The sequence below is a fragment of the Amphiura filiformis genome, chromosome 4 (genome assembly GCF_039555335.1).
Source record: "Amphiura filiformis chromosome 4, Afil_fr2py, whole genome shotgun sequence".
NCBI lineage: Eukaryota > Metazoa > Echinodermata > Ophiuroidea > Amphilepidida > Amphiuridae > Amphiura > Amphiura filiformis.
The window spans coordinates 21,367,995-21,492,894 of record NC_092631.1 but is presented as its reverse complement, the minus strand read 5'-3'; the positions used below and the strand labels follow the sequence as shown (position 1 = coordinate 21,492,894).

At 36.4% G+C, this 124,900-nt stretch overlaps 4 protein-coding genes across 5 annotated transcripts; 3 read left to right on the top strand and 1 right to left on the bottom strand.

Annotated features, from left to right (window-relative positions):
* Window positions 1-3,262: 3,262 nt before the first annotated feature.
* On the top strand, window positions 3,263-31,414 carry LOC140150692 (integrin alpha-9-like). The gene is made up of 25 exons (XM_072172774.1): window positions 3,263-3,760; window positions 10,294-10,436; window positions 10,731-10,849; window positions 12,106-12,241; window positions 12,649-12,768; window positions 13,607-13,696; window positions 14,347-14,489; window positions 14,717-14,854; window positions 15,807-15,915; window positions 16,400-16,494; window positions 16,966-17,102; window positions 17,516-17,673; window positions 18,672-18,838; window positions 19,448-19,582; window positions 21,268-21,356; window positions 22,263-22,407; window positions 22,943-23,029; window positions 23,398-23,567; window positions 24,716-24,980; window positions 25,614-25,721; window positions 26,354-26,524; window positions 27,184-27,297; window positions 27,824-27,928; window positions 28,550-28,675; window positions 29,375-31,414. Exons 1-25 carry the CDS (start codon window positions 3,597-3,599, stop codon window positions 29,534-29,536), a joined length of 3,396 nt encoding a protein of 1,131 aa, XP_072028875.1. The 5' UTR covers window positions 3,263-3,596; the 3' UTR covers window positions 29,537-31,414.
* Window positions 31,415-33,495: 2,081 nt separating this feature from the next.
* LOC140150693 (integrin alpha-9-like) lies at window positions 33,496-65,212 on the top strand. The gene is made up of 25 exons (XM_072172775.1): window positions 33,496-34,019; window positions 37,698-37,834; window positions 38,107-38,225; window positions 39,764-39,899; window positions 41,342-41,458; window positions 41,977-42,066; window positions 43,028-43,170; window positions 43,912-44,049; window positions 44,204-44,312; window positions 44,493-44,587; window positions 45,749-45,885; window positions 46,728-46,885; window positions 47,455-47,621; window positions 49,663-49,797; window positions 49,970-50,049; window positions 51,314-51,458; window positions 52,860-52,946; window positions 53,644-53,813; window positions 54,480-54,732; window positions 57,449-57,556; window positions 58,871-59,032; window positions 60,280-60,393; window positions 60,941-61,045; window positions 62,212-62,337; window positions 64,123-65,212. Exons 1-25 carry the CDS (start codon window positions 33,856-33,858, stop codon window positions 64,291-64,293), a joined length of 3,366 nt encoding a protein of 1,121 aa, XP_072028876.1. The 5' UTR covers window positions 33,496-33,855; the 3' UTR covers window positions 64,294-65,212.
* An 11,438-nt stretch (window positions 65,213-76,650) lies between these two features.
* LOC140150694 (integrin alpha-9-like) lies at window positions 76,651-102,569 on the top strand. 2 transcript variants are annotated; one of them, XM_072172776.1, is made up of 23 exons: window positions 76,651-76,765; window positions 78,549-78,684; window positions 79,528-79,641; window positions 83,793-83,882; window positions 84,780-84,922; window positions 85,185-85,322; window positions 86,488-86,596; window positions 86,787-86,881; window positions 87,829-87,965; window positions 89,344-89,501; window positions 89,955-90,121; window positions 91,622-91,756; window positions 92,962-93,041; window positions 93,547-93,691; window positions 95,270-95,356; window positions 96,235-96,404; window positions 97,036-97,300; window positions 97,971-98,078; window positions 98,510-98,671; window positions 99,415-99,528; window positions 99,944-100,048; window positions 100,704-100,829; window positions 101,958-102,569. In XM_072172776.1, the coding sequence occupies exons 2-23, from the start codon at window positions 78,618-78,620 to the stop codon at window positions 102,102-102,104; spliced, it is 2,862 nt and encodes a 953-aa protein (XP_072028877.1). In that variant the 5' UTR covers window positions 76,651-76,765; window positions 78,549-78,617; the 3' UTR covers window positions 102,105-102,569. The 2 variants fall into 2 exon arrangements, with proteins under 2 accessions (XP_072028877.1, XP_072028878.1); XM_072172777.1 differs by lacking the exon at window positions 83,793-83,882.
* Window positions 102,570-114,277: 11,708 nt separating this feature from the next.
* On the bottom strand, window positions 114,278-119,810 carry LOC140150685 (uncharacterized). The gene is made up of 3 exons (XM_072172767.1): window positions 119,339-119,810; window positions 116,557-116,625; window positions 114,278-115,035 (listed from the first exon to the last, which is right to left on the bottom strand). Exons 1-3 carry the CDS (start codon window positions 119,549-119,551, stop codon window positions 114,985-114,987), a joined length of 333 nt encoding a protein of 110 aa, XP_072028868.1. The 5' UTR covers window positions 119,552-119,810; the 3' UTR covers window positions 114,278-114,984.
* Window positions 119,811-124,900: the final 5,090 nt, after the last annotated feature.

The following is a 124,900-nucleotide window of genomic DNA, read 5'->3' as shown; positions in this document are numbered from 1 at the left end:
GTCTATCTGTCTATCTGTGTGTCTGTCCGCCTATTTTCTCGGAGACTAGGCGTTGCACGTTCTTCAAACTTGGTGGGTGGGTGCAGCTTGACCCCAGACAGAACAAGTTTGTATTGGTTAGTGGGTCAAGGTCACCCAAGGTCATCCAGGGGTCAAATTAGTAAAAACTGTTTTTCTCAGAAACTGGGGGGTCGCACGTTCCTCAAACTTGACGGGTGGGTGCGTCTTGACCCGGGACAGAACAAGTTTGTATTGGTTAGTGGGTCAGAGGTCATCTAGGGGTCAAATTAGTAAAAACTGTCATATGGGCATGCAACTTGGTGGGTAGGTGGATCTTGACCTAAGACGGAACAAGTTTGTATTGGTTAGTGGGTCAAGGTCATCCAGGGGTCATCTGAGGTCAAATTAGTAAAAACTGTCATATGGGCATGAAACTTGGTGGGTACAGTCAACTTTTAGAGTCAAATGTTTGGACGGTTATTTTGGGGTCATCCAGGGGTCATCTGAGGTCAAATAAGTAAAAAATGTCATATGGGCATGAAAATTGGTGGGTACAGTCAACTTTTAGAGTCAAATTTTTGGACGGTCATTTTGGGGTCATCCATGGTCAAATTAGTAAAAACTGTCATATGGGCATAAAACTTGATTAGTACAGTCAGCATCAGCCAGGTAATCGCGACTGCCGAGAACCGCCAAATACGGGTAACCGCCTAGTTAGAAATATTATTCAAAACGTTTTAATGACATTTAAATGATGATAAAGATTATAAAACATTTTCAAAATATGAAAAAACACTGTAACAACATTTTATAAATGTTGTCAAAATGTTATTGTAAAATATTTTTTGCAAACAATTTTGCAAAATATTTTGTCAACTCTTAAATTTCCATCAACGTTATATTACAACGTTTTATAACCATTAGGCCTATAACCCGACGATAAAACGTTTTCTATAAAATGTTTTGTGTTTGTTGGGAAGTTGAGTCCACCCGCCCACACACTCGCAGTCTTGCAGAAAATATTACGTGAAACCCCGGTGTGAAACAAAATATTGTGAACTTGTGATGGCGATGTATGTCCAGAGGTACATACAATCATCCCCCCCCCAATATTGACACCTGTATGTGGGTTTCTGACCAAAATTTTTCGCGCGCTTTTGTACCATAAACTTATTTTGTCGCCAAAAGGTGCTGAATTCACTATACTTCAAAAAAAATTTCCAACCACCCCCCCGTCAAAAAGAAATCTACGCCACTGAACTCAGGGGCCATGTCAGAGTTTCTGGGGGCCAAACGGCTATCGTCTCCCACTTGGTGTGGGGAGGGTGGATAGCTAGGGGTAGATTTTCAATGGGAGAAATTTGACAAAAATGGGCAAAAAAATGCCTGCACCTTAACAATATCACCCTGGCCATGTAGCATCCCATAAGGTGAGGTACTACCGGGTGAAAAGATATACCGTAAGTTCCAGATTGTAAATTCAAATGAAGTAGACTATAATAATTATTGAACTACCTATATAGGCCTACGTGTGATGCAATAATCCGGTGTATTAATGTAAGTTCAACTGATTTTATCAGTGATTTATCATATTTAGTCCCGTGTTTGTATGTGCTTAAAATAATTGCTAAAGGAAATTCAACAGGAAAGTGGCGTATGGTTCTTTAACTACTGGTAATCGAGTCTGTGAATTAAACACTTGTGTTTTATATGACATAATAATTAATAATCATACTCACTTGTAATTAGCGTAGTGCCACATCTAATGTGTGCACATGTTAAAATAAAAGCATGACTCGTCGATTTGAATACGCAGCCAGGAACCTTAAGGGATCTGGATTGAGCGTTTTAAGCGTTTCGACAGTATTTTTGTGGGACATGAGAGCGCATCAGACATATTGCATTCTGAATGCGAAGAATGTCTTTCTGATATCAAATTATTTTAATTTTCTGAAATTCACGATATAATACAAATTTTATGACAAATTATTAAAATTTGATATTTTTAACATTTTTGATATATAACAGTCCTCGAAGTAAATTTTATAAATCTAATGATATATTCTTAAAGTGTATGTAGCTGGGAGGAAAAGCCGACTATCAATTGAAAATTTTGACCTTTCATTGAAGATATGGATTTTTTCCCCAAAAGACCTAATTTTGTTTTTGTTTTGGGAAAAATCCATATCTTTAATACGAAAGGTCAAAATGTTCAATTGATCGCCGGCTTTTCATCCCACCTACATACACTTTAAGTATAAATCATCTGATTTATAAAGTTTACTTCGAGTAGGGCCGACTGTTAAATATAAAAAATATCAATTTTTAATCATTTGCCATATTAAAAATGTGTATACATTGCGAATTTCAAAAATCAAAATAATATTATTTGATATCAGAAGGACATTCTTCGTATTCAGAATGCAATTCGATATGTCTGATGTGCTCTAATGTCCCACAATAAATACTGTCCAAACGTTCATACCCCATCCCTTAATTGAGAACATGAATTCCTTTGCTTCTCATTTTTGTCTTCTCTTCCTAGCTCTTCCTAGCATTTTCATTTCCTTTCTCTTAGTTTCAAAAGAAAAAAATGTACATAAAAGTCAAAAACAAGTTACTTAGGTATACAGGTTATGTTGTTGAGAGAAAAAAATACTTATATATTTTCAAAAGCAGTATTTCCTTTTATATTGACCCTCTCACGGCATTATATAACCCTATAAACTATAATTTTATAAGGCTCTCCTTTCACCGATATACAGGGGTGTAAAAAAAACCACATGTTTGAGCTCTCGGTCGAAATGGTACTTTCTTTTGGCATGATCGGTAGTTTTGATTCGCTGGCCGATGATAATCTTATCAATATCCAAGCGCTTGAACCTGTGACATGTTCCCTCCCGAACATGTGGCAGACCCGCATAACAAGGGTTCAATTCTATAATTGTCCAAATTCAATTATATGCCATCATTATATATCCTGCACTTAAAAATGGGGATTTCCCTCAATAGACTTTAAATTTTGAGCCAACGCTGCAACGCAAATGATCATACCAAATTAACAACACTGCATGAACTGGAAGGTAGTCTCGGTCCCAACCGGCAGGAAACAAATCGGACACCTGTATAGGGTTCTTACCTAACAGTCACGCATCGAACTGCGACGTCAGGTATGGTATTCACTACAGAATAGTTGTGACTAGGCGGGAAACAGGCAGTTAACTTTTTGACAAGAACATGAAGCAGATGATTTAATATCGTCTGCTTTCGAAGAAGACAACTGGAAAGATCCCAACTATTTCGACTTATTTCGTAATAATCTTCGTAATGTTCCGATAACATCGCTTTCTTATAGCTGAGACGAATCAGCTTATATTGTTGAAAACTTCTTTGAACTTCTAGAGTTTTATACAAGAAAGTCGCAGGAGCAGGGCTGCATAGGCAAACACGGAAAGAAAACTAGCTTACCACAAGCAGCAACAACCATGTAACATCATCATTATATTTTCTATTTTTATCGAAACCTAATAAAGTGTTAATTTACACGAAAATCTCAGAAGTGTGCTTGTACATATTCCGCACAACCGTTTATCAAAATGGCACATTGGAGGAGCTTCATATTGTGGATAACCTTTTTAACAGATTTATATCAATTGGATGGTTTTAACATTTACGAGGACCAAGTCAGTTCTTTCAGTGGGGACGGTGGTAGTTTTTTTGGGTATTCTGTTGTACAACATGAAAATTCACAAGGAAAATGGTAAGTGATGATTTGCAAAGTTATGGTGATTTCAGGATTGAAGCCAATTGATTGACGTGGATCACACGTAAACGTGGATGACACACGTTTCTTAAAATGTTCTTAAAGAGCATTTTTAGAATTTCTAGGAATGCAATTCCTTACGTATACATTTGTAATTTGTATATTCAAGTTATCATGGTTATACAGAGATTTTAATTATAAATAAAAATAATTTAGCATGAATTTTTTTTAAACTTCGAACGTCCAGTGACAAATTCAAGGTCTCTATAAAACAGGTGAACACGTTTGGTAATTATTTCTCGCGGACAGTCTAAATAATAGCTAATAATCAGTCCTGCGAAGAAAGTATAAAACACTCTATAAAACAGTTTTTCTTTATGGAAAGAAAAACTGTTAAAACATCGTTAAAGTGCTTGAATTCCGTTGAAATAAGAAATGGCAAAATAAAAACATGAAGAATAGGCCTATGCTATGCATGTGATCCTCGCTTTAACAGGTTGGCGAGTGGTTGGTCACTGCTAATTGTTGCTATAAGCTGGTATTAGTCATCTAATGAGACCAATTAACAGATAGGATAGAAACAATAGCAACAACACCTAGGGCTATAATGCCTTTAATATTGGGTTACAGTCATATGAAATCTATACCAAAACGTGATATGATATTAGTTAAGTCTTTATATATAGTTGTCAGCTCAAGTTAAAAATAACTCCCAAAATAAATTGTACCGGTAGTTAGTTTATGCATGATTTAATAGCACTATATGCATGCTAACTATATGCTAACTACTCATGTTCATCGTGGATAGCATTTATACAATTACATAATACACTGGGAAATAAACGTAAACTTTCTTGAACAAAAAACTGGGTAGACTTGTTGTATATAGGCCTATATATAGTCACAGTCTATAGCTTTGTTTTTTCCATATCACTTTACATTTAAAAAACACGAAATTCTTTTAAGGTGTTTAGTCTGCTTATTTAAACTTTTAAACAAAAAATAAATTTGGCCTGATGACGATCCCCCAATAAAATGCCAGTGAGATTTGTATACCAATTTACCGCCAGAAACTATAGGACTATATAATACATAATGTTTGTGTAACATCAGATTCGGCCGTTTGTCAAAGACATTGTAATGGTCTAATTTGTATTTTATCTGTCGACAAAATAATAGAAATAATTATAACACAGTGGCACAAACAAAATTATTACCAGTAACTTACAAATGTCCGAATCAACGGAAATTGTGGAAATAGGCTTTTTCGTGGATATTGAGCCACCATAGAACTAGGATACTGGAATTACGAAAAAAAGCCCCTTCAGTGATTAGCTAATTCAGAAAATCATTTAAAAAAATCATCAAACAAAAATCGGAGTCTTTAATTTTTCATTAAAAAGTAATGTCTGCTAACATGGCGTGTACTTGTGGTAAGAACGAAGGCAGATATTTTGAAATTCAATACGTCAATGTTGGAAGATTCTATTTATATATCAACAGTTAAAGGCCCATTCAGTGATCCAATGCAGCGAAAGTGTAAAAAATTGAAATTGTGTATAAATTGTATGAAGTCATTAAAAAAACACAATACCTATAAGTTTTGGTCAAATCTGTGAATCCCGGTCACGGCAATTTTCTATAAGCTTACAAAAGTGATAATGCTACAATATTAATCTGTACACGTTCCTCTTTCACATGTACTATCAATTTTGTACCTGTGATAAATATTTCTAGTCAAAAACTCATAGTAAACCCTTCAAATGTCTGGCCAAGTATTTGGAAAATTGTCTTATCCCTTAATTGGGCTATTCCATTTAAAATCCACACTACCCCTGTGGAAGAGTTTGGAAATATCTTTTACAGGGGGAATATGTTTTTCAAATGTAATTGGTCCGGTTTAATCATTTTGCAACTCAAACTCCCTCTGTATTATGGCTTTACTTATATCTTTCACAACTGTAGTGAGTATTTCAAATGAAGGTTACCCAATTGTCTATTCTATTCTTAACACATACTCCCTCTGCTAAATCTTCCACAGGGGTAGTATGAATTTTAAATGGAACAGCCCATTCAGCATGTAGGGTAACTTGGGGCAAATTGGGACACAGGGTAATTTGGGACAGTGATTTCGGAAATACTTTTATACCTTAAAATAGTCACATTTTGCCAATTTTTGCAACAAAATAACTTTGATATAATGTCTATTTATATTTCAAACCGTTTAAAAGTACCATTCTTCATTAAACAGGAACTTCTGAGGGCCGTAAGCTTAACACATCAAAATAAGTATTCCATTTTTTTTTTTTGTCTAAGCAGAGGTCACGACTTGTGGCTCAATATCTGAATCAATGGTCCGGATTAGTGTTTCTCAAATTAAAAAATAACTTCTAAGCTACCCTTTCAATTAAATAAAACAAAAATTGTAACTTTTTTCTTCGAAAATTATAAGAAAAGCTTTCTTTTAGAAATATGCCAAATTGGGGTAAAATGGGACGCCATTGATTTACTGTGTGCTAACTCAAACTGTCCCATTTTGCCCCAACAAAAAGAGTCCCATAGTAAATCAATGGCGTCCCATTTTACCCCAGCTGTCCCATTTTACCCCAGCCTCTGTTGCAGAAAAATCTTGCAGTGGGGTAAAATGGGACGCCTTAAAGACACCTTAATAAAATAATGAAGCCGGAAGCCGACCGGCACCAATTTTTGTGAAACGTAAGTCTACTAGACTCTTGGCGATGTACATTTTGTTTTGTAGTGGTCACTTGTCGCAAGTTGCCGAGTATTAGTATTATAGCCGAGTAAAATCTGGTGGGGCAAAATGGGACATTAGGTGGACCAATTTGCCCCACTTCCCCCTACGCTGATGTCAAATATCGTTAAAATGGGCAATTCTTTTTCAATTTCACGATTATTTAAACATCATCTTAATAATTTGACAATTTGTATATATCTAGTATTCTTAAAATAGAAAAGATACATGCTCCCTAAACATAACGAAGTCAGTTTTGACTCATACATGCAGGCATCATTATTTTGACAACTAAGGCGTATGACTACTTCTACTTATCTGAAGACATTAATTAAATTTTGTTGGCATTTCCCCAAATAAAGAATATCCGTAATGGGTTTATGTGCCAACATAACCAACCTAACAAGGTTATACAAGGCATTTAAGGGTCATTCTGCCCCCGTTAATACAGGACAACGTGCAGAAGAAGTGGTCCTAAAAAGTTCATAACCGTATTTTACATGCATTTATGTCTTGACTATATGGTGCGTATCTTAGGATTTTTTTTTTACAAATTGTCCAGTAAATTTTCAAACTTTTTCCCACTTGTATTATATGTACATTCTTTTTAAATACATTTGGCTAATTTTTTTAAACCATGATTTTTTGGCATATTATAATATTTACACATGTCCCAACTTACACTTAATTAGAATCAGCTTTATTTTTTTGTGGTTTTATATTAGAACGGAACAATTTTGGAATCAAAGACATTAAATCCACATAGCCTTTTCTTTAAAACCTTCCTGACAGTTGTTTCAAAGATTATTTCAGAATATTATTTATTTTGTGAAGTATCAAGTCTTTGCCATTCTAAAAATGTATACTTTTATATACTTTAGACCAACAATTTAGCAGATAGGAATTAATATAGGAATTACAGCTATTAATTTGTGCTTCTTTATACCAGGTACTAATAGCAACAATAATTTATTCAAATGACTTCCTTATAAATATTTGTAAATTAAGGTAATAGATATTGGTGACATTGTTTCGTTTCCTCTTTCACATTCACTATTTCATCTCAAACTCGACCATAAAACCGTGTGCAAACCGTGTGCTTCATCTGTTAGTCACTTGGAAGATTTTGAGTTATTCCACCAACAGTATAATCATGGAAGAAAGAGATGAGAATCCACTCCACATTCATCCATTGGGTTATTCCAGTTGAAATCCGTATACTTTTATAAAGGTGCTCTTAACCCTGGAATTATGGAAACTTTCGGGCCTCATAACTGCTAAATTGGTGGTCTGAAGTATATAAAATATACATATTTAGAACGACAAAGACTTAATAAATTCATCTGTGAGGTCAACTTTGGGCCAAAATGCTAATTTTGGAGAAAATCTTTTTTGGCCCAATGTTTTTCGGCCAACGTAACAAAATAATTATCTTGTGCCAAAAAAAATTGTTTATTCATTTTTAAAAACTACATAAAAAAATCCAGGAACCGCTTTCTTTTGTAATTTATTTTTTATTTTGACCAACTTCACCAAAAATATTTGAAATTTGGGCGAAAATCAGACTTTCTTATAATTTTATTTAAAAGTGAGCATTATTTAACCAAATTTCTCAAAGTTGGTCAAAATTCAAAAAAAAAATAAAAAAAATACGATTCCTAGATATTTTTATCTATATAGTTTTTCAAAAATTAATGATTTTTTTTGTTACATTGGCCGAAAAAATTTGGGCAAAAAAGCGCGTTTTTTTGGATTTTCTCCAAAAATTGGCATTTCGGCCCAAATTTGACCTCACACTCACAGCTGTGTATACTTTTATATACTTTAGACCAACAATTTAGCAGTTATGAGGCCCAAAAGTTTCCGTAATTCTAGGGTTAAGATCACCCTTAAACGTTTGTCTTATCCATGCAGTTATGAAATGATCCGGTGCAATATAGGAATTACAGCTATTAGTTTGTGCTTCGTTATACCAGGTACTAATAGCAACAACTATTTATTTAAATGACTTCCTTATAAATATTTGAAATTAAGGTAATAGATCTTGGTGACATTGTTTCGTTTCCTCTTTCACATTCACTATTTCATCTCAAATTCGACCATAAAACTATGTACACATCTTCATCTGTTAGTCACTTGGAAGACTTTGAGTTATTCCACCAATAGTATAATCCACTTCACATGTCCATTGGGTTATTCCAGCTGAAATCCGTATACTTTTATAAACTTAAGACCCATAATTAGGTAAAGAGGCCAAAAAGTTTGAATAATTCGAGGTTAAGACCACCCGTAAGGGGACCGGGAAAGGGACTGCCCCTTAGGATGGCGCCTCCCCTCAAAGTTTTTTGATAAAATAATTTATTATTTAAAAAGCAACCATTGCAGTTTAATAAACATTTGTTGTGATGTTCAATGTTCATAGTAGTTATAGTAGTCTACTATGAACATTGAACATCACAACAAATGTTTATTACCTTAATTTCTAATATTTATAAGGAAGTCATTTAAATAAATTATTGTTGCTATTAGTACCTGGTATAAAGAAGCACAAACTAATAGCTGTAATTCCTATATTGCACCGGATCATTGCATGCCTGCATGTATAAGACAAATGTTAGAGGGTGGTCTTAACCCTGGAATTACGGAAACTTTTGGGGCTCATATCTGCTAAATTGTTGGTTTAAATCAGAGTTTTAAGCTTAAATGTAATAGCCAGAGTATGCACAATTGGCAAGTGGGCTACGGAGAAGTCTATGTTCATAGCTACTTTAATATGTTTAAGTCCACGTACTCTTTTTGTAGCTTTGTAAAAGTTGGTTTTTGAAAAGCGTTTCCTGTTAGTTATTGAATAAAAGTTTCAAATAATGTTAATCCCAAATAACCTTCTAATTTTCTGTAAAATAACTTAAATCACTTTTAAAAAGGGTGGCCGGGTGTGTCTAAACATAAGGATTTTCTTTTTTTTATAGTTTAATATTCATGCCCATATTAATCACGGCATGTTCATAGTGATCAATCAATCAATCAATCAATCAATCAATCAATCAATCAATCAATCAATCAATCAATCAATCAATCAGTCAATCAATCAATCAATACATCAATACATCAATACATCAATCAATCATATTTATTTCCATTAAAATGAAAACATACAAATAACAAAACGTGATAAAAAACGATGGAGGAGACACAACCAGAAGCAGAAGCCTGTAAAATTGTGTGCCCCCTGAAACACTTAAGGGTAGACGAGGTAGGCCTATTGTTGGTCGAAGCAACTAAAAAAATCAATTTTCATTATCTAGATCCATATATTATTGAAAAATAACACCTTGATGTTTTGCAAAACATCATTCTACAAATCCTATACCTTGAAAACTTGCTTAATTTGTTGTTGTTAATGAGTTATGTACGTTTTACAAAAGTGTTGTTGTTTCAGCCCTCTTTATAACATAACTCAAGAACCACAGGACCTACCAAATATATCTGTGATATTTGAATTCTTTTACACGTTCGCTATGAAATGAGCAATGCAGTTTTTGCCAAAGCTCACTACCATTCGCAAGATGCTGTGAATGACCAAATCGCAACAGTTTAAAATAATTAATAACCTTAAAAGTAGGGCCTAAATATAGGCCTATAAATACAGATACACAAAATGAAAAAAACAACCAAACACCAAACCTGTAGGGAAAAAAGAAAAAAAAACTTGACTGCTCACCAGAAAAATCTTTTGTCCCCTTCTTTCATTCTGCACTCCTTTCTTCATTCTTTTTAGGATACTAGTTGGTGCACCAAAGAGCTCGTCAATTCATCAAAGATCCCTACCGTCACCGGGGGCGCTGTTTAAATGTCAAGTCCAAACTACAAGTACTACTTCCAGAAACCAAAGATGTCAGCAAGTCACTCTTGATATGACGGGCAAGTGTTGATGAGTTTGTATGTTGGTGCATTTGTTTCAGGGAATGTCTTTTGGAATTTGTAGGAGAGCACTGAATAGCTCTTCTGGAGAGAATGGTCAACTAAGGAGAGCTAAAAATCACTGTCCTATATCAGATTTAAGGGGAGCAGTAGAGAGCTATAATTGCTCTTGCTCTCCTCAAAAGGCAGTCCATGTTGTTTGTTTTTTCACTTTGGGTTTTTTTATTAGTCTTTATAGATCTACGTTAGAAGTGGAAGACATGACTAACGTATTTTGTTCCTCTGTAAATGCAGGCAATCAGCAATACCTTGCAGACGGTATTCACGTACGGGACATGAAAGATGATCAGTGGTTAGGTATTAGTATGGACAGGTACGCAGATATCTCGGGACAGACTAATGGAAAAATTGCGGTAAGAAAATTATTTTTTCTGTTTGTTTGAGCATACGCGTACATATATCAAATGAGCAAATTAAATAATATAAGAACAGGTGACGGGATAATGGCTGTTTTACAAACACTGGACCAAATGTGATTCACGCTGATGAACAACTATAACAAATTAAAATGGAGGAGGATTTGTAAAAATATATTTTTTAAAATTGTAATATCTCATGTAATTTGGCAAGTTGCCCACGATATGAAATATAATACATTGAATCGTGAATCTTTATAAGAAATGGCTGAAGCGGGATTCGAACCAGCGCCCTGCGGTGTTTTTATTCATGCGCAGTGCTCTAACGGAGCTAGTCAAACCCTATTTTGGTGTTGATATGCCGTCGTAGTGTGACGTCAAAATCGATCGTTGCCAGGTAAACGGTACTGTTTCACGCTATCTGTGTTCAGAACCATGATCAAAATGATCGCAACACAAAGTCAATGGGTTGCTTACATGGGTGCAAATCAAGCGTGAACCAGTAACTAAGGTATGACGTATTCAATACGACGGCGAAAAGCCACTCTATCTATTATGTTCCAGTAAACAGCAAACAGTCTTACCGTTTGTATAAATGCCGTATCATTAATGATACAATCCCATAAAAATGTAAAATAATAGAAGAACATGGCAGACAATATACGCGCTCTGAGGACACACTGAGATGTCTGGAAGCACATGTAGCCGTCGCGAAGGCACCAGTTACTCGACTGAGAATAGACATTGCCTATTCGCATGTAGCTAGTATATGGCCAATATAAGTGTGCTCATTCATTTAATGACATACAATTTGAAAAATATTACAAGGAACACTTGAGCTTTGACTTTTAAAACCTACATTTTGGTCAAAAAATGTGCTTGGAAAGATAGTTTTCAACAAATTAAAAAAATCTGATTGGATGAAGGGAACACTTGAGGTTTTGGCAAAAACCAATCACAGATGTCTATTTTCCACTAGATCTCACACAGCTCTTATGATGTTATGCACTCAACCGTGTAGTATAACACAGACTGTGTGGAGACTAAACTCGCTGTGCTGAAAACATTTGTGTACTCGGATGTATCGAGGTGGAAACTGTGCATAGATGTATTTATAAAAGAATCATTTTTGTAGTCAAACCTTTTCATATGAATATTCATTACAAGATAATACAATCAATAGATTTGCCGAGGATTCCAAACTTTCGTTACCTCTCTGCTTTAGAGTTTGATTTTGTTTACAATATTTGCAGGTTTGTGCTCATAGATGGGTCAATTATTATGACGCTTTTTATAGGAATTATTACGAATATCCACAAGGGATGTGTTTTACCATTAACTCGGAGCTACGATCAAGGAGTGTGCAGCAGTTAAGACCATGTATAAAAGGTATTGATATATCACGTTTTAAAATTAAGCATGTTTCATAATATGTCTGATTGGTTTTTTTTTAATATTGATTAAAGGTAGGTGTAGCCAGTGGCTAAAACTGTGATTGTGTTCCTGTTGCGTTTTTGTTCAATTTGTTGCTGTTGTTGCTGCTGTTGTTGTAGTAATTGTTACTGCTGCTGGTGGTGGTATTGCAGTTGGCGTTGTTGTTGATGATGTGGGGTTAAGGTATGTGGTTGGGAGGTGGTAGTGTGTTCATGTATTTTCCCGAGTAAGTCTTGTCATACTGGTACATGGTGATGGTGGTGATTATGGTGGTGGTGGTGTGGGTGTTATGGATGGTGATAGGGAAGTTGAGAAGTGTATTTTCACAAACTAATTCTCGTCACAATGTTCATTGTCAACAGGTGTGAGTGTAAAAAAAGATGGAACGCCCTGGTTTGGCTGGTGCCAGGCTGGCAGTAGTGCACACTTTACAAGGAATGGAACCTTATTGATAGGGGCACCAGGAACAATAGGATGGAGAGGTAAGATACTTTAAGACCACTAACATAGACGGACGATTTGCGGGCGTCATTCCGTTGCGACGACAGTCGTCGCGTGTTCGCTTGTCCGCAGCCATTTTCGTTTGTCCGCTGCGACCTTCTGTTTTTTCCGCTCAGGGTTTTGTTCGCTCAATGGATGTTTTCTGCACCTGGGGGAAATTAGCCGCTGCGTTTTTCGCAACGGTAAGGCAATAGAAGCAAATTAGTTCGATCTTTCGATCGACCATCGATGATTGGTCGTTCCTTATTATTTGTACCAATGTACCAATATAAATTTAGCATTAATTCTGATTAATTAGTTGTCAGTTCATTAACAACAAGCATCGAAGCAGCATTGATGGTCGTTCCAAAGATCGAACAAATTTGTTTCTGGTGCCTAAAATGCACGCAAGACGTCCGACTATATAGTAGCCTTTAGGCCATGCAAAATATAATTTAGTCTGCCATGTGCCAACGTCTTGCGTTTTGCCGTTGTCAGACAGATGCAGCTACAATTTTGACGCAGCTTTTCCCGCTGTGTTAAATAATTCGCGGATAACCGAAAAGTTGCAACGGAAGAACGCCTGACTATAAATTGCATGACTGTTAATAGGCTAGATTATATATACTTCGACGATTTCCGTTACGAGAACCGTTGGCGTAGACACAGTTTGTGACCCTCACGGCCAGCCTCTCTGGATAGTATACTAATAGCAACAGAGCCCGAAAGTAGGAATACCGTTGGCGTTAAGTCTCTTCGTTTTCCACCACAATTTGCGATAGAGATTGCGTTTGCCATTCTACTCATTATCCTCATTCTTTGTCCGTCGCTTTTGTACAGGTACAGTTATTTCCATGATAGAACCGAAACCAAAGATTGCAGGTTGGGCGGTGTGGTATCCTGGAGGGGAGGCTGAAGAAGGTTATGTAGGTAAGGTATGAAATACAGCTGCATGTCTTCCAGTCAGGTCGACAAAATTGAAATACCGTAGGACCTCGTCTGCAAGCATGTCAGTGTTTTTGAAATTAGCATTAGGCGGAGGTGCCCTATTTAGCGTTAGCTTTAGATATTTAATAATTATTTTCTTTATTTCCCACCCGACTTACCCGGGTGAAAAAGCTATAAAATAATTAATGTCCAAAGCTAAAGTTCAATAGGGCAGACGCCTTCCATCCACAAAATTATGACATTGTAGAGTTTGAGCAAATAAATTACTGATACAAGTGGTTATACAAACAAGTCTTATTATAAAAGAGTGTGGTAAGACTTTGGTACACGAGAGAGTGAGCGTGAATTGGTACTTTCTTTCTAAATTGACTTCATGGGTTAACTAAAGACGTATGACTAAAGTATGAGAATTTGAAAACGCAATGAGCTTGTGGAATTTAGAGGTGGTTGAACCCGGGACCTCCAACTGCAGTCAGAAGTGTTTATATGTTGACCGTATACACAGACAGGGTGGGAGAAAGGGTAGAATATACTTCAAGAAATTAAGTATGGTATATGTACTTTTTTAAACAATGGGTTCAATCTTATAATACTTCTCTTATTGTTGTTGACATCATGGTTTTTTAATGTAGGTTACTCAGTAACATCCGGGAGCTTTTCCTCACCAACCGCCAATGAAGGAGTCACCGGTGCTCCAAGAGCATACAACACTGGCAAAGTCTTCATATTTGACATCGATACTTATGTAGTTATAAAGGAATTGTTTGGAGAACCGGTAAGTTTTAATTAAGATCATAAATATTAATTATTATAACTATAATATTATATATATATTTTTAATTTCTGAATGAATACTGAATTGAATATGCATAACATTAATTTTGTTTGTTTGTTGTTGTTTGTTTATTTGTTTGTTTATTTTGCTTGCGGGTACAACAATTAAAAGAAATTACATATGATATTTCTACAAACAATTTAATATTATTATTATTATATCTTCAGATGAATACATACTTCGGGTCTGCTATAGCGGCAGTTGATCTTAACAATGATGGTTTGTCCGATTTGTTAGTTGGTGCACCATTATACACGGATAAAATGGATGAAGGAAGGGTTTATGTTTATATCAACCAAGGAGAGGTAAAAATATCTTGAATTATAGCTCACGTCCTACAGAGTGTCCCAAAATTAATATAGTATGTGTTCTCAGTTCTTCAAAATGCCCCACGTGCTCTGGGCAAAAACAAACAAACACAACAAAATACATGGAGGACCAATTGAAGTGAAAATATGGGCGTCCGCAAAAAGTTAAACAACACATTATTTTTAAAACGCGCGCTATAACAAAAACAATTTCAAACACTAGCGAGACTAGGAGAAATGAAAAGATAACACTTTATACTACTTTTACATGCCATAAGATGTCAGAAAACGTTAAACGCCGTCAAATACAGTTGTACACCGTCAAATGAGTTTAATGGTGACTCTATTTGGGCGCCGTGGACGTTAGCGTCATTGACTCTAATCGGTGCCAAATGGTACATGGACCAATATTACTTTGCTTTGATTTGAAGTGATGGGAAATCAATACCGTACAATTCCAACTACAGGCTTATATGCCTTTAAATGGGGTTTTTTTATGACGATAGGGACGAAAAGTATTTTTTCTGCCTTTCGTCTCTTTCTTCAAAAGACACCTTATTTAGAGGCATTTATACTTGTAGATGGAATAATGTTGAAAACAGCTCCATGAAAGATTCCTTGTAATCAATAGATAGAAAATGGATCTACTACAACTGTGCATTCGCGTGTAACATAAATATATTTACATTTAAACACACAATGACATTATGTTCCTGTGTTGCATTTTGGCATCTCTCCCAGCAAACGCTGGAGGCGCATCGACCGACATGTGTGACCGAATTGAAAAGCCTCATCTCAGTGAAAAGCATCATCTCATGGATAAAACCTAGAATGCTCAAAGCAATAACTGTTAATTCTTGAATTCTGTGACACACATCTGCATGCGCATTCTAATATCTGTGAACGTCTGACGAATTAAACAACGAGTGATATAATCATTTTTTTCTAGGGAAATCTTCAGTTATTGGAGGAGAAACTGAAAGGAAATAATGCTTTTGGAGCCAGATTTGGCACGGCCATAGCAGCTATCGGTGATGTCGATCAAGATGGATATAATGGTATGATATAAAGGCAATTTTATAATTAAAGACAGAGATAAAAAGAATTGATCGCGTCTGACGTCATCTGTCAATCAAATTTGAGCACGGTTTGTTTACAAGTGTCGTGATGATGACTTGCTGAACACGGCGGTATAACCGGGCGCCTTATTGTTAAATTTGCACCTTCAAACATTCAAACCATCTCAAAAGTAAGGTCTTTATAGTAGGAAACTTTCTTTCGCGAAGGCACCATGTCAACAATGCCTAGAAAACCCATTTTTTGCCTTGTAAAACTACGTAATAGACCGGTCTTCCTTTTACGCGTTATTAACCTGTGTAAACCAATCAAGGATCGTAATTGACAGTGACATCAGACGCGATAAATTCTTTTTATCTCTGTCTTTAGTGATTTACAAAGTCAGAAAATCTAAAACGTCCATCAAACAGCAAATTATATCCGGCAATTGTTTTGATGTAAATGTTGTTAATTATCTTATTTCAGATGTTGCCATTGGAGCTCCATTTGAAGATGACGGCTCAGGAGCTGTGTACATATATCATGGATCAGTACTCGGGATTAGAACTAAATATGCTCAGGTTTGTGGGAACATTATTGTATAATTTATAGCGTTCATAAGCAATGATAATGTACGTTTCAGTGTTCGTACAATATGTTGGATTGGCGATGGTAAAAACATCAGTTAAATATTTGTAAGTATAGGGCAACACCAGAGCCAATACGATTAGTGTTACATTGCTAATTCGGCCACGTTTGCAAAATAATGGGCAACAAAAGCCTCGTCTCAGTGAAAAAGTATAATCTCATGGATTAAGCATAGAATGCTCCAAATTACGTGCAATTAAATTCTTGAATTCTGCGGCACACATCTGCATGGCTTACGTTATATTAATATTTATAGGAATAAGTATAAACTGCATGTGTTTGAAAAGGAAGTGATCATCTTTTAATTATTATTATAAGTGTTAATAGTAATTTTCTTTTGTGTTGATTTAAGTAATTTGTGTTGTGTTTTCGTGCTTTTGTTTTGCTCTTTCTGCATGATACAGCGCCTTGCAGGCAGGTCTGTGATGGCGGGAATTACAAGTTTTGGAAGCTCACTCAGCGGTGGATTAGACATGGACTCCAATGGTTACCCAGATCTAGTAGTTGGAGCACATCAGAATGCGACTGTTGTATATTACAGGCAAGTTAAGTGGTCCAAGGAACGATCCTTGTGGAATCTCGCATGGATTGGCCTTACATGTGCCAGTAAAATGTTATTCATTCGGGTATAAATTTGACTTATAATCATCGACTTTACTCTAAATAATATACGTCCAAATATCATAATTGAACAAGAATAGAAATCATCAGGTCTTATAATTGTAAATTGTTACATGTGCATGTAATGCTGCTGTTTATCCCAATATTCAGAAATCGAAAATGAAATGCTTTCCCCGTATACGAGAATAGTACCTCTACATTCACCGTAAAGAGTGCTATATTGAGGTTATGTAACTTCTTGTCTTGGGTAGGCCTAGTATTACTACTCCATATAATTATGTTCACATTTACCTCATTGATATTAATATTCTCTCTTGTGAATTCATTTTAAAGATCTCAGCCAGTACTTCGAGTAGAGAAAACGCTTCGCTTAAATCCAGCAATAATCAGTCCTAACGTGACATCATGCAATATGGCAGGGAGGCAAGTCACATGTGTACGCATAGAGCTTTGTCTGCGCTACACGGGGCATAGGGTACCAGCCGCAAGAGGTTTGTATGCATGCGCTTATTTTTTTTTTTGGGGGCTTTAGGGCCGCGAGCCCCCGGGTTAAACGCAGGGGCGGCCAAAACGAAGGGCGGTGGAAGAAGAAAGGCGGCAAAACAGGGGGCGGCAAAAATGAAGGGCGGCAAAAAGAATTAGTAAAGGAAAAGGGCGGAAAAAATTTGAAAAAGGATAACATTTTTTGTTGCTTTAATAGGGCGCTAGCGCCTATTGTCCTTTTTTCGGGCTGTTGAGGAAGGGGCGGCAAAATGTAATTTTCTTCAGCCCCCCCCCCCACGGGGTAGGAGCGGCCACGGTACGCCACTGGTATGTCAGTCTATTTGTCGCGCTATCTGTCTGTTTGTCTTTTTATTTATATATACGGTATTGCCCTGGGGAATATTTTCCGAGACAATGTGTTTGACTCTTGAGGATCAGACGACAGTGCAGAATTTGGCATAATACCATTACAACGAAGAATGTGTAAATGTGTCCCTAAGACAGTGTACTTCGGTTATATCTATAAATGCGCTTAATACGCACGTGACCACCTCCGCGCTGCCATAACAGCTTATAGACAGTAAGTCTCGAAGTGACCTTCTACATAGCGAGTGGTCTTTCTATACATTTGAATGCAAAGGCGGAACAACATCAGACTGCTGTGCAGCAAAGTTGTATATTTTGTTCAACTTTGTGATTATATTGTAAACGGTTTTTTTTCCGTCGTCAAATACTTTCAAAATGTTGTTTTTGATAACATATTACAAATTCGGAATTGCAAAATGTGTAATAATTTTGCAATTAATACTTAAATTTGATGATATTTATCTACACAGTTCCTATCCCTTTCTGTATAGTGGTCAATGCATGAGGATTTGGGCACGCTTGTTGGTCTTGGTATGTCGTGCTGATGGGTCACGTGCGTATTTATAAAAGCGCATTTATAGATAAGGTAAGAGTTGACCCAATGTATATTTTTTAAATGATAATTTCACAATAATTGCAGGTTTCAATTACACCATCTCGACTGATATCCTGAGAACGAACGAGGGGTTGTCATCTCGATTTTTCTTTACCAATCAGCGACCTGGCTCAATAACGTCTGAAATCAACCAATTTCTCGAGTTACAATTAGATCAAGAGCAATGCGTCGAACATACAGCTTATCTTAAGGTATGTGCCACATTTGATTTAGAACCTATGTGAAAGATCAGAAAAAACAGTGTGAAAGATCAGAAACATAGTTACAAATGTTTCCATATATATTTGTTCCACTTGCAGACCAAGCAGGCCGAATTGGACACTTGCCACAATGAGATACCAGCAAAAATGGCGAGCAAAAACAATAATAATGCTTTTGAAAATAATATTGACAATAACTTTGCAACCAAAATTGTTATAGGGATGTAATAGTTCCTCAAATATAAAGGTCTTACTACGCTTAATGTAGTCATTCAGTGTTAATAACGCAATACACATATTTGAAGATACTTTCTGCTGATATCTCATTGTGACGAATGCCACAATTAGCCTAATTGGATCGACTGCCTTCGGCATTATCGATGACACAAGAAACTAAAAAAGTCGAATTGGGAAAATCTACTTGATCATCTTAGACGTAAGCAGACGTCTTTGTCACTTTAAAGAAGGAAATGTGGCCAGGTCGTGTTCAATAATATATGAGAATATATTCAATTGTCCCCTTACACTTAATTTGTGTATAAAAGTGAATGAAATAAGATATGCATTTACAGCAGTTTGTTATCCAATGTTTACTTACAGACCGACGTGAGGGACTATTTGAGCGCCATCTATTTCCAATCTGCGTACAGTCTCCATACCGCTTCTCTCATTGATTATGCAAGTGGACTACCGATAATCCTTGATCCCGAATCTTCACGCACAATCGCCAAAGAGGTAAAATGAATAGTAACCATCCTATAGTTGACCAGTTTGATGGGCAGTAAGATACAGTGACAGCTTCCCCAGACACAGATTGGTCAATGTTAATATACCCAGATATTTCATAGGCTCCTGGCCTTTGATAATCTGGCCAGAGCATTCAACAGAAAAATTTTCAACATTTTTTATTTTCCTTTTGGATCCGAGATAATACTTTCAGTCTTGCCGAGATGTAAAGACAATTTGTTGTCTACCAGCCAATTGCTGCAAGACTCAAGAACTTGGCCTAATTTTGTAATCTGTAATTTGCTGCCTATTTGAAAGATACGAATGAAACCAGTCAACAGATTCAACTCCCATTGCATTTAATTTCTCACATAAGATTTGATGGTTGACCGTGTCAAAAGTTTTTTGGAGATCAATCATGATCATGCCTGTATATAAACCACGGGAAGATTGAGTTTTGATATGGTCCATCAAATGAATGAGACAAGAATCTGTTGAAAACTTGCTTCTGAAACCTGATTGGTGTTCATACAAAAAAAGGCCGAGAAATCTTAAATGTCAGGGCATTGAGCCAGCATATCCCATCACGGGGTGGGGGCAAGACTTCTCACAGGGGGGGCGTCACCCTTTGCCTCTCCTTGGCTACGTAAGTTCCATTAGACGGTCTTTTAAATTCAGATTTCCAGAATGTGACATATGTCTGGGGCAAATAGTATGTAGAAGCATATTTGGCCATAATATCAGTTGGTAAAAAATGACACATTGTTTCTGGGATCTGTAACGTAAAATTATTTTGCAGTTCCCTTTTCCCCGAATCGTTTTCTTTGAAGAGATGTTTAGTGAGAAAACACTGGTTTTCATCCTACTACTACATAAAGTATTGCTGTAACAGATTCAATGTGACCAATCTTTTTCATTTTTATCTTAAATGTAGTTTACATATTAACAAGTGGTAGAAAACTTAATAACAATAAAGCAAAGAAATGGAATGAATAATTTACTATAGAATATTATTTGACTAAAATGCTTTAAAATATACATAAATAGCGCCCTCAATTTTCAGACAAATGTACAGTTTATAAAATAAAAATTACCACAACAATGCAGCAAAAGATTAATAATTTTAAACATAAGGAAAATAAACATTCAAAATAGCTAACAAATATTTGCGCATGAAAACTGTTGGTATTTTAGCTTATTTTTCTAAGCCTGGAATTGCAAATGGTAGAATGTTTTGTTTAAAAGAATGATAAATAATAACATCAAACAACCGTGTTACTTTAGTGTTGCAATTTACAGCAATTTCCAATGCCCTGTGGTCATTTTCCCTTATGTGGCATTGTTTTGTGTCTCCACAATGAAGGTTGTTCCTAAACCCATAATTGGCTCCGTATGGCATTAGTTGTAAGACCCACACACTCCACACCCAATACATACACCATACACCCCCCACCCCACCATATACCCCCACACCCATTAGCGCAGTCTTAAAATGTGTGGGGTACAACCGGCCAAAATTGTTAAAAAGTGGCTGAAAAGAACAAAAATGGGTCGTTTTGCCGAAAGGTGGAGGGGACACGTCCCTCTGCCCCCCCCCGGATTGACGGCCATGCCCACACCCTATCACACACACAGAGTACACTATTGTAAGATCAAGGCGTGTTAAAGGTGTGCTGTGTATTGTCTCTTTACAGGTTGATTTCGTGCGTGATTGCGGTAGCAATACAATTTGTGAGACCGATATTCAAGTCGCCGGCAAAATTGAAACAATTGAAACAAAGAGGTAAATGTTTGTCTGTTTTGTATATGGGCATGCGCGTATTTTGGGAGGGGGCTTTGGGGGCGCCAGCCCCCGGAGTAAAAGCATGGGGCGCCCAAAACGAAGGGGCGGCGGCAGAAGAAGGGACGGCAAACGAAGGGGCGGCGGCAGAAGAAGGGCGGCAAAAAGAATTAGTAAAGAAAAAAGGGCGCAAAAAATGTGAAAAGTATAAAAAATTGTTAAAAAATTGTACTATAGACGAATCCAACGAGCCAAGTCATGGTCAGGATTTGGTCGGCCATCTTTGGGTCCCCGCAACACCAAAAACCCGCTTAAAGTGGAAGCCCCACTATTTGGTTCAAGCTCCTCAGGGAATAAGTCAAGGTTGAAATTTATCCATGTAAATTCTGTTCTGTCTGTCATCAAAGTAACAGGTGTAAGGCAGTTCTTCTGTGGAGAACTGGCCAAGTGGGGCTTCCTGTTTGAAAATCGATGTTAGATTATTTTGTGTTGTAAACTGTCATCATTCTTTTGTCTGCTTGTAACACGGGTGATATAATACGGGTGAAAAATACCCTCCAAGGCCGCATTATTTCACATTTTAGGGGACCCGACGGGGACCCAACTTTGGCAGCCATTGCGGTATAGGAATGCGTTAAATTGGATTCGTCTATACATCAAAATGTGTTGCTTTTAATCCTTTTTTTTTTTTTGCTCTTCACTTTTTCAAACCACCGAAAAAAGATTGGGTCAACCTTTTCGGGCTGTTGATGAAGTGGCGGCAAAATTGAATTTTCTTCAGCCCCCCGGGGTAGGAGCGGCCACGGTACGCCACTGATGGGGTGGTGTTTGTTTGCTTACTTGATTTTAGCCATTATGGAATATGGTTGATTTTTACGTGTCTATGGTTTGACTTTGCTCATTATGCAGGAAAAGTAAAGTGCTCTATTTGGAAGCCGATTCAAAGATAAATATCGATGTAGAAGTTGTCAACAAAGGCGAAGAAGCTCACCAAGCTCAGCTCATAATTATCTATCCTTCGGATGTTGTTTACGTAGGATTCCAATCACTTATTGTAAGTTTGAGCAGAGATGGGATTAAAGAGAACAGGTTTATGGTTACAAATTTGGATTTACTTAAGGGATGAAATCAAAACTCGACCGGCGGTCAACAGCCGGTTCCGGGCGGTTACGTCCGGTTTCCATTATTTACAATAGCAACCGGACGGAACCGCCCGGAACCGGCGGTCGAGTTTTGATTTCGTCCCCAACGACATTCTTTGACCAAAACTTTACACCCTTATTTGCCCTTATGTAACTCACGGAGCTGATCATGGTTGCGATGGTTATTGTAGATGTAAGCTGACTGGGGTACTCCGCATAGAGTATCATCCCTAAATGATGTTGAATGATTCATAGTGTGTGTCTTAGGCCAACGTTGTCGGCGATTTTAAACAATATGGTACACAAATGCCTAGATGGTTTTTTTTTTTATATCATTAGGCTTTGTAGAAAATAATCATACACGACAGCAACATAATTGTGACAAGTTTGGCAACATTATTGTGATATTACAGACCATTAACAAATGATTCTTATTTTAATACACAGGGTGGCGTATTTCCATGTGATCCACAAGGCAGCATTAGCAATGGAATAATGTGTCAACTTGGCAACCCTATGTCAGCACACTCAAAGGTAAGAAATGTAAAAATGATATACAAAGTAAAGGACGTGTTGTCTTTCCTGTAGTGCCCTTTATAATTATTGGCTTGGCCTTTTTCACTGTCGATCTCGTAAATTATGCACCGAGTATTATAGATATCCGCCCCAATTCCAGTAACACCAGTTTTGGGTGTGTAAGATCAAAGTAACACAATAAAAAATAAATTTATTTTAACCAACGACTCCTGGATGATGAGGTATTTATCATACCAACTATCTTTCAATTACATTTTATTACAGATGAAGTCGTGTCTTGCGTTGCTAAGCAGTCAAGACGCTTTGAATGACTCCAGTCAATGTATCTCATATAATAAAACTTCTTCTATTCCATATATTTTTAGGTCCGATTTAAATTACGTTTTGATGTGAGTTCGTTGCGTAGCGATAGGGAGTTTCTCAACTTTACATTGCTCGTGGAAACATCAAGCATCGAATCAAATGCGACATTATATAATAATATTGCTGAGCCATCTATACCTGTAAAAGTGTTTGCTGATATCATAGTAAGAGGGTAAATACTATTTTATTGTTATTTTGTTGTTGTTGTTGTTGTTGTCGTTGTCGTCGTGACGTGCTCGTCTACGTTGATGTTGACGGTATTTGAGCCAAAAAGCACCTAACCTGAAGAAAAAAATGGTCTTTACAGATTAAGATAAAATTATATATTTAACAAATGGGAATTATTATTTCCAGAAACCAAAACCAATCAATCATAACTGGATTAATTTCATCATCAGTTACCTGCGATATAATTTATCATTTTGGAGTGATACTGTATAAACAAATAAATAGCAAATCTCGAATAAGATCACATACAGTTCATATAATGGGCTATTCCATTTGAAATCCATACACCTGATGGAAAACATATAACCTTAATCTCTTACACAGGGGTGTAGATTTAAAATGGAGTCCCCATTTCAGGTAACTCATTTAAAATTCACACTTTCTGTGTGGACGATTAAGACTATGTCTTCCATAGGGGGTGTTTGGATTCCAACTGGAATAACCCATTGTATCAACCTCAAAGGTACTATCATAGGTAAAGAGCAAGTTAGATCAATCGTCAAGTTAGCTCAATCGTTAAGGCGTTCGACTATAGTGCGAGAGGTTGCGGGTTCGAACCCTGGCGGTGCCTAGTATGCTCTCGTGGAAAAATTGAGTTAGCTTGAAATTCCCCAAGGAACTTACTGCTAATTGTCTCGTTGTAACCCGTACGAAACTCGGGGAGCTGAACCTGGTTGCGATGGTTATTTGTGGATTGTCTAGGGTGTGCGCTCTTGTAGCAGCAAAGTCCCTGATTTGCTGTTAAATGGTTTATGGAATGATGTGGGGCCGTAGTGGTCAGCGACAACCTGTAAAGTGTGCTGAGGCTTGTGGATCAACGTCTAGGCGTTGTGCCTGTTCGTACCGCACTATAAATCACTGCGCTTTTTTTTTAGAAACAGCAATGGCATACTTAAATTGTCAAAATATATGACCATAATAGATTAATTTTAATGAACTATTCTTCATTTTCAAGCAACTATTAAAAATATCTTAACTGCTTTGCATGGATTACTAATAGTGTCTTCAATATATGATAACATATTTTTATTTGCATTTTAAAACCCTGGGTGAGAACAGTAATAAAATAACAGAGTAAATCCCCCTTTTCAGTTCTTCCTTCCCTGGACAAGTTGTGTACACAGTCGATAATCTTGAGCACCAACCTCTAGAAGCATATTTGGATAACGTCCGCCACATCGTAAGAGAACTTGAAGCAAGGAAAGGCATTGGTGCCGTCGATGGGCCGTTACGACAATCTGGTCAGATAATATTGTCTTCAAATAATACCGTTATAGATGAAGGAATAACTAGCGGTAAAAACAGAACGTATATCGATGAGTCGGTGATTGGGCCTCCAGTTGTGTTTACATTTGAGGTAAATGGCAAAGTATACAGCGGCGGCGGAAAGAGTTTGAAAGTGGGAGGAGGAAGACAGACAGTGGATGATGTAGAAAATGAAAAAAAATGGTGTGTGTCTGAGGAGAATTTGCTCCGTCTTAAATGAGAAACTTTTGAAAAATAAAAAATGAAGCCCCAATTGAAGCAATTTGGTGGACCATTTTGGTACAATTATTGTGTACTATTTTAGTTTGAAAAAGCCGAAAATTGATAAAATGCAGGCCGAATTAAAGCAATTAGTGGACAAGTTCTCACTGTTATTACATGTATAATTTATTACTTTTAACATTAAATGTCGAATGTCCAAAGCAGAAACGAGAGAGGCGATTGTTAATGCATACTTAGGTGTATGAGAGGTGGGAATTGAGATTTGAAGCCATTTGGTAGACCTTTTGGCGCTGGCACTATTATTATGTACAATTTTAGGTTAAATGAAGGCACAAATTGAAGCCATTCATGGACAAATTTTCTGTATTATTGTATAAATTATTGCTTTAAACAACTTTGCAAAATACCACCATTAATAATCGAACAATAACCGTATATCGACACAGGCAACGGAAAGATGAGGACACAAATTTACCAACTTCATTTACTTTTCGACACACAGATTAGAAACTTTGGTCCAAGTTTCATACCACTGTCGTCTCATATCAACATAACTGTACCGTGGCGACTGAAGACAGGTGATTGGTTGCTTTATCTTAAAGGTCTTAAGGTAAGTTGTCTAATAAGAGTAAGAAGATTATATTCTTTAGAATCCACTGATTTCAAAAATATCCAGAATTGTGGAATTTGTGGAATGTCTAGGGTGTGCGTTCTTGAAGCTGCAAAGTCCCTGTGTTGTTCTTAAATGGTTTATGGAATCATGTTGTGCCGTAGTGGTCAGCGAAAACCTTTAAAGTGTGCTGAGGCTTGTGGATCGAGATCTAGGCATTGTGCTTTTTATATAATGAGCTATAATGGGAGATGTCATGCTCAAGGAAGGTAATCCAATATTATAATAACACGCATGGATATTATTGAAGAAAACACAGTGCCAATCTTGTTCTTTGTTTAACCACTGGGTATATAGACACACGCTTTGCTCCAGCTGACGAGAGGCTTGAAAGCTTGTGTGAAGGAAAAAGAAAGCAACAGAATTGAAGAAAAAGAGCAAGGAAAAAGGCTACTCCCAAAAAATCAATTCATTACAACTACCCCTGCCTGTTCAACATTACAGTGTGGTGTTATTTGAAAGAATGAATGAAATATATTGCTTCGTTACAATAGCATTGTTCTATTATGAATGTTTACCTTCTCGTTATGAATATTCACCTTCTCATATGTGTACAAAATATGATTTTGCAGGCCAAAGAAGGAGTTAAATCATGCAACATTTTAGACGTTCTACAGGAGCAATCCGTAAGCTTGAAGAAACAATACAAATGGGACGACTCAGCACCGGAGAGCTTCATCAATAAAGAGCCAAAAGAAGTAGACGATTTACCATTACAACACGAGTCGGGTGTCTTTCTCTTGGTAAACGTTGTTTTGAATTTTTTCATGTGACTTTTGAAGAGTGTACATGAATTTGCACAACTTTTACTTCTGTAAACATAAATAAAAAACGTGACGATAACCAAATGAATACATCGAGGCACGGACAAAATAAGACCAAAGCATGCCTTATATAGAGTGATCGAAATGAGATTAAGAACTTCATCGTTGAGAATTAAAAGCGCAAGGAAACATAATACCACACCTTATTTCTGAAACAATGCGCGCGAGAAAATTTCGAGAAATACTACTATTGGATATAATCAATCGATCTTAAAACGGTCTTTCAAATGACTATTTATATTGAAATGCGCGCGAAGCGCGTAAAGCTTTTGACTTTTATTTCTTGGAGAGGTGCAGAATCGATCCAAGGGCGCTGATTTGGTCAATTCGGCACCCCTAAAACGGCGCCCAGGGCACAAACCTTCCTTTGCCCCCAACCTACGCCACTGGAGAAAGGACTTCCTTTCATTAGTCTATTCAGTTCAATTGTTTTCTTTGAATAAGGACCAGTATGCTTATGTAAACTTTTGAAGCCTAATCATTTTCCCGCCTCTGGTCCCAGTAGGATCCAAACGTGTTTCTGCAAAGCTCTGCAAGGAACGATCAGCTTAACAAACAACAAATATTCTTTCTTTTAGGATTGTAAAAGCGTGTCCTGTGTGACTATTACTTGTGAAATTGAGCCACTCCATGTCTCCGATAGTGTCGTCATAGAACTGCATTCACTAATATGGAAATATTCATTTATTCAGGTGAGATCAATTATGTAATGCCATTGTCATATTTCTGCATAGCGACGAAAGGAAATATATCACTTTGAGTTGTAACGAAATGAAAGTGGTCTAAAATGAAGCACACACACCCACCCGCCCCACACGCATACACAAAAAACCCTACTCCCATACATTCCATATACACACGCATCCCAGTAAGAGCATTATTCATTTCATATGAAAACTCTTGCTATCACTTCATATTTACATTTTCATCCTCCATACATCCCACGTCTGCCCATGTAACTGTAAAACACACAACCGCCACCCCACCCCCATTTGTAGAGATTATCTACCCCTCTACACCACCTGTCAATGTGCTTCATTGTGGATGCACCCTACGAGACCAAATACGCACATAATGTAACTTTAAACGACATTTTACTACCACAATGTAGCTCCTCTGATACACTCACGCACACACCCCCCTACAACTAAATCCCATACTACGCACTTTGTATGTAACTCATAGAGATTGAGACCTAATGAATCCATTATTTTTCAGCACGAGATGAGCGTAGCGGGGATGAAAACAGAAGCTTTCGTGGCAGTAGAAGATCCTTCACAAAGATTTACCCAACCAGACAAGCACAAACCAGATATGACCCAGGTAACAGAGAATATTGAACATTTAGGCAAGGGGGCAGAGTGCCCCCCTGAAAAAAATTAAAGAAAAAAGTGCCCCTCTGACAAAAAAATGAAAGAGAAAATCTGGAGGGCAAAGGAAAAGAAAAGGGGCAAGGAGCCCCTTTTCCACCAAAATTCACCCAAATCATGGGCCAAAATAGTGTAAAATATAAAACATTTGCGCGCTGCCCGCACACATAACACAATAAAGCCATTTTCATCCCGATCATGGGCGAAAATAGTGTACAATACACAATTTTGGCGCGCTACATACACGCGCACATCTTCCCAATAAAACCACTCTACAAAACAAAACCGGTATAATTGTATGATGTAACTGAAATTGTTTTCGTCTGTGCCCCAAAAATTTTATTTTGCCCCTACTGACCAAGAGAGCGGCTACGCCCCTGTTTAAGATTGGGGTTATTATGTCCTCTGTTTATTTCGTACGTATATGATCTGTTGATTATAATGGAATGCAGAAAAATACATTGTTAATTGTATTCTCTGCTACATTGAAAGTTTTTGCTAGCACCCTAAAATATTTTAATAGATTAATTGAAGGTATTAATTATTTATTAATTTTAAAATATTTTCATCGTAGGTAAGCACTACTGTGACTGCTGAGCAAATCGAGTTGAAAGTGAAGCCCATTCCTCCCTGGATACTCATAGCCGCTGCAGCCGGAGGGGTCGTACTGCTGATAATAATAATCATTATTCTTGCGAGGGTAAGTATTATCAATTTGAAAAATATCACTGACACTACTAGAAAGAGTGAGAACATGTTTGGAGCTATATATATGTAACAATAATTTTAACTTTTCTCGTATGGCAGTTTGCTACATTCAAAGCGTTACCTATTATAGTGCTCCAATGTCTGCAGTATTATTATGTTAAAGCAATAATGTTTGATTTGCAAAAAGAATAGATTCCTATTTAAATGTTTGTTTTCACTGATCACATTATCCCCTTTTAATTTCGAGCCAAACAAATGAGGTATAACGAAGAAAATTGCGATTTCAGTCCAGCGCCTACAATGCGTGTACTACGCTCGCCGATCATAACATGTAATACTGCACGGAGCATCGCGCTCGCCGTGTGCACACATAAGCTGACATCCACGTAGCAAGCAGTCGATCGATGAACTCTGAATAAAACCGGGTCGACCCGGTTTTAACATAAAAACTTAACTTACTGTTATTGAAGCACTTCAGGCTTAGTCTTTTACGTGGTATTTTAGTACACCACTGGGCATCATAATTATGCAAAAAGTAGAAATCCGAGTAAAATTGAGGGCGTCGCTGTGAAGCAAATCACACATTATGGCTTTAATATACATCTTATTTGTCAATAGATTGTACGGTTTGTAAAGACTATCTACCCCTCTATCATTATCTTTCTTCCTTTTTTTTGTGAATTTGATTTAGGTTGGATTTTTCCATCGGATGAGTAAAGAAGAAATGGAACAACTCTTGGATGAAAATGAAGACAAACAGGATTCGATAGATACAGAAGCGGTTGCACCTGCTGAGAAAAATCCTGAAAAGACACCAGATATCACTCCACCGGAACCTCTAGAATGTCACTAAACAGGCTACAATATTGCTTTTACATTCTTATTGGAATCAATTCCTGCGTAATGACAAAATAAAAAGTCTGTTTTCATTGGGACATATTGGAATATATATATTTTTTATTTCCTTCATTGGTTGTAATTTTCCGATAGTGGCGACACCAGGTTAACTATAAATCGTCCTTACATAACATGATAGCGACCCGGGGATAGCGACCATGGTACTATAATTTTCCGTACATATACTGTACGTGAAATGCCTTACGCGAGGCGCTGAGCGACCAATGACCATGGTACTAAATCGTCCTTGGTGCGGATATCGGCCATAACAAAACCGGTTTGCCTGCCGTCTTTGCACCGCACAAATGCAAAAAAACGCCCTCTATAGTTTTATTTCAAAGGGACGGTTTGCAATTACCTAGTGTTCGTCAGTATTAAACAAATAATGTTCTTGGATAATACACAGTAATACACTACACAGACGATCGGCAATCCAGCATGAGCTGCAACGACCCTGTGCAGTTAATTACACTCATTAATTAACTTTATTTTCTTCAAGTAAATCATTGTAAAATGAGAACATTATGTTAAGGTAATTTTCACGTCAACTTTATTTGACGTTTTCCAATTCAGCAAAAAGATTTGAAACGTTGAAACCTTTATGAGATGAGCATTGACCACTATACAGAAAAGGATAGGGCCTCTGTAGATAAATATCATCAAATTTAAGTATTAATTGAATAGCAAAATTATTACACATGGGGGATTCCGAATTTGTAATATGTTTATCAAAAACAACATTTTGAAAGTATTTGACGACGGAAAAAAATATTCAACGACGGAAACGTTTACAATAAATCACAAAGTTGAACAAAATAGACAATTTTGCTGCACAGTAGTCTCATGTTGTTCCGCCTTTGCATTCAAATGTATAGGAAGACCACCCGTTATGTAGAAGGTCACTTCGAGACTTACTTGGTTACGTGCGTATTTATAAATATAACGTACACGTTGCCCATTCAACTAAAATGCCCGGGGACACCGAATTTGGATATGGTGGGTCACTCTTTGGGTGCTGATGGCGTACCGGTAAAAGAGGGTCTTTGGGAGCTGCAACCCGGCTGCAACTGGCAAAATCAAGGGTCTTTCTTGGCCTTCTGGTCGCAATTTGCTTAAAACAGAAATGTGAGGAATGAGCATTTTTATAGTGGTCATTTAGAGCTGAAATCATTAAAAATCAGAGGTCTTTTAGCACTCTATGTTGGTCAAATTCAGGGATCTTTCTGAGTTGCACGGTCCAAAAACAGGCGTTTTGCCGGGGAGCCTACCCGTAATGTCATTTGTGTTAAGAGTGCCCCTGGCTGAAATGGACGGTGAGGTCCCAAGAGAGTCTGACAGAGCGAAAAAGAGAGGCCGAGAAAGATCAAATGTATGTTTGGGGGGAGGGGGGTATGGCTTTGGTATTGGGCCAGCAACCGTGGGCATGGTGGACTCTGTCCAGGATACACTTTACATAAATTCTAACACATTTTGCACAAGAGTACGTCCTCTCGATTGCCGGAAGCCAAAGTCATTTAAGACCATGACTGCGTTTACCGGTATGTAGGTTGTAGGTATTGGGATAGAGTGCTTGCGGAACAGGGAACAGTAAGAGTTGTCAACAGTTAAGCGGAACTTTTTAGTAAAATTGACTTCCTCTTTTGACGGCATGTACCACATAAAATTTAGTTTACCAATGAATAGGGGTGTGTATAATATATGGTAGGGGTGTATATGTTGTGATATGTTGAGGTGTTTGTATGTATATTTGTTTTGCTGTTTTTTATCGCTTGTTTAATTAGTATTTTTGAAATCGATGTAATTAATTATAATAAAAACACTTACCTACATTCGAGATTAATGTATTGTGAATCATTCTGATCCGTTGGAACACATGCATAATTAGGTCACATGAAAAATAAATGCGTTTGTCGTCCCCTTCCCTCCTCCCTTTCAGGGACCAGTTCATAAAAAAAATTAATTTTTGAATATTCATAATTAAATATACGTTTTAAATACTTAAAATATATTAGTCAGCGTGAATCACTTTCCAGTATTTTTGTGGAACTTTAAGGGTTATAACCCTCATAATCTTAAAATAAAAAGGGCCTCATCGTTTTCGTCGAAGATGCTGAAAACTGTTAGCAATGTCAATTCAATTCAAACTGCTATTATTAATGTTAATTTTTGCATTTAACAAAATCCCTCCTTCCGCACTTTCACAAAAACCTGGGGCACGGCTGTTTGATGTGATCATTTATTAGTTTTTCAAACAAAACATCATGCACAACCCAATTTTAGGCTTAAACAGCTAAAGGCGCTATCATGCTAATGTATACAGATGCTTTTGAGTCATTTTCACCTTTCAATTTCCCTTTTTTTACAAAATTATTCACTTTTACAGCATTCTTTGAAGCTTTTTGGATAAAGAATGTATCTATTTATGACAAAATTGGTGGCGCTATTTAGTTACTGAAAATTACTCTTTCAAGCTTTTAATACAAACAATTTCTTTTATTTTTGATGAAATATGTGTATAAAATTTCTTTGCTGCTTGTATCACCTATTCCATCTGTTTTAAAGGCAGTATTGATCACCTACCCCTTGCAAATTAAGAAATATGATTTAGGTTAAATAGCGCCACCTATAGTTTGCATTTAGTTAATAATGAAGCCAATTATATATACATCAAACAACTGTGGGGGACGTAAAACGAATCTGAATTTCATGTGGACTTGTAGTACTAACAAATGAACAAGAAACAGGTAAATTTGCACGCGTGAGCAGATCACGAATAGATGAGTTGACTTCTGACGTCAATGCCTGGCAGTATGGGCACGCATCATCACAATTTCCATTGTTTTTTGCCTGGCAGTATGCGCGCGCATCATATTTTGTTCAGGGCTCGTGTTTTTAAAAGTCCCGCCATATCACAATAAGGCTATTGAACAGTGTAGTGATTGGATGGGGTTCACTCAAGCATATCGATATACCAGTCCCTTGCCTTTGTTGATAAACATTGAGGTCAACTCATCTATAGAGCACTTTCTTATCTTCGTAATACACTACTCGTACTAAAGTATCGTTACACTTGAAAAAGTCGCCATGATTAAAAAACCAAAAGAGCATAATACTCGCTGAAGGCAACATTTCATACTGCACATTTTGACACCTCATTTGTTGCTCGAAGGGTCGAATTTCAAAAGTTTCAAAAGTCCCTATACAAAGGATTCTGCAAGATTTTGCATAGATTACTGGAGTATCTGATGCGGGGCATCCTTTATTGATGAAAAGAACACATCAAAGCTGTAACTCACTATGACCAGCTCTCGCTCTCACTTGGTCTTCAAAAATTTCCTCCACCATGTCTTTTGTTTTCTACTGAACTTTGTCATGATCAATAGACTGTATCTTCTATAGTGCCCTGGCGACTTTATGCTCATTTTGTGGGAACAAGTGATTGTGATTTGAGGCTTTCTGTCTCTCACTCTCGATATGTACCCCTGCATCTATTCAACATACATACACCTACACCCCCCCTACACACACCATCCATACATCCCCACTCACACCCCACCCCGAACACACCCCAACACACCCCCCACAATCACCCAACACAATTATGAGCAAAACACACACATGTAATACTTACGTGTACAAAAGCACTTTATTAAACAAAATACAATAAAAAAATTTCAATTTATTAGAGCCCCGCAGCGCATGAAATCAAGGGTAAATATAAAAATGTGTGATACCACAAAATACATCAATGCAATGGGTAAACATCCCGTGGGTGTGGCGGAAGACTAGACTTGAAAATAAAGGCAAACCAAAGGAAATCCGTCAATCTGTAGCGAGGCTGTATCGAGGCGGTAGCGATGCGCTACCGGGATTTTCCCACATATCACAATTAATTCACTCAACCAGGTATTAATTCCTACACGGTGATCACCAACCGGGCATTTCCTACACGAATATCAGGATGTGTTATACAATATGTCATGTTTGCTAATGTGTATAGACTTAAACTTGTATACATAATAAGCAAACTGAAAAGAATAAGTTTTACTTACCAGTCAAGTTTCGATAGTGACAGCTTTTGATCTGATGTTACTTAAACAACACGTGAGAAAACGTCTCCTTACAAGGAAGACTGCTGGCTTTATCCCAACTATATTGTAATCATCTGATCAGATTTTATGCTTTACGATTGATCGAAACCTACAAAAAGTTGCGTCTTCAATACATCTCTGTGTCAGTCTGCGACATCGAGAAGCAGTACGGCTGTTTTTCAAAATGGCACAGTGGAGGAGCTTCGTGTTGTGGATAACTTTGTTAACAAATTTGTATCAGTTGGATGGTTTTAACATTTACGAGGACCAAGTCAGTTCTTTCAGAGGAGACGGTGGTAGTCTTTTTGGTTATTCTGTTATACAACATGAAAATTCACAAGGGAAATGGTAAGTTATGATTGGCAAAGTTTATAGCTTTGTTTCTTTCTTTGTTTCTTTCTTTGTTTGTTTGTTTCTTTCTTTCTTTATCTTTCTTTGTTTCTTTCTTTCTTTCTTTCTTTCTTTCTTTCTTTCTTTCTTTCTTTCTTTCTTTCTTTCTTTCTTTCTTTCTTTCTTTCTTTCTTTCTTTCTTTCTTTCTTTCTTTCTTTCTTTCTTTCTTTCTTTCTTTCTATCTTTCAGCCTTCAGCTCCCAAAGGCCATTTTTTTGTAATTTTGAGAACAAAGTACAAAATATTGTTCAAGCATGTATCAGTAACGTAACCCTCTAATTATTACTGATTATTCCCTTTAATGTATCTCGCTATCATTTGTTCTTGTGCAAAGATTGGTGAATAAATATGTTTAAATGCATATTTGTACCATATTTTGTACTTTGTTCTCAAAGTGTTTTCACTATTGCATAAATATAGGTCTCTTTACCCCTGGTCCAAATTCTATGGTTATGAAATTTAAAGCTTTTGATGACTGCCAATATATTGGAAGACATGTATTTCATAGTTATAAACTAAAAAAGTCCTAATTGCAGTTTAGCTGCAGAACTCTTAAACGGGTCATTGAATCATTATCTTGTTTATTCTCGTATGAATTCAGTGCCCACGGAAACCTTTGAGAAACTTAACGGATCATTCCCCTGTCAACAATAGACATCAAGTTTGTCAATATATTGCACGGTGAAGTTTAATTTAGATATCTAGTTCCTGTTACGAACCATATCTAGACATATAGTTCATTTCAATTACTGTAGAAAAAATGTTGACAGTGAAATAAAATTTAGATAAATAAAAATTTCGATTAAGTCCTGTCATCATGTTTTTACCATTATAGCCTTCATGTTATGTATATTTTATTCATATTTTATATGAATTAAAAACATATGAGATTGGTCTTTTGGCTATTTAAAGGCTAACATCTCACAGAAAACACAATAAAAAGTTTAAACAATTACATGTATATTGTGATAATCATCTATATGATTATTTAATTAAAGCCATTGTGTGTGATTTGCTCTGTAGCGATTGTAATGTCCAATGGTGTATACTTAAATACCACGTGAAAGACTAAGACTGATTAAGTGTTTTAATTACAATGCAATTTAAGAGATTTATAATGGGCTATTCCATTTAAAATTTACACTACCCCTGTGGAAGATTTGGGAAATATCTTCCACATGGGGAGTATGTTTTTCAAATGTAACTGGCCAGGGTTAATCATTTTGAAACCCATACGCCCCCTGTATTATGGCTTTACCTATTTTCCACAACTGGAGTGAGTAGTTCAAATGGAAGTTATCCGGTTTTATTCACCGTGTTCAACGATCGATGATGGCTGAATTAAATGTCTCGTTAATGCGTGAATCAGTGACGTATAAACTGTTATTCGTCTTTATAGTTATACGTCTTATTTATACGTCACTGCGTGAAGCTAGATCGTCAATAGACGACCAGCGAGCTAATAAAAACATTGATAACTCGAAATTAAAAGGGGACATGTAAATAGTTTCAGATGTCATAATGTTAACTGGTGATGACATCATTTCAATAGGAAAATCTTAGAAAAACATGCAGCAGGCAGTATTGCAATGTAAAATGGAAAAGTCTGTAATTCCCTGTTCGTTATTACTATACTGCGCCAATAAAGTATCCTGACACTTGGAAAAATAATCACAATTTCAAAACGGAACAATTTTAGGGTAAATTTGTTTTTGTAATAGATGCCCTATCTAATCCTGCACATTATGACACCACATTGAATCCAATGTGACCTCCAGAAGTAAAGTTACAAGCAATTGAATAGACGACGGTCCAGTTTTAAAAGTGACAAACTGGCCTATACAAGGCACAAAAAGATTCCCAACAAGCGAAACAAAGAGACAACACAGTTTTTTCAATGAAGCGTTATTTAAAACAGTTTTTATTTCAGTTTTTACTTCTCTGTACTTTTCATAACTTTAACTTTTATTTGTCAGTTCTTTTGTTTCAGTTTTCTTTTGTTCCTTTTGTTTTAAATCAAAGCCAAACGCATAAATTAGCCATTCACCACTCTCAAACCAGATGTCTAGTCTGTGGAGTTTTGAATAGGCCAGTTTGTCACTTTTAAAACTAGACCTTCGTCTAATCAAATGCTTATAACTTTGCTTCTTGAAGTCACATCGGATTCAATGCGGTGTCATAATGTGCAGGATTATAGAGTGCATCTATTAAAGACACAAATTTACCCAAATATTGTTCAGTTTTGAAATTGTGATTATTTATCCAAGTGTAATGATACTTTATTGGCGCAGTATATATAACTAACATGTAAACATATCGGGCATATTTTATCCAAGTGTTGTTTGGGGCTGTTTAATGTAATTACAGTTACGTACCTTCAAAGAAAAGTAATTATAAACCAGTAATTTGTTTTGCGTAGTCAATGTGCTACTAATCCAGCATCGGAGATTTGGAGTACGCTAAAGTACACATCTTTTCCCAAAATGGAGTATACTTTTCCATGCTGAAGTCTCGTTTATGAAACAAACGTCTTTCAATGTAAGTGGAACAGAGTGGATGAGTAACTGTTCCTGAAGAAAGTGAATGTGTATATTTGTATGAACTTTGAAGAGATGATTTTGGCCTTGGGTATTTCCTACAATATGTCCGAGTTGAGTTTGATGAGTTCTATCGAACTATCAACATCTTGTTCCAATGAAAACATCTTATTAAGGGGGCATGCAGGATCACTCAAAGTGGGAAATTTTAGACATTGTTTTGTATTGTATCTTTCAAAGTAATGATGATAAGTATATAAAAGTATATATTTTCAGAAAATGATGCGAGGAATTCAACTAGCACGGCGGATTTCTGCAAAAATGAGCAGTTTCAGAGAAAAACGCCAAATTTGATTTTCCATGCCAATGTTTTTCGGTCCTCATTAAGTACAAGTTACCCTAAATATCCAAATGGATGAAAATTGCATATTTGTATTCTAATGACACAAAACTATACTTTGATCAGCTCGTGATCGGCGGGAATTGTTAGGCTTTTATCACTACGCCGAAAAGTAGACCTACGTTAAGAGTAATATTGTTGACCTGTCTGATCTATATTGTGCGTATTAAATAAAGTAGACAGAGTATAGACATTTCAGAATGTTGGGTCCTTGAGCAAGATAGCTTCATTCCCAATTGTTGCACTCCACCCAGATGTAAAATGGTAATCACAATCTTAGTCGCTGAGAGTACCTGCGCATCAGTTGCGGACTTGGTGAAGCGGAAATGTTTCTAATAAATTATATCCTAAAGCCTGCGGAAAAATTATTGAATTGTGCTGATACTTAGGTAATGCTTAGGTGAAGCGCACGTTAAATCACCAACATTTTTTTTGGTGTCCAGATCAATGTAGTAATATTAAGAACTACACTACAGTTTTTTAGTTAAATGGTTAAAACTAATATGGTTTTATAGTCGAGTATGACACGAAATGGTGAATGCGAAAGAGGAAATGAAGCAATATAACGAAATATCTATTACCATTTAAATTTACTATTTAAATTATTTATAGGGAAGTCATTTCTGGTTACTAAAGCACAAACCCTAATTGCTGTAATTTGTGTATTCTTACTTCCCTCTATCCATCCATGTTTATTAGGATACTAGTGGGTGCACCAAAGAGCTCCTCAATTCACCAAACATCCTTACCGTCGCCCGGGGCGCTGTTTAAGTGTGAAGTCCTTGATACTACTTCCAGAGACCAAAGATGTGAACAAGTCACTCTTGATACGACAGGCAAGTGCTGATGCGTTTGTATATTTGTTTGTTTGTTTGTTTGTTTGTTTGTTTGTTTGTTTGTTTGTTAGTTGGTGTATTTATATGTTTTACTTTTGGTTGTCATGGCACTATTAGTCCTTATAAACCTACTAGAGAAGAGGGGTGTTGACGGTATCAATTAACATATTCATACCTATGAACTTATATAGGTGAATATCCCACTTGTAACCTTAGGCATATCAAGCGAATAACCTATAATCAATGTAAATCTATATTTCTTATAAATGCAGGCAATCGGGAATATGATTTAGATGGTGTTCAGGTGCGGGACATGAAAGATGATCAGCAGTTAGGAGTTAGTCTGGACAGGTTTCCAGGAATCTCGGGACAGACTAATGGAAGAATTGTGGTAAGGCGATTGTTTATGTTTGTTTGTATGTGTGTATGTTTGTTTCTTGCCCTGATTCCCGATAAAGTTTAGAACAATCTCCTATACACAAATCCGAGAAGCGTTTACTGTATTTGGCCTTCTATTGACGGAACCATGTACAATTCTGTATAGCACACTAACAAGTAATTGATGGAACCCCCCGACGTTGGGACACCGCCGTTTTACGTCGAGGACACCGCAGCATTATGGTCTAGTCAGATTGGTTTATTTGGAACGAATAGCCATTTAGTAGTAATTTTGTAACTTTACTGTTATAATTTTTGCACCCAAACATATGTCTACTAACAGCTGTAAACTTCTTTGGGCGATTTTTTCCCCAAAACAATTACCACAGTATCGTGTGTGGACAATTTGTCCAACATGGACCCATGTCTAAAGAGTGTCTAGAAAAAAACCCTTCCCCATGTCTAGGGATTTGTTGTGTAAAAAACAAACCATTTGGGCGGCACGTCCCCTTATACTTTAACATGTAAATTTGAAGTACCCCTTCGGAAAATTGCTGGTAGCGCATCAGTTAGGTTGGTACGTAAATATTTTTACTAACAGTGGACAGTAATCACTCTTTAGAAGAGAATATGTTGATCTCAATATATTTTTCAAGTGCAATCTGGGATTATATGACATCAATCTAGATGATTATGTAGTTTTTAATGGTATTAACAAAGACCGTCCCTCTGATCTCCCTCTGAACCTTTGTTGCTGGTAAATCAGCTTTCTAAAACTGAGGGCCACAAGATGGGCTTTTTTCAGCGTATGGTGCCCATTTGGAACCAGCTCCCTAGTATTATCAGATCTACAAATTCTGTTTTGGAGTTTTACTAGTCCAAATTTGCTCACACCTTTAATGCAACTTCTGTTTGCACTTGGACATCTTTTTGTAATATTGTCCAAATTGCAGGCAAATGTAACTTAACCTGCATTTCCCCCCTCTAATTTATATATTCCCTTCCCTTCTTTTTTGGTTTTGGTGGGGCGGTCTTAGAGGTGCCTGGCACCTGTTCGCTCCAGCCATTCACTGGACTTTTTAAAACAAATATTGTTCCTTTCATAATATTGTGTAATTTTTGATGTAACTTGTGTGCAATATTATATATTTTTTGTAATTCTGTGCCAGTGATAAAGTGTAATAAATAAATAAAATAAATAAATAAACAAAAGATTGGAAATTGAATGAAAAGAGAGTACAAAGAGAGCACGCCATACACAGTGAATTTTACTCTCTAACGATTAGAGAGAGGGTCAAGCCTATATAGAGATGTCCGGGAGCAACGGTACTCGTCGAAATCACCGGTTGCTTGACCCTGTACCGCTGGCTACCTTTATAATGAAAATGAAGATATACTAAAGAAACACAGTTATTGTAAGAAATTTGATCATCAAAAAATTTGTCACAGCTTCACGCGGGAGAGAGATACACCATGTACTGTACACCGCACCCCCAAAATTCTTTATTTCCCTACTTGATAGTTAAATTATTTTGTTTCCAATATTTGCAGGTTTGTGCTCATAGATGGGTCAATTATTTTGACGCTTTTTATTTTGACACTTACGAATATCCACATGGGATGTGTTTTACCATTAACTCGGAGCTACAATCAGCGAGCGTACAGGTGTTACAGCCATGCGCAAAAGGTAAAGCATCTTTTTTATGTTTATAATCATATCGAGAAAGTGAAATTTTACAAAAGTTCTCACGACTTACATTATGGAGGTTGGTGGCCTGCAACCAGCATCCACAGGTCTTCAATGCCGACTGACGTTGGATTTGATGGTACCAAAATTGGGTCATCTGTCCGGAAGTAGCAACGGATGTTGACCTTCTCCGGTCAGATGAATGGATGAGCGAGTCGTAGATTGGCAGAAGTTGATCTCTGTTCAAATTATTCCCTTTGCGCTTGATGTGGATGGCTTCCTAAACTCTTCTGCGGAATCAATTTGCTTCCCTGTCCAAGATTTGAACCTCATCCCAATCAATAGAATGGCTATTGACTGGGACGACGTTTCTTCCCGTGTTTAAGGAGCGGGTACTCTCATCGATGAATGATGATGTACAGTCACAGGGGATGTGATACATCACACCACATTTTGTTCAATTGATCAGTCTTATCCTTTGGATTGACTAGAACGAATCTGATGGTGCTTGTAGGTGTGATGTTGGCAATGACACCGTTGGAGCGTAACAACTTCTGAATGGACTCCGCGCCGAGAGTCCCGATATGTAAGGGATGGAAACACTGTTCTTAGGTTGATAAATTTAGTTTCTTGGAGTGAGGTTTAGATTCTCCTCTCCTTCTGGCAGCAACCCAGCTCCAATCATCATAGCCTCAAATGGCCAGGGATTTTTAAACTTTATCAGGTTCTTGCGTACGCTCTTCCTCCATAAGGTGCGAATTATTCCAGTTTGTGTTGTATTGGATGGTTGGACAAGAAACTTAGATACTGGGCGGTAGGCCTACGTGTTAGTTTACGGTATACATTGAAGTTCAAATTGCCCACATCATCTCGCGACACTAATGCATCGAGCATGGGCAAGCAGCCCTTCGACTCTTTGTCTTTGATGTGCTCTGTAAACTCGTCGATCAAGGTCTTGATCAAGGTCTATGATCACCAGTGTATCATCCACGAAACGGCACCACAATTTAGGGGGTGGTGGTGAAACGAATTGAGGACCTTCAGTTCGAGATCCTCCATAAAATGATTGGCTACGATCGGGGATACCGGGGACCGCATCGCCAAACCTTCAATTTGCTGGTAAAATACATTATCGTATTGGAAGTACGTGCGCGGGGGTGAATGAGTAGTCAAGCATGCTCATGATCTGATCACCAATAAATTCAGTGCGTTCATGAAGGGTGGTGTCGTTTCTCAAGCGAGCGTCAATAATGCCAACCGATTCATGTTTTATGCTAAATTATATTATTATTGTCTGATTGAAGGCGTGTCAGGTAGATAAAATTGTGGTGTTGGTATTGACGGTGTAGACGCTATGGTTCTTGGCGTTGTTGAGGTAATGGTCGGTGGTATGAGTAGGTGGTCTGTGTACAAACTAAATCTTGTTTTGACGGTCATTGCAGGTGCCAAGGTTAAATATGGAATACCATGGCATGGATGGTGCCAGGCAGGCAGTAGTGCACACTTTACAAGGAATGGAACCTTATTGCTAGGGGCTCCAGGAGCCATAGGATGGAGAGGTAATTATCGTAGGAATATTCCCAGCAGGAAGGGGGTGGAACCAGGGCCCTGACACTCAGTTCAGAAGTGTGTTACTGCGTGGAAGCGGCCATTGACCCTGTAATCGCGTATCCTGGAACTACCGGCCGTGTAGGCGCACTTGTATGCGCCCTATACGCGTTATTGATCGCGTTGGACGCTTGTGCTGGCGACGCGTTCATTAGCACCCCAGCACCCATTAGCACCCCATGGCAGCGCCCATACGTGTGTCAATTTGTGGTTCGCGGGATCTTTTTTTCAGGCTCTGTAGCGTGCAAATTTAGCTGGTGCGATTTTACAGTCTACCGTGTGGTGGAACTAGATGTACGATTTTCCTCAAGATTAGCAACCAACACCTATGTTTTTGACGGAAGATATTAAACGAAAATTATTAAAAGTGTTGAAGCTCGAATGGGGTTTGAATGGTCTCTAAAATATTTTTACAAATATAAATAAGTGGTAAATCGACTCTTAATCCTCATTGTCCATCATAATACAGGTACAGTTATTTCCATGATAGAGCCGGAACCAAATATTGCAAATTGGGATGTATGGTATCCTGGAGGGGAGGCTATAGAAGGTTATGTAGGTAAGGTATAAAACTTTAAGAAACCCAATTTATACCTGATATTTATGCAATATACACACGCTACACAAAAGTATTGCAACATAGCTGAAAAAGAACTCGAAAACTGGAAGTATTTCACATTACTTATTACATGACAATTTTGTTCATGGTATAATTGTGGGCAAATGTCTCACAATATGCTGATGGTCATGGTTTACTAAACCTAAACCCTAACTTTAACCCTAACGCTATAACCCTGACCCTAACCCCCCATAACCACTGACCCTAATTAGCATACCGTATCGTGATGGTCCGTCTTAAATGAGACATCTACTTAATTTTGACTAGGCTAATCAATTGGAATGAAATATGTCACATAAGGTGACATTTCATTTTCAAATGTTTAGAATCGGGGAAAAGACGGAAATCCGCTTGAACGTAGAGAAGAAGAATCTTTAGTCCACACAATGTACATATGCTAGAATGGTCACAAAATGGAAATTAAACACACAAAAAACAGCTTCCTTCATGACTGAAGAGGTTCATCAGGTCTGTTGATTAAACAGCTAATTAAAGTTCTTTGCAAAGACCAAAGGAAAAACTTTCTGGCTATCTCAAAGCGATTGATGTTGTTATTGATCCATCTGCTTGGAGCGGGAATCCCGGCCGGATGTTATTGTTTTACCGGAAGTACTCCTGTCTCCAACGTTGGTCTTGAGCAGAGGATCAAAGACGTGGCTTTGAAAGAATGTCCCCTCGTCTCTGTTCATGGTGTTGTCTCCTCTCTTGCGTATCCATACTGATTCCTTGACCCGTCGTGATCAAAGTTTTTCCTTTGGTCTTGGCAAAGAACTTTAATTAGCAGAATATCACTGGCAGATGGAAAGTGGGACGTACTACCTTCTTATTATGTTGTTATAGCAATTATAATCTAGATTATAACTGTTTCTACAGTTCATTAAATATTATGCACACCATATAGGTTACTCATTAACATCCGGGAGTTTTTCCTCACCGACCGCCAATGAAGGAGTCACTGGTGCTCCCACAGCATACGATAATGGCAAAGTCTTCATATTTGACATCGATACTTATGTAGTTATAAAGGAACTGTTCGGAGAACCGGTAATTTATAATAAATGTTATAAATACAATTAAAAGTATGAACCTACGCCCAAACTTTCTTTCCCCCTCTCTCTCATTGTTGAAATAAATGAAGACCTGAGCGCAAGAAGACCGTAAGTCCACTTGGCCCCTCAACATGTATACACTAAAGTTACGTATAGTTTCGTATAGTTTGGTAATGTTTTATAAATGTTCAGGGGCCAAAACAATTCTTTCACAACCTTTCATGATGTTTTCACCCTGGAACATGTATTAAACATTATAAAACCCTAAGAAACTATACGTAACTTTAGTGTATACATGTTGAGGGGTCAAGTGGACTTACGGTGTTCTTGCGCTCAGGTCTTCAAATATACCTGTAGGAGCGTATAAGCTATAACATTCTGTTAAAATTTATAAATGTTGTAGTTTGCTCTAGCGCATGTTTTCGGAACGGATGAGAATAGTGGTCAAAACGAGAGCAATGCTGAACTGCGATGAAAGTTTTAAGGAAACAACACAAAAGTTCGACGATATTGTTTATGAGATTTGTTAAGGACTCATGGTATGAGCGTTTCGATATGTGTATTATATTGCGAATTTCAAAAAATCAAAATTACTTGATATCAGAAGGACATTCATCGTATTCAGAATGTAATTCGATATGTCTGATGTGCTCTCATGTTATACAAAAAATACTGTCCAAACGCTTATACCCCATCCCTTAAAGCAAATTAATATAATATTATTGTCATCCTTTAGTTGAATACGTACTTCGGGTCTTCTGTAGCGGCAGTTGATCTTAACAACGATGGTTTGTCCGATTTGTTAGTTGGTGCACCATTATACACGGATAAAATGGATGAAGGAAGAGTTTATGTTTATATCAACCAAGGAGAGGTAAAATATCTTGAATTATAGCTCATGTCCTACAGAGTGTCACACAATTATAAAGATACTTATACTATATAATAAGAATATATTGCGATATCTGACGGCGCTGCTTCTACGCTGTTTTACTTTATAGTAAAATATCAAACATTCTTTTTTCTAGGGAAATCTTCAGTTATTGGGGGAGAAACTGAAAGGAAATAATGCTCTAGGAGCCAGATTTGGAACGGCCATAGCAGCTATCGGTGATGTCAATGAGGATGGATATAATGGTATGGTATTGTATTGCTGAATTCAGTTTACTATCAGATAGCACTAGTGATTTGCTAAAACAAGAAGTCAAATCTCAAACATCAGGTGAAATCCGGTAATTGTTAGGTATTAGTACTAAGGATATTTTTTTGGTAGATCTTTCTAGTAAGAATTAAATTCGACGAAATATCATTTTACAGATGTTGCCATTGGAGCTCCTTTTGAAGATGACGGTTCAGGAGCCGTGTACATATATCATGGATCAGTACTCGGGATCAGAACTAAATATGCTCAGGTTTGTGAAAACAAAATTGTATATCTTTCATAGTTATATTTTAATTTTCGTAATTATTTATAATGTGTGCTAGAAAGTTACATTAGATGTTAAACTGTCAAGTGTTTGGAAAGATAGGACCATCACTATGTCAGAGACACTAAGACTCGTGTTATCTTAAGTAATGGTATTCCGACTTTATGGAAGTGAGACTTCGTCTGTAGGTATTAATAGGGAAGGATTGGAAGATATCAGCACTTGAAGTTGAAATATGGTGCGGTAGCTGGATGACACTACTTTCGGATTTCGTAAAAAATGATCATACTAATAATTGCAATCATCACATCACCAATGTGCAAGTAAAATCACTAATGGAAGATTTGGTTGGTGGGAACTTTTTACCACTTATTTGCGACAACCTTGAAAAAACCCACAATTCAAGGTACCTTTGAAGGACAACGTAAGAAAGGAAAACCAAATCTCAGATGATTATTTCTTTTTCACAGAAGATGGACCATTGTGGAAAAGCCTCATCTCATGGATGGCAATTAATTCCGTGAAATTAACTTTAAATTCTTGTATTCTGAGCCACATATTTACATGCTCACGATATGTTTATTTATGAATAAGTCTCGACTGAAGAATACATGTATTTGTCTTTTATTATTGTGAATATTAACCGTTAGTGTAAGCCTAAATGAGCAATAAATAATCTAGTGTAGTTTTGCTTCATATTAAAGGAGTATTTCGTGATCCTAGCATCCTCTTGTTATGACATTTTCAGTACATATCCACGAAAAAAGCATATTCCCAAAATTTCAGTTGATTCCGATTTTGCGTTTGCGAGTTATGCATGATAATGTGTATTACACTGCTCCATAGACAATACGTTGTAATTTCGTTCTGGTGCACCAGAACGAAATTCAAATTTCGCGATATCTTTGCTAAACGAATTAATCTGCAAGAAATATTTTGTACATAAACATTATGTAGCCAGAGTATTCCAGTGATATAAAAATCTCAACTTTTTTTTATTTTTTTGGGAGGAGAGGCTGTTGATCACGAAATGCCCCTTTCATTTCATGGTTTCGGTACCTATAGTTTTATTTAGAATCAATAACCCGGTTAATTTTGTTTTGATTTAAATAATGTGTGCTTTCTTTTTCGCTCTTCCTGAAACAGCGACTAGCAGGCAGGTCTGTGATGGCGGGAATTACAAGTTTTGGAAGCTCACTCAGCGGTGGATTAGACATGGACTCCAATGGTTACCCAGATCTAGTAGTTGGAGCACATCAGAGTGCTACTGTTGTATATTACAGGTAAGTCGGTGGTCCACCGTGCAACACGCTATGGATTGGTGACTTACTAAAATGTTCTTCCTCTTGTTATAAGTTTGTTTTAAATATCATATTAACCGTTGCATACTTCACCGTTTAAATAATGCACCGTTAGAATGTACTGCTGGATTTACCTTTTATAGTATATTTCTGGATTCCTGGATTAAAGTTTACTTTTGGATTCACCTCCAGTGTGTTATCCTGGATATATTACTTAAGAATAACGATGTACCACTTACAACAACTAGATATTCTAGAGATGGTTTCACAAGTATACACTCACGGTGAATTCGGGATACTTTAACGGCAATCCAGGAGTGTACTCTAACGGTGAATCCAGGAGTGTATTCTAACAGTGAATCCAGGAGTATACTCTAACAGAGAATCCAGTAGTATAAATTATTCTATAACGATGAATCCAGGAGTAAAATCTAACGCTGAATCCAGGAGTATATTCAAACGGTAAATGCATTATTCGACGGTGAATCACGGCGTGTAGCGTAAATTTTCAATTTCTGAATAGCATGAAAATTATTGCGCTAAACATTCACTGCGACCTACAATAACTTACGATAATATAAGTTCTGATGATTTATATTCATGTTCAAATACATAGGCGTACTGTAATTTAAAGCATGGAAATATCATAAGCTTATTTCCACGTTTAAGTATATAATTTAGAGTAAAACTCTTTGTCACCTGCTTATAAGAGAAGGAAGAGAAGAACGACTACGCTACGCTATACGCTACGCCATACTGTTCCAAGTGCAAGTTCTCCCATACTGTTATTGACATAATTGTTCTCTCGTTTATTTCTTTTAAAGATCGCAGTCAGTACTTCGAGTACAAAAAACTCTTCGTGTAATTCCAGAAATAATCAGTCCTAACATGACATCATGCTATCTATCTGGGAGACCAGTGACGTGTGTACGCATAGAGCTTTGTCTGCGCTATACGGGACATAGGGTACCAGCTCTGAGAGGTTGGTCTGTTTGTTGATGCCTTCATTAGGCCAAGAAAAAAATGTTTACTTGCACTCCAGTGGGATTTTTGGGGTGGGTGGGTCGTTCGGAAAAACATATTTTTTTAATGACTCACTACTGCAGTTTGATCAGCTCGTAATCGGCGGGCCTTATAACATCGCGGATTATCAATATATTTTATTTTGAGAATTGCCCCTTGACATCTCTCCAGAAGCATCACAACTTATTAACTGAAGTTCTATACTTTGTTTACTTTATTTAACACTCACAATATAGACCAGGCAGGTCAGCTACATCACTCTTAACGTGTGTCTACTTTTTGGCGTAGTGGTAAAAGCCTAACAATTCCCGCCGATTACGAGCTAATCAAAATATAACTAATATTTTCCGGGAACGATGGGAAGGAATGGGGTAGGTTGAAGTGAAGGGGTAAAAATCTGATAATTTTACATTTTTGTCCTAAAAACTGAGAAATTGTTTTGGGTCAAGTTTTTTGGTAAATGTTTCATTTTTGTATTATCTGAGTAAAAACGCAAACGTTATATAATTAATTTCGTATTGATTGCAGGTTTTAGTTACACAATCTCAAGTGACATACTAAGAACAAAGGAGGGCTTGTCATCTCGATTTTACTTTACCGATCAAAGCCCTGGCTTGGTAACGCCTGAAGTCAACAAACTTCTTGAGTTGCAATTAGATCAACAGACATGCGTCGAACATACAGCATATCTGAAGGTATGGAACCAAAAAAGAATTTATCGCGTCTGATGTCACTGTCAATTACGATCCTTGATTGGTTAACACATGTTAATAGCACGTAAAATGAAGACCGATCTATCTGGTGCTGATCGGAGAAAAGGAACAGCAGCAAATGGCGAAAAATTACGTACTTTTACAAGGCAAAAGGCAGCTTTTCTAGGCATTGTTGACATGGTGCCTTCGCCAAAGAAAGTTTCCTACTATAACGACCTAACTTTTGAGATGGTTTGCATGTTTGACGGTGCAAAATTAACAATAAGGCGACCGGTTATACCGCCGCGTTCAGCAAGTCATCATCATGACACTTGTAAACAAACCGTGCTCGAGTTTGATTGACAGATGACGTCAGACGCGATAAATTCTTTTTATCTCTGTCTTTAATTATAGCTGCAATTACAAAATTAAAACATTACTTTCACTATGCTTACATTATATTGGTTTTACATTTACAATCCGACACCGAAGTTTATAATTCGACTAACTATTAGCAGGCTGAAGGGGACATTTGTCATAATGAGATAGGGAGTGAGTAAGGAACAGTAAAATGCATGAGAAAAATGACATTATATTTGCAACCAAAAATGCCACGACCCAAGGCCAAAAACACCTAATACCCATGATCACTTTAGAATGCAGAACAGGACATACTGTTTGTATTAAGTTTTTTGAAATTTCTAAGTAGTGTGCATGGGCAACACGTGGACATAATAAATCATAAAAATCACAGATCTTACTACGACAGACAGTGGCGTAGCGTGAGTCATCCTAGAAGGCGGGGGCACCGACAATGATTGGGGCACCGGGTCTACGCTATTGAGCACAGATATTATTATAATGTTACCAACTTCTTGTCCTTTATAAAAATTGCACTTAAAATTTCCGGACGACTGATGTATATCATGCTTCAAACCAATCCACTGTTGACTTGAACATAATATATCCTTTGCGTATAAATCATTGCACAGATGACAATTTCCAAAACGTCACCATTCACTCCTTTCTTCTGGGAACAGTTACCATACACTTTGTTCCTCTTTTGACAGAAGTGCCCCATCAGAAACAAGATTTCAGCAAGTCGGGGAAGATACAAATTCCCGTTTTAAAGTTTTAAAGTGCTCTTATAGAACAAATATTCATATATATTGTCGCGACGAATAAATACGAATTGGTACACGACGGGGATATCATTTATTTCAACATTTTATTTATCCCAAACCATATACAAACCACGCGGGAATCCATTCCTCTTCTCTTCACTCTCGATTCCTCCCAATCAGGGAGAACCCCAAACTGGGCGAACCCGCCAGGGGGAAGGGGCCTAAGATCGTATCTCCACAATATCTACAATCCTATACAGCTGACACTTGGAACAACACCTCATAAATCTGCCCCGGAAACCTCTTGCTTCTATCATTTATACCAAACTAGTATCTGAATGATTTTGTTGTTGTTATGATATTAGAGGAAATTCCCATTTGTCATGAAATAGTTTTAATGTAAACAAAGTCAAAATCAAATCAAAATACGCAGGGTACAAACAGGGATGTAAGATTTCATCAATAATAGGACCTACTCTTGGAATAATAATAATGCTAATGCTAATTTACTAAACTTGCCTCCTCTGGGCTGATTGGATCGACTGCGATGGTTAAAAGAGTTGCACTAAAGAATCTTTTGATTGATGTCGTCTCAATACCTGGGGTCGAATAACTGTAAACCTTGATTTAATAATAAATAGGCAAAGGTCATCGTTAATCCCGGGGTTGTTAATTAGATGAAGATGCAAACTTGAGATCAGGAGGATGCATACTTGAGTTGTTTCATGGTGAAATCAATATTATTATTATTATTTTTATTATTATTATTATTATTATTATTATTATTATTATTATTATTATTATTATTATTATTATTATTATTATTATTATTATTATTATTATTATTATTATTATTATTATTATTATTATTATTATTATGAATGTGACGACAATGTTTTTTCTATCCAATGTTTTTATAGACCGATGTGAGGGACTATTTGAGCACCATCTATTTCCAATCTGCGTACAGTCTCCATTTTGCTTCTCTCATTGATGATGCTAGTGGACTGCCGATTATCATTGATCCTGAATTTCCTAATATATGCACCAAAGGGGTAAATTAAAATGAATAACTTATTATCATTACCAATCCATTATTTCCCATTAGTCGCATGTCCCTTCAAACACAGATATATTGGAACACATGTGTTCAATATATTATGACTTTTTGTGCTTTAAATTTCTTTACCTTTACCATTCTTTAATTCCCAAATTGTTTTTATACAGACTGACTTCGTTCGTGCCTGCGGCAGCGATACAATTTGTGAGACCGATATGCAAGTCAGCGGCAAAATTGAAACAACCAGGTAAATGTCTGTGTCTGTTTTATATGTTTGTTTGTTTACTCTCAGTCTAGATTAGGTTTTCATACGTGGACTCGAACGAGTGACGTGACATATAAATGAGCTCCAACCGCAAGAAGGTCATACATGATGCAGTCATGTCTACAGTAGAATTCATCTCGACCTTTGCAGGACTTAACCCCATTAAAAGCTATTAAACCAAGATAACACTCATTGAAACAGCTCAACTGATTAAATCGGATCTTCTCTGGCTGTGCACATGTGACTGTTTTCATGTGCGATATCGCAATAAAGTTTGTATTATAGCTTCAGTTGGGTAACCGATTATAAAGGAAACGAAAGGAAACAATGGTATGTGTACTTTTGTTCACGAAATGAGACAATGGCGTGCTTTTTGTAAACCAGCATTCTTGAAAATGAGCAACATAATGATTGTTGACTTAACACGGTTTGGAAATAATTTTTTCATATTTTTGGTGTTATCTGTCGTTTACATATCCTTCCTAAAACACAAAAGTACGACCCTCTCCAAACACCTAAATTAGCTAAAAATTTAGGACATGTTACAAAACTATATTGTCTATAATTTTAGAAGAGTACGTTTAATATTGGCCGGTTATTTTTAACACAGCGACGTTAACTAGGCAATGTACTATTACCTATAACATTAACTAAAACACCAAAGTACGAATATTTCCAAACATCTAAATTAGCTAAAAATTTAGGACATGTTAAAAAACTATATTTTCTAGAACTTTAGAAGAGTACTTTTAATATGGCCGGTTATTTTTCACACAGCGACGTTAACTAGTCATATCCCCATACTTTTAACGTAGGGCTATTTGTAGAGGTCACGCGTCAATGGGAAAGAGCACTGTGTATTGTGTATAGGAAAACGGACAGTAACTGCAGTATGATTTAAGTGTTTATTTTCATACGATTACTCATCAGCCTGAAATTCAACTTTATTTTCAACATTTTATTTCCATAATTTGAAATCTTACATACGAAACATAAAAAACTGTTTACATTACGTCCCATAAAATGATGACGTCACGCCTTCGCGCCTCCACATAAGGAAAACTAATTCTGCTAACTGTCATTTGTTTTGAACATGATTAACACCTGTCTATGCATTAGTCTTTTAGAGGTATGGCGGACACAATAGGATGGTGCTGTCCAAAACGGGTTTTCCCATATTGAATACTGCCCTCCTAATGTGTACGCCATGCTTCGAAAAGGCTAATGGGTTTGGTTTGACTTGCAGGAAAGGCGAAGTGCTCTATTTGCAAGCCGACTCAAATATTAATATCGATGTAGAAGTCAGCAACAATGGCGAAGAAGCTCACCAAGCTCAGCTCATAATTCACCACCCGACAGAGGTTGTTTACGTAGGATTAAAGCAATTTATCGTAAGTTTTGTCAGAGATGGGTTTAAGGGGTGTAATACCATGATTTTCATCAGTACCCCTCTTCCCTTTTTTCTTGCAAATTTATGAAGTACATAAATATGTTCATCACCTTATGTCCTGAACTTATAAAATATCTCTACATACAAAGTGCTTTTAAACCATTTTAGTAAATCATTTTGCCCCTATATATTTTTTGTTTACTGTATCCTAGTAACTCAGATGTGTGTTTTATAACAAAACATAATTTATTCTATTTAAGTAGAATACTTGAATACAATACAATCAATCTTTTGTTATACTATCTATAGAAAATGTATTCAGCCATGCATGCTAAATTACACTGAATAAATTAAAAAAGCTCTTCCACAGTGGATGCATAGCCAATTAGTAGCTATGTAGCTTCTATTATGTGTTGTTAGGAAAAGAGATTTCAAAAGGCTATGTCATCATAGGTCAGGTTATAGGTCAATTGGTTCAGGTCAAATTTAGGCATCCATTTTGAAATACATATGAAAGTCTGTGATATCATAATGAGGCATCAATTTTGATATTTGTCTTTTACTTGATATATAATGAAAAAGCATGTGATGGATATATTAACATACCTTGGGATTTAAATGGTGAGTACAATTTAGATTGCCAAGTTGAAATGGATTGGACAAACAAAGGTAAAATAGTTACCAAAATCACGAAAGTGAAACTTACGAAAAACTACCTAATATGGTGGTATAGGTGACAAGAAATACAATTGTTTTTTTCATTTTCAACATTGCTGTAGTATGGTTGTGGTAACTATTGCTTAATTAAGTTTCAGTGAAATAATGTCGCTAGTTAAAAATACAAAATATAGCTCAACATTGAAAAAAGAAGCATTTTAACCAGTTCGTTTTTTAATAGGTGTGGAGCACAAGTTCATGAAGTCATAAAAGAAATCAGGAACCACTTATTCCCATTTTACATATCAACATTATTTCTCTGATGCGTTAGCAACACATATCCAAAACACATATGCAACAACGATATCCGTTGATAGTAAGCTTTCCAAAATGAAGTGAATTTAAAACATCAGTGATGTACCACCTTTTGGCTTCTATCTTTAAAAGCATGTAAGCTACATTGATACCGATGCAAAAAACCGCAAAAAATGCAATGGGTGTAGTACCCCCTTAAAACATTAACGTATATCTGACGAACGGCATCCAGTTATCGGAAGGGCTTTGGTTCGAAACTCCACAAGATATATGTTTATATTGGTGTATATCCTGTCCCCAGAAAAATGCTGCCTCCAAAATCGGCTAATTTGCTCTTTAAATGATCGTACACGAAAACTAAATACTTGAAGCAAGTTTGGCAACAATATTGTGCATATGGACTGATAACTAAGCTTTTATATTAATACAGGGTGGCATGTTTCCATGCGATCCACAAGGCAGCAGCAGTAATGAAATACGTTGTCAACTTGGTAACCCTATGTCTGCACAAACAAAGGTAAGATAATGTCGAAGAATTAATACAAAAAGGGAACTGCAAATCGAACCTACTATGTAAAAGCTCAGAATACAATAAATAAATAATGGTTCTGACTTTTTCACCGTCGCTCCCGTGAATTTTTGCATGACATGCATGAGGTATTATACAGAGAGGTATATATAGATACCTAACCAATTTCCAAGAACCCATGCAGGTGTCGACTACAGATGACAAGTTTCAAATTTTTTTCAGAATTGTAAATATTCATGACCATATTTGGAATTAGCATGAAAAATAGATTAAAATGGGTGCAAACAAAGATAGTATTGGGTCAGTGGGTCTTGAGATAGCTCTTGAAATTTTGAGAAAATATCTCAAAACTTGGACTTTTTATGTTGAAGCCTATGGCTAGCACGCAGAGCAGTCAGTTATAGGACTAAACGTCGAGAAGACGAACAAAATACCGACGCGAAAGCGAAGAACAACAAGAAAAACAGCGTTTGTCCTAAACGGTAAGACGCTATGTTCGATTCCTGGATGCATTTTGTGTATTCCATTCTACCGTTTGTCTTTCATTTGTATTTCATGATGGGTGAGGTGTCACCAAGAAATTGTACCTTTCATCGCTTAGGCAATCTTAAAAGACTCTTTGAATAACTCCAGCTATATGTGTTGCAAGTACATTCTTAACGTATATAACTTTTTCCACTTCCAGGTCCGATTTAAATTACGTTTTGATGTGAGTTCGCTACGAAGCGATAGGGAGTTTCTCAACTTTACATTGCTCGTGGAAACATCAAGCATTGAATCAAATGCGACATTATATAATAATATTGCCAAGCCATCTATACCTGTAAAAGTGTTTGCTGATATCATAGTAAGAGGGTAAATATTATTTTATTCTTATGTCGTCGTTAGCGTCTTCTAGAGGGGTATCACGTCATATCCTCTGAACAGTGTGGCTGATATGGGCACTTTCAGTCGATCGGAAATCGTCTTCTGACGTCGAAGTTCATACAGGGTTTGCATGTAAATTTCGGTCAATGTCAATGATGTGATAATGAGACTTTCAATTTGGTGGTATGTGATTTCAAGATTAAAAAATACATAGAGAGCCTAGTTCGAAAAAAACATTGACATGTTTAGACGTTGTCCTTGTAGTAATGCACGCGCCAAAAAGCATCTAACCTGAAAGAAATCCCTATAAAAGGGATGTCCAGCGACAAAGATGAATTGTGTGGCATATACGTAGTTTAAGTAAACATTGTTATAATATAAGTTAACCTAAATAGTTAGATCCCATAAAATATCCCATAAAAGGTGTTTACCAATTAAGGTAAAATTATAATATAACAAATTAGGGCTCATTATTTAATAGAACCTCTCAATCATAGCTTTATTTAATATTACCAGTTGCATACGATATAATTTACCAATTTGAAGCGGTAATAAATAGCTAGTCCCGAATAGTTCATAATAATTGCATCAACCTTAATCAAAACATATTTGTGGGTACAAAAACAAATTATTAGAGTTTATATTCTTTTTCAGTTCCTCCTTCCCTGAACAAGTTGTGTACACAGTCGATAATCTCAAGAACGAATCTTTAGATAACGTCCGCCATATCGTGGAGGAACTTGAAGCAAGGAAAGGCATTGCTGCCGTCGATGGGCCGTCACGAGAATCTGGTCAGACAATAGAGTCTTCAAATAATACCGCTATAGATGAAGGAATAAATAGCGGTGAAAAGAAGACTGATATCGATGAGTCGGTGATTGGGCCTCCAGTTGTACTTAATTTTGAGGTAAATTGCCTTAAGTGTGCGATATATCTGTATTATTATGAAAAAAGGTGATAAAGATTGCAAGAAATACCATACTCGAAGTGACAGGTAATGGGAAGAACACTTTTAAATATACGTTGATAGGAATATTGATGTATCACAAACGCACCCCTGCATAAACGTACACCACCTACCAACTCACCCCACACGCTTCCAGTTCCATGACATACGCACACTGCATCTACATGTACATCCCACCTATACTCATATGGTCGAATCCAACCAAAAGTGTCCACGGGCCAAAAAAAAAAGTCTGAAATAAAAATGTCTCCACAACTTTTTCCTTTTGCCCATTGATTGATGACATATTGGCCTTATAGGAACCAAAAGTGCCATTACTAATCTTGAAAAATAAATCCGGGACGTGTGATAGTAAATGTGATATCAAAACCCAATGTTACCTACGAATACCACTAGGATGCTTTCACTATCGCAATACTAATCAACCTAAAACAAATGGAATATTCCCATTAACGCTTTTTTCGTGTAATGTAGACCAAAGGGTGTCAGGAAAATGCTAACTCAACCAGAAAATATTTGTTTTGTTTTTTGTAACACGATCAATATGATCTTAGTCAATTTATGCTAGTTTATTTTTGAAAATGAAGTTTAGGTCAGTTTCTGTATTTTATTTATCAAATGAGTATGAATCAATTTACACATTGTATAAGAACGAGAATGATATACGTTTTCAAGAATATTAGGAATTATACGCATACACCTAACGCTTTATACAATGAAAAGGTGAAGAAACCCGGGTATTCGTAGGTAAGATGAGCGATTTAACAATATCTATATTGAGTTTATAGGTTTAAATTTTGCTATCATGGTAATGAATTAATAAAATGGTAGTTTTTAGATCTCTTTCAGATGGTACGTCCAAATGAATAAATGCTATTACCTTAGATCAAACATTTTTGATGCTTTTAGCAAGATTTTGACCACTTCATTTATATACAAGTAGCTAATCAGCAATTTTACATAATAAATAATTGTTGAATGAATCCGTATATGGGTAATAATAGTGTCCTGGGGTACCGCTTAAAGTTTTTGACAATTAATTTCCATTGGTAGGGACACTTCATTACACATGTCATGTATTATGCTGTATTCGTAAGTAACATTTCAGTATTTGTAGGTAAGAATTAGACTTTTGGTGGATATCGCAATCAAAACAAAGCACTTTGAATGTATTATTTTCTTTATGTGCGTTTATTGATACTTTAGACCCTATCATGTATTAATAATGTCGGTTCACAGCGGTTGAAAGAGGATTGAAGTAGGAAACAAAGGCACTAAAGTGACTTTAATTTGCTTAATTGCACACAAATCGCTTAAAACCGTTATTGCAGACTTGTGAAGTCCATCTTGGAGTCAGTTACGTCTTGTGGCCTTTCGTTTGAGGGCAACTACAATTAGCTTTATACCAGGGTCCATCAATGTGTTGTCTAGATCATGAGACAATGAGAACAGTCGTTTTTTCATGGTATTCGTAGGTAACCTTAGCGAAAACGTCAAAAGTTACCTTCGAATAAATCAATTTGGACACAAATTACTCAGAAACCAGAAGGTCGGTAAACATTTAAAATGAAGCACATATGACAGTTGACAAATCCAAGTATTTATCCCCTTCTAATCTTCTTTGAATCTGATTTTTCTTTCAAATGAGCAGACCGTCTTCTATTTCAGTACATATTTTTCACCAATTAAGCCGTATTCAGTTTTGCATGGTGGGCATGTATGTGAATTCGCAACTTTCATTGACATATGATTTGATAGCAAACATACATGCCTTCGTTATGTACCAATATGGGCATTGGCATGAATGGCGGTGTTTCACAATACTGTCATGATGTCAAAGTGTATTCGTAGGTAACATTCGGTTACCGAAATTTACCTACGAATACTTGCTTTTATTGTTGACATCTCAGAAATGTTTAAACGCAGGTTATTGAAACTTGGTAGAAATAAAGAGTGTATTACCCTGCACCTATTGCTTAACTATTGTTTACTATTCTCTCACTTTGTGGAAATGGCACAGCTTTTAACACGTATTCGGAGGTAATGCATATTTTTTACCAAACCTACCTTTGTGCCATTTAGAATTTATGGCAGCTAAACACAATAATAAAGATGTCCGAATACACACCTTTCAGGAAATCAATTTAGATTCAATCCAATGACTTCTTTTCATAACTGATTTAGATGTTTTTAAAAATACATTAAGAAATATTTTGAAAAAATGGGTAAAAATAGCATGTTTTGGGGTCTCTGTGTCTAAGTTTTTCACAGAAGGGGTCTTATTATATATGGCGCGAAGCGTATGATCAAGGCGAATAAACACAATACAAAAACGAATGCCAATTGATAAATACTTTTAAGTTATGGCCCTGAACATGCCGTGTACACTTTTCGTTGGATTCGACCATATACATAAACACCTAAAACCCACACCCCAGCTGCGGCTTCAAATTCAACCACCGGTTGCCCGCCGGTTCCGCTCGGTCCCGTCCGGTTGGAACCTGTTCCTGTTGCTCTGGAACGCAGTTCAAAAATGCAACCGGCGGTCGAGTTTTAAAGCCGCCCTTGCAAACACACCCCACCCCACATCACTCTCATCACAATTCTATGGTACATAACTATAACAATCGAATAATATTTATTTTTCGATACACAGATTAGAAACCTTGGTCCAAGTTTCATACCACTGTCGTCTTATATCAATATAACTGTACCGTGGCGACTGAAGACAGGTGATTGGTTGCTTTATCTCAAAGATCTCAAAGTAAGTTGTTTATATGTATTCATTTGAATCCTCGGGAGGGGGTTCTTGATCTTGGATCATATAGGGCAACATTTCTTGATCTTGGATCATATAGGTTAACATTTAAAGCAACGACATTTTTACATATTTTCATGTATCCACTTCCGACACATTTTGTGATACTTGGAAATACTACCAACTTATTTGTTTTTCAGCTAGAATTCCAACACAATCAATCTCGTTCTTTAATAGTAAATTTGTACTTTCAATGTGAACACACTGTCTTGAACTTTTTGCTGTAATTTCAACATATCTTCCAAGACCTTTCTTTGCTTCCAATTTATTTCAACACAAGTGAAATTCCGAAAATTTGCACAAGAATATACTAAAGTTGTCGAAAAAGAGAACCAAAATTATAAAATGTTTCGTTCGATCCAAATGCACCCAAATTTGCTGCACATCCCCGCACCCATCTCCATAAAGAACCCACATCCCACACCGGGGCTTACATCAACTGATATTTGTCATAATTACAAATGTGATGCCCGGACTTGATATGACCATTATTATGAAAATTATAGCAATTAAAGAGTTTAAGGGGGTACTACACCCCTGACCAATTTTTTGCCTATTTTTGCATTTTTCTCAAAAATTATAGCGCATTGGTGACAAGTAAGATATGCATATTATAAGGGCAAGGACTACAACTACTGCACTGGAAATTTTATTTCAGCACAGACAACAGTTATGGAGTTACAGTCAAAAATGAGGGAAAACCAATATTTGATCAATAAATTAATAACTACTTGCCTTGAGTTGCTGAATTTTCAGTGCAGTAGTTGTAGTCCTTGGCAACTCCTTGCCCTATAATATACATATCTTACTTGTCACCAATGCGCTATAATTTTGAAAAATACAAAAATAGGCACAAAATTGGCCAGGGGTGTAGTACCCTCTTAACTTCAGCACTATACTATTTTCTGCTCACCTGGAATGTTTCGCTAAATCGACTAGCGTATTTAGCAGATGATGATGCTGTGCTGATATCTTGTATACAAATATCGTGTTTATACTGGCGAAAGGTTTATATCTACTATTGTGATCTGAAATAAATTTTCATCTGCAAATGCTTGTATCACTTTTATGTGCAAAAGCAACAGATCTGATTCTCAATCTGTGCACGGTCAATAGCAGTGTTGTAATAATTTTTTTGAACGCAATACAGTTCCGTCTATATTGTGCGCAAGATAAGAATTAATGAAATATTTGTAATGATAGCATAAAAAAGCTGTAATGATAGCATCGTAGCATTGTTCATTTTCGTATGTTTTGCAGGCCAAAGAAGGTGTTAAATCATGCAGCATTATAGATACTCTTCAAGAGCAATCTTCAAGCTTGAAGGAACAATACAAATGGGACGAGTCTGCACTGGAGAGCGTCATCAACAAAGAGCCAGATAATTTACCATTACAACACGAGTCGGGTGTGTTTCTCTTGGTAAGAGTTAATTATTTTATGGACTGGATTTTTCGTTTTAGACAGTAGCGTAGCTAGGGGTTGTGGTGCCCGGGCTAAGGATACAAAATGGCCCCCTCCCAAGTCTTAAAACAATTGCGCGCGGGGCGCGTGAGAATTTCCACAAATACCGTAAAGGCGTTATGGGCTCCCTTAACATAACTGGAATTTTAGACACAAACTAAAATTGCCCTCCCATTAAAAATCCCACGAGCAAATAAGGGCACGTACCCTTAATTTTTGTTGGAATTTTTAGAGGAGGGAGCTCTGTATTTGTACAAGATATTTACCCCAAGGCAAAGTATCCCAGGTGCGCCATTAGGCGAACGTTTACGGTACCACTAATTAATTTTGGTTATAATGAAGTTGAATTTCAGTCTAATGTTGATCTTCCAAATGACTACTTGTGATGAAATGCGCCCGAAGCGCGTGAAAAGTTTGACTTTCATTGCTTGGAGGAATCGATGCTGAGTTGGTCAATTTGCCCCCAGGTGGTGCACAGGGCACGTGTCAACACCCGCCCCCGTCGCTACGCCACTGGTTTTAGATACTTTGCCGGTATTTGCCTCTAAAAGCTGTGGAATTTGCGGAGAGCATTACAAGTGCAGACCTAAGTTTAATTGAAACTGGTGGTACACACATGAATACAACAACGAGACACTGGTAGTATAATAACACAAACACACGCCTTTTAGAGCCATTGGATATGGATTAAGATATTCCATCGCTGTGAATTAAAACATTCACGTGATTGGTTGGGAGTAGGCTTTTTTTAAGAGTGGGTTTCTTTTCTTTTGTCAATTTTTAGTTAGATTATCCTGTTTCGTTTCGTTGAATATGGACCAGCATACTTATGTAAACATTTGGGTCCGTATGCACAAAAGAGTTAGAATGGGTTTAAAGTTAGACCTGGTCTAAGTGGAATTTAGTACCAGGGGAAAGGACATTTTCCTTTACATTTTCTTAAGTTATTTTGTATTATTTTTGAACTTTGCATTTTTAAATCTTTAGATTTTGGTAGCTACTTTAGGAAGGAAATAAGAGTAAAGGACAATTCCTGATGGAAATAAATTCCTCTTAGACCAGGTCTAACTTTAGACCCAGTCTAACTCTTTTGTGCATACGGAGCTTCAAGTCCGTTCACTTTAACAATTCGCCCGTTCCTGTAGGACCCAAACGTATTTCCACATGAAACAAATCAATTAAACAAACAAAATGCTTTCTTTCAGGATTGTGAAAGCGTCTCCTGTGTGACAATTACCTGTCAAATTCAACCTCTCCACGTCTCCGATAGTATTGTCTTAGAACTGCATTCGCTAATATGGAAATATTCATTTATTCAGGTGAGATGAATAGTTATGTATTTAACTCTGCATTTATAGACAAATATTTCACAGGAAATATTTCACAGGAAATATTTCACTTTGAATCTAAAATAAATGCTCTTGGTGTCACTCTTATTATTACTACACATTCGATCTATGTACAAACGTAAGATCAAAACATATATTGTAGCTTCAGTTCTCATCAAATTAAAATTTAGAGCGTATTGTTGAACATTCTCACAGACATAAAACGTTTTCGACATCATTCGCAAAGGTTGTAAAAAGTTGTCAGAAAACGTTTAAATGTCGGGTATATAAAGGGTATAAAACATTAAAACACATTTTTTGATAACCTACTGAAAATATTTTAACATAATGTTATTTAAATGTTGACAAAATATTTCGCAAAAAATGTTAGCCAAAAATAAGTGTAGTTTACAATAACATTTTTAAAATATTTTTAAAATATTGTCGTAGTATAGTGTGTTTTTTCATGACCTTTATATAACCTGACATTTATAACCCCTACACCCACACTGTATACTAATGAATCCAATATTTTCAGCATGAGATGAGTGTAGCAGAAATCACAACTGAAGCTTTCGTGGCTGTAGAAGACCCTTCACAAAGACTTACCCAACCTGACAAACACCAACCAGATAGGACCCAGGTAATAAACAATAATTTAAGCATTTCCCGAAATCTTTTGTAAAAAATCCGAAATTAATATGCGCATATCGTCGACACACGCGATCGACTGGTGAGGTGTGCGCCTTGACGGTGACAGGACGTACTTTGAGCTCAATTTACAAGCATTTTTCGGGAAATAAAAAAGGTCTATAGTAATGATCACCATGGTAATGAACAAGGGATTCTTAAAGGAAGTCTCCGGCAATCACAACATTATGCCTTATATATAAGAAAAATAATTATCAAGCACGAATCACATGATTTTATTTAAAACAAACTCATAGTGACCATAAAAACGAATAAAAACATCAGTCTCTCAGCACGCGATATTCAAAATTCCCGGGCGCTGAGATTGTCGAGTGCAATGACGTCTCAGTAATACAATGAAGGCTGACGACAATGGAGCACAAGTAACCATTACGTCATTGCACTTAGACAATTTCGGCGCGGGAATTTTGAATATCGCGTGTTGAGAGCCGACTGTTTTTATTCGTTTTTATGGTCAATATGAGTTTGTTTCAAATAAAACCATGTGATTCATGCTTGATAATTATTTTTCTAACATATAAGGCATAATGTTATGATTGCCGGAGACCCCCTTTAATGTTATTCTGTCATCTGGCGTGTAGCATTCCATGTTAAGGATAGACTAGGTATTGTTGGTCGAAAAAATAAAAAAAAAACAGTTTTCATTATCTAAATCAATATTATTGAAAAATAACACTTTGATGTTTTGCAAAAGTTCATTCTACAAATCATGTACTTTGAAAACTTGCTTGATTTATTGTTATTAATGAGTGAATGTTGTTAATCAGCCTTCTTTACATCATATCTTAAGAATTCTTCTACACGCTCGCTATGAAATGATCGATGCAATTTTGCCAAAGCTCACTACCATTCACAAGATGCTATGAACTACCAAATCGCAACAGTTGCTAACCTTAACAGTGTTTCTATTTCGTAAAATACCAGAAGATACTCTTTTATCTGATTATTAGAAACATGGGATTCTGTATAAATTACATCCTGCTACTTAGATTGACTGCGATTTTACCCATACCCTACAAAATGCTTTAATCAATTAACTAATGAATGAATTAACATATATAGAATTGTTCATTGTTAGAAATACTCATACATCTGTAGGTAAGCACTACAGTGACTCCTGAGCAAATCGAGTTGAAGATGAAGCCCATTCCTTCCTGGATAATCGCAGTCGCTGTAGTCGGAGGAGTTGTACTACTGATAATAATAGTCATAGTTTTGGCGAGAGTAAGTATTGTAATTTCAAACAAAAACACCACTATTCATCTTTTTTATCGTATATTGTCAAGTTTCCTTAAAATATGTGAAATTGAATAGACTCATGGTATCAATTAAAGAAAATGTGGCTGTGCGTAGCTGTAGAAATGTTAGAAACTTTCGGACCTATAATCTAAAAACATTTTTCGCTTAAGAATATTGACAAGTTTGCTACCTTAGAAATGTTACTAATAGTACCACACTGGCTTAACTGAACTACCGTATTCCATTTGAAATCTCTACAACTCCTACGGAGGAGATGACCTTGATCGATCTTCCACACAAGCGGGGGGGTGTAGATTTCAAATGAAGTCAATCTATTCCGATAATCCACTTGAAATCTTACACTCCATGTGTTGAAGATTAAGGTAATATGAGTGAATGTTCTTACGCATCCAGTAGTTTCAAACAGAGTTTTGGAATTAAATCTAATACTGGAACTTACTTTTTGCAACTATTGCGACGTTGCGTCTGAAACCCGGGGGGGCACTGTAATGGTGAAGGGGGTATCAGGCGCGTCCATGGACTCACAAAAAGCACCCTAAACACGTATTGCCGAGACTGAAATTTGCACCCCTAAACAAGTATAAGTAGAGCGATTTGCTACCCTAAACAAGTAGTTGTCTTTTCCCTACCCTAAACAAGTAATTGATGCAATTATTACCCCTAAACAAGTAAACACACAGAAACGGATCCTTTTTTAAACCCTAATAAGAAGCTGGTGCCTTGGTCAATTTTGGAAATAACTTGGCCCAAAAACGTGTTTTGGGGTGACAATCAAGTCCAGCAGGCCGCGACAAATATTATTTTTAACTTGCCCGATCGGGCAGGCAATAGTCAAGAATTGGTTGCCCGAAATTGCCCATAAATTACCCATATTCCCGGCAACAATTGACAATTGTCGACGTAGTCACATAGCCCTGGTCATCACGGCAAGTATGCCGAATTTGGCAGTTTCATTCTTACGGAAATCCGTTACTTTCTTCAGTTAAGTTGATCAAAATGAGTACAAGTATTCATGAAAAGCACTATAAATATTAACATTTCATTCACTACTGCTTGTTTCCTGTGGAAAATAATGTGCATTTTATGTGAAATTGTGTCTGTAAAGTCACGCGATTTACGTATTTTTGCCAACCACTATATGTCTCAATTTCGATGTACATAATAATATGTAAATACATGGCCAGCTGACGTCATTGACATCATCATATTGCACGTAGCAGGTTCTATAATTGGCTAAACTATAGTGTAATACCAATACGTCACGTAGCGTCATGTGCATTTGCATAAATATGATATCCAGTTTGGTATGATATAATATTAGTCCTAGCATCGAAAGATTTTAGTCCCGTTGGCAAAACTACCCTAAGTACGTAAGAGCTCCAAAAACATGTACCTTTCTACACCAATCTTACATGAATTTGATACCCTATTCACGTGACGCACGTGCCCTAGGCTGTAAAAATTCCCTTTTTACGTGAATTTACGGACGCGCCCGATACCCCCCTTCACCATTAGAGTGCCCCCCCGGGTCTGGAACCACCAGACTTCATCAGGCAACTGACCCGCTGACTGGTCACGTAATAGACGGTTAGGTATCGACCCGATGGCCCGGTCCCATGGTCCGGTCCCATGCATGAGATAAGTTAAAGCGTAATTATCTTCCACAGGGGGTGTATGTATTTCAACTGGAATTACCCATTCTTCTATATAGCTAACTTTCATCATTATTATTTGCTTGATTATCTTTAGGTTGGATTCTTCAAACGGATGAGTAAAGAAGAAATGGAAAAACTCTTGGATGAAAATCAAAACAATCAGGAACAAATCGATACAGGAGTAGTGGCACCTACCGATTTTATCGAACCTGATATCACTGCACCTGCACCAGAACATCTATATGAATCAAACATCAAATCCTGAATTCTTGACAAGGGCAAATTTCATAATTTTAATGAAACGAAGCTTATCTTGATTATAGCTACGATTTTACTGTTACTATTTTTATTTCCTTCCTTGTTCGTGATTTCCGGACACTAACAAATACCAGGTTACTATAAAGTATGAATCGTCCTAACCCAGCTGCCTGTGATTGACCGAGTGCGGATAGCGAGCATGGTAAACCAGGGATTTTACCACCGATTTTGTACCACAACATACCGATAACATCGCCCTCTACAGTTAATTAATTACAAACGGACGTATGCTTCGGCTATATTTATAAATACGTATTTATAAATACGCGCGTGGCCACCTCCGCGCTTCCATAACAGCTTGTAGAGAGTAAGTCTCGAAGTGACCTTCTACACAGCGGGTGGGTTTCCTGTGCATTTGAATGTAAAGTCGCGAGGCGGTAAACAACACGAGACTACTGTCTATTTTGTTAAACTTTGTGATTATAATGTAAACGTTTCCGTGGATAAATATTTTTTCTGTCTGCAAAACCTTTAAAAATTTTGTTTTTGATAACATATTAAAAATTCGGAATACCCCCATATGTAATAATTTTCCCACTCAATTAATACTTAAATATTGATATTTATCTTAAAAGTTCCTTTTCTGCATAGTCGTCAATGACATGAGGATTTGTTTACGCTTGCTGGTCTTGGTATGTGGTGCGTATGGGTCACGTGCGTATTTATAAATACGTATTTATAAATATAGTCGAAGCATACTGATATTGGGTTTCGTGAGCATTCAACAAATATCGTCCGTGGATAATACGCCGTAAAACACTACGCAGAACACGTTTGTGAAGATTATCATTCATCCAGGTAGTAAACAATAATGATATTTGAACTATAATCTAGTCAACTGGACTTACTATTTTTTTGAGTGGGAAATTTTCCAACCCTGAACGCATCATCAGCCCTACTGATCATCTGGCGGTAAAAGTTCATTGCAGGGGCCTGCAGTTCAGCGATCAGGAAGATACCTCTCAGGTTGAACTCAAAGGTGGTGACCTGTGATACTACAACATCCGTTTCACAGGTCAATGAACGTTTACCGCCAGATGATCAGTAGGGCTGATGATGCGTTCAGGATTGGATTTCCCACTCAAAAAATAGTAAGTCCAGTTGACTAGATTATAGTTCAAATATCATTACTACGTAGAACAGACTGACCTCTAAAGCTGCAAGATGTGCAGTCCAGCACAAGCTGTAACCACCTGCTGTATATAATTTGATTACTCTATACGCCGTAGAAGTGACGTCATAATCGGATTAACTACCATAGCAATAGATGAATACAATTTTTGAATATACCGCCCTGCACTACAAGCAGATTGCACTAATCACCTGTGTATGTCAGCAAACATAGATTGAATACAATACCGCTCTTTTCAAAGATACTTATCTTACAGGTGCGAGTGATCAGCCTTTCGTTGTCATCTATGGTTCAATACATCGGTACCGCGTGAACGTTGTAGTACAGGGCGGTATAGTCAAAATTGTATTCATCTATTGCTATGGTAGTTAATCCGATTAACTACGTCACTTCTACGGCGTATTGCACTAGCTAAATAATTACCGTTTTCCTTTAAGTAAAATGATAAATAATTACTTTTACGTTAAATGGTCACGTCATTTGTGAAGATTCTGAGTCATCCAGACGTTAAAATCCGAAAGTTTTGTATTAAATCTTTTACTGGAACTGCCTTTTACAACTTGCTACGATGCGTTTGATACCATCAGACTTCATCAGGCAACTGACCCGCTGGGCTGGTCATGTGACCAGGGGTCAGTTGCCTGATGAAGTCTGTTTCGTGACCAAATCTTAGAACAAAGGTTTGAACGTGTTTTTGGCATGTCTGAATGGTACTGAACAAATTTGACTTGGGCTTCCCTCTTAAAACTGTCAAGCATTTTGGGAGGGGTCATTTAAGGTCAAACAATAAACTGTCCCAATTATTTTAAAAATTATACAAAATTACTCCGCTGGTCATAAGGAATCCAAAAAGGCATAGTTTGCCCTATCTGCGACCTATGGTTACAGAGCTATGGTCAGAAACGTGCCAAATTAAAGGTCAATGTACTTTCGGCTAGGCGCAATTTTACTAAAACGGTTAAGATTGGTTAATTTCAATTATTTTATTAGCTATTTGATATGTTTTCTGATAAGAAAATCCAAATCGTCACCTTGACCTTGAAATTTCAAAATGATCACCAATAATGCATAAAATCAGGTAATCTGGTTCGAAGTCAATATTAGGGTGCATCGTGAACCTTTAATTTTGTACATAAACTTAACATGCTCAAGTTTGTTTTATATTGAATACTTGTGATAAACATCTGTATCATTTCGATTTCAACTGAATATGTTCATAAGTGATTAATAAACATAATTTTTATTTCTCAAAAATCAACTATGACCATGATGACATAATTTAGGGAGGAGAAGGCTAATAGAGTAAAATAGATGCAGAGAAATATCAAACGGGTGTGTTGGGGTATGGGGTGACATGGTGTTTATGTGGTTTGATGAGGAGAGGGTGTATGGCGGAGTGGGTGGCGGTTTATGTGCACTCGACACCCATAACCCCGCCCACACACCCAAAACACACACATTCGTAATACATTCGTGTGCAAAAAGCACTTTACTGCACAAGATACATGTAATGTACACAAGTACAGCATTTGTATCGGGGCATTCGATCGCCTATCGCACGGTCATCTCAAAACGACGTTATAACCGCAAAGTGCGTGCTGTGTGCGCGTACGCCTGTCAAACGCATACTTTAATTACCGCGTACGCATTGCAAAAGTATTTTGGCGTATTGCTAGAAAAACGCGAGAAACAAAAATGCACATTTTGCACATGCGTTTTCAGGGAGAACCTTGGTTTGGTAGCAAGATGGCGGATCTGTGCAAAGGGCGAATTGGTTAAAGATGTCCAGTTCTTTTCTCTAGACCCAAGGGCTTCCTTTTATTAAATTTAAGGGCCCGCATGTTTTTATAGGCTATAAGCTAGCCTGGCTTTCACGCGACCGACATTTTTGGTGCTTTTCTGATCACTCAAAGACTGGGAACATGTTTGTAAAGTTGGGACATCGCGACATCGTTTGATAGAGGGGGTATAGGGCAACATTAATAGAGGAGACATGTGAATTTGCAGTGAATTTTCATATCCCCACATACAATCTGAGCTATATTTTTCCCTGAGCAAAATGGAGAAATGTCAAAAAGAAATAGGAGGCCCTCTAGCGGCTGCTCTAGTCTTATATCCTTATCCTATGAGGTATTATAATACGTCCCCCACTTTCAAAACATAGTCCCACTGTTTGGTGGTTTATATCGCCACCATTACGGTTTGGCAGGCCAGAGAGTTCATTTCGTAAAATCTTGACCATGGATTTGGGAGAGGGCTACCTAAGCGTATGTCCCTTATGGACCAACTTAGGGAACAAATAAACGATAAATGACGTCCTATAAACGTAACTAGTTTCGTTTCTCGGCTGACCCCCTCCCCTCCCTCCCTGCCAGAAATGTAATCCTGAAATGTTGAAAATTATGGGTCGTATATAATCCTATGCCTAATCATACTAAACGAGGTATACTAAAGTATTAAACTGGACATAGTATATAGGATTGCCATACTTACGCTGTATGACGAAAGCTTGACAGTCCTAAACTTGTCCGACGGCGAACCCGCTAAAAACCCACTAATTCTTCCTCACTTGCTTGTTTCTTGTTCCTGCTATTTCTGTTCTTTCTCTCGTTTTCTATCTTGGTTTTGTATCATTATCTGCTGGGGTTTTCCCTGCTCTTCTCTCCGGAATTTGTTTTCGTTGCTTCTATACTCTGATACCCTTTTACTTATTACTTTACTTCAAAATTCTTGTTTTTTCTGATGAAAGTGGTGACGAATTATTTTTTAGAAAGAAATGAGGTTAGGGAATAACGGGAAAAGCGACGATCTTTGGACTTGTGTGGCTTTAAACATTTGTTTTTTCTTCTAAACATTTGCGTTTATATCTTTCGTTTTACAATGAACATTTCGTCGGGTTCATCACATAGTGACGTATCTTGATTTTGCAATATTTGTTATCTATATAGGTTTTAAATATCGTTCTCCTCAATAAAGGTTATCCACGTTACTCATGTGTGACTTCTAACAAAAGGCGATGGTTCCCGTAGTATTCCTCATTCAAACCAATTCAATGCACGACCTCGGAGTTACTTGCATGACTTTAGCGGGCTATTTTGAAACAGTCATGATTGCACATGCAGGTACTTCTTTTGAAAATCCTAAACAAGGTAGGCCTATAGCAGTCGCTGATAGGATATGCAGCTTATAGAACACAGATAACCTCTATTACGCCATGTCCCAAAGCTGAAAATTAAGTAATTAACAAGTAATTAACTAGTAATTAAATAATTAAATTGGCTTATTGTAAGAAAATGGTACAAAAAGTAGAAAAAGTGCAGCACAAAACATGCATAGTGCGTATTTATATACTCTACACTACTTTATGATACAGTTTTTACGAAAAAGGCATATCACATAGTGGCGTATTGTAATCACATCACAGTATTGTTTTTATGATGAAACCTATACACTAATACGACGAGCCAAGTGATGGTCAAAATTCATTCCGCTATTACTGAGGGCCATCCGCACCCTGTGTTGTAACTGCCCATTTGGGTGGAAAAGCGCTGCTTCAAAATCAATCTTATATTGTATTGCATTGTAAACTTTCAGCATCCTTTTGTCACACGGGTGATGGAACACAGTTTAAAATTCCCGCACTACCTTTCAAATTTCAGTTGGGATGGCCCACTTCAATGGCTGCCATTGAGGTGTGGGAATGCGTGGAATCGGATTTGTCTATAGCTATACACGCAAAGCATTAACTAATTGATGCACGCGTCATAAACAGGGGCGGTAGAACCGGGCAGGGGAGGTGGCACGGGCCAATTAACCCAAAACAAGCACCACCCCAATATTTGGCCAACGGTATAAACATGAAAGATATACATAACCATCAATCACTCTATTATCCTAACCTCAAACCACCAGCCATTTCTACAATGGTAATCAATCCAGAGTGACACACATCAGAGCACCTAAACAAACTGAAAGTTCATCATTAGCAGATCTGCATAGAAAAAAAACCGGAAACGAAACTTAGCACGCCATCAGATTCGTATGATTTTTCGAAACTTAATACAAGAAGTGTTAATTCATTTCACGAAAAAGCTCAATTACAATTATATGCCTTCGACAGTGAGAAGCAGCATGACCGTTTTTCAAAATGGCACATTGGAGGAGCTTCATATTGTGGATAACATTTTTAACAGATTTTATTTATCGATTGGATGGTTTTAACATATACGAGGACCAAGTCAATTCTTTCAGAGGAGGCGATGGTAGTTTTTTTGGTTATTCTGTTATACAACATGAAAATTCACAAGGGAAATGGTAAGTGATGATTTGCAAAGTTATCATGACCAGCGGGATGCCCGCACTAAATAGCCAAGTAAACGGGAGAGTTCACTAAAGCGGGAGGACCTGCTATTTCACAAAAGTGGTTTAAAATGAAAGAGAAGATTTCCAGTCTTGGTCATGCTATAGTGCACATTTTGTTTAAAGCAAAAGAGTGCAAAAATAATGCACTAAATGTAGGCATATCACCTCAAAAATAAGCGCAGCAGAAACACGTTATTTAATGTTTCTACATGAATGAGCTTTATTAAAGCATCAAAAATAAAATAAAACGGAATTGAAATCGGTCAATGCATTGTGATGTAGTGTCAATTTTAAGATGCTCGTAAATGGAATTAAAACCTGCCACAAATGGCTATAATGACAAAATTGGTACATTTCGAGATTTTGAAGTTTTATTTGGACGCTTGCTTGAAAAAGCAGCGTTAATTTAAGTATCACAGGTTAAATGCCTATCTTTCCTAACTTCGTTAAAGTAAAAAAAATATAAAAAAATTCTATCATTGAATAATTATAATAAATTAACCAAATATACTATTTTAACAAATTCAGCCAATCTGCAGACAAATTAAAGGTGAAAAAATGACTAAGTTCAGCTAATTAATATGCAAAATTGATGCCAATAGAAAACCGTACATGATATCAGGGTGCTGTTTTTTTGCACACATATGAGTTTTTTCAATTGGTAACAAAAAATACACAAAAAGTAATTAATTATGCAAATTAGCTAATTACAGGTAATTATGTATTCATGATATTTTTATGTAAATTAGGCATGAGTAATTTTGAATATTTAAAAGAAAGTCTATTCATTCAGCATAAAACTGTCAAGTATGACCCTGTTATGATGTTGAATAAAGAAACTGCAGTTAGTTACTTAAATATAATACAAAACATACAAAGTTTGACATTTTGACGATGTCTGGAAAAGAATTTTCATTTTATTCTGTAAACATGGTATGTGTCACCATTGCTCAAAGCCAAATCCGAAAAGTAAAAATAAAAATTAATTTGCAATGAGACTTTAAATTAACATTTTGTTATCTGGATTAACATGGGAGGAGAAATGGTAAAAGGAACAGCCATTCCACTGTACCGCGTATACAAAAATAGTTGTGGTTTGGAAAATTACTCCCTAAAAATATCTTTGATAATGTTTTGTTTCAACTAGTTTTCCTCAAGTGTTTCATTCGTTGTCGACGGAAATAATTTACATGCTAAGAAAGATTAGTATTTCAGCTAAATGGTGGTAGGTCCCTTTATTTCAATAGGGCCTATATTTACTGAATTTTGAGCGATCTTCAAAAATCCATAAAAACAGGCAGTAGCTCTTAAACAAAACAATTTTTAAACATATATTGAAAATTCAAGAAGAAGAAGAAGAAGAAGAAGAAGAAGAAGAAGAAGAAGAAGAAGAAGAAGAAGAAGAAGAAGAAGAAGAAGAAGAAGAAGAAGAAGAAGAAGAAGAAGAAGAAGAAGAAGAAGAAGAAGAAGAAGAAGAAGAAGAAGAAGAAGAAGAAGAAGAAGAAGAAGAAGAAGAAGAAGAAGAAGAAGAAGAAGAAGAAGAAGAAGAAGAAGAAGAAGAAGAAGAAGAAGAAGAAGAAGAAGAAGAAGAAGAAGAAGAAGAAGAAGAAGAAGAAGAAGAAGAAGAAGAAGAAGAAGAAGAAGAAGAAGAAGAAGAAGAAGAAGAATGAACAATTTGAACACATAACTTTCAATCAGAACGAATGAAGATTATGAACCATAAATTAAACACTAAACTAAACACTATCACTATACTTTCTATGTAGAACTATATAAGTTCTAGTAGACACTTCTTCTACCTACGGCAGAGTATAGTCCAAATAACAAAATATATCACTGTGGCTTGATATAGGATTGTCATTCCAGCCCTGTGCATGCATGATTTTCTCGAGAGTTGGGAATCGTTTAAAACTTTTGTTTTGATATACTATTAGCCCTAAATCTAGAACCTCGACGAACCCGCGCATGAAAAATCATGATTGATCAATTTAATGGATTTTTGATTAGCCATATCCTCGATACAATCGGATCGCTCCCTTTACCAACCAATCAGCGAATTTAAGTACTTATTTGGTGTATTGAATATAAGATTTGGCGGCAAACTTCCTTTCTCTCTCAGTAAGAGCAGACAATCATTGTTCCAGAGCAAGTTACAACGAAAGAAGAAGATGTCAAGTTCTTAGGTATTGATCTCCATCTCGCAATCATCTAAGGTGCAAGGTCCGGAAGAGCAGGAGCCGATTTTAGGTCAAAAACAGGTGCAAGGGTCGGAAGACCAGGTGCCGATGAATGTATCTCTGACCGGGTCTGAGCCAATAGAGCCAACTCAGGAGCTCTTATTAGTTAATTACCCCGGGTCAGGAAGAGTAAAGAGAAATTATTAAAGTTGATAAAAATGGTAAACGGTTAAAATGAAATTCCGGTTGAGATGCGCGTGGTAAAGAAGCTCTACAGCCTCAGGCCGGGTATAACTTATCGGTTATGATAAGAGCTAGGGTTGATACTCTTTTTAAGCAACATGACATATGGAAAGGGCTCTATACAAAAACGATTCTCTTATAAACCATATCCAAGTGAGGGCTGCAACAGTAGGCGGGGTCTGCAGAATACAATCCGGCCTCAGTCCTTCCGGGCTTGTGGTCTTGCTGTTTTCGGAACTTCTGTGTTGGAAGACTATGTTATAGTCTGCAAACGCAGACATTGTTTATAGAGCACAATTAAATGTTCAATTGGTTGAGTTAAAACATTATATAATTTGGAACTTTGAGCGAAATGTTATAGATTTGAAAGATTTCGAATTAAAAAAATCTTTTTGAGCCTAGTGCAATTTCGAAAGATGTAAGTGGTATTATTACATATATATATATATACAGGCTGAGTCAAAAAGAAGTAAACTCATGTTTGAGGGGCTGTAACTCGAGATCTGTAAGGAATCTGCTAGAAATGAAAATACCACTGGAACGAGCAAATGCTACACGTCTAAATACAAAAAAGAATTGTTGCAATTGCTCACAGCAAACTCAAGTTATACTCATTTGAATACAACCACCCATTTTTGTAGCTGCACACGGTTTCACTTCCCAAGTAGGGCCTACCTATTATATGTATTGGTAAGGGGCGATATTCAAATGCAAATTAAGTTATGTGGCAGGTGTGGTTTCGATCAATAATTCCTACATATTAAAGGGCTCTTTTCAATATGAATTTTACCTCATTGCACTACCTTATAATAAAACGGGCCAAATGACAACATGGCACCACAATTTACCGCACGGGAGCGCACGTTTCTGTCGATGAAGTATCATGAATCTAAGAGTCCCACTGAAGTTCAGCGTCTTTTTCGTGTCCAATTTCCTATAGCTAACCGGGTTTCATGTAAATGAGCAGTATATAAGAAGGTGAACAAGCTCAATGTGTATGGGACACTAAGGAACAGACTGCCGGAAGCTTCAGACAGACCACGAACTGCTAGATCACAAGTGAACATTGCTAGAGTTAGACATGCGTTACAGCAAGACCAAAGATCAGCTCAATCCTTTACCCAACATTCCCCAATCAAGCTTCTGTCGGATCGTTCGTAAAGACTTGAATTGGTACCCCTACAAACTATATTACCGTCATGGACTTTGTTGAATATTAATTAAAAGCAAGAGTTGTCTTTTAAACAATAAATCCTGTTAACACTTTGCTGATTCGTCGAAATTGAAATGGATGAAAATCAATCAGCCGTGTGCAGCTACAAAAATGGGTGGTTGTATTCAAATGAGTATAACTTTAGTTTGCTGTGAGCAATTGCAACAATTCTTTTATTTATTTAGACGTGTAAAATTCGCTCTTTCCAGTAGTATTTTCATTTTTAGTAGATTCCTTGTAGATCTCGAGTTACAGCCCCTCAATCATGAGATTACTTCTTTTTGACTCAGCCTGTACGTCGTATATAATTTATATATCTAGAAAAAGTTCCTGCCATCCCAATCCCTTTAAGTCTCTATAGAACAGATGTACATAAATTGCGGTCGATTTTGACACGAAATTATTAGTGGTGAATGTGAAAGAGGAAGCGAAACAATGTCAACAATATATATTACCATGATTAATTTAATTATTTATTTGTTTGCCATTCAACATTAGCATTTTATTACATTCGGTATCAAAACATGTATATGATCAGGTATTTAAAAATATTGACAAATGTTGGTTCGTTAAAGGCAGGTCTGATCATTCAGGCCACATTTTATCCTAATCCTTTTTTGCTTTAAATAATTTATAAATTAATATGTCAAAACAAAAGTCTTCCCAGGTTTCGACCCGCCTTAATGTAAAAATTCTTTCTTTCTTTGTTTCTTTCTTTGTTTCTTTCTTTGTTTCTTTCTTTCTTTCTTTCTTTCTTTGTTTCTTTCTTTCTTTGTTTCTTTCTTTCTTTCTTTCTTTCTTTCTTTCTTTCTTTCTTTCTTTCTTTCTTTCTTTCTTTCTTTCTTTCTTTCTTTCTTTCTTTCTTTCTTTCTTTCTTTCTTTCTTTCTTTCTTTCCTTCTTTCGTTCTTTCGTTCTTTCTTTCTTTCTTCCTTTCTTTCTTCCTTCTTTTCTATATCTGTGTGTGTGTGTCTGTCTGTCTTCCTTGCTGTTATCAATTCATATTTATTAGGATACTAGTCGGTGCACCAAAGAGCTCTTCACTTTATCAAACATCCTTACCGTCGCCAGGGGCGCTGTTTAAATGCCGAGTCCATACTACAAGTACTATTTCCAGAGACCAAAGATGTCAGCAAGTCATTCTCGATAAAACAGGCAAGTACTGATGGATCTCAATACATTGAGTATCTTTGGTGTGTGTCAGTGAAAAGAGTCATTGAGTATACTGTAAAAGTCATAGAACACTTGACACTAGTGTTCTGTCTCTGTTTCCAAGATTAGTTATAAAAAGATGTCTATATTCATACTAACATTTGCCTATTCATACTAAAATTTGCCTTAAATAGTGTCTCCTTACCTAGCACTATCACTAAGAGACGATAGATGCACTCCAGGGGCTATCACTAAAAGGAAACATTGTTACATATTTGATTTTGAAAAAAGAAGACAACATTTTCAAAACTTGACACGTGTTCTTATTTCCTTATGTCTTTCTGATGTTCTGAAATATTTTAGAACACTTATTACACATCTTATGAACACGTCTCAGGTGTTCACACTAGTGTTCTCTAAATAAGTTGAACACGTGTCATGTGTTAAAAAAGCGTTACATTAATGAACGCGTTCCATGTGTTCTGGTCAATTTACAGTGCAGGATTGTTGTAGATATTTAAAAGTTTAATTTTTCTCAGCCAAATCCAATAAAATTGTTACTCATGTATCTGAGCATTCGTCATCTTGGCTGATGGCTTGATCACAGATGATCTGACCCCCTGCTTCACCCTGTGAAACTTACAGCTGATGATACATCCTCGTTACCCGGCAGTGATGTTGATTTTACGATAGGTCACATGATCTATAAAGTAAGCTCCCTCGTCATGGTTGAATGAATTCTTGCCTATTCGGATTTGGATAACCTCCCGCAATCTCCTTGTGAATAACGTTGAGTCTCTACTTAATAATTTGAACCCTCCCAGTCGATGACGTGTGTTTTCTGCGCTATGTGGTCAGTTATGGCTCACTTATGCTGTCCCGTAATATACATGTATATATTGTAGATATCTTTCTGCTGGCTCTGGTAAAATGTTTTGCTACAAGGTTTTCGCACCTTCTTCCTTACCCCAAATGTTCTACACATGTCTGGTATGTATGATTTTATCACACTTTTAAAACGGGATATCATACACAACTTCGCTGGTCTGATCAATAGCTATCAATGTCCTTTTTGTCCTCGGGGGATTAACTATAAGCATGGAAGTAACTTACTTCCATGCTATAAGTTACCTTTAATGTTTGTTGGTTTCATGAGAATTAGCGACCATGCATTTCACGGTAGTCTCATCTGTCTTCTTCAATGGCTTTGTTATTGTTTTGCCTTTCATCTGTTGTCTCACCATGTCTAATGCCCATTTATTATGCTCTTACCTTGTAACAATCTTGTCTTATCTATAGATGCATTAATGTCCTGATCACCCCCATTTTCTGATGCATTGGGTGATGTGATTTGAAGCTTAATATTGACAGTGTCGTTTTGGGTGTTTTTTTTCAATGCAAAGCAGCAAAACCGAACTTCTTGGTTGCAAATAAGCTCAGAAAAGATATTTTGCTATCCTTCTCTTCGTCATAGGTTACCTTCATATTCCCAGATTGATTGGTAGTATTGAGGTTAGCTTCTGCGTGGTGTTAGCTTCTGTCTTTATTGATTATTTCTAAAATGGCATCCACATCTCCTGCATAATTTAGGTGATTCGAATTACTTGATAGAGACTCGCATTTATTTACGAGGAGAACTGGAGAAGCAATCCACATCAGTGGAAAAGCAAGAAATCACTCAACCGTGACGAGGAGGCATCTAGATCATATATTTGACCTACTGCATGACTGCTAAAACCAATATTCACTCTCGTCATCAGCAACCAAGTTTCGTGGGTGAAGCAGCGGACAAAATCATCTGTGATCAAGGCTGATATGCCAAGATAGTGAAAGCTATTGAATTAGGCTAACAACAAATATTAACTTTTGTTTGTTTGTGTGTATCGTGGTTGATGTATATTTTACTTTGGTTTGTTTTGGTATTATTAGCACCTTTTAACTTGTATATTTGATACTCACTGGTAACGGGTAGGCATATCAAGCAAATAGCTTATGATTCGATATCTATTTTTAATAAAATGCAGGCAATCAGCTATATGATGTAGATGGTGTTCCCATAAAGGATATGAAAGATGATCAGTGGTTAGGAGTTAGTCTTGACAGGTCCCCGATATTGCGGGGCAGACTAATGGACGGATTGTGGTAAGGGGGTGTTTATGTATGTATGTATGTTTGTTTGTGGGCTTTGTCCTGTTTTCCGCCTTTTTTATATTCATGTAGGTGTATTTAGCAACTACAAATACAAAATGCTTCAGCACAGTCACATAAGTTGTTGAAAACAAGTAGCCCTATACTAATAATATTTTAAGTACAGTATTATTAAAGGAGCATAAGCCCTATAGCTATGAACTCTGCCTTATACTTTATTTATACCTTATACCCATAAAAGCTAATGATTTGTATTGTTAAAGCCTATCACATTTTTCAAAACATGGAGCTATGTCAAAGGATTATCTGTGACGTACTTACGCCTAAATGATTGTGAAACAAGCAACAACCAAAACACAAAACAAAACAAACAAACAAACAAAAAATGTGGCGAAATGGATATGTGGCACTTTCCCGTAAACTTCAAGAAAGAAGCACCCCTCCCTCGTGAATGTCCCAGCAAACACAAAACGTTTTCGACATCATTCGCAAAAGGTTATAAAAGGTTGTCAGAAACCGTTTAAATGTCGGGTTATATAAAGGGTATATTAAGAGTATAAAACGTTTTCATAACCTTAAAAAACATTTTTTGATAATCTACTGCTCAGCAAACAAAAAGGTTTTACAGAAAATGTTCAAATGTCGGGTTATATAAAGGGTATAAATACGTTTTAATAACATTACAAAAACATTCTTGAAAACTTGATACAAAACATTCTAAACAGAATGTTATTTTGGGAGTTGAAAAATATTTTGCGAAAAATGTTTGCCCAAAATATTTTCAATAACGTTTTAAAAACGTTTTCATGACCTTTGTATAACCCGACATTTAAATGTTATTAAAAGGTTTTGAAAAAAGCATTTTAAGAACATTTCTGTGTTTGCTGGGTTCAAACATTTTAACATAATGTTATATAAGTATTGACACAATATTTGTCAAAAATGTTTGTAAAAATAGTTTACAATAACATTTTTTGAAAACATTTAAAAATATTGTTGTAGTGTGTTTTCATACAAAACGTTTTAAAACGTTATCATGACCTTTATATAACCCGACATTTTAATGTTATTAAAACGTTTTTACCAAAACCAAAAGCCAAAATGTAACTTATTTAAAACGTTTTTAAAACGTTTTTGTGTTTGCTGGGGTGCACCTGCCAGCAAGTCTGTTTTTATGGAAATATTGTAATAAACAGTGTACCGTAAAAACTCGATAATTATCATATGTGCTTACTATCGATCGCTTTTGAAAACATGAAATAATTTTACCAAAGTCCGGCGCTTTACCAACTGAGCTAATGAGGTTGAGACACACATTTGCAAGTTTACTTGTTGGTATGTAACTTTGTGTATCGATGATTTGCTCAAAACCCTTGACACTTTTGTGGATGGGGCTTTTCATGTTTGCATGTTTTAAAAGCGCTCGATAGTAAGCACATATGCTAACTAACGAGATTTAACGGTATATGCACAGTGATCACAATAGTGAAATAAAAGAGTGGAAGTTGAGTTAAAACGAGGGACAGTTATTCTGAAAAAGAGTAAAAATGGAAAGCAATTCACTCTCAAAAGAGTGAAATTCGCTCAATCACCGGTTACTCAACCCTGTGTCGCAGGCAACCTTTTATATATATTATGAAAATCGTGATATAAAGATTTACAATATTGTAAGATAATTAATAAAGAAACTTGTTTACACTTCGCACATGAGAAAGATACACCACAACCGAAAATTTCGGATTTTCACAACTTTTTATTTTATTCACAATATTTGCAGGTTTGTGCTCATAGATGGGTCAATTATTATAACGCGTTTTATTATGATTTCGAAGAATATCCACAAGGGATGTGTTTTATCATTAACTCGGAGCTACAATCAACGAGTGTGCTAGCGTTACGACCATGCATAAAAGGTACGTAGATATTTCCAAGTTTGTAATTAATATAATCATTGTTGTTGCTGTTGTTGTCATTGTTGTTGTTGTTGTTGTTGTTGTTGTTGTTGGTGGTGGTGGTGGTGGTGGTGGTGGTGGTGGTGTGAGCTTTTATTAGTAGTGGTGGGGAGGTAGCGGTGTGTATTATGCATACTGCAGTTACTGTCCGTTTTCCTATACACAATACACAGTGCTCTCACCATTGACGCGTAACCTCTACAAATAGTGCATGTTATAAGTATAGGCAATTGCCTAGTTAGCGTCGCTGTGTGAAAAATAACCGGCCAATATTTAAAGTACTCTTCTGAAATTCTAGAAAATATAGTTTTGTAACATGTCGAAAATTTTTAGCTAATTTAGGTGTTTGGAAATATTCGCACTTTTGTGTTTTAGGAAGCATATGTAAACGACAGATAACACCAAAAAATATGAAGAAATTATTTCCAAACCGTGTTACGGTCCACAACCATTATGTTCCTCATTTTCAAGAATTCTGGTTAACAATATACACACTATTGTCTCATTTCGTGAACAAAGGCTCACACAGTATTGTTACCTTGCGATTGCTTTATAATCGTTCACCCAACTGAAACTATAATACCAGCTCACTGCTCATTGCACAGGTAAAACAGAAACATGTGTAGTGTGGATTTAACCAGAGAAGATCTGATGTAACATAGTTGAGCTGTTTTCAATGAGTGTTATCTTGGTTTAATAGCTTTTAATGGGGTTTAAGTCCTGCAAAGGTCGTTGCGAATTCTACTGTAGACATGACTGCATCATGGACAAACTAAATCTGGTCATAATTGTCATTGTCAACAGATGTGGTCGTGGATGAAATACCATGGCATGGATGGTGTCAGGCAGGCAGTAGCGCACACTTTACAAGGGATGGAACCTTACTGCTCGGGGCACCAGGCGCCATAGTATGGCTAGGTAATTAATAGGAGATACACTCCGACATTTGTACCCCTATATCTATACACTGTCGGACGTTGGGTCTTTTCGTTGTTTGTCGTTATAATTAATTATCTGAGCAGTATCGCCGACAAGGGGGTAAGGAGTGCGTTTAATACCCCTGGCCCGGGGTCTTAGCGTGCCCGTAAAACATACTTTAATGCGCCCGTGAAGCAAAGAAAAGACACCGTCACACCTTAAATCATTAAACAAATAAGGTATCGTTTCTTTGCTTCATATGCGGATTCACTATAATGAATCAGCAACTTTTGTACTTTCTAATAATATATTTCATTTGAGTTATTGCTATATTATTTCTCATCCTCGACCAGAGTTTCAATGTGCATCATCCTTTGGCCCGGTTTTAGGTCACATTAAGGTTCCAATTTTGACCCATTGTAGCGATAAAATTGCATTTGTTCATAATTTTTTCGGATCATTTTAGCTTAAAATTTTTAATAGGAATCTGTGAAATGCGATACTTTCGTACGCTCGGCAACGTGTGTTCAATGGATTTTACATCAACCTCAGACCCTATGTTATAAAGAATTTTATACTTTTCGCATGTCCCCCACTTAATACCTAGGGACCTGAACCCTCTTTTTAGGGGGCACCTCAATTCGTGAGTTATAAAAGGTTGTTGGGTATGGGGGTGACCAGTTGGGTCCCCTCAACACCCTCCAGGTGCACAACCAAAAAAATATAGGTAACTTTTTATTTTACGGGGGTCATAGAAGGGGGGCCTCAATGTTTGTTAATTTTTGTTCAAACTATATCGACATTGGACTCACATTAAAGGAAATTTTGTGTGGATTATTGTATATGACATTAATTTTGTCATACAACCTTCCTGAAAGAAGATAATTTGAAAAATGTAAACCAGTGTGTATTTGTAGTTGAAAATGTGTGTTAACGTTAAGGAGTAGGGGTATCAAAACAGGCTAATTCATCACAGTTACTGAATGACTTACTATCAAAATGGCATTAGGCTGTATAGCTTATTTATCCGTGGTAAATTAGTTTATACCTTATCTGTAATGCCCTCATGTTGTTAATGTTAATGTCCCTAAATATTGTTAATACTCTATAATATTAATAACATTTGAACTTGCCAGAGCAATCGTAGACAAGAATCAAGATCATATGTTTTAAAGGTTATTCTACTTATTGGAGGATACCACCTGGTATATAACTTCTTTAAAGCAATTTGCAAAGTTATGAGAGACAGTGGTGGTGAAGATATTCTGACAACTAGTGGGCTGTGTCAAGAAGGAACAGCCAGAAAGATGCAGATTTTGAATGAAGTGATGTGGCGCTTCTTCTACAATGCATTTGAAGATTGGTGTATTGAAAGGAGCAATGCTGATTAGGCTGATGACATTTCAATGCTTTTGCAGATAGTACTGCTCGAGTACAACCTGGACAGAGCTGAACTATTAGAAGCAATCAGTAAATCTCACTCCAAGATTGAGATTCTCTGCAAGCACATGGAAGAATACCAAGACTACCTCTCTGACAAACCAACGGCAAAGCTCTGGATGACATTTATGGAGATGTGTGATATTCTTCTGAAGTTCCTGTGCCATGAACGAGAAGGAACTGGTTTGGTCATCTATTTGAGACTGCAAATATGATACCATACCTAACCGCTGCAGGTCATTACAAATATGGTCAACAATCTCTCCCTAAATACTTGCCAGAGACGAAACAGCTAGAATCTGTAGCACCTACCATCTATAACTCATTTGTACAGGGGAACTTTATTGGTAGTTGTTGCTGTAACAGTAATGGACGCCTGCATCCGTAGCTACAGCCCCACAGATGCAGATGGTAGGCGATCTGCAGGCAGTCACAATGCTGTTTCTCTAGACATGCTACTGGAACAAACATATAATGCAGATACTAAAGAGTCCAGTGGTCTTCATGGCAAAACAATGAATGAATCGGCACAGACAAAACGGGTCTACACCAAGTCTCTAACAGCTGCTGCATCATTCCAGCTAAAATACATGTTGTATTTGAACCCTGAAACACAAAATCCATACCATGAATCAGTAAGGATAATGGTCTGATCCTGAATATTACAGAGAATAATGACAACAACCCATTTTCAGTAGCCAGCAGCGATCTAAACACCATTGCTTACAGACAGATTGCCAACAACGAAGTAAAATCTGATCTGACCGTGAAGGATATATATAGGTGTAAAGGCCCTGCAAGAAACAACACAAAGTAACAAGACTAAGAAGCCTGTCGTAAAACTGAACACATTCCATACCTGAACAAGAAAGGCAAGAAGCCTAAGAGGCAACTTCCTGGTAAGAGTATGGAAGTTGAAGCTCTCATGAGAATGACGCAGATTACGGCAAGAGGTGAGGTATAATGTAACTAAATTCATTAGCAAACATGAATGTGCTAACAAACCACCATCCCTATTTGACAAAAATGGCGAAATGAGAGCACCCAGGACAAAGGCTATTCTTGTCAGGGTTCTGAAAGAAGACACACAGGTGACACCAGAAACAGAACTCCCACAGACCAACCTCAAAACATGTCTCATTATTGATGGCATGCGTGCAATTAGGAAATGGTCTTCTCAGAAAGAAGAGCCATTTCCGGCTGTTTCCACCCGGTATAGAAATTCGATGCTTGACGATGTCCCTTCCGGCACTGGAGAAGTCCACTTCTGTTGTGACAGATATGACAGTAAAAGTCTGAAATCAGCTGAACGTCATCACCGAGGTGAATTAAGCAGCACCAAATTATATCGTATTGACGACCAATACCGGACACCGGATCCAAGTAATATCTTCAACAGTTCTGACAACAAGGCAGCCTTCCTCAATTACATCTGCACAAAATGGGAATGTGATGAACTGGCAGACCCCCAGCTTGATATCAAGCTGTCTTTTATCAGGTGGCTTTGAAGATGCTGAGAGAAGTATTATGTTAACAGAGGGTAGCTCACACGACATTCTAGATTTGTCCTCGCAAGAGGAAGCAGATACACGGATAATGCTATATGCCATGTATGCCACCACAGAGAATGCAGTCGCTACACCTCCTCTACAGCGAGTCTGTTACCTTCCCAGCATTTAAGAATGCCAGGACCTATTTAAACACCTGCGTGGAGAGGAGTAATCGAGATAAAGTGCCTTACTCAAGGGCACAACACGATGGCGTCTCCGGGACTCAAACCCGCAACCTTCCGATTATGAGTCAGTGCCCGTTCCGCTAGGCCACTGTGCTCCTATCATATATCATACTATGTTGTATAATTATTAGAGACATAAAAAGCTATAGATTGATTACTGATTGATGATTCAGTGAAGAACATACCTGTTTCGATACACATAACCCGTAATTTTTGAAGATTTTCAACTACAAACGCACGCTGGTTTACATTTTTCAAATTATCTTCTTTCAGGAAGGTTAGATGACAAAATGAATGCCATATACAATAATCTACACAAAATTTCCTATAATTTGAGTCCAATGTTGATATAGTTTGAACAAAAAATTACCATAATTGAGGCCCCCCTTTTATGACCCCCCGTAAAATAAAAAGTTACCTATATTTTTTTGGTTGTGCACCTGGAGGGTGTTAAGGGGTCCTCACTGGTCACCCCATACCCACCAACCTTTTATAACTCGCGAATTGAGGTCATGTGTCCCAGGTCCCTAGGTATAAAGGAGGATTTCGTGATCTTAACGATGTCGCTAGACTCGCTGAGCAACAAGCAACGGATATTTTTTTACTGATTTAGATACTTATTGAACGAATCTTGTTTCTCAACAGCATGATTTAGATACTGTTTGGTAGTGGCTTGTCGCTCAAATCAGCGACTGAGTGTAAATATTCGATGCACTACATTCTCGTTATATTGTTATCAAAATCTTGTCGATATAACGAATTGTCTAAGTAGTGCCAACGGGGGGAGGGGGGGGGAGGGATGTAAAGGGTGTGTTATCCACAGACCCAGGATCTTAGCCCGTAAAATAGTAAAGAAAACTGTAAAAGCAAAGTAGAGACACCTTAAGGGTGCGTAAATAAGGTATCGTTTGTAAGAAAATGATAATTTTAATGGTATATCAGCTCATAACCATAATTGCCTGTCTTGCAAATACAGGTACAGTAATTGCCATGATAGATCCAGAACCAAAGATTGCAGATTATACGCTGTGGTACTCAGGAGGGGAGTATGAAGAGGGTTACGTAGGTACGGGTGTATAAAACCTTAAGCAAACCAGTTGCCCACCCAACGTCACTGACCTAAATTAATATCCAAGCAAATTGTGATCACTGTGCATATACCGTTAAGTAAATCCAAATGAGACTGCATACATTGGTTATTTGACTATAATTATTGTAAATTAAGTAAGGCATCAAGTCTATCATAGAACATATTATTTTGAAAAGTATGTCTATAACCACAGAATTTTGGTCTAACTTGACGTGAATGTTCTCTCGGTCGGTTTGCCGTGCTAGTTCGCTTCGTCACATTGCATCACAGTCTTCAAATGGCAACATAAAAAGTCATTTGAAAAACCGTAAAACCGAAATTCAACTTAATTATAATCAAATTTGAAAATCAAAGTAGTATTTGTGCAAATTTTCTTGCGCTACGCTAGCAGTTGTTTCAGGAATGGAGGAAGGGGCATGGGCACTATTCTGTATCCTTGCTCAGGACGCTAGCTACGCCATCACTGCGGGCCCGCACATCATTTATGGCTTTACTATAATTTGCAAATTGGAATACTTTATTTTAAATGTCGCATTAATGTAGACGGTGTAGCATTCAATTGAGTTCGGACCTGTTGTAGGCCTATCCTGCCATTCATCATTGATCATTACGATGCGAGTCAGTTAGCGAGAGGGATGCTTGACCACTTTGAAAACCAATGTTCCATATAACTTGTCTTATCTAGAATATATTGACAGATATGAGTATGGTTATCAGCACCATTAATTACCAACCACTTTATTTGAAATAAGACACATTGATACACTAAACCTAATAAATGAAGTCAAGTTACAGATCAACGTTTCAGAACAATAGGCTAAATTGTATGGACATTTGTAAAACCACCTTTTATGCTCGCCGTTTAAATCATAGGTTACTCATTAACATCCGGGAGCTTTTCCTCACCGACCGCTAATGAAGGAGTCACCGGTGCTCCAAGAACAAAAAACCTTGGCAAAGTCTTTATATTTGACATCGATACTTACGTAGTTAAAAAGGAACTGTTTGGCGAACCGGTAAGTTGTAATAAATGTATAAATAGGCCTACAATTAACACTATAGACCAACATCTAAACTTTTCTTTTCTCTCCCCCTATAACATTTGGCCACAATTGAATTTTATGCATGTTGCAGTTTGCGCTGGCACATGTTTTTCGCAATGGATGAAAATAATGGTTAAAACCGCGATGAAAGTGTTAAGGAAACAAACCAAATGTTCGATGATCTTTTTTATTTGATTGTCAAAGCAATAATAATTTATATATTGTCATCCTTTAGATGAATACTTACTTCGGGTCTTCTGTAGCGGCAGTTGATCTTAACAATGATGGTTTGTCCGATTTGTTAGTTGGTGCACCATTATACACGGATACAATGGACGAAGGAAGGGTTTATGTTTATATCAACCAAGGAGAGGTAAAATATATTTAATTATAGCTTAATATTCCTACACTTTGATGGTAGAAATTGCTGGGACCATTCCTAAAATTGTAAAATGGCATCTCATATGATAGTCGAATGGTGTAAATGGTATACTTAGACTGAGTCGCTCGGCCTATCTCGAACAAAATCACCATGCGTAGCTATTGAAAAACGAGAGGATTCGCCGTACTATCACGGCAATTTTTGACACGAAGATATAGGGATGATGACGCTGTGTGATGTGGCCTTGGCGGGGATTTTAAACTGCATTCCATCACCCATATTACACATAGACAAACGAATGATGAAAGTTTAAAACCTAATACCATTATAAGACCGATTTTTAAACGGATTTAAAACAGATCCCGCCAATTGGGGCAGTCACAACATCAATTAAATTGGTGAGGATGGAACGTAGTAATGAATTACTTCTGACCACTACTTCCCAGCAAACACAAAAACGTTTTAAAAACGTTTTTAATAAGTTATATTTTGGCTTTTGGTTTACATAAAAACGTTTTAATAACATTAAAATGTCGGGTTATATAAAGGTCATGAAAACGTTTTGTATGAAAACACACTACAACAATATTTTTAAAATGTTATTGTAAAATTATTTTTGCAAACATTTTTTGCCCAATATTTTGTCAACACTTAAATAACATTATGTTAAAATATTTGCACTCAGCAAACACAGAAATGTTCTTAAAATGTTTTTTCAAAACGTTTTAATAACATTTATATGTCGGGTTATATAAAGGTCATGAAAACGTTTTCTATTGCAAATTTTTTGGGCAAACATTTTTCGCAAAATATTTTTTCAACCCCAAAATAACATTTTGCTTAAAATGTTTTGTATCAAGTTTTCGAAAATGTTTTTGGAGTGTTATAAAAACGTTTTATACCGTTTATATAACCCGACATTTAAACGTTTTCTCTAAAATATTTTTTTGTTTGCTGAGCAGTAGATTATCAAAAATGGTTTTTAATGTTATGAAAACGTTTTATACCCTTAATATACCCTTTATATAACCCGACATTTAAACGTTTTTGACAACCTTTTATAACCTTTTGCGAATGATGTCGAAAACGTTTTGTGTTTGCTGGGTTGGCTCGTTAGATTCGTTTATAGTAAAATATCAAACATTCTTTTTTCTAGGGAAATCTTCAGTTATTGGAAGAGAAACTGAAAGGGAATAATGCTCTAGGAGCCAGATTTGGGACAGCCATAGCAGCTATCGGTGATGTCGATCAAGATGGATATAATGGTATGGTATTTAAAAGGACTGTTCAATTTTATAGGCAATATTAGTGATTTGATAAATCAGAAAAAGTCCAATCGCAAACATCAGATGAGACCCGGTAATTGTTTGGAAGTACGATCTCTTCAGTAGATCTTTCGCAAATATCTAGTCTATAGTAAGAGATAATATTCTGTTAACTAGTATCTGATTTCAGATGTTGCCATTGGAGCTCCTTATGAAGATGACGGCTCAGGGGCTGTGTACATATATCATGGATCAGTACTCGGGATTAGAACTAAATATGCTCAGGTTTGTAAGAACAACTATATAGCTTTTATACTGTTTTAATTTTAACATTTGGAAAGATAGAGGCATCACCATGTAAGATACACTAAAAGACGCATATGTTATGAAAGCTCTTTTCATCCCGTTAACATTTACGGAAATGTAGGAATGAAAAGAAAATATATGGAAGGATTTATAAATATCAGTACTTGAAGTTCAAATGTGTTGCGGCAGCTGCATGGAGGACACAGGGCGTAGAAATGTTTCAGGGATAAAATGGGGACGCCAAAGTGTCAAGTGTTGAAATGACTAAAGATGGGACAAAACATTGACAAATAGGGACGAAAATTTGGCCTTGACCTCCCCCCCCCCCACACTAAAATCCTGGCTAAGCCACAGGGATTTCATAAAAAAAGAATCACAATAATTGTCATCATCAAATCACCAATATGTAAAATATCTAATTGAAGATTTGGTTAGTACCCAGGCTTTATAGTATGAACTTTTTTTTTTTTTTTTGGGTCACATTTCCAAAAACCTTGAAAAAAAAGACACAATTTGAATGAAAAGGAAAACCAAATATCAGATGAATATTTTCTCTTTGCAGAGGGTGGAAAATTGTGGAAAGTCTTATCTCATGGATTAAAAATTCCGTGCAATTAGCTTTATATTGTTGAATTCTGAAACGCCCATTTACATGCTCACGTTATAATTATTTATGAATAAGTCTCAATTGAGCAATGCATGTGTATGAAAAGGAAGTATTACTTTCTTATTTTTGTTTAAATTAGCCATTAGTGTAAGCCTAAATGAGCAATAAATACTTGATTGTAGTATTGTTTCATATTAATTTCAGTTAATATGAAAGAAAATTAAATGGTTCCGGTTCCTATTTTTTTTGTATCGAAATATCAGCTTATTTTGTTTAAATTTAAATAATGTGTCTGGTTTTCGTCGCCCTTCTAATATAGCGAATAGCAGGTAGGTCTGTGGTGGCGGGAATTACAAGTTTTGGAAGCTCACTCAGCGGTGGATTAGACATGGACTCCAATGGTTACCCAGATCTAATAGTTGGAGCATATCAGAGTGCTGCTGTCCTATATTACAGGTAAGTTGGTGGTCCACTGCAGCACGCTATGGATTGCTGTTACTAAAATGTTCTTCCTCTTGTTATACATGTTATAATTTTTTGTGTATATTCATGGATGCATCGTTACCATCTACCAACCGATAGGTTTACCTAAGAATTACTTTTTTAAAATATGTACCACTTAGGACTTCTGGATATCCTAGCAATGGATCCAGGGTATACACTAAAGCAGTGGCATAACTGAGGGGCAGGGGGGGGCAACATGCCCCAGCCGCTACCACTAGGGGGCGCCAAATCGACCTCACTTAAAAAAGATGCCATTCCCACACCCCCACTTCTAAGATATTCTCGGGTGGGGGGTAGGGGCGCCAATTTTGTTTCTTGCCCCGGGCGCTACCAACCTAGTTGCGCCACTGCACTAAAGTTGAAACCAGAAGTGTACTCTAACAGTAAATCCAGCAGTGAACTCAACATTATACTCAAAAGGTGAATCCATGAGTTTATTCAACTGTGAATCACGGCTTGTAGCGTATCTGATTTTCAATTTCTGAATAACATGAAAATTATAATTGCGCTGTACAGTTACTGTACTATTTTGAGTTCATTTGTCAAGACCAAATGTGAAACTTACATTTTTCTGCTGCCAGTTTCGCCAGAAACCTTCTGGCTTTCTCAAAACGTTGATGATGTTATTTATCCATCTACTTGGGGCGGGAACCTTAACCGGATGTTTTGATTTTCCCGGAAGTGGTACTCCTGTCTACAGCGTTGGTCTTGAGCAGAGGATCAAAGATGTGACTTATAAAGAACGTGGCCTCGTCTCTGTTTATGGCCTTGTTTCTGTTCATGATGTCTTTGGCGTGTCGGGGGGGGGGTGGCTTTGGGTGCTGAAGCCCCCAGCAAATCATGTAAAATCAGCCAGAGTTTAGCCATTAAGCCCTCCTCCCCCCCCACACACACACACCCACCCTGCAAGAAAAGTTCCTGGACACGTCGGTGGATGTTGTCATCTCTCTCACTTGCGAATCCATATCACTTTATTTCCTCATCTTGCTCTGCGATTTTCTTCTCTGAATAGAGACGAGGGCACGTTCTTTCTAAGTCACATCTTTGACCGGCTGCTCAAGACCAACGCCGGTCAAAGTTCCCGCTCCAAGCAGATAGACCAATAATATCATCAACGCCTAGAGAAAGCCAGAAGGTTTCTGGCGAAACTATCGGCAGAAAAACATAAGTTTTTTCATTTAGTCTTGACAAATTAACTCAAAACAGACCTGATGAACCTCTTCAATCAGTTTAACAATGCGCTTACAATAATTTGCGACAATATTTGAATATTTTATATTCCGTCTGTTCAATAATACTGTACTTTATCTGCCGTTTATTTCCTTTAAAGATCGCAGCCAGTACTTCGAGTAGAAAAAACTCTTCGTGTAATTCCAGAAATAATCAATCCTAACGTGACATTATGCGATCTCTTATGGAGATCAGTGACATGTGTACGCATAGAGCTTTGTCTGCGCTACACGGGACATCGGGTACCAGCCGTGAGAGGTTGGTCTGTTTGTCTGTGTCTTTTTACTTTTATCATTCACATGTATTGCATTAGAGATGGTTTCTGATAAAGTCGAATGCTAAGCAAATCAAAATCATCTCCAAGGTTAGGCATTTAGGGACCGTTCACAAACACTTGTAAGGGGGACCTGATGCAAAAAAATTTAATCGCGAAAATTTTCTATGGGGATGGGGGCCCGGGATGGGGGAGAGGAGCGTGATCGTAGGAGGGGGAAAAGTTGGATTTTGAGGTTTTTTGGTTCTGCCTTGGGGATGTGGAGGGGGAAAACACTAGTTGGGACAAATTCCCCTATACCCTCCCCGGTGGCGTCGCCACTACAACTGTCATGCCAGTGTATGTTTCATTGTTGTCATTGTGATATCTCATTAACAACTTTAATACGCAACAACATAATATAATTATTTTGAATTATCATTTCTCATTGATTGCAGGTTTTAATTACACAATATCAAGTGACAAACTAAGAACAAAAGAGGGATTGTCATCTCGATTTTACTTTACCGATCAAAGACCTGGCTCAATAACGTCTGAAGTCAACACACTTCTCGAGCTACAATTAGATCAAGAGAAATGTGTGGAACATACAGCTTATCTTAAGGTGTGTATTTTAAGACCATAGAATGAAGATGGGAAAACAGTTTTTAAAATCTTCTTTTTGGATTACAAAATCAAGGTATTGTCACACAGACACTCAATGTTTATCATTTGATATTGGTTTTATACATTTACGATCCGATAAGGTGGCTTTATCGGCTACGGTGTCATGCTCAGAACTCCTTGAAAATGATATAGGATGTGTGTATTGATGAGAAAACCTTACTTGCTTTTAAGTTTTAATTTTGTCCAAAAAAGCGTTTTTTGATTTATGCAACTTTTTGTCATCTCAAAATCCCATTGAATTACTACAGGGAAGGGCTTTTGGCACTTTGCCCATTTCTCAAAATAGCCACATTTTTGAAAACAAAGATTTTATTAAAACTGATTTTTCTCTCCTTTATAGCAGTTGTATATAAAAGTTTTAAGTTTCATTTTGCTGCCAATATATCACAGAATAATACAAACCAACTAAATTACCTAAATTCTAGGATTTTTTTAACCAACAGGGAAGGGGGCTATGGTTACCAAACTTTCAGTGATGGTAAATAAGGTAAATATCTAAATTCTCTCGTCAGCTTTTTCCAATTAAGTGTTTCTATTTTAAGCTACAGTGTTTCTAACATTCCCTAAAATAAAAAATGATTTTTTTTTTTCAAAAGGTAAACACTTTATCCAAAACAACTGACGAGAGAATTTAGGTATTAAGCTTATTTACCATCCCTGAAAGTTTGGTAACCATAGCTCCTTTCTAAGTGGACAAAAAAAATCAAAAGCTGCCAAAATTAAGGGAAGTTTCAAAAAATAAAGAAAAACATAAGAATTGTTACAATTCTTATAAGACTCTTAAAATAGGTGGGGAAAATACTTTTCTTTGTTATGTTAGAGATTTAAATAAATAGACCTGATTGATCTGACACATGAGCTATTTTTCTGCAAGGGTGTTGTATCCGAGGCAGCTACCTAAACCCAAGATCACTCAGAATCCGCAACAAAACACACTGTTTATATTAAGTTAACAAAAAATAACTAGTATGCATGAATAATGCATGCACATAATAAATTATACAAGTCATAGATCTTACTACACATATTACAATGTTACCATGTTCGTGATAGAAGTTCTGTTGCACTCAAAAGTTCCAAACAACTGATGTATATCGTGTTATATACTAATCCACTATTGAATTGAACATCATATATCCTTAACGTATATCCCTTGCACAGATGACAATTTACAAAACAAAGAAGGACTAAAGAGTTGCACTAAAGAAAGATTTTGATTGATGCCGTCGAATACCAGGGGTCAAATAACTGTTAACCTTTTTAATAATTACTGAGTTCAGGAGGATACATACATAAGTTGAGAGGACGCATACTTGAGTTGTTTTAATGGGGAAATTGCTTTATTAAGAATATATACATCATAAAATAGTACTGTCCGATTATAACTGTGTGAATGTGATGAAAATAATGTTGTTTTTTCTATCCAATGTTTTTATAGACCGATGTGAGAGACTATTTGAGTACCATTTATTTCCAATCTGCGTACAGTCTTCATACCACTTCTCTCATTGATGATGCTAGTGGACTACCGATAATCCTGGATCCTGAATTTCCCAATATATTCACCAAAGGGGTAAATCAAAATAAATAACTAGCTAATTACCATTACCAGTCCATTATTTCCCATTCTATTACCTCCACGACCCATTATTCAAAATCGCGCACTGTGATTTGTTGAAACGCACCACGTGAAAGACCATTAATCAATATTCTATTACCCCACGACCCATTATTCAAAATCGCGCACTGTGATTTGTTGAAACGCGTCACGTGACAGACCATTAATTAGCGATAAAGTGTCAAGGGCAACGAACTTTGTGTTCTTCTATCATCACAGCGCACAGCAGAGCGCACAGCACACCTGCTTATGTAGGGGAGAATGGAATGTCAGGGGTGTGTTATTGTATGTGCATACCTGCTTAGGGAGAATGGAATGTTAGGTTGTGTTATTGGAATGTGCATACGCTTTGGCTACGCGTATGCGCTCCACCTTGAGGTAAACAACTTGAAATATTTGGGCAAAAATTTGATATTTTGTGGTAATAGAATAGAAATAAAGGGTGCAGCATTATCCTTTACACGCAAATAATGTGTCCTCGGCAGTAAAACGTTTAAATAATGGGTTCGGCTGCGCCTCACCCATTATTTACGTTTTTACTGCCTCGGACACATTATTTTCGTGTAATGGATCATGCATTACCCTTTATTTCTTAAATAAAGTGGCCAGGGTAGCAAACTTTATGATCTTCTTGCATAACAGCGCACAGCAAAGTGCGATGCAGAATATTAGCGCTGTTGCACATTTTACGCAAGCCTTACACTTGTTTACGCGTTCAATATTTCCGCAATACTCGCTGTCACTTACGTTGCGGGCTACGCATACGTGCTCCACCTTGAGGTAAACAACTTCAAATATTTGTGCAAAATGGTGATATTTTCTCTTTAAATTGCACTAATTTGTAGTAATAGAATAGAAATAAAGGGTGCAGCATTGTCCTTTACACGCAAATAATGTGTCCTCGGCAGTACAAACGTTTAAATAATGGGTTCGGCTGCGCCTCACCCATTATTTACGTTTTTACTGCCTCGGACACATTATTTGCGTGTAAAGGATATTAATGTATTACCCTTTATTTCTTAATTATATCGCAGGTCCCTTCAAACACAGATATTGGAACACATGTGTTCAATTAATATGACTTTTTATGCTTTAAATTTCTTTACCAAAATGTTACCCTTCTGTAACGCCTAAATGTGTGTTGTATTGTTTTTATACAGGTTGACTTCGTGCGTGCCTGCGGTAGCGATACAATTTGTGAGACCGATATGCAAGTCACCAGCAAAATTGAAACAATCAGGTAAATGTTTGTGTCTGCTTTGTTTATTTGTTTGTTTGTTTACTCTCAGTCTAGATTCGGTTTTTATACGTGAACTCGAGCGAGTGACGTGACATATAAATGTGCTTCAACCACAAGACCGTCATCTTTAAGCTTTATTTTCAAAGGATTACTTATCAAACTGAAATTCAACATTTTTTAACATTTTATTTCCATAATTTAAAAAGCAATATTTTTTTAATATACTTTGGTTACGTCATATTACATTATGTCACTTAAATGATCATGACGTCACGCCTTTGCGTACCGCGCGCCTCCATATACGGAAAACTATAGCCTACCTGCTAATATTGTCATAGTTTGAAATATGGTTAACACGTGTCTATGCATTAGTCTTTTGGAGTTATGCATGATGGCGCTGCACGAAATGCTTTTGAATTTGGCGGGTTTTACCCATATTAAATACTACCCTCCTAATGTGTACGCCATGTTTTGAAAAGGCTAATGGGTATGAATTTAATTGCAGGAAAGGCGAAGTGCTCTATTTGCAAGCCGACTCAAATATAAATATCGATGTAGAAGTCAGCAACAATGGCGAAGAAGCTCACCAAGCTCAGCTCATAATTCGCCACCCGTCAGATGTTGTTTACGTAGGATTCAAGCAATTTATTGTAAGTTTTGTCAGAGATGGGGCTAAAGCATTGCAATTTTTATGGTACTCATTTGGATTTGATGAACGGCATCCAGTTTTCGGAAGGCCGTTGGTTAGAAACTCCATATAGGCTCTAATAATATGGTGCACATCCTGTCCCCCAAAAAATACTGCAACCAACAACGGATAATTTGCTGTTAAAAGTTGTGATTTAACGCAATTCCATTAATACCACACTATAGCTAAATAATTATTTCAATTCATTCAGTTTTGTGTTGTCGTTGGTAAGATAATAAGGACTGAGTTTTCGATATCAACGACGGATGGTTCTTCTGCGACGGTAAAACACCAAACGTTGTCGTCGTTGCCACGACGGTTGTCAGATTCTTCGCGTGTTGTAGAATTTGGACGACGACGTATTATAAAGTCGACGACGACAACGTTTGGTGTTTTACCGTCGTAGAACCATCCGTCATGGAAATCGAAAACTCCCCAATGTCATTTTATATGGAGGTGTCCAATGTTCATTTTGCGCCACTTTTATTCTGTTACATCAATGTATTATTGCTTAAATAGTTCAACATTTCATTAATTTGTTAATTTTGCTGACAATAATCTTCAATGTCTGCCACTTTCTGTTCATATTTTGGTCAATATATGTGTAATATTAGGCCTAGTGTGAATTTACAGTTGACACACAAAATTTCAAATTTGGTAACTTGTTAACATTTTCATTGCATTTCATTCTCTAAAATTACAAATATTGTCCTATCTTTTCATCATTTTCGAGCGAAACCACCCCCCCCACACTTTTGTTCTAACGAAAGTTCTTTTAGACAGCATGGTATATTACTAAGTGCCATTGTTATAAACAAATTATTAACAAAATCCCCTTATACTCACCAGGGGCGTAGCAAGAGCCTCGGTGGCCATGGACATTGTCCATTGGACAAGGATCAGACAATTTTAGCACAAAATGAAGGTGAATTTTTCGTTTTCGAGCTAAAAAGGAAGATGCACCGGGCATTTTTTTCTTTACGATTTTGTCTCCTTTATCAGCCCTATAAACCCACTTCTTTTTCTTGGACCCCTGAACCGTCGGGCCCATGGACTTCGTCCACATTGTCCACCCGCTTGCTACGCCCCTGGTACTTACATTAAAGTAGTTCTTTCATAATCTGATAATAACGTCTTGATATTTTCGCCATTCTTGTGCGTTGACCTAATAAACTTAAATGGCACAAACTGGATTTTGGACTATTCCATATAAGAAAGAATACGGCACCAGTGATACCACTAGATTGGATAAAGCACCTACTAGAAACCGTGGTATACCATGGCATATATTAATAACAAGTGTGCCAATATACAACTTTAAGTCAGTCAATTTGGTTGCATCATATTTTGGAGAAACGGGTGCATATTGGACCAATGTGGTCGGCGATTTTTAGAAAAGTAAATGTAACTGCACTATAGATTTGTTTTGAATTTGGATTTGTAGAAAATGATCATCAACAAAAACTGAATACTTGAAGCAAGTTTGGCGACATTATTTTTATAGTATAGACTGATAGCAAAGCATTTTATTTTAATACAGGGTGGCGTGTTTCCATGTGATCCACAAGGCAGCAATAGCAATGGAATACTGTGTCAACTTGGTAACCCTATGTCAGCACAAAGCAAGGTAAGATAATGTCGAATTAATACAAAAAGAAAGGAAACTGGGAATCGAACCAATAATATGTAAAAGTGAAGAATATGGTAAATTAATTGGACCTGACTATTTTGTACTGTTCGTCCCACTAATGTTGGCATGGAGTATAAATGTGACCCGCTCCGAGTCGCATTTTTGATGTTGCATGATTGGAATAAAAATGTAAGCACTATACAATAAGCTTGAAAATGATACAAAAATGATATAAATAGCATCAACACTTTTCAAGATATGGATAATTTTGTAAATGATACTTTGATATTTCTGCAAAATTGTTATTCTGTGTAATGGGCCAATTAGTTTCCTGCTTTACACAGGATTGAATAGGGATTATCATAGTTCAACTGTTATTTATTGATTAAATAAACCTCTTTTTATTAAGTACTTTCAAAGATTTAAAAGTCCACTTAGACGCACAGTTAAATACCATGAAATTAAGAATTCCAACTTTTTTTATGAGAATGTCCTCTTTAAAAGCATGGAACTCAAAAACATGTCTGGCGACTTGTTCCGGGTTTTGTTGGAGCTGGTCATAACTACATTATAGTTGGACGTGATATTGTTGGGACATACGCAGCGGCAATTTTTTTTTTAATGTACGCTCGTACGCTGCGTCGCAGGTAATAAACGACTAGAAGACGAACAAAGTACCGATGCGGAACCGAAGAACAGCGTTTGTCCTTATACATTGTTATATATCGGAGAGATGATGTTCGACTCTTGTTTGGATGGATGGTATGTACCTTTCATCGCTAGGCAAATCTTAAAAGACGCTTTGAATAACTCCAGTTAAAGTGTTGTAAGTAAATTCTCAATGTATATATTTTTTTCCACTTCATATATTTTAGGTTCAATTCAAATTACGCTTTGATGTGAGTTCATTGCGTAGCGATAGGGAGTTCCTCAACTTTACATTGCTCGTGGAAACATCAAGCACTGAATCAAATGCGACGTTATCTGATAATATTGCTGAGCCATCTATACCTGTAAAAGTGTTTGCTGATATCATAGTCAGAGGGTAAATACTATTTTATTGTTATGTTGTTTTCGTCTAGACGGGTATCTTCTGAGCAATGTGGTTAATATGGTCACTTCCAGTCGATCGGGAATCGTCTTCTGACGGTAAAGTTCAGACTAAAATGTTTGCGTGTACAATTTGGTCAACGCCAATGTTGTGATTATGAGAATCACAAGTTGGTGGCATGAGATCCCAGATTTCAAACATACATAGAGAGCCTAGTTTGAAAATAAAACGTCTCTATTAAAAAAAAAATACATTGGTATGTTTAGACATCGTCCTTGCGGCAATGTACGCGCCAAAAGGGTATGTTTAGACATCGTCCTTGCGGCAATGTATACGCGCCAAAAACCATCTAACCGGAAATAAATCCCTTTAAAAAGGATGTCCAGCGACAAAGATGAATTGTGTGGCATATACGTAGTTTAAATAAACATTCAGTGTTATAATATAAATTGACCTAAATAGCTAGGTAGAAATCATAGCTAGATTTATTGTCACCAGTTGCCTACAATTTACCAATTTGAAGCGAAAATAAATAGGTATTCCCGTATAAGATCACATACAGTTCATAAATGTTATATCAACCTGCAGGTACAAAAAACAAATTGTTCGAATTATTCTTTTTCAGTTCCTCCTTCCCTGAACAAGTCGTGTACGCAGACGATAATCTCAAGACCCAACCTCTAGACGCATATTTGGATAACGTCCGCCATATCGTGAAGGAACTTGAAGCAAGGAAAGGCATTGGTGCCGTCAATGGGCCGTCACGAGAATCTGGTCAGACAACAGGGTCTTCAAATGATACCGCTATAGATGAAGGAATAACTAGCGGTGAAAAGAAGACTGATATCGATGAGTCGGTGATTGGGCCTCCAGTTGTGTTAACTTTTGAGGTAATTTGCCTTAAAAGGGCATTTCGTGATCCACAGCCTCATCCCCCACTTTTTTCAAAACAAGTTGAGATTTTTATACCACTGGAAACCTCTGGCTACATAATGTTTATGTACCAAAAATTTCTTGCAGATTAATTCGTTCAGCAAAAAAAAATATCTTCAAATTTGAATTTCGTTCTGGTACACCAGCACGAAATTACAACACTGGCCTATGGAGCAGTGTAATACACATAATCATACTGAACTCGCAAATGCAAAATCGGAATCAACTGAAATTTTGGGAATAAGCTTTTTTTCATGGATATCAACTGAAAAATGTCATAAAAAGAGGCTGCTAGGATCACGGAATCCTCCTTTAAGTGTGCGGTATATCATTGTGAAAATAAGGTTTTAAAGATTGCGAGAAATATCATGACAGGTGATGGGAAAGGCTGCTTATTATACATTCACATGTACGCACCCTTGCATAAACGCACCCCACATGCTTCCAGTTCCATCATGACATACGTACATTGCATCTACATGTACATAATACCCGCACTCATTATGCACAAACACCCAGCCCACCTCTACTTATATATACACACACCTCAAATACCCCTCCCCCACACACACCCCTTATCAAAAGACTAATGAGCAGCACCACAATGTTATTATTTTCGATACACAGATTAGAAACCTTGGTCCAAGTTTCATACCACTGTCGTCTCATATCAACATAACTGTACCGTGGCGACTGAAGACTGGGGATTGGTTGCTCTATCTTAAAGGTCTCAATGTAAGTTGTTCAATGTACATGTATTCATTTAAATTCCCGAAAGGGGGAGTTCTTGATTTTAGATCATATAGGTCAACATTAAGGGCAAAGACACTTCACATAATTATTCCTAAACTAACCTTCCTTCGCCGGGCTTCCCTCTCTTGAGGTCTGTCGTGACTCCATCACTGTGTGCCATGTTTTCAAGATCAATACCGGCTTATTTATTGCATCTGCTTTTAATGTGTATTTACACATCACTCACATTCTAACTCGAGATATAGCCTTTCCCATGGGCTCTACCAACCTGTTTGGCAAAGAAATTTCTTCCATCTTGGATCCAAGCTGCATAAAACAAGACTAAATATTTGATGTTATAATGATAGCGCCATCATAGCATGTTCATTTACGTATGTTTTACATTCTAATGTGTACAAAACATGGTTTTGCAGGCCAAAGAAGGTGTTAAATCATGCAACATTGTAAATACTCTTCACGAGCAATCCTCAAGCTTGACGGAGCAATACAAATGGGACGACTCTGCACTGGAGAGCGTCATCAACAAAGAGCCGGATAATTTACCATTACAACAGGAGTCGGGTGTCTTTCTCTTAGTAAGAACTAATTGCTTTTACATGGGCTGGATTTTTCGTTTTAGATACTTTGCCGGTATTTGCTTCTAAAGCTGTGACATTTACAGGAGCATTCCATGGGTAGTCTTAAGTTCAATTGAAAACAAAAACAAGCAGAAGCATGATGATACCCAAATGAATACAAGTTAACGACAAGCGAGGCACTGGCAATATTACAAGATAAAACACGCCATTGGAGATGGATTAAGATCTTTCATCACTGTGATTTAAAAACATTCACCTTAATTGGTTGGGAGTGGGCTTCTTTTCTTTAGTCTATTTTTGTTCAATTATTCTGTTCGTTTTGTTGAATATGGACAGGCATGCTTATATAACATTTGGAGTCCGATCATTTTAATATTTCGCCCGTATTTCGCCCGTATCTGGTCCCTGCAGGACCCAATGTTTCCGTATTAAACAAACCAACTAAACAAACAACAAATATGATTTTTTGATTTTGATTTAAACTTTTGATCCAAACACAAGGAATTAATTCCTACCTCGGAATTTTCAGATGGTACTCCATCTTTCATCAGCGAGTGAGTGTGATGAAAGATGGAGTACCATCTGATATTCAGTCGCTGATGAAAGATGGAGTACCATCTGAAAATTCCGAGGTAGGAATTAATTCCTTGTGTTTGATCAAAAGTTTAAATCAAAATCATGATTTATACCAACACAGATGAACTTTCATGAACGTAAACAACAAATATGCTTTCTTTTAGGATTGTGAAAGCGTCTCCTGTGTGACGATTACATGTGAAATTCAGCCACTCCACGTCTCCGATAGTGTGGTCATAGAACTGCACTCACTAATATGGAAATATTCATTTATTCAGGTGAGTTGAAGAATTAGTATAATTTTTATCAATATTTCACATGTCATTAACTCTGCATAGCCAAATATATATTTCACTTTGAATTTAAAAGAAATGCTTTTCAAATAAAACACATCCCACACACCTCCAAACACACCCCATACCTTATTATTACTACACATTCTGTGCACAAACGTAAGCTCAAAACGAAAAATGAGTATGTTGTAGCTTGTCACCAAATTAATATTATGTGAAACATCATTCTGATAAGAAAAAGAGCGTATCGTTGAACATTAGTAATACATTCCTGCATACACACACAACCACCCCCCCCCCCCCCCCCACACCCCTCCAGACACCCCCAAGCACACACACTCCACTCCTCCACCGACACACCACACACTGTATACTAATGAATCCAATATTTATTTTCCAGCACGAGATGAGCGTAGCAGAAATCACAACTGAAGCTTTCGTGGCTGTAGAAGACCCTTCACAAAGACTTACCCAACCAGACAAACACCAACCAGATATGACCCAGGTAATAAACAATATTGAACATTTAGGCATTTCCCGAAGAACCCGAAATTACTATCGAATCGATGCGCATATCGTCGACACACGCGATGGACTGGTGGGGTGTGCACCTTGATGCTGAGGGATTAATTTGATATCATTTTTCAAGCTTTTTTCGGGAATTACCAAATTGGCCGATAGTGATGATTTATTATCAACTATCACCATGGTAATAAACATGGTATTCATATTATCCTATCCTCTGGTGTATTATAGCATTCCACGTTGACATTGTTTCTATTTTGTAGAATACCAGAAGATACTCTTGTATCGGATTCTTAGAAAAATGGGATTCTGTACAAACTACATGATTATCAGTTGCATGCCCTGCTATCTTTTAGCGCCAGCAGTTCGGCTTGAAATATGTGTGTCGGGAAGGGGGGACAATCGGCCAGAATTGTCAAAATGTGGCTGAAAAGAACAAAAAATGGATCATTTCGCCGAAAGGGTGGGGAAGGGGGACGCTCCTCCGGGATTGACGCCCATGTCTGCTACCCAGATTGATAGCAGTTTTATTCCCACTCTATAAAATACTTTAATCAATTAATTAAGCTGATAGCTAATTAATAAATTAACATAGATATCGTCATTTAAAAAAACTTAAATATTTACCTCTGTAGGTAAGCACTACTGTGACTCCTGAGCAAATCGAGTTGAAGATGAAGCCCATTCCTTCGTGGATAATCGTAGTCGCTGTAGTCGGAGGAGTTGTACTACTGATAATAATAGTCATAGTTTTGGCGAGGGTAAGTATTATAATTTCAAACAAAAAACATCACTAAATATCGCGGCATTTTCATCGCATTTTTGCCAAGTATTCAAAATATGTGAAATTGAATAGACACGGCGCGTGGTATTAATAGAATTAAGAAATTGTTAGAAACTTTCAGATATAAGATCTACAAACGTTTTTCTCTTAATAAATGGCAAAGTTGGAAATCTTACTTGTAGTACCGGTACTGCACATGATGCAGTCATGTCTACAGTAGAATTCACCACGACCTTTGCAGGACTTAAACCCCATTAAAAGCTATTAAACCAAAATAACACTCATTATGAACAGCTCAACTGATTAAATCAGATCTTCTCTGGTTAAATCCACACTATACATGTTTCTGTTTTACCTGAGCAATGAGCAATGAGCTGGTATTATAGTTTCAGTTGGGTGAACGATTATAAAGCAAACGCAAGGTAACAATACTGTGTGGGCTTTTGTTTACGAAATGAGACAATAGTCTGCTTATTGTTAACCAGCATGCTTGAAAATGAGAAGCATAATGGTTGCAGACTTAACACGGTTTGGAAATTTTATTTTTTTTGGAAATATTTTTTGGTGTTATCTGTCGTTTACATATCCTTCCTAAAACACAAAAGTGCGAATATTTCCAAACACCTAAATTAGCTAAAGATTTAGGACATGTTACAAAACTATATTTTCTAGAATTTCAGAGAATACTTTAAATATTGGCCGGTTATTTTTCAGACAGTTACGTTAATTAGGCAATTGCCTATACTTCTAACATACACTATTTGTAGAGGTCACGCGTCAATGGTGAGAGCACTGTGTATTGTGTATAGGAAAACGGACAGTAACTGCAGTATGACCACTGCATAGGCCAACTTTGGGCTATACCATTTGAAATCCATACACCCCCAATGAAAGATATGACCTTAATCTCCCATACAGTAGATGTATATTACAAATGGAGTTATCCATTATTGAGGCAACCCTATTTGAAATCCACACTCCCTGTGTTTAACATTAAGGTTATGTCTTCCACAAGCGGTGTATGGATTTCAACTCGAAATGCTAGAATTGCCCATTCTTAGAAAGTGCTAACTTTGGTCATTATCATTTTCTTGATTATGTTTAGGTTGGATTTTTCCATCGAATGAGTAAAGAAGAAATGGAAAAACTCTTGGAAGAAAATGAAGACAAACAGGATCCAGAAGAAGCACCTTCCGATAATGATCCTGGAAAGACACCAGATATCACTGCACCTGCACCAGAACCTCAATAGGCCTATGTCAATAATTAATATTTCAATTTTACACTACTTTTGTCCATAATAAAGGTGAAATTGTCTCGCTAATTTTCAACTTTAGGCTATTGGGGGAGGGGGTTAGGGCGGGTTGAAATTTTCTTTTGGGGATTGGGTTTTAGTGGGGGTTGAAATTTACTTGGGGTGACTGGTGAGTTAGCAAACCAACTCTTGGGGTTCTGGCGCTATCACTGCACTAATATGCTCAATATTAGCACTAAAAGAATGTTGTAAAGTGCTTAGAAAGACCACACTGCTCACGATTAAAAAAAATACTGCACAGCTGCAAGATGATGGGCAGTTCGATTATGAAGTTATGTAGGCTATTGCATAAAAATAGTGTGAAACTTGTTTGGAAAAACGGGTTTCACGATTTTGTAAATAAGCTTTTATCTCACGAAGTATGAGAATATTAAAGATTAAAGATTATTATTATTTTTATTATTATTATTATTATTATTATTATTTGTTATTATTATTATTATTATTATTATTATAATTGTTGTTATTGTTATTATTATTATTATTATTATTATTATTATTATTATTATTATTATTATTATTATTATTATTATTATTATTATTATTATTATTGCAAGTAGACATTGCTTTTAATTGGGGATCAAATTGAACATCTGCCAGGAGAGAGCAGTGGCGTAGCGAGGGGGCAGAGGAGGCACGTGTCCTAGGCGCCACCTTAGTGGGCGCCGAATGCGCCCCCTCCAAGCGATGAAAGTCAACATTTTTGCGTACTTCGTGCGCTTTTCAGAACAATTAGTCACTTGAAAGATAAATTTAAGACCGAAATTCAACTTCATTATAACCAAAATTAATTAATGATATTTGTGCACATTTTCTCTCGCTCCGCGCGCAATTGTTTCAAAAATGGGAGGGCGCCATTATGTATCCTTGCCCCGGGCGTATCCTTGGCCCCTGGCGCCATACTCAGTGCTACGCCACTGGAGAGAGAGGGGGAGGTAAACGGGGAGGAGATAGAGGGAGGAAAGAGAGAGAAGACGGCGAGAGAGGGAGAGGAGTGAAAGAGAAGGGAGGGAGGGAGGAAAGAAACAGAGTTTGTATGTTTGTATAACAATTATTTCAAAATTATCACTTTGTAGTTCGGCCTAATCACAATAAAAAAAGCAATTACAATTATCATTTGAGATGAATGCATTGTGAAATTATTGTTATTTCTGTTTCCCCTGTTATGGCTGTAATACGAGTATCTGAAAGATAAATATTTGCTGAGACAAAGGTTGCCAAAACATCATAGGTCGTAATATGAAACATATGCTAGATTTATTCAGGCTTATACAGGGTGTGTCAAAAAACTGCAATAGGGCAAAGAATCGATATTTATGTGAGAACCGACTTGATGCCACACTCAATAGTCACCTTTTGTGACAATATTAAGTAAATCGCAACTATATTTTAATCTTAATGAGTCATTTTACTGCGATATCCAATTTAATTTTTGTCCATACACGAGGCACTGTGTATTTTGAATGAGGACACACAATTGCGCAATAATGGCATCAGATCTGAAACTGACTTTATAGGGTCGGTCACCCACCTTTGCACAGTATTTTTGTGGGACCTGAGAGCACATCAGACATATCGAATTGCATTCTGAATACGAGGAATGTCCTTCTGATATCAAATAATTTTGATTTTTGAAATTCGCGATACGGTATAATAGGCCTACAAATGTTATGGCAAATTAGTAAAAATTGATATTTTGATATTTTAACGAAGTAAAAATTATAAATCTAATGATATTTACTTTAAGTGTATGTAGCTGCGAGGAAAAGCCGACGATCATTTGAAAATGTTGACTTTCCGTGCTAAGATAATTATACATTTTTTGCTTTTCCAAACAGACCTAAAACATTTAGGGTGCTACATTCTATTTCAGTGCCAATGAGGTAAAGAAAATTACAATTGTCCCCAATCTACCGTACATGAGAGTGTGCTGACATTCAAAATTTAGATGTCTCGTGAACAAACATTAAATTTGGGTATCGCTGTCAAATGTGTTGTAAAAACAGAACGGTTAATGCTAATTACGTCATTTTTTCCCACAAGGTCGCTAATGAATATACAATTTATATAACGTTTTAAAACCTGAAACATTCAACCTGGTTTTAAAATAAATATGGATTATTTGCCCTATTGCACTTTTTTTACTGATCCTGTATAGCTACAATGTAGTGATAGATAGATAAATAGGCACATCCCAGCAAACACAAAAACGTTTTAAAAACGTTTTAAATCAGTTATATTTTGGCTTTTGGTTTAGGTAAAAACGTTTTAATAACATTAAAATGTCGGGTTATATAAAGGTCATGATAACGTTTTAAAACGTTTTGTATGAAAACACACTACAACAATATTTTTAAATGTTTTCAAAATATGTTATTGTAAACTATTTTTGCAAACATTTTTGCCAAATATTGTGTCAATACTTAAATAACATTATGTTAAAATGTTTGAACCCAGCAAACACAGAAATGTACTTAAAATGTTTTTTCAAAACCTTTTAATAACATTACATGTCGGGTTATATAAAGGTCATAAAAACGTTTTTAAAACGTTATTGAAAATATTTTGGGCAAACATTTTTCGCAAAATATTTATTCAACCCCAAAATAACATTCTGTTTAGAATGTTTTGTATCAAGTTTTCAAGAATGTTTTTGGAATGTTATTAAAACGTTTTTATACCATTTACATAACCCGACATAAAACCTGTAAAACCTTTTTGTTTGCTGAGCAGTAGATTATCAAAAAAATGTTTTTAAGGTTATGAAAACGTTTTATACTCTTAATATACCCTTTATATACCCGACATTTAAACGTTTTCTGACAACCTTTTATAACCTTTTGCGAATGATGACGAAAATGTTTTGTGTTTGCTGGGATGTTATGTTACAACGTCCAGTAATTCGAAAAACATTGCGCGTCGGGAATACAATTTTTTCGGTCGAAATTTTAAGTTTGTCAATATTGCTCAGTCGATAAACCAAGTTGTTCAATTGAAAATCTTGGTTTATCATCGAAAATCTTGTTGTTGTTTTTTTTTTTCAAATCGAATAACTTGGTTTATCGATACAGATTCGAAAAACTTATATATATTTTCGTTTGAAAAACTTGCATTATTGACAAGCAATTGCCGAAAGAACTTTTTTTTTCAATCTAAAAAACTTGGATTTTCAATTGAAAAGCTTGGTTTATCGGCACAAAACTAGGATTTTTGAATTATTGGACAGAGGCCGGTAAAACGCGTTGTATCCCATAAAATCACAATTTCAAAAAAACAAATGAGGTTTAAAGTTGGATCATTTAAAAAAAATGAAAAGCTCTTTTATCCGGATTTTTTTCGCATACCGTATGGACATGACTTGACCTCCGGTTAATATTTATTGAAGAAAGAAAAAGATTCGAGTGGGTCTAACTTTTTGTTACGTTATGCGTCGTTACACACGTCACCCAATGCATAGGCATAATGAAGCTAACTTATTTGCATCATAGCCTACGTTTAGGAGTAAAATGATGTATCCTACATATTTTTAGGGATAGTCCATTTTACTTATTATTTCAATCTATTGAGAAAATGTTTTAATTTGTCAAATAGAGGGCAGTAGAGTACAGCCCTACAATGCCAATAGAGTCCGGGGGCACTCAACATGTATTTTGGTACGGGTGTGCGGCGCGGAGCCCCGAACTGTGGTATTAAACTAAGAACTGATTTGTGGCCAAAATAGGGGCTTGATAAATTATAGGTTGTGGAGCTAATAAGTTTCAATTTTTTTCTCCAAAATTGAGCTTAAAGAGCTACAATTGTCATAGTTTTGGGCTCAAAGAACGCAGCAGATCCAAATGTGGGGGTTAAGGAACTGCCGGAGACTGAAAAGGGGGCCGGGCCTTTGGCCGCCGGCCGCATTTACATGTGAGTGCATACCACTCCCCTCCCCCCCCCCCGAAATAGAGACATGCATTGACCACCAATAGTGTAGTGTATCTATCTTATTTTTGACCTGCATTGTGGGTTAGCCCACGTTGCCTTTATCGTGTCTATACAACTCACGTATAACATTGTAATGAAATTCATTTTATGTGAAAACCCTGGTAAAGGAAAGAGCGCCATGCTATCAACATTGGTATTAATTTTGCACACAAAGCAAAACCACGGCCAGGTAATATTATGTAGAATGTACGGTCATGTACCAAAAAAACACCACTTAATTGACCCTGTGCACTCAACCACAAACTAAGCAAATGTAGGCCCTACATTAAGAAACGTGCCACATAGTGTCATCGCCCCGATATCTTCATGGCAGAAATCGCCATGGTAGGTTGAATCCACCGCCACGGATGGCCCGCATTTTGTATTGATCTGTTTAATAGTTTTGAGTCGCATCGGGGCCGAAGGACATCTGACTAAGGCTACTGACAGTGACAATTATAGCCCCGATTAGCTCGGTGACTGACCTTGCTAGTGTGTGAGTCGAGCATTGACGCCCAGGTCATATGCCTTTAGACTACCTTCACGATTGGCCTATACACTGCGCTATATAATTCAGCACATATAAATCAGAATTATAGTCAGTTTTTTACTCAAGACGCAAGCTACTCTCTCAAGACGCAAGCTAACGACTATCATATCTGTTCAAAATATATATTCAAGTGCAAGGAACCACATCTGGTTTCTTTATACGAAATCATTTACGGGAGATATTCATCATTTTCTACCCCGCTATCCAAAGATTTTCTTCTCATATCAAACTCGTGCATAGCAAATTCACGTGTATCGATCCCGGGTATTTATTTTAGTATCTCTGCTGACAAAGTAATTATTAGCCAGGCGATGTCGGTGTGTGCCATTTAGGTTTATTGTGTTAGTTATAATATGTGGCGTACCTGGTAGCGGAAAGAGCACATTACTTTGCTGTTTGCTACAGTGAATATAAGTTACTGCTTATTCCTTTACAAAGAACATTCATTATGTTTTATTTGACTGATCAATAGGTTTAATAATAGCTAATTATGACTTAATTTAGTTACCCTATACGCAGATTTGCTCATATCCATGAGATCTTGTTATAACTCCATCAGCCCTCATCAATGGCGCGGTGTCTCAAAATTTTGTATGTATACTGTTTTTTTCCCAAAAAAAGTTGAGATTTTTATACCACTGGATACCTCTGGCTACATAATGTTTATGTACCAAATATTTCTTGCGGATTAATTCGTGTAGCAAAAATATCGCCAAATTTGAATTTCGTTCTGGTATACCAGAACGAAATTACAACAGTGACCTATGGAGCAGTGTAATACACACGTAATCATGCATGACTCGCAAAATCGGAATCAACTGAAATTTTGGGAATAAGCTTTTTTCGTGTATATCTTCTGAAAAATGTCATAAAAGAGGATGCTAGGATCACGAAATCCTCCTTTAATTATCATCTGATCTAACTGACATTATTTTTCATAAACTGATATAAACTGGATAGTGATGTTTGCATATTTGCAATGTGCACAACTAAATAGACCGTTTTCGTAGATGGCCTTTAATCACATATCAATGATATTGAACCATATCAAAAACGTCAAAATAAACAGTACAACACGAAACATGTTGCATTATTGTAACAAACCTGTACTTGCGTAAACAATACCGCATACAGAACTAAGCAATTGGGGATGCGAACACAGTGAAAACCACCTGCTCTCCGTATATACCAGTACTACCAACATCCTGGTGGCTTCCTATCTCCATGGTACCGCCAAACCACAACAATATCATAGGAACCGTTGCTATGAATATCAATTGATATTATACTGCATGCTATTGTGTTTGCTTCATTAGGTATACTTATTTTCATCTTTCATTTTTATGCATGTTTATGTTTTTGTCAATATTTTTTGTTTGTTGCTAAATGCATGTGTATCTCTCACTACAGATCGAATACACCGATCAATTAATGACAATTTGGATTTTTTTTATTAAAATATAAATTCCAATGCTCAGTTGAATTAATTTTATATCTTTATTTGACAGAAAAGGCTTGAAAGTTAAATTAGCATAATCACTAATTTAGTAGCTTTAGAGCATCAGCGCTCAAGTTAATTGATGACAAACTACTTCATCATCGGGGACGTCGACAGGACCAGGGTTGCTTTATCGGCAAGCATAATAAAAATCGATGAACAGGTTTTTTTTTTTCTAGTGGATGGGGTTTGCTCACATGTACCCAAGAAAGATGAGATATATAATATGTGCGTTATTTTATGGGATATATGTAAAAGTCCAAATGAATTGGTTAAAGACCAAGTTTTACTTCGCGCATGCATGATTTGTCATTGAATACAAAGACACACTAAATTAAAAAATACCATTAGATTGTAATCGTTAGTAGAATTGCTTTCTATTATTAACCTACTCAGTCAAGCCCGAAGGTTAACTTTACTCATATACAGCTAGCCAAAAAATTAAGGTACCAGTTGTGTTCACCCCTGTATATCCTAAATAAAGATAAATGTGCCAAAATTAAAACAAGCAGCCGATGCCCGTACTCTTTAGCTCTGATTCAAGATCTTATTTGTTGAAATTGGTTGAGAATTAAAGAAACGGCAGTCTAAAACCTGATGAAGATACGAAATAAAAGGTTGCACTTTTGTGTTCTAATCAATGACAGCACGACGCTAGTTTTTCATGCTAATCAATGAAAGCACAGCGCTAGTTATCTTGTTCGCGAACGCTTTGTGTACAAACGCAACTTTTAAATTAGCATCTTCCTTGGGTTTTTGGATCGTCGTGTCTTTATTTTTTAAACAATATCAACGAATGAGGTCTTAAATTCGAGCTAAAAGATGTAGCTATTGGCTATTAACTATTCAAATTGACAAGATTTTCAACTCAGTATTAGACAAGATTGTCCATTTCATTTTGACAAGATTCTGCTATATGTCCCCCTCTGACAAGACAAATTATTCAATTTGATTTTTTTTTGTTGTCATTTTTTGACAAACTGCTAAAATTTGATAAGTTGGGTCATTTTTCACATGGATCTATTCATTTCTTTAAAATGACATGGCAATCTTGTCAAATTTGATGTGTTTCTTGTCATTTTGATGAGAATATCCGAGTCATTTTGAAGAGAAGTTTGTTATGTCTCCATCTAAATAATTCCCTTGTCAAATTTGACAAGTTTTCATTCAAAAACGAGTAGATCGTTGAAAGTGTGTACGTCTGAAACGTGTTACAGCCCTACGTCATATCGCTTGTAGGCCCATACGTCTCAATGAATTAGTCATCCATGATGCAAGTCGCGGTGTAGAGATACAACCTTTTCACGACATTCTTGTTGCTGTGGTTATTGTTGTTGTTATTGTGTTTGTTTGCATCAAAGATAATATTTGTTTCTTATTATTATTGTATATTTCAATTGATTATTATTGATTATAGTGTAATTTAAAAAAGGTTATATTTGTTTCGATATTTACATCTCACATTAATTAAAAAATGCGTTCAAAGTTTATGTATTCCACAATGACAAAGGTACGATAATTTATATATTTTTAAATATCGAAATATATACAAACACATTATTTAAAAATTTATGACCCGCAGTATATAGACCGTTTGGGCAATGTCGATATTAGCTAAATATAGCAACTTGGTCAATACGGATCAATCTTACATAGCTACGTCATCAACACTATTATCACGTCATATCAGCTACTTCATTAACACCACCCATATCAGCAGTAGATAGCTACTTCATCAACACCAATATCAGCATGAGACAGCTACTTCATCAACACCCATATCAGCAGTAGATAGCTACTTCATTAACACCACCCATATCAGCAGTAGATAGCTACTTCATCAACACCAATATCAGCATGAGACAGCTACTTCATCAACACCCATATCAGCAGTAGATATCTACTTCATCAACACCCATATCAGCAGTAGATAGCTACTTCATCAACACCAATATCAGCATGAGATAGCTACTTCATCAACACCCATATCAGCAGTAGATATCTACTTCATCAACACCCATATCAGCAGTAGATAGCTACTTCATCAACACCCATATCAGCAGTAGATAGCTACTTCATCAACACCCATATCAGCAGTAGATAGCTACTTCATCAACGCCCATATCAGCATGAGATAGCTACTCCATCGGCACCCATATCAGCAGTAGATAGCTACTTCATTAACACCACCCATATCAGCAGCAGATAGCTACTTCATCAACACCCATATCAGCAGTAGATAGCTACTTCATCAACACCCATATCAGCAGTAGATAGCTACTTCATCAACACCCATATCAGCAGCAGATAGCTACTTCATCAACACCCATATCAGCAGTAGATAGCTACGTCATCAATACCCATATCAGCAGTAGGTAGCTACTTCATCAACACCCATATCAGCAGCAGATAGCTACTTCATCAACACCCTAATCATTAAAAGTAGATAGCTACTTTATCAACACCTATATCAGCATGAGATAGCTACTTCATCAACACCCATATCAGCATGAGATAGCTACTTCATCAACACCCATATCAGCAGTAGATAGCTACTTCATCAACACCCATATCAGCAGTAGATAGCTACTTCATCAACACCCATATCAGCATGAGATAGCTACTTCATCGACACCCATATCAGCAGTAAATAGCTACTTCATTAATACCCATATCAGCAGTAGATAGCTACTTCATTAATACCCATATCAGCAGTAGATAGCTACTTCATCAACACCCATATCAGCAGTAGATAGCTACTTCATCAGCCCACATACCAGCGGTAGATAGCTAATTAATAAATACCCATATCATCGGCATCCATATCAGCAGTAGATATCTACTTTATCAACACCTATATCAACAACATATATCTACTTCATCAACACCCATATCAGCAGTAGATAGCTACGTCATCAATACCCATATCAAAAGTAGATAGCTACTTCATCAACACATATATCAGCAGCAGATAGCTACTTCATCAACACCCATATCAGCAGTCGATAGCTACTTCATCAGCCCACATATCAGCGGTAGATAGCTAATTAATAAATATTAATAAATACACATATCAGCAGTAGATAGCTGCATCACGAACACCCATATTATCTGATAGCTACTTCATCAACAACACTATCAGCAGTAGATAGCTTCCTTTTCAACACCCATATTTAAAGTAGACAGCTACTTCATCAGTACTCTTATTAGCAGTAGATATATAGATACTTCATCAACACCCATATCAGCAGTAGATAGCTACGTCATCAATACCCATAGGTATCTACTTCATCAACACCCATATCAGCAGCAGATAGCTACTTCATCAACACTCTAATCATTAAAAGTAGATAGCTACTTTATCAACACCTATATCAGCATGAGATAGCTACTTCATCAACACCCATATCAGCATGAGATAGCTACTTCATCAACACCCATATCAGCAGTAGATAGCTACTTCATCAACACCCATATCAGCAGTAGATAGCTACTTCATCAACACCCATATTAGAGGCACATGTAGCTACTTAAGGTTATTAATTATTTTAAACTGTTGTGATTTGGTAGTTCACAGCATGTTACGAATGGTAGTGAGTTTTGGCAAAAACTGCATTGCCAATTCATAGCGAGCGTGTAAAAGAATTAAAATATCACAGAGATACTTTTATATGTGCTGCGGTTCTTGAGTTACGTTGTAAAGAGCGCTGAAACAACAACACTTGTGTAAAACGTACATAACTCATTAACAACAATAAATTAAGCAAGTTTGCAAAGTATACAATTTGTAGAATGAACTTTTGTAAAACATCAAGGTGTTAATTTTCAATAATATATTGATCTAGATAATGAAAATCGATTTTTAGGTTGCTTCGACCAACAATACCTCGTCTACCCTTAATCATCAATACCCATATCAGCAGTAGAGTGTTACTTTATTAACACCCATATCAGCAGCAAATAGCTACTTTATCGACACTCATATCAGCAGTTGATATAGCTACTTCATTAATACCCATATCAGCAGTAGATACTTCAACGACTATAACCAAGGTAATAAACATTCCAATCAATGTTTTGAATTTCCATTCTAAAAATCCTTTTATTAAAATAAAATCAAAACAACATCTATATCACAGAGTTGCAGATAAATAACAGATTTATCAAAACACATACAATTTACACGGATGTATTTTACTGATTATTGTAATATGTTCACTACTTTAATACATTGTAGATCGATTGCTTAGAAATTATAGACCAAATAGTGCTTAGACACATTAAATTAATGATAAATATTTTAATATTTACAACATGTCCAGATTCTAGGCATGTTTAGTTATTCAAGCATGTTTAAACTCTGAACATGTGTTCAGCATTATGTTTAGTATAGCCCCTATTTTAAAGCACTATTTGACCATAGTTGTCCACTTCCGATTTGCAGTGTATAGTATATTACAAATCTTAACGTACGATTATGCGATTCATACGATTAGAATTCTAAGACTATAATTATGTTACAGAATGTGTTCTATTCTGTGCTCCGCTATTTTTTATCAAAGCTTTCCAAGTCACCAGACAGGTGTCTTATTTACCTCGCATGGTTTTGAGTGAAGGGTCCGGTTGAACTTTTCCAATTGAAATCCATACACCCCTTATGGATGAAATCAGCCTAATCTTCCACACAGGGAATGTGAATTAGAAATAGGATTACCACAATGGGCGACTCCATTTTAAATCTACACCCACTGTGTGGGAGATTAAGGTTGTGTCTTCCATAGGGTGTATAAATTTCAAGTAGAATTATATCCATTTGCAACCAAAGGACACTTTGTGCCGTTTCACAATAACCATTATGTAAAAATAAATCACACATCTGTGTAAACTGAAACAGTTTATAAGATAATAATAACCAATATGAATGTAGATTTGTATGCAGACTTATTTATTAACAAACGACTTTGGAACCAGTAATTATGACAATGTTTGCGTGTTAATATTAATAATAATAATACTATGTACATGCACGAAAAAATATAGTCCAGTCTTTGTCTAAAATACAACACGAACATCAACTTAAAATTTGCACAATAACTATATCTACTTTTGTATTCATAATGCACTCATGGTATTGCTCACTATAGTGTTTTATAATCAACGAGAAGTTGATAACACTTTAGGTGGTCAAAATTATTATAACAAAAGCTGAGGAAAAGCCATTGTTTAGATTGAATTAAGCCATCCAATTTCATAAAAACATGTGGGGATTATTTAAGGTTGTAACGACGGATTTTGTCTCATTAATTAAAAGCGTACTCAGCGCGTGCGCGGATGCACTTAAGAAATGAAATAATACGAATTGCACCTGTTGTTATGAATATTTTAAATAATTTTATGGCAAGTGCTGTAACCGCGAGACAATTGATATTAATTTTTCGCCTTTCCCTATTAATTAAATATGACTATTGATGGCTATTAAAGTGCACGCAGGCTATTGTCCCCAGCTTATGTTATTTATAGGCACTGTGGTTTTGTCTTCAGTCAAGTATATCTCGTGATAATTACTTCACATCATAACATGTAACATTAAATTCAATATAAGCTGCAACATACATTTAACATTTTTTTAAACATCGCAAATAAAACTATAATACAAATGTACAGTGTGACCCAGCAAACATAAAAATATTTTATACTATCTTGGTATTTATTTATTTAAAAAATGTCTATTTCAGTGTGATAAATCATAAACAAAAAAATAATAAAATTCATCACTACAGTATATAAACGTGTTTTCAAAACGTTTCTATAACATTTTAATGTCGGGTTATATAAAGGTCACGGACACGTTTTTAAAACGTTTTGTATGAAGAAAAGAAGTGCACACGTTCAATCAATCAATCAATCAATCAATCAATCAATCAATATTAATTAATCAATCAATCAATCAATCAATCAATCAATCAATCAATCAATCAATATAGGATGACACTCCTTTTTAGCAAGAATGATGTCAATTTAAGGATTTTTATGTTATAATATTTAACGTGAGAAAACGAATGGATTTTGAATTGATTATTTAAAATTACCTGACCAGAAAATGGTTTTGATGACATGCAGTTTGAAATAGACTGATTGAGACATATCCGTATGATAATAGCATTGATTTGTTTAACATAAAAAATATCTGAACTTGCAGAAATCATTAAAGAAAATAAATATACATAGCACAGTTGTATAAAACGTCCTAAAGTTCCTTACATCATTATAAGTATAACACTAAATATGAAACAAGCGGACCTTAAAAATAAGTCCTTATTTACAATCATTTTACAATCCATGCCACAAAATTAGGGTTGTTTTCGTCGCCGAGTAAGACAGGTGGTTGCCGTCATACAAGCATTTTAATTGCACTCGGGCATTCCCATCAGGCAACACAAGTGTAGCACCCCCCGAGTGGAGCTGAGTAACGTAAATCCCACAATGCATATTTTGTTTTGTTTGTATGTGTTTCTATCTGTCTGTCTGTCGTGTCTGGGTGTGGTTCTTGTGTTTGACTGCAGTTTGGTTGGTATGGTAAGTTTGGTTTGGTTAATTTGTTTTCAAAGAGTCTGATCCGAAGTTGAAGTTCATAGTTCGAAATGTAAGTCCTAATATAAGCTTTATAGTCATGGGTTCAAATCGCACAAGTGGTGAACAAAGATGCAACCCAAAACGTGCAAAGACAGACAGGCGACACGGAGCGATATGTATAACAGATAATACATCAAGGTGGTATGTTCAGCTGATTACTGGAGAAAACATCTTTATTCTCTCGCCATCGATTCGCCCGCACCTGCTGGAGCGTCTTCCCATTCCTGTATAAAGATAAATAAATAAATAAATAAATAAATAAATAAATAAATAAATAAATAAATAAATAAATAAATAAATAAATAAATAAATAAATAAATAAATAAATAAATAAATAAATAAATAAATAAATAAATAAATAAATAAATAAATAAATAAATAAATAAATAAATAAATAAATAAATAAATTTCAAACCTTAATTAACATCAGAAATATTCTTATCTTTAATAATAATACTAGATTTGATAATACTCGGTACTTTTTTATGTGTATCTGTTTTTGGATGTTGGTCATGGTTTTTTATTTGTTTTTTTTTACTCTTGTTCCATGTTTTGGGTGAAGTGTTTTTTGAGTGGGCGTCCTTAGTCACTATCTCCTTAACCAGTCCTTGATCCATGTTGCATGTTTGTCTAATTAGGCACATATTTATGCAATCCATGTCAATCATGTTTGGCTGTCGTTATTGTAATGTTGTTAATGTTATTCTAATCTGTTCTGGTCAATTTCAAGATCATTCCTCTTCAAATCTCAGTATGACATGTCTACTTGTGTGGATCTCCAGTGTGTGCGTTTCTCCTACCCATTCTTAAGCCTTTATCCCTCTTGACTTGCCTTGTTTGTCATGTCTATGCCTATGATGGATTAACGATCTTGATGTACAGCTTGGCACAGACACAGACATGACAAACAAAGCAAGTCAAGAGGGATACAGGCTTAAGGATGGGTGGGGAAAACGAACATAATAGAGATCCACACAAGTAGATAGGTCATACTGAGGTTTGTAAAGGAATTATCATGAAATTGACCAGAATAAGCAGATCAGAAAACATTACAATTAAGAATATCAAAAAATTGCAAAAGATGATTGACATGGACTGCATATGGCCTAATTAGGCACGCCTACAACGTAGTCAAAGGGTGTAAGAAAGAGGTCTCTTTCTTCTAAGAACAGACAGAAGCAGACATAATGAGGAATACCCACTCAAAAACCACTTTACCCACAAGGCTGAAAAGGTAATTCAGGCAGTCCTCAATAAAGAGATAATAGACGGTGTTTTGACTCTATTTAAGCAGAAAAGATGATTATAGCAAAATGCTTCATTGAGCTTTACATACAAAACAAGCAGTACAATTATCTTACAAATATTTCCAAGAACATTAATGATAATCTAAAAAAACATTTTACATACAAATCCAGAGAGATAAAAAACAAGCAAGATAAAATACCATAGAACAAGATTTTAATTATCATCTTTTATGCGCATGGGCGTCTTTTTGTAGGTGGATAACAGCGCTCTAAAAGTTCTTAAAGTCCCTTTCAGTGATTCCAGGCCAGGGCAAGTGTCAAAAATTAAAATTGTTTATAAATCGCGTAAAAGTGAAGGATAAGTCATTCAAATTGTCATTATTTTGGTATTTTTTATAATAAAACATTTGGCAATTATTATTATTATTGAGATTCAACAATATGGATAAACATGAAAATAACCGGGAAAAGAGCAAAGCAAAAAAAGTGTCATCTCACCTGAGCTTCTTGCGCTAATGCACAGAGAGTACAAAACCAAATCATGAGTAGATCCATTGTGTAAGAGCCCTGTAAAAAACAAAAGTGAAATATACAGGCATGAGATATTGGGTAACAAAATAGGCATAATATAAAATCCACACTACCCCTGTCGAAGATTTTGGAAATATCTTCCACAGAGGGAGTATGAATTTCAAATAGAATAGACAGTTGGGTAACGTCCATTTGAAATACTCACTCCAGTTGTTGAAGATATTGATAAAGGCATATACAGGGGGAGTATGGGTTTCAAAATGATTAACCCTGACTAATTACATTTGAAAAACATACTCCCCCTGTGAAAGAATTCTCCAACATCTGTCACAGGGGTAGTATGGGTTTTAAATGGAATAGCCCAATTAAGAATCTATGTTAAATTAATTTGAATAATGAATAACACAACTTGATTTGCTAAAGTTCTTGTAAACAAATATAAAAATTGGGTAAAATGATGTTAAACACACCTCAAATACGTTTCGTAGGATTTTACCATCATTTTAGCCAAATATCTCTTAGAATTTGTTTACAAGAACTTTTGCAAATTATATTTGCTGACAATCCTGATGAACTTATTTACGAATAACATAATTTAAAATTGAATACATACCTTAACATAAACATAGAACAATTGAAAAATTGTTGATTTTTTTTGCGATTTGATACCAAAATACTCATCTTACAACATATTGCAAGCGTATATTTGGCTTGGTATCTAAGACAATTGGTCTAATCTGTATATAGGTACATGTGCGTGTTCAAACACGCACATGTACAGAGTCAGCTTGTTGTTCCTTTAATTAATTAAAGAAAATTTGCCAACGCACGAAGTAATTAGAAAACAGTCCCTTTTTCATTAATAATTTATACTGCATATAACTACAATCATATGCAGCAAGTGCTTGTATTTTAGTATTTAGAGAATTCTTTGTAATAATTTCCAATGTTTGCCAAATATATTTTACATTAACAATTTAACAACATTTTAAAATGTTATTGTAGCGTTTTTTCATGTAAGACGTTAAAAATGTTTTCATGACCTTTACATAACCCGACTTTACACGTTATTAAAACGTTTTGATCCAAAACCATAACGCGATCATAAACGTTATCATGTTTGTAACATATTTGTGTTTGCTGGGCTGGGTTGTCATTTTTAATGGTCAAAACGTCATTTATTTAATTTGCAATTCACAGCATGTCCCTAGTTTTTAGATATTCAGTTCAACCTGAACGGGTTATCGATTATAAAATATCGATTAGAACTATAAATTCAACAAGTGCTAAGCGCAAGCAGGAATAGCGTAATAGACATTCTATTTTGGATATGTTGTACATGTACAGGAGTGACAAATTAAAATTGCTCCGATTTTCGTAAAATTGGATGCAAAAGAATAGTTTTATTATCAGCGATGTTGAGTTGAGTTCAGAAGCTAGCTGATAAATAAATACAAATGCCATTGAATCCTATGGAATCCTAGTATATTTGAACTCTTTGCTGTGTAAAATGCTAGATAGACATCGCAAGTATAGTGTAAACTATTCTTTTTCTGAAAGCTAGGCGAACAATTTACCTCAACTTTTACGAAAATTGGAGCATCTTTGACTTTTGGACCCTATGACACAACAAGCAAATCGACCTTAGACCTTTCATATACAACGTCTTCGTAACTATAGGTCGTACAACTTTACTTATCTGGGATCCGTGGGGGCCAGACCCATTGACATGTTTAAAAGTGTTACAAGTGGAATAAAAATTATTATTGGGGTCATTTTTTTTCTCGAGTCGTTTTTTCAAGGACTAGGACTCGGACTTGGTAGCTAAGGACTCGGACTCGGACCCCAAGGACTCGGTGACTCGGCTTCGAGTCCTCCTCGAGTCCAGCAAAATAGGGTCTTGTTATGTCTTTATTTTCGTTCATTGTAAACTTCTTCTTATCCTGGTTGTCAACTTTACGCAAACTTGTGATTGTTGCAAAATAAAATATTACAGCGACATGCGTACACAAATTGGTTCGCTGACTCTTAAGGGATCGGATAGTGACGTTTGCACACAATTTTTTGTGGGACCTGAGCCATGCACATCAGACACACCAAATTGCGTTCTGAATACGAGGAATGTCATTTTGATATCAAATAATTTTGATTTGTTTGAAATTCGCGATATAATACAAATTAAATTTTATAGCAAATGATTAAAAATTGAAATTTTTAAAACTACCTAATTATTAAATATGGTAGTACAGGTGACGAGAAATGCTTTTTTTTTCCCTCAATATTACTGTAGTTTGGTCGTGGAAACTTTCTTATTCAGGGAAATAATGTCGCTAGTTAAATTAGCTCAACATTGGAAAAAAGAAGGGTACATTTATTTTGCATATAACGAAGGGCTGATTAACTAACGCCTTGTAAAGAGATGCTAAAACAACCTATAGCTTGAAAATAAGGCCATTTTAACGGGGTCATAAAATTAGTGTATCTTTAGTGTTATCATGATTAGGGTTTCTATAAATATCCCTTATGAAACAGGTAATTTAATTGTGGATTTTTTTTTTACCAAATCTATAATACGATAGAGCAAATCTTGATATCTTTATAGCCTCTCACAAAATGGGCATTCATTGGTTTCACATAGGTAATCTATGCTTTGCAAAGTCAAGCACTGCGAAATATATAAAACAAGATAAAGACGGATTAAATCCAACATAAAGAACAAATAGGATAAACAATTAAACATTATACTTACTTCAATTCCTTTCGATTCTCGTGTCATTCCTCTGATTTTAGTCATAGACCAGAGTCCAATACAACCTAGCGTCGACAAACACCCGTACATGATACAACTTTCTCCATTTTTCTCTGCTACCTTACCAGCGGTGTAACAAGGTACAATATATGTGATGATGCAAATACCGATATTATTAAAACATCCACAAAGTCCATTTTTCCATTCACCCATAGTTGATTCTGTAGTTTTGTTTTTCTAAATCAAGAAAAATGTAACAATTTTTGGGCTGGTATTTATTTTTGTTCCTGTCAGTAAGACGTTTAAACAGAATGAACTCAGGCTAACGATCTACAGGTTGCAAGCGTCTGTTGTCGCCAGGGTAACGCCCATTTACCAGACCTTGCCGCTTCCTAGTATATACCCCAGCGGAGCTACCGATCAATGAAAATATTATTTGTTCAATGATGTTTGGTTTTCTCCGTCATGACGATGGGAAAACAACCTGATGCATTTTCATTGGTGGGTTCAATGACAAATTTAAATATTAATGACAATTATTGGCGCCCGAATACTGCGTATAATGGAGTAGTGGCAATGTTCGGTCAAGCGAATCGTGTCTTAGTAATAGTAAAATATTACTATTGTTAATCGTTAAAATTATCATTTTTATGTTAAAATGATCGATGGAGAGGGGGATTGTAAGAAGGAAAGATAAGCCTGCCTCCCTATAATCTATAGTGGGGTGACGAAGATTTTGGACAGGGGCAAGGCTGTTTGTTTAGCGTTGTTTGAAGGAAACAGGCGAAGAATGTTTGAAGTTTAGCTCATGGACGTTGTTTCAATGAGACTAGTAAATACTTAGAAGCTCTTTAGACACTTTAAACATTCCAACCTTTCGCACAACTAACAATATGGATATGGTAATGGTTGTTACCCAGCAAACACAAAACGTTTTCGACATCATTCGCAAAAGGTTATAAAAGGTTGTCAGAAAACGTTTAAATGTCGGGTTATATAAAGGGTATATTAAGAGTATAAAACGTTTTCATAACCTTAAAAACATTTTTGATAATCTACTGCTCTGCAAATAAAGATGTTTTACAGAAAAGGTTTAAATGTCGGGTTATATAAAGGGTATAAAAACGTTTTAATAACATTCCAAAAACATTCTTGAAAACTTGATACAAAACATTCTAAACAGAATGTTATTTTGGGGTTGAAAAATATCTTTCGAAAAATGTTTGCCCAAAATATTTTCAATAACGTTTTAAAAACGTTTTCATGACCTTTATATAACCCGACATTTAAATGTTATTAAAAGGTTTTGAAAAAACATTTTAAGAACATTTCTATGTTTGCTGGGTTCAAATATTTTAACATAATGTTATTTAAGTATTGACACAATATTTGGCAAAAACTGTTTGCAAAAATATTTTACAATAACATTTTTTGAAAACATTAAAAAATATTGTTGTAGTGTGTTTTAAAACGTTATCGTGACCTTTATATAACCCGATATTTTAATGTTACTAAAACGTTTTTACCTAAACCAAAAGCCAAAATATAACTTATTTAAAACGTTTTTAAAACGTTTTTGTGTTTGCTGGGATAACTACTTTTATAATTGTTATGAAGGCAACATTGAAAATTGGCTACTTATGACCAACAAACTAAAAACCTTTCCTTTGGCTCTTTATAGCATGTTTAATTCCTGTTCATTCTGGTCTAAATATTTCTGAATTTAATGATGGTGTTTGGACTTGTTCATATTTTTGACTCCTTTCTTGTACTCCTCTAGACTTCTCCGTAGTCTACTTGCCCATTGTGCATACTCTTAAAACTCTGATTTAATTAATTTGTGCACAATTGATAGCTTTTCACATCTGATCTTTTTAGTCACCGTACTCCCTCTGTTTGCTGGCTTCCCAAGATTTTTAACTCGGGCTTTCGCGATTATTAAACTGGTAGATTCTAAAATCAGAATTGTTCAGTATTTAAGTGCCATTATAATATGTTGCATTCAATAAGCTTACGTATACGCTATACTGCGTTTTAAATAAGTTACATTTTGGGTTTTGGTAACATTAAAAACGTTTTAATAACATTAAAATGTCGGGTTATATAAAGGTCATGAAATCGTTTTAAAACGTTTTGTATGAAAACACACTACAACAATATTTTTAAAATGTTTTCGAAATGTCATTGTAAACTATTTTTGCAAACATTTTGACCAAATATTTTGTCAACACTTAAATAACATTATGTTAAAATATTTGCACCCAGCAAACACAGAAATGTTCTTAAAATGTTTTTTACAAAACGTTTTAATAACATTTAAATGTCGGGTTATATAAAGGTCGTGAAAACATTTTAAAACCCCCAAAATAACATTCTGTTTAGAATGATTTGTACCAAGTTTTCAAAAATGTTTTTGGAATGTTATTAAAACGTTTTTATACCCTTTATATAACCCGACATTTAAATGTTTTCTGTAAAACATTTGTGTTTGCTGTGCAGTAAATTACCAACAAATGTTATGAAAACGTTTTATACCATATATTAATGTACCCTTTATATAACCCAACATTTAAACGTTTTCTGACAACCTTTTATAATACCTTTTGCGAATGATGTCGAAAACGTTTTGTGTTTGCTGGGTAATTATATAAACTTTTTCATAACCATTTATAGTATTTTGATGTAATAAATATCAGTATAATTTCGAGTTCAACTGAATGCGTTCATCATGATTAAATAACATAATTTTTTTATTCATCAAAAATCGACTATGGCATAGTATAGTACTCCTCGTGACAACAAATGCACGACTGGTACAATACATTTCTTTATTCAAACATTCATGTGTTCCTCACTTTAACAAAATAATACAGGTTCTAAAAAAGTTCTAAAATTGTCCTCTCAGGAAAACCCTTACAGGCTAGGTTCTCTAAAGATTTTTGGTTCTTTATATTGGCTCTGACTTATAGACTTTCTTCTCTCTTCACTATATATGATTGTTTACATGAGTTGTCGGGAGTTGCCGCTACACTGCAAAAATTGTGTCTTACCTGAGGACACTATTTAAGACGCGACTTTGAAGCCACTTTTTAGCCATGTCCTTATGCAAGTCATGTCTTGCATTATAGACATGGCTTATGGAAAGACGGGACTCTGAGCTATGTCCGTATCCAAGACATGACTAGCTACAAGACATCAACAAAGTATGTAGCTAGCCTTAAGTCATGTCTTAATTATAGGAACAGAATGGGACATGTCTTACTTCATGTCCTAATTAAAGGCACATTATTGAATAAGTGACTTAACAAGTCACCCATTCTTCGAGTCGTGTCTTATCACAATTTCATATGTCTCTAAACTAGACATGACTCATATGCATAAAGTCATGACTAACCACAAGACATGTGGTTAGGATATGTGACTTGCACAAAGACACTAAATTAAGACATGTCTACTGAAGACATGTCTCCATGCTAGACACAATTTTTGCAGTGTATTTAATAAAGTTTCTTTCCATGTAAGTTATAGGACACTTGAACAACTTTAGAAGTTCCAAAACTTAGCCTTGTCCTCTCTAGGATTTGACGATCGAAGACATAAAAAAGAGAAAAAGAATTATTATTGAAAATTGATATTTTAACATAGGGCCTATTCAATGTGTTTTCTTTCCATGTAAATTATGGGACAATTGTACAAGTTTAGAAGTTCCACGGTAAAGCTCATCATTTCCCTCTCTTATAGTTTTTGACAATCGAAGACATAAAAAAGAGGTATAGGATTATTATTGAAAATAATGATTAACATAGGGCCTAGGCCTATTCAATAAGGCATTTCTACAAACCACTATGGCCACATTTTCTAAGATAATCAGATGTCACATCGATTTGATCATCGTCTCATGATATGAGGTTAAAAGTATTATTGTAGCTTAGGAGGATTTCGTTATCCTAGCATCCTCTTTTACAGAGATTTTTCAGTAGATATCCACGAAAAAAGTTTATTCCCAAAATTTCAGTTGATTCCGATTTTGCGTTGGCGAGTTATGCATGATTATGTATACACTGCTCCATAGGCCACTGTTGTAATTTTGTTCTGGTATACCAGAACGAAATTCAAATTTGACGATTTTTTGCTAAACGAATTAATCTGCAAGACATTTTTGGTACATAAACATTATGTAGCCAGAGGTTTCCATTGGTATAAAGATCTCATTTTTCTTAGAAAATTGTGGGGGGGGGGGGACGAGGCTGTGGATCACGAAATGCCCTTTTAATCAATCAATTTATCATGATTATTATTGCCGATTACATGGTATAGTACGATTACTAATAATCAATTTTTACTTGGAATTAAGGGGATACTACACCCCTCGATCAATTTGTGTCTATTTTTGCATTTTTCTCAAAAACTAATAACACAGTGGTAACAAAAGTTATGTATATTATAGGGGCAAGGAATCCAATTACTACACTGGAATTTCAGTGACCCAAGACAAGCGGTTCGTTATTTATGATAAGAAATAAGGTACCGCTATAAAATGTACCTCATTTCCTATCATATATACTGGACCGCTGGTCTTGAGTCACTGAAATTTCAGTGTAGTAATTGGATTCTTTGCCCCAATAATATACATAATTTTTGTTACCAGTGTGTAATTATTTTGTGAGAAAAATACAAAAATAGTCACAAATTTACCACAAGGGTGTAGTACCCCCTTAAGTCTGTTTTCTTGTTATTCGATTCAAGGACGCTGAATATAAGCTTATATATTATGTAGGCTATATCACCAGATCGTCCAATCAGGCTAAAATCGACAATAACGAAACTGAGATAAAGGCAAAAATGAGGAGTAAAAACAATTAAAAAAAAACATAAGAAAATAGACATAATTATAACCACATTGCAAGTATTCAATAGACCATCAGTAATCAAATTGTATTTAATGAATGAGCAAGTTAGTAATGGTAGTAACTCAATTTTCAAAATTTCTGACTTTGGCTTAAGTGGATCAGATTAGGTCACATATCCACCATAGGCGTAGATCCCTGGGGATGGTGGATACCCCCCAATATTTTGCCAGGGGGTGGTCCATACAATCATCCCCCCAATGTTGACACCTGAATACAGGTTTCTGACCAAATTTGCCCCAAAAGTGCATTTATTCCACTTTTGCACCATATTTCATCAGTTTAGCTTCAAAATAGCAACATTTTCGTGCGCTTCGGGCGCATTTGTACCACAAGCTTATTCGGTCGCTAAAAGGTGCTGGATTTACTATACTTCAAGAATTTTTCCACCCCCACCCCCACCCCCCAATGTCAAAAAGAAATCTACGCCACTGATATCCACTAATTCCGAAAAGCGCATAACAATATCACACAGGAGCAAAAGGTATAAAAAAAAGGACAAAAAGGACAAGCAGCTAGGGGACGCAGGGGCAACCTTGTCAATCAATGCTTAGTTATGCTATTGTCCACCGAAGTTAAGCACATATCGCCGATACATTTATCCATTATCAATCAAATCGATAGGCGATTACCTGACATGTTAACATGTATGCCA

Coding starts and splice junctions, on each gene's coding strand:
- LOC140150685 (XM_072172767.1), bottom strand. CDS start 119,551: ATGGGTGAATGGAAAAATGGACTTTGTGGATGTTTTAATAATATCGGT. Junction 116,626..119,338: donor GAGAATCGAAAGGAATTGAA/GTAAGTATAATG, acceptor TGTTTTTTACAG/GGCTCTTACACAATGGATCT. Junction 115,036..116,556: donor CATTAGCGCAAGAAGCTCAG/GTGAGATGACAC, acceptor ATCTTTATACAG/GAATGGGAAGACGCTCCAGC.
- LOC140150694 (XM_072172776.1), top strand. CDS start 78,618: ATGTGTTTTATCATTAACTCGGAGCTACAATCAACGAGTGTGCTAGCG. Junction 84,923..85,184: donor AGGAACTGTTTGGCGAACCG/GTAAGTTGTAAT, acceptor GTCATCCTTTAG/ATGAATACTTACTTCGGGTC. Junction 87,966..89,343: donor GCTGCTGTCCTATATTACAG/GTAAGTTGGTGG, acceptor TTTCCTTTAAAG/ATCGCAGCCAGTACTTCGAG.
- LOC140150693 (XM_072172775.1), top strand. CDS start 33,856: ATGGCACAGTGGAGGAGCTTCGTGTTGTGGATAACTTTGTTAACAAAT. Junction 37,835..38,106: donor AGTCACTCTTGATACGACAG/GCAAGTGCTGAT, acceptor TTATAAATGCAG/GCAATCGGGAATATGATTTA. Junction 54,733..57,448: donor CAGTTGTACTTAATTTTGAG/GTAAATTGCCTT, acceptor TTCGATACACAG/ATTAGAAACCTTGGTCCAAG.
- LOC140150692 (XM_072172774.1), top strand. CDS start 3,597: ATGGCACATTGGAGGAGCTTCATATTGTGGATAACCTTTTTAACAGAT. Junction 12,769..13,606: donor AGGAACAATAGGATGGAGAG/GTAAGATACTTT, acceptor GCTTTTGTACAG/GTACAGTTATTTCCATGATA. Junction 24,981..25,613: donor CAGTTGTGTTTACATTTGAG/GTAAATGGCAAA, acceptor TTCGACACACAG/ATTAGAAACTTTGGTCCAAG.